The sequence below is a fragment of the Neofelis nebulosa genome, chromosome 5 (genome assembly GCF_028018385.1).
Source record: "Neofelis nebulosa isolate mNeoNeb1 chromosome 5, mNeoNeb1.pri, whole genome shotgun sequence".
Lineage (NCBI taxonomy): Eukaryota > Metazoa > Chordata > Mammalia > Carnivora > Felidae > Neofelis > Neofelis nebulosa.
Window position 1 is genome coordinate 10,324,600 of NC_080786.1, and position 115,269 is coordinate 10,439,868.

At 44.8% G+C, this 115,269-nt stretch overlaps 2 protein-coding genes and 1 long non-coding RNA gene across 10 annotated transcripts in view; 2 read left to right on the forward strand and 1 right to left on the reverse strand.

Moving 5' to 3' along the window:
- Nucleotides 1-3,515, forward strand: part of ZNF662 (zinc finger protein 662) — a 19,526-nt gene extending 16,011 nt beyond the window's left edge. For all 4 annotated transcript variants that reach the window (XM_058729597.1, XM_058729596.1, XM_058729595.1 and 1 more), the window contains exon 5: nucleotides 1-3,515. This exon is cut by the window's left edge and continues 2,174 nt beyond it. The gene's annotated coding sequence lies outside the window, so the exon portion shown is untranslated.
- Nucleotides 3,516-6,640: 3,125 nt separating this feature from the next.
- On the forward strand, nucleotides 6,641-110,802 carry GASK1A (golgi associated kinase 1A). 5 transcript variants are annotated; one of them, XR_009261658.1, is made up of 9 exons: nucleotides 6,641-9,824; nucleotides 12,068-12,249; nucleotides 78,699-79,970; nucleotides 96,598-96,720; nucleotides 98,483-98,586; nucleotides 99,260-99,410; nucleotides 100,377-100,569; nucleotides 101,665-101,845; nucleotides 110,132-110,802. XR_009261658.1 is itself a non-coding variant. In XM_058729630.1 (5 exons), exons 1-5 carry the CDS (start codon nucleotides 42,330-42,332, stop codon nucleotides 99,468-99,470), a joined length of 1,713 nt encoding a protein of 570 aa, XP_058585613.1. In that variant the 5' UTR covers nucleotides 41,870-42,329; the 3' UTR covers nucleotides 99,471-99,746. The 5 variants fall into 5 exon arrangements, 2 of the variants coding, with proteins under 2 accessions (XP_058585614.1, XP_058585613.1); XR_009261657.1 differs by lacking the exons at nucleotides 6,641-9,824; nucleotides 12,068-12,249 and adding an exon at nucleotides 41,871-42,332; XM_058729630.1 differs by lacking the exons at nucleotides 6,641-9,824; nucleotides 12,068-12,249; nucleotides 100,377-100,569; nucleotides 101,665-101,845; nucleotides 110,132-110,802 and adding an exon at nucleotides 41,870-42,332 and having other exon boundaries at nucleotides 99,260-99,746.
- On the reverse strand, nucleotides 82,849-88,726 carry LOC131511680 (uncharacterized). The gene is made up of 2 exons (XR_009261663.1): nucleotides 88,184-88,726; nucleotides 82,849-87,473 (listed from the first exon to the last, which is right to left on the reverse strand). It is a non-coding gene; the product is annotated as an uncharacterized LOC131511680 (long non-coding RNA).
- Nucleotides 110,803-115,269: the final 4,467 nt, after the last annotated feature.

A 115,269-nucleotide genomic window follows, 5' to 3' on the forward strand; every position in this document is an offset into this window, starting at 1 on the left:
GGCCAACTCCAGAACTTTCTCTTCCTCAGAAGTTGTGGTCTACTTTGAGATCACCAAGATGACTTAAGCAAAGTAACTGAGAGTAGTCTGGGTTATGCAGTTGTGGGAGACCTGACTGCCCTTGTGTTATAAGATAGGAATCTGGGACTAGGAAAATGTAAACCAAGTGGGAGATTTTTGTTTCCATAAAAATTTGCATAGCTATAACCTCCCTGATTGCTCTACTATCCCAAATCCCCTTCCAGCCTGTCCCTTCTCATCACCGTGATAGCCCACATCCCAGAGTAAGCTATATTATTAGAGAATGCTATTGACCACCTTCAAGGGTTAGAGAAACAAAGGCCCTATTCAGAGAAGAGCGCTGGCCAAAACAGATGAAACGTACATTCCAGACTTCACCTTTAGAGCCATTTTCAGATTGCAGTTTGCCTCTCTGCTAATTAGGCATTCTGCTTTAGAAGCTCCTAGCCAGGTAATATAATTGTTGACTAAGGAGCAAGGAAGAGAAGCCAGAGGCTGGCTTGGACTAAACTTCTGGTTCCTGAAAATTACAAACATTAATTCTAGAGCCCCTGATTGCTGAAGTAGTAAGGAGAACTTGGCCTAGCATAGTCTAGTTAGGGTGCCTCTACTAAGTAGGACAACTTTTGTACTAAACAGAACCAGGAAATGGAAATGAGTGATGTGGACAGGCATTTGGGGGAAGTTTATTAAGCAAATAATCACTGAGTACCTGCTTGCATGTAAAGCACTATGCTTCGTGCTGTATAAACAATGGTAAGTCAGATTGGTTTCCTGCCTTTCTGGAACATTAATGAGAGAGACCAAACAAAAAAAATTCAAGTAATTTATTAAAAATTGCTAAGTGTTATAAAGGAAATGAATGGTACAGAGAGAGAGAGAGAATGACAGAGAGGAACCCTCTATAGGAATAGTCAGGGAGGGCCTACCTCTCCTAAGAGGTAACATTAAACATCTCAGAATGAGAAAAAAGGCACATATATGAAGAATGGGGGAAGAACAGCAGGCAGAGGAACAGCTCTGCAGACTCTGATGTGTGAAGGGTTTGGCATGTTCAAGACACCAAAAGGTTTTAGGTATAGCATAATGATCAAGGGTATGAGGGGCACAAGTTAGGTTTGTAGACATAGGTGGCTCAGATCATTCAATTCCATCCCAAGTGAAAAGCTATTAGAGGACATTCAGTGGAGGAATGACATGTTTGATTCACATTTTGAGATGATCCCTGGCTGCTGTGTAGAAAATGGCTTGTTAAGGGACAAAAGTGAAAGGAGAGATCATATTGGAGACTGCTAGCAGTCCAGGTTGGAGATGATAGTGGCTTGGAGTGGGTGGTGGTTGTAGAAATGGAGAGAAAATATATTTAAGATACAGTTTGGAAAAAAAAATCAGTGACCTGTTAAAGGATTGGATATAAAAGTAACAGGAATTAGGGATTGGTTTCTGGTTTGAGCAGCTGAGTTAGATAGCACACTATTTACTGGAATGAATAAGACTGGAATGGGAATAGGTTTGGGGAGGGAGAAATCGAGAAGTCTGTTTTGGATTAACATTTCAGATATGTGTGAGATATACAAGTAGAAATTCCAGGTGGTGGTTGTATATATGGGCTTGAGCTCTGGGTTAGTGATTAATCTAGAGCTTTGCATTTGGGAGTCATCAAATGAGCAAAAGGTATTTTAAGCTGTGGGAAGAAATGAAGGAAATCTCCTGGAGCTGCATTATCCAACACAGCAGCCACTGGCCAAATGTAGGTATTTAAATTAATTGTAAGTTTTAGGTTCTTATCAGACTGGCCAGATTTGAAGCACACAATAACTATGTGGGAGTTGACTACCATATTGGATATTGTTGACATAGAGCATTTCCATCATTTCAAAAAGTTGTGTTGGACAGTACTGCCTCCAGAGAATATAGCAAAATATGAAGACCCAGGATAGAGTCCTATGAAACACTGATTCAATATTTAGGGAGTTGGACAGGAGGAAGTGCGTGGAAGAGAGGCTAAAAAAGGTCAGTGAGAGGCTGGCAATATCACCAGTGGACACATTACACAGGCAGCAGTTGAAATAAGGTCGAATGCTTGGACCAGTGCTAAAAGGAGGTAATCATTAAAATCCTAAATGTTAATAAGCTCCCAGAGTGAAGATGATGTGTATCCTAGATGACGTCAGTATCTTAAAATGGGAGAGAGACAGATAACAAATAGGAAGCAGAAACCACAGAAATGGAACCTGGAAGAGAAGAAACAGTTTGGACTTCTGGAGGAGCACCATGGAAGATGATCAACCCTAGGAACTCTCCCTCAAAAATGGAAATGTTTGTAGGCAGAGTGGTGGGATGGGAAGACAAATTTCAGGAGTGTCACAAAGAATTGCCACATATGGCAAAGACACAACTTTCGGAGGGATTAAGAAGTAGCACGTAGAAATGGATGGCCCCTATCAAAAAAATTCCTAACTAGTCTTTTCCTTACCAGAGACCCAGAGACAGGCACTTGGAAGTCCTGAGCCTATATCAAAGACTGTAATGTGGGATGAAGGAATCATAACATGGAAGATTTTCCAATTTGTAATAATACTTTCCACACATCTTGAAGTCAGAAGAGGAATGATTAGTACTCACCTCCTAAATTTTGGAGAAATCTAAAGGAAAAAATTAGAAATATACTTTCTGATAAATCCCAACTAGCAATATATTAAAATCAAGAATTGATTATGGTAAATTTTTATCTTCCAAATTTTCCAACATAGGATTGGAAAGTAAGGAAATATAAAAACAGTGTATAGAGTCATTCACATAGTGAAAATTAACTGGCCTGCCCAGAATCTCTTGGGGGAATGAATAATTAAATCCCCCCCCCCCCCATTTTCCAACTCTGAGGTAGCTACAGAGTTGTCTTAGAAGCAACTCTGTTGCAAACCAGTGGTTGCAATTCTGAGCATGTCTTTGTCACGGCCAAATCAGGGTTCTGTACTATTCATCTCTTTGTTGGTTCCCAGCATCCATTCTTCTGTCTGGGAACAGTAACCCAAATATTCTTTGGGAAAGCATCCTTTCTCAGCCACCTGGTTTGGGTCCACCCCCAACTTCATAAGTGGATCCTGGTTAGCCTAGGTGCATCAACTTACCCTATTACTTTGGCCACAGAGCCAATGAGATCTGAGGAGATATTTACCTGGCCTTCTGAAAGAGGCTTTTCTTCGAGAGCAACCAAAGGAGATATTCTGTCCTCCTGTGGATGGTATATAGGAAGATATGAGGCCTTGAACTGCAACAACACTTTTATTCTGTTAAGAGGGAGGTAGTCTGGAGCTTCCTGGTGTTAGCACGTGGAGCCTGAGGATGAAGTCAATACCAAAGGAGAGAGTGGCAAAGCAGAGAAAAACTGGGTCCCTGGTGACATTTGAGCCATTAGCCCAAGCCTTACCTGAAATAGACTCACCTCTGGAATTTTCAGTCATGTGAGCCAATAAACATCTTTTGTTAAACTAGTTGGATTTGAGTTGTCGGTCATTTGCAACTTCGTCATACTGATACAGGCTTGTATTTGAAAGCACTGGTTTCTTGTACAGCACCTAGTGTCGCATTTTCTCTTCCTCAGTAGTCACACAAGCTGTTCATTTGTATCTCATCTCAGTTACTTGGAGTTTGCATGGCTAAATAGGTACCTCTCGTACCCTAAACTTAATTTCATGAACACCACCAGACCAATGTTTGGTCATACCTTAGCATACCTTCCAAATTTGAACATAATACTTTCAGTTCCAGATTCCCTAGTGGATAACTACCTGTCTCTGACATATTTTCTAGCCTCCCCTCCCCTGCTGTATATGAAATTCGGGTTTGCTATGTCCCCTATATTTTACGTCAGATTCTTGTGAAATGACCAGATATTTTTCATATCCACAAAGGCTTTGTTTTATTGAACAGTGTTCCAAAACTTAGGGAGAGGGAGAGTCTCCTACAGCATATTCTCTGAAATTGAAAGTCATCTCTCTGCTGAATGATTGAGAGGTAAGTGAAAAGTTAACTTCCTTACCTTAGCAAAAAGAAAACAAAAAGACTTGCTTTGAACTTTCTTTTTTCCCAAGAGAAGAACTACTTCCCTGGTGTAAGTGATACAGGCGTTGCATTTTTCAGCCTCCACTCCCATTTCCAGCATACCTAGTCCAGGCTGAACTCAAGTGTGCTTGGCCTGAATGAGAAGTGAGCTCCATTCTGATCTCTAGTACCTTGTACACACTAAAGTTGATAAAAAGTTACTAATTTTTAAGTATATAACATTTTATTTTGTTGATAATATAAGAAGAAATGAGAAAGACAATGTAGATTTGTCTATCAATCAATTGTTGCTAATTTTCAAGTATATAACATTTTATTTTGTCGATAAGAAGTGAGAAAGAAAATGTAGATTTGTCCATCAGACAATTGTTGCTAATTTTCAAGTATATAACATTTTATTTTGTTGGTAATATAAGAAGAAATGAGAAAGAAAATGTAGATTTGTTGGTCAATCAATTGTTGCTAATTTTCAAGTATATAACATTTTATTTTGTCGATAATATAAGAAATGAGAAAGAAAATGTAGATTTGTCCATCAGACAATTGTTGCTAATTTTCAAGTATATAACATTTTATTTTGTCAATAATATAAGAAGAAATGAGAAAGAAAATGTAGATTTGTCTATCAATCAATTGTTGCTAATTTTCAAGTATATAACATTTTATTTTGTTGATAATACAAGAAGAAATGAGAAAGACAATGTAGATTTTTCTATCAATCAATTGTTGCCTGTATCCTCGACTATATGTCCTATACTATAAGGCTGCTCTTCCTTTCAGATGTGTTTCCTGCCCACCAAAGGCACCCTATGGAGAAGTTGACACAGGGTTTTGACTCTGCCCCATTCTCTTTGAGAACATAGTAATTCTGAATGCATGGGATCTGACCACTAGGCCCCAAGTTTATTTTACTATTTTCCTGGGAGACTCAAAGGATACTCAGTCAAATGGGACTAAGCTCCTCTGATATGTCTGCCCTGGGGGTGGCAGGTCAGATTCTCTGATGTTCCTTTGGAAAATGCGAGAGTCTGCGTGAAGAGGAAATAGAGAAGGAGGGGAGTGGAATATGCTGGGAACTGGTAACAGATAACACAAACGACCAAAAAAACCCATGATGTATAAAGTGAAAGTATTCTGAAAAGATAACAGACACACCTGAGGGAAGCCACCCATGGCAATGTTAATATGGAAACTGAAAATCAACTCAAAGCATATGTGAGAGGTAGGCATGATCCATTCATTCCCTTCTGCCTCCTTGGCTTTATTTCACCTAATGACCATCTCAGAGTTTGTGATAGCTATTGTCTTTTCAATCCTGTCTCTAAGATCAAGAAGCTGTTCTTAAAATGAAAATCTAATTGTATCACTCTCTTTTTTTTTTTTTTTTAATTTATTTATTTTATTTATTTTTTTTTGGGACAGAGAGAGACAGAGCACAAACGGGGGAGGGGCAGAGAGAGAGGGAGACACAGAATCGGAAACAGGCTCCAGGCTCCGAGCCATCAGCCCAGAGCCCGACGCGGGGCTCGAACTCACAGACCGCGAGATCGTGACCTGGCCGAAGTCGGACGCTTAACCGACTGCGCCACCCAGGCGCCCCTTTTTTTCTTTTTCTTTTTTTTTTTTTTTATCACTCTCTTTCTAAAACTCCTGTAATCACTTTCTGTTGCCTAAAAAACAAAATCCAAATTCCTTAGGTGAATATTCAGAACTATATTACTGATTTGCTTTAATTGATGGTTTTATTCTATTCCCTCATCAGTCTCCAACTTAGATCTCAACTATAGCCAAATTTCTCTGCTTCTAGTGTTTAACCATGTGGGTTTTTTGTTTCTTTGAACAATGTTTTGCTCTTTCAAGGAATGAGGGATATATCTGTATTGATCAGTAGTTCTCATCGGGAGCCGACTTTGTTTCCTTTTCCCAGACAATTCGCCAATGTTTAGAGACATTTTTTGTTGTTACGGTTGATGAGAGGGCTGCTCCTGGCATCTTGTGTTAGAGGCAGGCTACTAAATATACGACAATGCACAGGCATTCCCCCACAACAAAGATTAGCTGGCACCAAATGCGAATAGTGCTGCTGTTATGAAAAATCTTGTATAGGCCAATCTCATTTGGAAGTTTGTTGATCACTTCTTTGAGCCTTTAAAAACTTGTTACAAGGGCACCTGGGTGGCTCAGTTAGTCGAGCGTCCGACTCTCGATTTCAGCTCATGTCATGGTCTCAGGGCCATGGTCCCAGAGTTGTAAGCTAGAGAAAAGAGAACGTTATTAAGAAAATCATAAGGAAGAAAAGAGATATTTGCAATACTTTACTGTATTTATATAAAAAAAAATCCATGTATCAATGGTCCCTTGAAGTTCAAATCCCTGTTGTTCAATGGTCAACTGCACTTGAAGGAAGTTATGGAAACTCATTCCCTTATTCTATTCTATTATTCTATTAGGCAACATTTAAATATATTGGCATACCACCAAAAGTGTGGGAGTATTTTATTTTATTTTATTTTGGTGGGGGTGGGGAGGGGCAGGGAAAGAATCCTAAGCAGGCTCCACACTCAACACGGAGCCCAACATGGGCTCAGTCTCATGAACATGAGATCATAACCTGAGCCAAAACCAAGAGTCGGATGCTTAACCATTTAACCAACTGAGCCACCCAGGCACCCCAATGTGGGAGTACTTTAACCAACATGTATAGATTTTGTAATGTTTGGCATCCATCCATCACAAGGCCAAAGTAATAGCCAAAGTTGTTTACATTTCTCCTGTTGTCTCACTTTCATGGGTGTACAGAAATCATATTACAAATGCTCCAACTACAGACCCAACTTCTGTGTTTTGCTTCCTGCCCAGCAGACCATCCCCACCTGACAGCTTCTCACCAATATAGTAATAAAGGCTTTTGCCTGTTTTCTGCTCACTCCTTGTCTTGACTGACCTTGGTACTTCCTTGTGTGGTAGGACATGCCCCCATCTTTTCAGGAATTGTAAGTAATAAGCTTCTTTCAAATGCAGTTGTCTCCTTGCCATTCCTGATTTTTTTTTTTTTAATCCAGAGTGCATTTTAACCATAGGATAAAACCCACAATATATACATGATTATGCCAAGTAATGATAAATGCTACAAAGAACAATAAAACAGGAAAAGGTATAAAAAGGGATAGATAAGACTTATCAGGAACAGACTCCAATAAGGGGACAATTGAGCAAGAGACCAGAGTAAAATAGGGAGTGAGATGTGCTGGTATTGAGGAGCAGAGCATTTCAGACAGAGGGGAGAGCAAACACTAAGGGCCTGAGGCAGGAGAGAACATGCCTGGAGTGTGTAAATAGGAAGACAGTAAGGAAACATTGCTTAAAAGTGGGATGGCTTCAGAATATGGGAGGTGGGTTGATCTATTCTTCTCCAAATTTCTATGTTGAAGCCCTAACCCCCTAGTACCTCAGAATTTGACTGTATTTGGACACGAGGTCTTTAAAGATATAATTAAGTTAAAATGAGGTTGTTAGAGTGGCCCTAATCTAATCTTAGGGATGTCCTTCTAAGAAGAGGAGATTAGGACACACATACCAGGAGTGCACATGTACAGAGAGACAACCACGTGAAGAGGCAATGGGAGGCTGGCTGGCTGCAAGCCAAGGAGGGGCCTTAGAGGAATCCAACCTGCCAACACCTTGATCTTGGACTTCCAGCCTCCAGAACTATAAGAAAACACATTTTTGTTACATCACCCAGTCTGTGGCATTTTGTTATGTCCTAGAGCTAAACTGTGATGGCAAAATGTTGCTACCTTACAATTACCATTATTTAGTTGGTGTAGCTAGCAGGTTTGATCTGTGTTCTCCTGGCCCAATGTGGTTTTCTCTAATTTTGCACATTATGTTTCCAGATAACATGCAAGCTTCCTGATAGCACTGAGTTTACACATTGTTCCTGTACCCCTAACTTGGAATATCCAAGTTATTTTATTTATTTTTTGTTTGATATTTGGTTAAATAATAGGAATCTCACTTAATTTTATCTTTTTTTTCTTTTTTATTAATTGTCAATCTCCTTACTAATGCATTCAATTTTTACCCCCCTCCCCACCAGCCTGCCCAATGTAATAGCTTCTTCACGTTTCCATTCTGTTTTAGCCTTCTCAGGTCATTTTAATATGAGATTTCTGTGCTCAGCAATGCTACCCTCTTGTCTCCTTTGTGTCTCTGACCATAGGATCAGACTAAGGCCCCTTCCTTTTTTAATCCTAGGACTTTTCCTTGTCTTTCTTTACCCTCTATGTTCTGTGAAACCAGTTTGTAAATATACAAAAGCTGTGTATTTATAGGACACAATCATATCCTTGATGACCTGGTTCCCTCTCTAACATTGCTAAGAGGTGATGTTTACTTTTTTCTTTTTTTTTTTAGTCAGGTTGTGAAATAGCTGAATTTGAGCTTTTGGCCTTCTTTTAGAAGAACATCTAAGCAACCTTTTCAGGGACCTAGTTTTTAAGTCGCCTATGAATCAGGACAAGATAGACATTCAGGAAATCTCATGGGGGGTGGAATGAAGAAAAATAAGAGAGATTCAGCAAAGAAGGGAGTAAATAATGAGAAAATTCCTATGGAAAATAGATGTCATCCACATAAGAAATCAGAAAAAAAAATCAGTTCTTATCACGTAACACATCTTTAATTTCCAGGTGAAGAGATCTCCTATAAGTGTTATGTGTAACAAACATCTCCATTGCAGTTCTGACTTTTTGCAGCACTGAGAATCCACCCTGGAGAAAAGTCCTATGAGTAAGGATCGGGCCAAAGCTGTCGCCTTCAACCCTACTTCTGTTCAGGCACTTCTCTGCAACTGGGTCTGAAGGCAGAGCTGCATCCATCCATGTTCACCAGCAGGGTAACCCCTGGGAGGACCCGCAACAGGAGAGTGGCCCTCCACGTGCAGAGAATATGGCAAGGCTCTTAGCTGCAGCTCCCACCGCACTGCACACCAGAGAATCCACAATGGGAGAAGCCCTCTGAGTGTAAAGAGTGAAGCGTTTAGCTTCAGCACCAGCAAGTCCACACCCGAGGGAAGCCCCTCAGATGCAGGGACTGAGGCAAGACCTTCAGTCAGAAAATCACCTCTGTTCTAGGGCCGCCTGGGTGGTTCAGTCAGTTAAGTGTCTGACTCTTGGTTTTGACTCAGGTCACGATCTTAGGGTTCGTTAGATTGAGCCCCACATCGGGTTCTGTCAGCGCTGACAGTGCGGAGCCTGCTTGGGATTTTCTCTTTCCCTCTGTCCGTCCCCTGACCCTGCGTCTCTCTCACTCTCCAAACAAACAAACAAACAAACAAACAATAAATAAATAAATAAAAAAGAAAAGAAAAGACAATTACCTCTGTTCTACATCTGAGACATGCACTGGAAAAAATGCTATGCATGTAATGATGTGGTAAGATTTTAATTTGAACTCAGAGCTCATTCACCACCAAGTACTGCATGCTGGGGAGAGATTCTAACTTGCAAGCATTGTGGAAAAGGCTTCACTCAGAACTCACATCTCCTCCAGCACCAGAGAAAACTTATCAATGTAAGGATTACAGCAAAGCCTTCAAGCAAAGTCAGCTCAAATCAACATCAGTGGATCCACCCTTAGACAAAACCCCATGAGTGCACCGAGTGTGGGAAGGCTTCAATAATAGTTCAGGATGAAGCAGGCCCAGAGGCTCCATGTTGGAGAAAAACACAATGAAGGTAAGGAATGTGGGAAATCTTCATTTGGAACTCAAATTTTATTTACCATTGGAGAATTCATCCTGGAGGGAATTTATTTATTTATTTATTATTTTTTTTATTTTTTATTTTTTTATTGAGAGAGGGCACAATTGAGCAAGGGGCAGAGAGGGAGGGATAGAGGAGAGAGAGCGAGAGAGAGAATCAGGGCTCATGCTCACCTGAAGTGGGGCCCGGGCTTACCCGCTGTGGGACTTTGAACTCACGAACTGTGAGATCATGACCTGAGCCAAAGTCAGATGCTTAAACGACTGAGCCACCCAAGTGCCTCTGGAGAGAAATTTTTAAATATAATTGTTGGTCTGTGTATCCCCAAGTGCAAGTTAGCAGGTCCTCCTCTTTTTGGCCTGATCATCCCAATCCAACTACTTCTTGCCCCTCCCCAGAATGCTCACTGTGTTCCAGCCATTCCTCTCTGCTCTCTGTCTGCAATACGTACTATTTCAGTTTCTACCTCTGGGCCTTTGCTTTTTCTGCTCCCCCAGGTACCCTCTGCCCACCTCTTCCCCTTTCTTTGATCCTAGCTAGCCTTAGGACCTTTTGAAACTACAGCCTCCCTCATCTCTGTTTTCTTAAAGAAAGACTTATTCTATTTCAAATCCATATGCTGAGTTTTTGTTATTGTTGTTTTATACGTTTATCTTTTCTTTTCCCTCCAGTTGACTCAATATCATTTCCAACTCTGCTGTTGTAAGCTTTTCTAGAGCAGGACAGTTCAGGAAGTTGTAATGTTCCTCAAAGGGATGAATGAATGGAATGACCAGTGAGGATTGTACCAGTCTGTGTCCAATTAGGAGACAGAAACCAACAGTGATTTAAACAAGGGAAGTTTAATAAAAAGAATTATCAAAATATGATGAAAAAGTAGCCTATAAGGTGGAAGAGAGCTCTATATGGTATCATAGGGCTGATGGAGACACCAAAGGAAGGACAAACTTGGAAAGGAGGTTTCTTTCCAAGGCTGAGGTTCAAACCTTGTTGGGGAAAGTATAGCTGTAGTCCTCTGGATGGCAGAAGAGTTCTGATTTGCTCAGGCCAGAGCTAGTTTATATTTGCTGGGCAAGCAGGAAAGAACCCTCTAGGGCATGGGTAATCTATAGCCAGTGAACAGGTACACAGATGGCACCATTATGGCCCTGAGCACATTGTATTCACATTGAGAGAGTCACTAGAGACAAACCTGGGGTAGAGATCCTTATTGGAGATTCAAATGCACATTAATGAGTATGTGTGATTAGGATTTAATGCACAAAGAAGTAGTTAATGATCACCAGGCATATACGCAAAGAAGGAAAAAGAGGCCATCTAGACTCACTAAAAGTTACACTAATATTTACCATTGATGTGTGTCTTTGAATGAGTGTTTGCCTTTCAGATTTACTTATCTATGACATGTGACTTAGCCTTCAGAGACTGTTCACATAGTATGAATTTTCTTAAATACCAATGGGAAATATTATCACAGAATTGCACAAGTAATAAAGACAAAATATTCCTGCAATCTCACTTTCTCAAGAGATCATACTTTCATATTTATATGTCCACTTTTAGTCCTTGTCCCATATATAAACATAATTTTTATAATCTTAGTCATAACAAAATGTTAATATTTTAATGACTGTTATATTGGACAACTTCCCTCTCCCCCATTTCCATATGATTTTCATGATTATTATTTGTCAGCGAGTAGATGTATCTTTATTATCTGTTCCCCTCATCAAATGTTAAATTGAATTTTTGGGCAGTGACTTTGTCTTAGTTTTTTTTGTTTTTTGTTTTTGTTTTTTTAATTCAAGACATCCATCACAGTGTCTGACACACTATAGGTAGTAACTTCTTGTTATTTGAAATTATTTGATGGACATTTAGGATAATTCTTGTTAGCTGTTAATATTAATATTGCTATAATCAGCTTGGTGATTGTAGCTCTTTTCCTTCTTTTGTATTATATACCTGGGAGGAATTTTTAGGAATGAGACTATGAATCCAGGAGTATGAAGATTTTTGTTTAGAAAACATCATAACATAGCCATACCAATGGCTAGTTCATACCCATTTGTTCTGTTTCCAGCAGTTTGGCAAGTTAGCTTTTGCTTGCAACCAACGGTGGGTATTATAATTATTTTAGAGATGGTTAATTTAATAAGCATAAAATGGAATCTCAGGGTATTTTTTTTTTTTTGACGTTTCTTTATTTTTAGGAGACAGAGAGAGACAGAGCACAAGCAGGGAAGGGGCAGAAAGGGAGACACAGAATTGGAAACAAGCTCCAGGCTCTGAGCTGTCAGTACAGAGCCGGATGCAGGGCTCAAACCCACGAACCGTGAGACCACGACCTGAGCTGAAGTTGGAGGCTTAACCGACTGGACCATCCAGGCGCTCCAGGGTATGTTTTTAAAAATATTTCTTTAATTGTGAGATTGTGTGTGTTTTCATGTTAGATTACCAATTATATTTCTTATGGTGTCAATTAATACCAGGTACCATTTTATCTGCTGAATTTTAAATATTTTTTTAAAATTTTTTTAACGTTTATTTATTTTTGAGACAGAGAGAGACAGAGCATGAACAGGGGAGGGGCAGAGAGAGAGGGAGACACAGAATCTGAAACAGGCTCCAGGCTCTGAGAGGTCAGCACAGAGCCTGACGCGGGGCTCGAACTCACGGACTGTGAGATCATGACCTGGGCTGAAGTCAGACGCTCAACCGACTGAGCCACCCAGGTGCCCCATGAATTTTAAATATTTTTAAAAAGAACTTAAGATCTTTCAAGAGACAGATGTCATCCACATAAGAATGGTGATATCAATGTAACTTTCTTTCCTTAGATTTTAGGTAAATTATTTGCCCTGAGGCTTCAACTCTCTGATGTATTCAAGGGAAATTTTCAGATTATCCAGCTATTTTTTGTTGTAAGGGTACAGCCATCCTCTTCACTTTTCAGCCTCTTGAGAAGAGGTGGATTTCTTGATTTTTTTTTATTTTTCAAAGTGGACCACACTTAAAACCAAAACAAAACAAAACACTAACCAGCTGTTTGCAGATACTCAGTAGCAACTAGTGCAATGTGACGATTTTGGGGAAAGAGGAGGCACAAAACATGAACATCCTATTCACCCAGACTTTCTCCCTGGAGTATTTGCCTAGTGGCACAGAGAGTTAGAGCCTTTCTCATTGTGTGGAAGAGGTGGAGATCAGACCCTCTATATGTTTTGAATATACTGTATTAATAAGGGGGAATGTATAGAAAGAGCACCAAATTGTTGACAAGGGATGGGAGTGTGTGACCTTACTGGTTGGCTGACCTCAGAGCCATTTTCAGGTCTGCCCTGTATGGCTGTGATAGTTGTGTCATGGCAAGAGTAACTGGCCTTCAACTGGGGAGTTGAAATCTGCCCTAGTTCCCCTTGTCCTGTCCACATCCATGAGATTATATCTGTTTAGGGGATACTCTTTCCTAATAGGCACTGCGGTGCCAGAAGGGCTATTCTGGCTATTCCCAGCACCTTTCTCTGTTGCATTCTTTCACCATAGAGTATGGAGAAGCTAAATACTCAGTTTTCTAGTCTATCTTCCATTCTTTCTTACAATGATCATGGTACAGACTCCTGGTCTCCATTCTCTTTACCCTCTAGAAATTATCAAATTTCCTGATTTCTCCTGTAGGTATGTTGTGACCAAACATTCTGGCCATCGTGATGAAACGGTACGTGCGACTCTCTGGCCATTCACTTAAATATATGTCCAGTACCCCCATTAGACAAAGGAAAACAGGATCCCACCCCAGGGCATGCAGCGGTTCTTGCACTTTGGACTTCCTTTACATTTTCTAAGTCATCTACTGCTGCCTGAGGGTGGCTGGGTCCAAGAACAGATTGTGACCTGTGTGAGCCCTGGTACTCTCTGACCTTTTACCCAGTGTGTGGAGTTGACCAGGTACACACCTATAAGGTTGTTCCAGGGTCTCGTGGCTGGGCCGCAGTTTCAGGAGGGTGGCTGACATGGTTTTTCTTTCACAAGATTACATGAGGCTGGGCCATCAGAATGATGGTGACAGTGATTTTGGGTGTTGACAGCAACTCATGTCACTCACAGGTTGACTCCAGGGCTCTGGGCTACCGTAGGTCCGCTGCTAATCCTTGGGTATGAGCCGCATGTGGGCCTTGTTCATCTGTGTTCCTACTGCAGTGCTGCCTATGTCTACAATACCCAAGGACAATGGAGGTCTAGCAAATGTGCTTTGTCTTGTGACACCCCCTTTGCTGGCATCCAGGGTGGTCACTGTCCCCCCTCCACAGGCTCTGGCACCACCTGGGGGTTGCCACATCTGTCTCCTCTGAAGGCTTTCATCAGGCTTTTGGATAGACGTCCTCTCTCATCTTTACTGATGCAGTGATGCTATGCTGTCCTGGGTCTGCCTTAAGCATCCTGGACGGGGATGGACATTTTTTAGGTAAATTGAACTGTTCTTCTCACTCTGTTCATGGGCCCGTTGTTATCTTCCCCACTGGTGGGGTGTGTGGAAGGGAGAGGTGTGATCAACACTGAAAGACAACACATTCTAAGAATGCAGTGATTACAGTAGTCGCTGTAGTCTGAATGGTTGTGTCCCCCTCAAAATTCAAATGTTGGAATCCTAATACCAATGTGATAGTATTAGGAGGGTGGCCTTTGGGAGGTGCTTAAGCATGAGGGTAGAGTTCTGATGAACTCTCTGGGATTAGTGTTCTTATAAAAGAGAACCCACAGACCGCCTCAGCCCCCTTCCACCAGTTGAGGACACGGTGAGGAGACCCTATGAACCAGGAAGAGGGTCTCACCAGAATTTAATCATTTTGGTCCCTTGATCTTGGACTTCCCAGCCTCCAGACAATGGGAAATAGATTTGTTTATAATTACCCAGTCTGTGGTATTTTGTTATAGCAGCCCAAATAGACTAAGACAAGCAGTTCAAGAGAAGTCATGGTTGGAGGTGCCTAGGTGGCTCAGTCAGCTAAGCAGCTGACTCCTGATTTTGGCTCAGGTCATGATGTCACAGTTTGTGAGTTTGAGCCCTACATCAAGCTCTGCACTCTCTGCTTGGGATTCTCTCCCTCCCTCTCTCTGCCCTTACCCCACTGGCACTCTCTATCTCTCTCTCAAAAATAAATGAACAACAACAACAAAAAAGAGAAGTCGTGGTTGTAAAACATGTTATTTAGTGATTATGCTATAACATTCTAAATGGTAGATTTAACATGGCCAGAAACTGTGTTACAATTCACATTTTCCTCCATATTCTTTGTAAAACTTACATTTGCAGTCATTGTAACAAACTTTGACGATATCATTAGAAGCCAATATTTGTGGGTGGCATGATGCTGCAATGTCATTGGTAATGATGTAGCTGGTATTAAATAAATAGTATTAGAGAACTGAAGAGGCAAAAAGATCTATATTGTTCAATACTGTGGTGAGTTCAAGGATTTCAAGGCTGGTCAAGAAAAAGACAAAGCAAAGCAAAGCAAAAAGAAAGAAAAAGACAAGAAGACCAGGAGATGGCAGTATTGTTCAACAGGCTTTACTGGATAGCTCCACACTGGGATTGCCAAAGAGGGGAAGTCCCTAACCGAAGGGGACCACCCAGCAGGTAAGGGAATTGGGGACAGATTAGAAAGGAGGCTTACCTGTCTAGGCAATGTCACTCAACAGCAAGGTGGGAGTCTCTGGGTTGGAGAGCTTTGAAGGGAAGCAATGGTTTGGGATCTTTTATAGACATAGAGTTTATCTTATCTATGGCTACCAGATGTTAGGTGCAGTTTCATGGGTTATGCAAAGCAGGTAATCTCTATATGGCTAAAAATATGCTTGTATTTAAAGTAATTGGATGGGTAAGAATTTGCAAAATATGTAAAAGCATTTAGATATGTGTGTTCTTAAAACTTGATATAAATTCCTTATGTTTATAGGCTATTAGACAATTAAAACTGAACATTCAAATTAGTATTCAAATTGCATTTATTTAATATTAGGGACAGTGATGTTTTGCCGAAACTAAATTGCTGTTCTAAAATGAATATTAAACTAACCACTATGGAATAGGTTCTTTTGATTTTGCCTTGGCATATCCTTTTTTTTTTTTTTTTTTTTTTTTTTTTTTTTTTAAGTATTTATGTTGAGAGAGCACATGTGCTTGAGCATGCAAGTAGGGGAGGGGCAGAGAGAGAGAGGGAGAGAGGAAATCCCAAGCAGGCTCTGTGCTGTGAGCACGGAGCCCAAGGTGACTGGATTCCAGGAATTGTGAGAGATCATGATCTGAGTTGAAATCAAGATTCAGAGGTTTAACTGACTGAGCCACCCACATGCCCCTTTGCGTAGCATATCTACCCAGCCGTGTACCTTGTGATGATTCAGTTTATTCTGAGTAGGGAGTGAAATCCTGACCTTTCCTCTCCCTTATTTAAAGGTCTTTTGGGAGTGATCAGAGGAACTCTTATAAAGGTCTGGGGTTATGCAAACCATTGAGGACTTGAGATTAAATTACCTTAAAAAGATGTGATCTGGGTTCCACACAAGGTTCTCATGAATCCTGGGCAAGTGTTGTCTTCAGTAGGCTATGGGTGAGAGCTGGATGTTCCTCTGGAGCCAGCCTTTTTGGCAGTGTGGTGGTTTTGTGGGAGACAATGGTTGAGCATGAGTGTGAGATAAAAGAATTGTAAACTTTGAGTCACATGTGGGGATGGTAGGAACTGGACAACCAGCAGTGGTGGACAAATAAAGCTCGCTGAACCAATCAAGATAGTCTAAGAAAGGTATGCAGGATTGAGTCTAGGCTCCTAGCTGGGGCCTAGACTCACTTCTTCCTGTTTCTGACCCTTCCTCACTTATTCGTGGTGGCTCTCCCTACTGTGCAGGACCGAAAAGCACTGCCTTCTTGACATCCTGTCTTCTGGATATACAATAAGATCGACTTTCATTCATTCAGCAAACATGTTGGAGGCTCCTCTGTTCTGAGGTTCCCACCCTGTCCAGACCAGCCCTTGGCCTGAGAGCCTCAGATCCTTCTCCAGCGGAACTGCTCTTCCAGGGTCTAGAGAGGCTCACCTCTAGGTGGGAAGTCGGCCAGGCAAGGGCTTGGCCTGTCTGGGCAGGGAACAGTCTCCTGCTGCCAAGGGGAAGGATGACCTAAGCAGACTCCACTGCTCATTGGCCTGGCTAGGCCCCACCCCTTCACATGATAGCCAATGGAATGAGTACCCCGCTTCTTGCTTTAGCCATAGGCTCCACCTCCTTTCAGAGGAGGTCCGTGGAAGAAGGTCGGTTGCAGGGCCCTGGATTCAGACCTCGAGGCCATGAAGGAGGCTGGAACTATACCTTGCCCCACCTCCTTTTTCTTGGGAGTGTCTCACGGGAACTAAAAGGGAGGGCTACCGAGATATGGGTTCCTCCAACTTTACTGGAGTGTGGGTTGGCAGTGTGACATCAGTGTGATGACGTACTTCCTGTGCAGCCTTTTTTTTTTTTTTTCTTTTTTTTAACGTGTGAGCATTTGGTCTGTGAGGACAGTGGTTGTGTCCCAAACCTGTTCCTGGAAAGCCGTAGAGGCCGCCCAAAACCCACGATGAGCGGGTCCGGCTTGTCCTGAGGAGGACAGAAAGGATTCTGCAGGAAATCTGCACGACTACTGCTGCTACTGGGATCCTCCCCCGACCCCTTGGGCTGATCTTGGGGTCTTGCCCGCTGGTTTCTCGTCCCCAGGACAGCTTGCGGCCTGTTCAGATTTGAGTACTGACACAAATTCGAGTGTTGACCCTGAGGTCCTCAAAAAGTTTTAAATGTCTTCACTCCAGGACACCCTATCAATAGAGAACATGACTTCACGGTCACTCCAGCCCCCTCTTGCTCCAGCTGTGGAGACCTCAGTCTTACCCCTTGGCCTGTGTACATCTTAATGCTCTTTCTCGCTTTCTGGGTGGTCCCAGGAAATAGTTCTGTGGTCACTTACTTTACTTGCCTTGCCTGGTGTAACCCCTATCTGGAAGCTTATTATTGTCCGTAGAGCAAAGTTTTGAGAATAATGAAATGGTTGAGTCTTTTTACCCCCAGGGTGAAGGCTACTTACTTAGTCCACCGATTAGAAAATGTGGAGCCCTGGACTTGCATTGGCCCATATGAATGTTCAATCTAAAAATCTCCGGACGAGTCATATCCGCTTAGCACCTAATGGGTGTCCAGTGTAATTTCATATATACAACATTGAAGATATGGAGAGATTTCTTGACCTGTGTCACATCCTCTGTCACTACAAATACTTTCTGATTACATTCTCTTAGCTTTTCACTCATTGTCATAACCTAATTGTTAGGGTTCCTAACAATGAGATTAAACATTTTGTTCCTGTCCTTAGTGAAGTGTGTTGGTTTATGATTTGTTCTCAACCCAAGCTTGTTATCTATGCTTCAAGTCCACAGTTTTGGTTTTTCTCATGGGCAAGTAGGAAGGAGTGTTCCGTAGGGTGGTCTCTGCTGCTGTTGTACTTTCAGAGGATTTGCTTTTCACAGATTGTCAACTGTGCAGATCAGGCCTTTCTGCTTCAGTCCTTTTGTTTAATATGTCAATATTATTAAGTATCCACTATAAGGGACATTTATTACAAAGATACGATGACAGTATGATTTAAGAGAACTAGAACACACAACTATCAGGGGTACCCATTTACTCAGTATGAGTCACTGCTTTTCATTACCCTTGGACAGAAACCATCCATGAATTTAAATTTACCAGCATTATTTGTGTGTGTTTGCATTGTGTTTTCTTTTACGTTCTGCACTTATAACTACTCTTTCCTTACTGTAATCCCTGTAATTGCCAAAATGTGGCTCCCCCCCTTTTTTTATTTTATTTTATTTATTTATTTTTTATTCATTTATTATTTTTTTATAAATAATTTTTTATAATTTATAAAATATAAATTATAAATATATAAATTATATATAATTTATATATATAATATATATAATATATATTTATTATTTATATTATATATAAAAATATATAAATATATATTATATATTTATTATATATTATATATAATATATATATTTATATATAATAAATATAAATTATAAATTATAAAAAATAAATAATATATATTATTTTTTATAAATAAATAATAAAATTTATTATTTATTTTATTTATTTATTTTATTTATTCATTTTTGAGAGGCAGAGAGAGACAATATGAGCAGGGGAGGGGCAGAGAGAGAGAGAGAGAGCAGGAGACACAGAATCTGAAGCAGGCTCCAGGCTCTGAGCTGTCAGCACAGAGCCCCATGCGGGGCTCAAACCCATGAGCTGTGAGATTCTGACCTGAGCCGAAGGCAGACACAACCAACTAAGCCACCCAGGTGCCCCTGCCAAAACATGGTTTTTAGTGTCTCCTGACAGCTCTGTTTCTCTGAGAGCCTCAGCTTCTACTTTTCTGGATGGCTTTCTGGATTCACTAAGAAGGGTCAGTGGAGGAAGGAGCAGTGTACTGAATATATAAAGTGTTTTGTCTGATGTTATTGTAGTATCCTGAGACTTACAGCAAATATGGAGTTGAAATGCAAGTTGTTTTTAAGGTCTGCCTACAAGGGCATGCACTTTTATGCTTGTTAAATATTTCTGACCTGATGGAAGCTATTTGTATTTCAGGTGTTACCATTAATGTGTAAACCTTGCTAATTCACTCTATTGAATGGCAGAAGGCTTACTTCTTAATGAACTGTTAACTGACCCAGAAATGCAGTTGGAACGACTTTAGAATGAAATTGCTTTGCTTCTCTTATAATATTTAGAACTTGGAGTATTTGAGATAGGCCATGAAGTTGATGGAAGAAGTTGTTTTTCTCACCACCTTCCCCCAACACTTATAAAATTGAATGAAGATCTTATAATCAGTCTATTTAGAGGAAAAAATAGTAGTGAGGAGACATAAAGTTATTCCTAATAAGCTATTTTCAAACTCTGTTTTGACTTATTACTTATGTAATAAAATTAATATTTTATTTTATTAATTTTTTTTAATGTTTATTTTTGAGAGAGAGAGAGAGACAGAGCATGAGTGGGGGTGGAGCAGAGAGAGAGGGAGACACAGAATCCCAAGCAGGCTCCAGGCTCTGAGCCGTCAACACAGAGCCCGATGTGGGGTTTGAACCCATGAACCATGAGATCATGACCTGAGCTGAAGTCGGACCCTTAACTGACTGAGGCACCCAGGCGCTCCAAAACTGTCTAATATTTTAAAGAACATAAGGGGAAAAACAGATCCTGAGGTCTTATGGTGTTTGATGGATTCCCTGTACATGACTCATTACTAACTGTACTGTGTGGATTCTAGGGATCTTAACTGGAGCTCCAGCTTTCTTTTCAGCCCATTACATTCTATCCGCTGACTACCCTAATTTCCTTTTCTGTCCTCTTTCCTACAATGTCTTCTCTGGATTACCAAAATTATAGTTTTCTCAGTCCACATTCTTGGGATAATTTCTGTTTCTTTTCTGTGTTTCCCTCTATGCCTGCTATCTTATCACTGTGAGATGAGAATTGCCACTGACACAAGGCAGTAATTGATGAATAGTAATTGTTCAGGTTGCCTCAAACAGGGTGGGTCAGATGTTGTGTACAGGAGTTATGGTCAGTAGAGTTACTGTTACTAATGCTTCTTTCTTTACCTTCACTCCTGAGACTTACTTTTCCCCAAGATGGGGATGGCAGAATTCTTACTAGCCAGGCTCCAGATAAGCGGGGTTTCCTCTGCCTCTGCACATATGCGTGTATACATACATATGTATATTTATATATGCATGTATACTTTCATGTATGCGTATACAAACATACATATAATATACATGTATATAAGTTATATACATATGTACGTTATATCCATATATACATACCTACATATGTAAATATACATGCATATATAAAAATATATGTAACATACTTTTATATATGCATTTATAAAATATATAAATTTACTTTCCCACTGAGGTATAACTTGTTTATGGCACAAATATGAACTGTATAGCTCACTTTTTAGAAATACATATACTTGTCTTCCCATCACTCATATTAAGACATAGAATATTACTGGTATCTCAAAAGACTACTTCATGCCCCACCGTGAAGTTGACCATTATTCTGACCTCTGTCACCCTAGATTAGTTTCATTTGTTCTTGAACTTCATATAAACAGAGTCATTCAACAGGTACTCTTTTGTATCTGCCTTCTTTTGTTCAACATTATATCTGAATTTCACCCCTGTTCAGATATAGCAGCATTTGGTTATTGTCTCTTACTGAATAGTTTTCATTATATGATCATACTACATTTTATTTACTCATTCTAGTGTAGCTGGACATTTTGATTGTCTCCAGATTTTGACTAACAATCTGTGAGTAAGAATGCAGTGAACGTTCTTGTATATGTCTTTTCGTGGACACATGCACTCATTTCTCTTGCTGTATCTTTAGTATAGGTGATCATGTGTTTTTTTGTCCCTTATTCTATTAATGTGATATATAGCATTGATTTTTGTATGATGAATCAACCTTGCATTCCTTGCTTATTGTGATTGGTAGTAATATACAATCCTTATATGTTGCTGGCATTTTTTGGAGGGTTTTTGCATTTATATTAAGAAATATTGGTCTGTGGTTTTCTTATGATGCTATGAAGCCTTGGGAAAAGAAGTAGTGACTGGACAAGAGGGTCAGGAGTTAGAAGCTGGGCTGTAGTGTAAAATTTTCAGAGGGATGGTTGGAGCCATTAAGAGCTCTTCTTGCATAAGACCTGTGCTGATTAAGATTGTGTTATTGTGTTTTATTTGAACTGTGTAATTTGTATCTCCCAGATTGTTATACTTCAGTAAAGATATGCTCTTAAATGAACTGTGAATATGTTATAAAGGGAGTGCTATGAAGAAGGGCTACTTTAGAGAGTGAGTCACTTAGCATAGTGTTTTCTAAGTTCGTCCATGTTGTGGTATATCAGAAGGTCATTGTGTTTTTATGGCTGAATAATATTCCATTGAATGTATATACCACATTTTATATATTCATTCATTGTTTGTTGAAGGGACTTGGGTTGTTTTTAGCTATTGTGAATAATACTGCTATGAACCTTTGTGTACAAGTATCCATTTGGATCCCTGTTTTCAATTCTTTAGGTGTATACCTAGGAGTAGAATTGCTATGTTGTAGGGCAATTCTAACTTTTTGAGAGGTGCCAAACTATATTCCACAGCAGCTGCACTATTTTACATTCCTACCAGAAATGTATGCAGGTAATCATTTCTCTACATCCTGGCAAACACTTACTTTTTTTTTTTTTTGTAACAGCCACCCTAATACGTGTGAAGTGGTATCTCATGGTGGTTTTGACTCATATTTCCCTAATGACTAATAATATCAAGCATCTGTTTATGTGCTTATCGACCATTTGTATATCTCCTTTGGAGAAGTGTTTCTTCAAGCCTTATGTCTATTTTTTAACTGTCTTATTTGTTTTTAATGATTCTCCTTCATTTCTGATGTTAGAAATTTGAGTCTCTTTTTTTCCTGGCTTTTGCTATAACCCCTAAGTTTTGATGTATTGTGTTTTCATTTTCATTTGTCTCACGATAGTTTCTTATTTCCCTTGTGATTTCTTTGACATGTTGGTTGTTTGTGTATATTGTTTAACTTCCACATATTTGTGAGTTTTCCATTTTTCTTTCTGTTTTTGTTGCACATTCCAAGGATGGGCGGATGGGGAGCTTCTGATCATTGGGGTTCGGCTCACAAGTCAACTGGCAGTCAAGTCCCCTCAATGATCTCCCCTAACAAATAAGGAAGGGTTTACTTCTGCTAGTTTGCTATTTGTTTTCTATGTGTCATGTTTTGTTGTTTCTCAATTCCTTCATTGCTGCCTTTTTGTATGTATTTGTATATATTATTTTGATTCCCTTATTTCTTTTCTTTTATATTTATTTATTTATTTATTATATTATTGGTTACCTAGGGGATTGCACTTAACAGCTTAAACTTATAACAATCTGGTTAAGGCATACCTGGGTAGCTCAGTTGGTTGAATGTCCAACTCTTGATTTTGGCTCAGTTCATGATCCCAGTGTTGTAGGATTGAGTCCCACATTAAGCTTCACACTGAGCATGGACCCTATTTAGGTTCTCTCTGTCTCCCTCTGCCCCTCTCCCCCTACTTTTTCTTGCTCTCTCTCTCTAAAAAAATAAATAAATATAATAAAAATAAAAATAAGAAAATCTAACAATCTTGTTTGAATAATACCAACTCAATTTCAATATATTACAAATGCTCTGCTCCTGTACATCTCCATTTCTCTCCCTTTATATTGTTATTTTCACAGGTTACATCTTTATACATTGTGTGTCCTTTTAACATAAATTTATAATTATTTTTATGCATTTTTAAAAATTATATAGGAAAGAAAGAATTATAAATGAAAAGTACAATACTGCTTTTATATTTATCTACGTAGTTCTCTACTAGTGTTCTCTATTTCTTCTGTGGCTTCAAGTTACTGTCTACTGTCCTTTCATTTCAGCCTGTAGGACTCCCTTTAGCAAATCTGGTAGGGCAGGTCTACGAGTAATGAACTCCCTCACCTTTTGTTTATCTGGAAATGTCTTAATTTCTCCTTCATTCTTGAAGGATAGTTTTGCAAGATATAGGTTAAAAAAAAAACAAAAAACGTTCAACCAAGAATTCCCACTGCCTTTGACCTCCAATATTTCTGAGGAGAAATCAGTTGTTAATCTTAGTGAAGATCCCCTGTGTGTGATGAATCACTTCTGTCTTGCTGCTTTTAGAATTGTCTCTTTGTCTTTAGGTTTCAATGATTTGACTGTAGTGTGTCTCATTATAGATCTCTTTGAATTTATCCTGTTTGTAGTTCTTTGTGATTTTTGGTTGTGTATGATCATGTCTTTCATCAGACTTAGATAGTTTTCAGCCATTATTTCTTCAAATATTTTTTCTGCCCCTTTCTCTCTTCTGGGCCTCTTGTGATGCATGTTTGGTACACTTGATTATGTCCCAACAGTCTCAGTTCTAACTTCTGGTACCCTATTAAATAGCAGTAATATTATAGTGGGCATTCTTGCCTCATTCCCAATCTTAATAATTTCATCATTAAGTATGATCTTTAAATATTTGTAGATTTATATTTGTAATTTATAATTTTGTATAAGATATCTTTGTTTCTGATTTTGGCAAGTTTTTCTTTTTTTAAAAAATTTTTTAATACATTTATTTATTTTTGATAGACAGAGACAGAGCACAAGTGGGGGAGGGGCAGAGAGAGAAGGAGACACAGAATCTGAAGCAGGCTCCAGTCTCTGAGCTATCAGCACAGAGCCCGACATGGGGCTTGAACTCACAAACCATGAGATCATGACCTGAGCCGAAGTCGGACGCTTGACCAACTGAGCCATCCAGGTGCCCCAAGTTTTTCATAATTTATAATTAATAAATAGAAGAAGGTTGAATTTTATCAGATGCTGTTTCTGAGATGGTCATGAATTTTCTCCTTTAATCTGTTAATGTGCTAATTACATTGATCGATGTGTTATGTTAAATCAACTTTGCATTCTGAAATAAACTCATTTTTGGGGTACCTGGGTGGCTCATTTGTTTAAGCCTCCAACTTTGGTTCGGGTCATGGTTTCATGGTTTGTGAGTTTGAGCCCTGCATCAGGCTCTGTGCTGACAGCTCAGAGCGTGGAGCCTGCTTTGGATTCTGTGTCTCTCTCTCTCTCTAAGTGACCCTTCCCTTCATGCACTCTGTCTCTCTCAAAAATAAATAAATATTTAAAAAATTTTTGAAATAAACTCATTTTTGTCATGATATATTAGCCTTCATTCCCTCTTTTTTTTTTTTTTTTTTTAATATATGAAATTTACTGTCAAATTGGTTTCCATACAACACCCAGTGCTCATCCCAAAACTTCATTCCCTCTTTTTACATATTGCTATATTTGATTTACTAGTATTTAAAAAATTTTTAAATTTATTTATTTTGAGAGAGAGAGTGTGTGAGCCGGGGAGGACAGAGAGGGAGAGAGAATCCCAAGCATGCTTCGTGCTATCAGTACAGAGCTCCTTGCAGGGCTTGATCCCATGAATGGTGAGATCATGTCCTGAGCCGAAATCAAGAGTTGTTGCTCAACCAACTGAGCCACCTAGGTGCCCCTGATTTACTAGTATTTTATATAGGATTTTAGCATCCATGTTTATGAATGAAACGAGATTGTAAATTTTTTCTCTTGTAGAGTCCTCATCAGGTTTTCTTGCCAAGATTATGATAGCCGCACACAATGAGTTGGAATAAACCTTTTCCTTCTATTCTCTACAAGATTTTATGTATGATTAACATTGTTTGTTTCCATATCTATTTGGTAGAATACTTACTAAAGGCATCTGGGTCTGGAGATTTCTTGGTAGGAAGATCATAATTACAAATTAAGCCTATTTAGTAGGACTATTTCAGATTTTCTTTTTATTTGTTTTCATTTTGATTAGGTTTTAGTTTTCTGAAAACTTCCCTTTTCCTGTTAAAATTCCAAATTTGCTGGCATAAAATTGTTCATAATATCCTCTTATTTTCTTTTTAATGATTACATAATCTGTACTGATATCTTTTTTATTCATAATGTGGGTTATTTGTGACTTCTCATTTTTTTATCAGTCTCATTAGAAGTTGATCAATTTTATTAGTCTTTTCAAAAGACCAGCTTTTCACTTTAATACTCTTTATTGTATGTTCGTTTTATATTTCATTAATTTCTACTCTCATTTTTACTATTTTCTTCCTCTACACTTTGTTATTTGTCTTCTTTTTTTTTAATTTTTTGACTGCTTGGACTTTTCTACCCTTTTATTTTCTAGTATATGAATTTATGCTCTAAGTTTCCCAGTTCTTTATCTACATTTTCAAATTTATTATCTTCATCTTTATTAAGTTCAAAATATTTTTCTTTTTTTTGTTTGTTTTTTAATGTTTATTTATTTTTGAGAGAGACAGAGGCAGAGTATGAGTGGGGGAGGGGCAGAGAGAGAGAGAGAGAGAGACAGAATCTGAAGCAGGCTCTAAGCTCTGAGCTGTCAGCACAGAGCCTGACACAGGGTTCGGACTCATGAACCGTGAGATCATGACCTGAGCCGAAGTTGGATGCTTAACTGATGAGCCACCCAGTCACCCCAAAATATTTTTCTAATTTATATTTTGATATATTCTTTGACCTGTGAATTACATAAAAGTATATTCCTTAATTTCTGAATACATGAGGATTTTTTTGTTACTGATTGCTAGCTTGGTTGAGTAGTTGTCAAAGAATATATTCTGTTTGATTTCAGTCCTTTGAAATATGTTGGTACTGCACAATGGATACTCAATTTTGGGAAATATTCCAGACTTTAAAAGAATATCTATTTTGTAATTAGTGGTTGCAGTATTATACATAGAGCCATTAGGCCAACTTTGTTTTTGTATTCTTCAAATATTTTATACCTTGACTAATATTTGTCTGTTTTGCCAGTTATTGAGAGGTATATTTTAAAATTTCATACTGTGCTTCTGGATTCGTCCATTTTCTCTTGTTTGCTTAGTAAACTTTGAGACTATATCTCCAGATGTGTATAGCACCTCATGGGTCTGGATAGGCATTATTAATGTGTGGATGGGTGGATAGACCCCATGCCTCTGTAGTCCAGGTGTGTGTGTGTGTGTGTGTGTGTGTGTGTGTGTGTGTTTTCCTCTTAACTTGGGGCAGCAATACTTTCCTATTGACCCTTGCAGGGATTCTGAGACTGTGAAAGGGAAAGTTGCAAGTTGGTTAGAAAATAGAGGAAACAGAGAAACAGAGGGAGGATCAGGAAGGCTTAGCTGCCAAAAGACTGCCAGGGAGGAAGAAAAGATGTTATTTTGACAATGTTTTCAAATATTCCCAGTTGCCAAGAAAAAAATTATTACTTTTTTGGAGAAAGTTTTAAAGTCTTTTCCCTATCACTTCCTGCCATGCCTCCAAATGCTACCCATATGCAGATGGGCCTTTTGTGTCCTTCAAATCCAGTTCAAACTCAGTTTTCTGCTCTGCAAGGTCCAGACCCAACCAGATGCACATCATTTAGTTCCCTTTGACTAGAATACCTCCCCTTCCCCTATTGCCCACTTGGAGAAATTTTACTCATCCTGAAACACTCCACTGGCCACAAGTCCTAGACGCTTTAGCTCATCTAGTCAGGAAGGTTTAATTCTTCCTCCTCTGGGTGGCAAGAGCAGCCTGGTCACTTCTTCCTGATAGCTATCGTCATATTCACTTCCACACACACTCTCTCTCTCATCTGGAGATCCTTGTGGGCAGAGGACTGTGTTCTAGTCAACTTTGTCACCCTGGCCCCTCACACAGATCTTGGCACATAGCAGATGCTTAATAAACATTGAATTAAGAAATGAGTGAGTGAAGTGATTTCTGTACTTAGTAGATATGGTATATATTGGACAATTCAATCACTTTAACATTAGTTCACTCAGCAAACATTTATTAAGCTCATTCTCTGTACCATGCATCACAATTGATGCCAAGAGTACAACTGTGAATAAGTTAGTCATGCCATCTGTCCTCATGTTGCTCAGGAAAACCATAAGAAGATAGGCAACCGTATATGGGGTAAAGCAAGGACTCTGGTAGGAAATATAGTTTCATGAATCCCACAGAAAGATCAGCTGGTGGTAAAAAACAGTGGGATGGGCTTGTTCAGGGTAAGGTTTGTGAGATGCCTATGGCAAGGGGTTGTTGAGTTAGAGCCTGTTAGGAAGGTAGGAGGCCCTAAAGGCACAGATCTTCTGAGGGAGGAACAGATTGTGACATCAACTGTACTCATTGCCCTGAATTTGTCTTAGTTCTGTCTCCACCCTTGTGAAGCCAGGACATTTTACAGTAGCTAGAAAAAACCCAAGGCTGACTCAAGACATATAATAGCTTTCCCCATGGAATATTGATCACACAGTAAAACTATTTGACTTCTTCAAACCCTCATTATTTAAAATATTTCTCTCTTACTCTTGGTTCAGGGACTAGCCTTTGTCCAATCCTGCCTGCCATCCTTGAAGCTCAGTGCATTGGCTCCTTTTAATTTATTCTGAGGGGATTGCTGTCCATGACTGGTAAGAGCAATTCAGGATATCCATTGCTATGAGTTCTCAGAATTCATCTTCAGATCTTAAATGATGTGGTCAGCCAAACAATCTCCTGAGCTTGATAAGAAGTGATTGGCATTAGGACGCATGTTGAGTTGATGCTGCTCTTCATTCATTCTCTATACTTGTATTTGGGTACAAGAGCAAGGTAAAGAGAATCCTCATATACATTATATGACTCAATAATGACTCAATAATCAGTCATTATTGAGGGCTCTATGAGCCCTTGGCAAGTGTGGAAGAGAAGAAAGCTGTCATTCAATGAACACCTGTTAGGGTTAAGTTCCTTCCATTCACTGTCTAAGACTTTGTAACAGACTTCATAAGGTGCACATTATCCCCATTTTAAAGATGAGGAAACCGAGGCTGAATGGGTACATTATTTGTACAAGGTAACACAGCCATAAGTGATAAAATTCAGTTTTTTTTTTTTTTTTAAATTTTTTTTAACATTTATTTATTTTTGAGACAGAGAGAGACAGAGCATGAGCAGGGGAGGGTCAGAGAGAGAGGGAGACACAGAATCCGAAACAGGCTCCAGGCTCTGAGCTGTCAGGCCAGAGCCTGATGCGGGGCTCGAACTCACGGACTGAGAGATCATGACCTGAGCCAAGTCGGATGCCCAACCGACTGAGCCACCCAGGCGCCCCTAAAATTCAGTTTTAAACCTAGGTTTGACTATCTGTACAGCTCCAACTTCTCTTTTCTTCATGTGATTTGCAAGATGAAGCTCCCACACGTGTAACATTTATGATTAACTTAAGGAGATAAGATTCCTAAAAGTATGTTTAATTAAAAAAAAAAGGTGACAGCAACTTAAAATAGATAAAAGCTACTTTTATTTACATGGAAACGTTCACAATATATTGCTAAGTGAGAAAAAGGAGGCTTGAGAATAGCAAGGTAGTCTTCAGTGGAGGCAGTGAGATGGATTGTGCCCACCACCCAGATCGAGATGGTATAAGGCTTCCTTGTGGTTCTTACTGATCAACCTCCTCCCAAGGGTTAATTATGCTAATTATTGCTATCATTATAAGTTAGTGTCATCTGTTCTACATACAAATAAAATCATTTAATATGTACTTTTTAATGTTTAAATGCCCTCACCACATTTAGTCTGTGAGGTTTATCCATGTTGTGTATAACAGAGGCTTTTATTTTTTATTAATTGTTTTTTACTTTTTTAATTTTACTTTTTAAATTTAAATCCAAGTTAGTTAACATATAGTGTAATAATGATTTCAGGAATAGAATTTAGTGATTCATCACTTACATATAACATCCAGTGCTCATCTCAACAAGTGCCCTCCTTAATATCCATTGTCCATTTAGCCCATCCCTCCCCCCAACACTCTGCAGCAACCCTGTTTGTTCTCTGTATTTGAGAGTCTCTTATGGTTTGTCTCCCTCTCTGTTTCTATCTTATTTTTGATACCCTTTCCCTATGTTTATCTGTTTTGTTTCTTAAGTTCCCCATATGAGTGAAATCATATATTTATCTTTCTCTGATTGACTTATTTCGCTTAGCATAATAACCTCTAGTTCCATCTACGTTGTTGCAAATGGCAAGATTCCATCCTTTTTGAGTAATATTCCATTATACATATACATATAAAGGACATATATGGCATTTATATAGTAGCCAGATATATATACATATCTTACATCTTCTTTATCCATTCATCAGTGGAATGACATTTGGGCTCTTTCCACAATTTTCCTGTTGTTGATAGTGCTGCTGTGTACATTGGGGATGTATGTGCCACTTCGAATCAGCACTCCTGTATTCTCTGGATAAATTCCTAGTAGTGCAATCGCTGCATCATAGGGTAGTTATATTTTTAATTTTTTGAGGAACCTCCATACTGTTTTCCAGAGTGGCTGCACCAGTTTGCATTCCCACCAGCAGTACAAGAGGGTTCCTCTTTCTTTGCATCCTCGCCAGCATCTGTTGTCTGCGTTGTTAATTTTAGCCATTCTGACAGGTGTCAGGTGGTATCTCATTGTGGTTTTGACTTGTATTTTCCTGATGTTGAGTGCTGTTGAGCATCTTTTCACGTGTCTGTTAGCCATCTAGATGTCTTCTTTGGAAAAGTGTCTATTCATGTCTTTTGCCCATTTCTTCACTGGATTATTTGTTTTTTGGGTGTTGAGTTTGATAAGTTCTTTATAGATTTTTGGATACTAACCCTTTATCTTATATGTCATTTGCAAATATCTTCTCCCATTCTATCAGTTGCCTTTTAGTTTTGCTGATTGTTTCCTTCGCTGTGCAGATTTTTATCTTCATGAGGTCCTGGTAGTTCATTTTTACTTTTGTTTTCTTTGCCTCCAGAGACATGTCAAGTAAGAAGTTAACAGAGGCTTTTAAAATTGCTGAGTACTATTCAATTAACTGACTATACCACCGGTTGATGGATATTTAGGTGGTTTCAGATTTGGTGCTATTGTGAATAAACCTACTACGAACATTATGTTACATGCCTTTGGCTGAACTATTTGCTCATCTATCTATCTATCTATCTATCTATCTATCTACATTTATATAAATTTGTATTAACTAATTAGTTACTATATGGGTGGAATTGTTGCTTCATAAGTTGGACATATGTTTAGCTTTAGCAGATACTGCCAAAAGTTTACAAAATAGTTGTAATGATTTATATTGCTTCCAGCAATGTCTGAGAGTCTTTGTTTCTCTACCTTCTCCCTTTACTTAGTTTTTTTTTAAATAGTAACTATCTGGTGTCAGTACAGAGTAGCTTAGTGGTTTTAATTTATATTTCCCTAATGTCTAATGAGGCTGAGTACCATTTTCATCTGCTTATTGGCCATTTGGATACTCTTTTTTGTGTGGGGAGTAGAGTTGGGGTGAGGGGTCCTACTATGCCTCAGGGGCTTGCATAGTTTGAACTTCTCACTGTCATCTGGAAGAGAGCCTGCAGGGTTTCTTATAGGCCTGTCCAGCTGCGGATCAATAAGAGAAGAGGGAGGGATGGGGCTGATCCCATGTTTGAAAGCTATCAGCAAATCAAACATCATTAATGGAATGACACTCTTTATTACAATGTCTCTAAAGTGTGTAATGGTGAGAAGATCATAAACCTTAATATTCACTGAAATAATCAATACTTACCTTGTTGCATGCACTTGGAACACTAGATAAATAAGTACAAAAACAAGATACTGGTGTTCTTCACTCTTTAGGTTAGTCCAGGGAATTAACCTTTAAGTGTGATTATGTTCTGCTTGGTTGTACTATGACTGTTTTATGAGTGAAAACTAGAGTTAGAATTCCAGAGAAAAATACAATTATTTTTTCTTTGTTTTGTTTCTTAAATTCCACATATGAATGCAATCATATGGTATTTGTCTTTCTCTGATTGAAGTTATTTCAGTTAGCATATATCCTCTAGGTCCAGCCATGTTGTTGCAAATGGTGAGATTACATTCTTTTTTATGACTGAGTAATACTCCATTGGATATATATACCACATCTTCTTTATCTGTTCATCTGTGGACAGACACTTTGGTTGCTTGCATATCTTGGCTATTGTAAATAATACTGCAATAAACCTAGGGATGCATATATCTTTTCAAATTAGTGTTTTCATATTCTTTGGGTAGATAACCAGTAGTGGAATTACTAGGTCATGTCATAATTCTATTTTTAGTTTTTTGAGGAACCTCCGTACTGTTTTCCACAGTGGCTGCACCAGTTTGCATTCCCACCAACAGTGCAAGAGGGTTCCTTTTGCTTTACATACTCACCAACACTTGTTCTCTTGTGTTTTTGATTTTAGTCATTCTGACATGTGTGAGGTAATATCTCATTGTGGTTATGATTTACATTACCCTGATGATAGGTGTTGTTGAGCATCTTTTCATCTGTCTGTTGCCATCTATATGTCTTCTTTGGAGAAATGTCCATTCATGTCTTCTGCCCATTTTTAAATTGGAGTGTGTGTGTGTGTGTGTGTGTGTGTGTGTGTGTGTGGAGTTGTATAAGTTCTTTATGCTTTTTGGATATTAACCCCTTATCAGATATATCATTTGCAAATATTTTCTAAAGAAAAGAAAGAGACAAACGAAAAAACAGACTCTTAATTTAGGGAACAAACATGGTTACCAGAGGGGAGGTGGGTGAGGGGATAGGTGAAATAGGTGAAAGGAATTAAAAGTATACTTATCCTGATGAGCACTGAGTAATGTATAGAATTGTTGAGTCACTGTACTGTACACCTAAAACTAATATAACGCCTGTGTTAATTATGCTGGAATTAAAAAAATTTTTAAATAAATACAATTATTAACACTGTTCATTTACTCATAACAGTAAACTAAGTATGGATCTTTGGCTACCTAAATACTTATAAGCTTAAAGAATATGTCTTACATAGGGGCGCCTGGGTGGCTCAGTCGATTGAGCGTCTGACTTCGGCTCAGGTCACGATCTCACAGTTTGTGAGTTCGAGCCCCACGTTGGGCTCTGCGCTGACAGCTTGGAGCCTGTTTCAGATTCTGTGTTTCCCTCTCTCTCTCTGCCCCATCCCCACTCATGCTCTGTCTCTCTCTGTCTTAAAAATAAATAAAACATTAAAAAATTAAAAAAAAAAGAATATGTCTTATGTAAATTATTTCCTCTCATTTCTCACAAAGACTATGGGATAGAGAGGGAAGGCATCATTTCGTATTTGCTTTTATAATAAATGTAAATGGCTTGCCCATAGTTACTGCTTTCTGGAGCAGTAATTTTTATTTTTATTTTATAAAATTTTTAATGTTTATTTAATTTTGGGAGAGACAGAGAGAGAGAGAGTGGGGGAGGGGCAGAGAGAAAGGGAGACACAGAATCCAAAGCAGACTCCAAGCTCTGAGCTGTCAGCAAGAACCTGATGCGGGGCTCGAACTCACAGACCATGAGATCATGACCTGAGCCAAAGTTGGACGCTTAACCAACTGACCCACCTAGGTGTGCTGCAATAAGTATATTCTTAATCCCCTTTATCTGTTTTACCCATTCTCCACCCAACTCCCCTTTAACAAACCACCAGTTTCTTCTCTGTATTTAAGAGGGTTTTTTTTTTAAGTTTATGTATTTATTTTGAGAAAAAGAGACAGAGGGAAAAAAAAGTGAGTGGAGAAGGGGCAAAGAAAGAAGGAGAGAGAGAATAGGAAGAGTCTGAGAATAAGCAGAGCCTGATGTGGGGCTTGATCCCATGAACCATGAAATTAGGACCTGAGCCGAAATCAAGAGTTGGAGGCTTAACCATCTGAGCCACCCAGACACCCATAAGAGTCTGTTTTTGTGTCTCCTTTTTTCTTCGTGTTGTTTCTTAAATTCTACATATGAGTGAACTAATATGATATTTGCCTTTCTTAGTCTGACTTATTTCACTTAGCATAATACTGTCTAGGTTCATCCATGTTGTTGCAAATGGTGAGATTACATTCTTTTGTATGGCAGAGTAATATTCCATTGTTTGTATATACATCACATCTTATTTATCCCTTCATCTACAGATAGACACTTGGGTTGCTTCCGTATCTTGGCTATCATAAATAATGCTGCAGGAAACATAGGGGTGTGTGTATATATATATATATACATATATATATATATATACACACACATATACATATATATACATATATATATACATATATACACACACATATACATATATATACATATATATACATATATCTATCTATCTATATATATCTATCTCTCTCTCTCTCTCTCTCTATATATATATATATATATATATATATATATATCTTTTTGAATCAGTGTTTTGTTTTCTTTGGGAAGAACTTTCATTTGAAAGTCAACCAAATGTTTCAGACAGGTCCCCTGGAAAGCTAGTTAACGTCTTTTGCAGCCATGAACTTACTCTTAGCTCCCATTTCTTGACAAAACCTCTTGAAATAGTGTGGCAGTCCTGGCTTTCAGGAGGTTGACAACACTTTGTAGAAATAGACACAATCTTTTCAGGATGGCTGGCAGAGTCACCAGGTGACACGGCTGCAGGTTGAGATGAGGAGCATGTTTCTTCACCAAAGCAACAAAGCCAGATGTGTCGCCAGGCATCACAGATGCTCTGTCCGAGCCCAGAGTGCCAAGATTTTTATTCTGCCTGAGTTTGGCAAAGAAATTCTTCACCATGTTAAAGACATTGACTGCAGATTCTAAAAGAACTTCACACAGTAGCAATTCTCTCTTGATTATAAGAGCTTGTTGACAGGAGTTGACTTTGGCTGTGTAAGTAGAGGTGTCTCTTCATGTTGTTATATGCAAAAGGGACATATTCTGACATTAAATAAATGCCAGAACAAAATAGCATTTATGAAACAAAAGTAGATAGTACATAATTTTTAACAAACACCGATTTCCATAGTTTTATGTTGAAGTAATAACACATACATACATAATTATTTGTTATCTATCATATTACTATGGGATTTGAGGGGTGTAACATACCTTTTTTTGGCCTGACAACGCTTTTGTCCTGGGTTGGCTCTCTAAAAGCTTAGCCATCCTACCTATATCACTCAACTTTTGCCACAATAATGCTTCGTAACAAAGCTCTCCAAAACTCAGTGACTTCCAACCATAAGCATTTATTCTCATGCCTGTGGGTTGAATGGGCTTGGCTCCAGGCAGTGAGTTGAGCTTAATTCTATCCCATATGTCTTGCTTTCGGGCTCAGACTGGAGGCTAGTGGCTACCCAAGGCTTCTTTACGTGGTGAATCACCAGAACGAAAGCCATGTGATACTGCATAGTATATACAGTACCTCTGTTTGCTTACATTGTAGTGGTTGAAATGAGTCCATGGCCAAGCCTAACAACAGTGGAGCAAAAATACGTGCTCAGCTCACAGCAGAAGGAAGGAGAATTAACATTTGCTGTAACCTAAGGGATCCCACCTCCTTTAAAAGCTTTCTGTGGGCCCCACTCAATGACTTCCATTTATTTCTCATTGGCTATCCCTTTTTGCAAAGGAGGTCGTGAAACATAATTTTGGGGGGCTGAGTACACTGCTGCCCCCCTAAAATATAGGGTTTCCATGAATGAAAAGAAAAGAGAGAAGGTAAATTGGATGTTAGAATTCTCTGCTGCAAGAGAAGTTTCTCATTCATTCGTGAATTAAACAAATATTTTTCAAAGTTTAACATGAGACAGGCCTTGTTTTATTTTTTTATTTTTTATTTTTTTTTAATGTTTATTTATTTTTGACAGAGAGAGAGAGAGAGACAGAACATGAGCAGGGGAGGGGCAGAGAGAGAGGGAGACACATGTCTGAAGCAGGCTTCAGGCTCTGAGCTGTCAGCACAGAGCCCAACGCAGGGCTTGAACCCACAGACCGGGTGAGATCATGACCTGAGCCAAAGTCAGACGCTCAACCAACTGAGCCACCCAGGCGCCCCAAGACAGGCCTTGTTTTGATGATGTAATTTATATGAACATGTTACATGGTTGCAGGAACCCAAGGAGGTGGACTGGACAGGGTTAAGGGTTCTGATTTGTCAGATGAGGAACTTTGAAGCCTGTGGGAGAGAAGTTGCTCTCCCGAGTACCTATGCTTTGTGAGCAGTAGATTCAGCATTGAACTCCAGTCTTCTGTCTTATTCTTTTACTCAGAAGCATTTGCTGAGTAACTACTTGCTGCTAGGCAAATGGAGGATGAAGACCCAGAATGGTCCCTTCCTCTAGGGAGTTCAGGGTCCATGAGAGACACTAACAAGATCATATTTGCAATAGAGTAATCTCAGGGAACCTGCTGTTCCATGTCTTCAGGATAGAGAAGATTCAGGGTGGAAGTGAATGGGTGAGAGGGTTAGTTAGAAATAAGAGTGTATCGAGAAAAGGCTTTTAGTTGGAGAAAACCACTTAAGAAGATTTAGAAATGTAAGCGCCTTGAAGAAGTAATTATGAGTCAGACCTTGAAGGACTTTGAAAGCCATGCTGAGGAATTTGCATTTAATCCTGAGAATTACAGGGGAATAGGCCAGTGGCAAGTCCGCATTTCAGCTGTGATGTGCAGGATAGATGGGAGGGAGTAAAAGCAGAGCCTGGGACACTAGTTCTGAGGTCTCTCCAGGAGTATTGTGAATGAGACAAAAGTTTGAGCCAAAGAAATAGCAGTGAGAATGGACAGAAGGAGATTCCATAGTCATTTAGAATGGCCATTTGGGGGGGCACCTGGGTGGCGCAAGGTGGTGAAGCCTCCGACTTCAGGTCAGGTCATGATCTCACAGCTTGTGAGTTCAAGCCCCACGTCAGGCTCTGCTCTGACAGCTCAGAGCCTGGAGCCTTCTTCAGACATGTGTCTTGAGAGAGAGAGAGAAAAGAGAGAGAGAGAGGGAGTGCGAGAGCTCTCTCTCTGCCCCTCCCCCACTTGCACTCTAGCTCTCTCTTAAAAATAAATAAACGTTTAAAAAAATTTTATAAATAAAAAAAATAGAATGGCCATTTGGATGTGAGAACCAAGGAAGAAGAATTGCTTAGCTTAGCAGTTTTCAGCCCTGAGTGTGCTTTAGAATTAAAAAAAAATACAGATTCTCAAGCATTGGAAACTCTGATTTAGTAAGTCTGGAATGGAGCTAGACATGGAACCTTAGTAAAGCGTGTACCCCTTGGGCAGCTGCCTGGGTTACAAATTTATAAGGACCCTAAAACATCATTAGAGCAAACTGGAAATCTGACTCCTTAGAACTGGTGAGGGTAAAGATAGACTCACTCCTGATGAAGTAGGAAGGGCCCTCTAGTAGAAATAGTAAAAATATTCCCCACCAGCACCAACCTGTCTCAGCTGAATGTTTCCTGCTTGCAAGATCCACTGTGTAACCAGAGGCCCTACCAGCACCCTGGGAAGGGCCAACTGCCAGGCAGCTTACATTCTGAAAGAAAGTAATATATGGAGTGCTGCTTCTAGAAAGGAGGGGTGTATTGGTTATCTACATTGAAAAACTCTTAACATAGACAAGTTGTCTATCTCAGAAAAAAAAATTACAAGATAAAACCCAAGGGGGATCAACATGTGTAGTCTTAAATACAGCAGCCAGGGAAGGCTTCGCTGAGGAGGTTACATGAGCAAAGACCTGAAGGAGTTGAAGGAGCAAATACAGGGCATTTCGGTCAGAGGGAAGAGCAAGTGCAAAGATCATAAGGTGGCATAGGGCCTGGAGAATGCTAGAAACAATAATGAGGAGGGTGTCTCCTGGGGCACAGGCAGTGAGAGAGTGCAGGTGGTGATGATAGACAAGCAGAGTGTGGAAGGACTTGCCAGGCTCCTGTAGGACCTGGGATTTTTGTACTCTGAGGGAGATGTAAGTCTCTGGAGGTTTTGAGCAGAGGAGAGACAAAACCTGATTTACGGTTCTCTCAAGCAACTCTTCTCCAAAGTCATTTTATTCATGTGACCAGGATGGATTAAGTTATACTATAGCAACAATTTTTGCATCTTAGTGGGTCTAATGGTTAAACGCATAAGTTTATTTCTCACTCACTCTCATATCCAGCGAGGTCTTGTGGAGGCTCTGCTTGTCATAGTCACCCAGAGACCCAGGCTGACGGGGGCTCCACCTTGACACAAACTTTTCAGTCACTGCATAAGAGAAGGAACATGGCCAGTCATGCCCTGGTTTTTATAGCTTCCAGCCAGAAGTGATGGCACTTCTACTAAACATCTCATTGGCCAAAGCTACCCTTTCATAGAGAGCGCTTCATGACTAAGAGTTCCATTGGTACATATGTATGGGTAGCGTGTGTGTGTGTGTGTGTGTGTGTGTGTGTGTGTGTGTGTGTTTGAGATTGAGGGGTGTGGAGTTTAAGGGAAGTCCTGTTTTCCTGGCAGAAAAGAATAGTTAGACCCAGAGTTATAAATCTCCACCTCCCACAAAACTAAGTTTGGTTCAGAACTTTAAAATGACCCTTTTATTTTTTATTTATTTATTTATTTATTTATTTATTTATTTATTTATTTGCTGTCATCAAATCTTCAAAGCCCAGAAGGCTGAGTCTGATTTAAGTCTCAAGTTCAAGGTATGAGATGCTGTCTGTACTTCCAGCAGCTCTGCAGGAAAGCCCTGTCCCCAAGCGCAGGCCTTAGGTCTGGGAAGTCCCCCTCAGGTGGGGGAGAAGGTGGAAGGCTTACTTCTTTGCAGTTTCCATAGCTTCTCCTATTTACCTTTTCTTGCACTGAAATATTCACCTGTCGTCCTTTCCCATCAGGTTGGCCACTGGTTTTCAGAATGAGACGTGAGCAGCCCATTCATGTTATAGAAAGACCCCTTAAGGTGTGAAAAGAAACATTTAGATTTCTACTTCTGCTATATTAACCTTACCCTTTCAAAATTTTGTTGTTGTTTTTGTTGTCGCACATTTAATAATAGGTAGAAAACAAAGTGGTACACTTAAGTAACTTGTAGGTAGGTAATGCACATATTGGGGGATATATTCAAAAACTTATTGCTACTGAGATGAATAATATTAAAAGTTTGGAGCCTCCTAGGATAGATTGTGAGTCCTTTGAGGCTAGAGACAGTATGTGCTAATTTTTGTTCCATGTGCATACAGAAAGATGCACATATCTTAAGTACTACAGCTTGATTTATTTTCATTTGTAATTGATACCAAAATTAGTAGCCAGATTGACAAACAAAAAACACTAGCAACACCACAAAAGCCCTCTTCATATCTGCTTCCCAGTCCTGACTTTCCCCTAGGTAACCAGTCACCTGACTTCTAACAGCAGATATCAACATTGCCTGTCTGTGTATTTCATGTAAATGAAAGCCTACATAGGCCCGTTTTCCTGGCTGGCTTCTTTCCCTCCACAGAATGTTTGTGTGTGACTGTTGTTCACCAATTGCCATTGCTATAAAGCACTCTGTTGTGTGAATACACCACAATCTACATATTGTTTCTACTATTAATGGATATTTGGGTTGTTTCTTGTTTGGGACCATTGCAAATAATGCTGCTGTGAACTTTCCTTTACATGGCTTTTGATGCACATGTGTAGGCATTTCCGTTGGGTAAAGGTCTAGGATTTGCTGGGTCACAGGGCTCATGTATATGCAGTGTAAGTAGACAGCCAGACAGTTTTCTAATGCAGTGGTACCTCTTACTTGTTCTTGACATTAACGCCAATCACAGAGTGTGCGGCGAATAATGCATGGAGAGTGAGGAAGCAGGGGGGACAGGGAACAAAAACGTGCATGTCAGAGACTGTCAGCATGTAGACCTGTTGGGTCACAGAATCACAGCCATGGGCATGTCCCTATGGAGGAGCACGTTATCCCGGAAGTAAATGATCACATCTAAGGTACTATGGACCAGTGGTCTGAATTACAGCACTTCAGAGCTGGAAGGAACTAGGAGTTAATAAAGAAAGGGAGGTGCTTTTTCTAGGCAGGATTCTGTGAAGGGCCCCTGGAGTCACTGCAGATCCAGGTGTGACCTCAGTTCAGCAGGGCCAGAACTCAGTTTTATCTGCTTACCCGGCTGTGGGTCTTCCTGGACTACTGACTGCTTCCATTCAGTCTGGGTTACAAAAGTGGCAGTTGTTCATTTACAAATGGAGTTCCTACATTCACCATCTGGGCGCCTCCTTAGCTGAGCAGAGTATCAGGTGAACAAAATAAGGCCGAACTTGGGAGTCTGCCTTCAGAATGCAGGATTTTGACTCTCTGTTCTTATGTTGACAGTTCACCTGGCTAGGGCAGGTCCTAGAACCGTTATGCCCAAGTGTGTCCCATGAATCCACAGAAAAAGAGTTTAGCATCCAGTAAATCTGGAAAAAACTGGGCACTTTCCTCCTTTCTCTGAAAATCTCAATGCATAGTAGTCGCATTAAAGGCTCTGACAAGTCCTACTGCCAAAAAGAGAGAGTCTGTTTAGCTGTGCTCAGTGTTCTCAAACTTGGCTGACAGAATCCCTCCCTCTTAAATTCTTTTGATACATAACAGATAAATTCTGAAGAATACCACAAAACCCTTTGAAAACATTAATTTAAAGGAATATGTCTGCTCCACTCCCTAGTGTAGTGTTTTTCATACGGTACTTATTAGTGGATACTATTGAAATTAAGATAATTATTTGAGCCCAGTGTTACAAATAATTAAAATGGAATAGAATAGAAAACATCAGAGGGCATCACATGTAATAATGTTTTATAAAACTTGGTTTTAATGACATTTATACATAAATGTGTGTAAAGAGTCACAGCCAAGAATCTACGTCTTCTTTTTTTTTTTAATGTTTATTTATTTTGAGAGAGAGAGAGAAAGAGAGCACATGGGGGAGGGGCAGAGAGAGAGGGAGCAAGAGAGAATCCCAAGCAGACTCTGTACTGACAGTGCAGAGCCTGACGCAGGGCTTGAACTCACGAACCATGAGGTCATGACCTGAGTTGAAACCGACTGAGCCACCCAGGCACCCCTAGAATGTACACTGCAGTCAGAAAAGGAGACTCAAAAGACCACATTATTTCCTCAGCAGTCTGCATGAGAGTCTGCAGGGTCTGCTTCCTCCCCCCTCACTGTCCTCATCCAGGTCTCAGGTTCTTCTGTGCTCCCCTTATACCCTAATCCCCAGAATGCTGCAGTTTTTAGCACTGCATTCTGCCTCCTGTTCCTGGTTTATCAATTTCTTCCTCTTCCTCTCATGCTCTAAGGAATAGGCTTTTTGGTTTGCAAAAAACGACTTACATGCTATCTGGCTTCAGGAAAGTCACTTCAGCTCCCTAATCCTGTTTCCTCACTTGTAAAATGGTGATGATAAATCTTCTCTCTTAGGACTGTTTGTAACGATGAAATGAAATAATCTGTGGAAAGCATCCAGAACATAAAAAGGACTGAAGAAATCCTTTCCCTTCCATTAGTCTCCTGACCATCATACACAATTTAAGGAAACCCTCTGAATATTTGTCCTCCTTTAGAAGCACTGTCATCAGTGACAACCTCAAAGCATGGCAGGTGACTCCTGGGAAGCCGGTTTCAGACCATCTAGTGATGATTCTTGTTAGTTTCCATCTCAGAGGGTAATTTTTCCAGCTGGTTCCCAGATTCTGTCAGTGCACCCTGCTGCTGACTCTTCCCTCTTAAGAATCCTGAGATCCAAATGTTGGACTACATAGGGACAGAGGTCTCAAAGACATCCAGGCACCAGTTAATGGTGACTCAGCTGTTAAATGTCACTCAGCTGTTAACAGAGGGACCGCCCCCCCCCCCCCCCCAATTCCAGGACTATGGACTCCAAGCCTAGCCTTCTCTCCAACAAGGAGCATGCAGACCCTTAGGTCCTGCTTCGATTGTGGCCCAGGGGACACTAACACTCTATGCATCCATAGCAGAGGGATCGGTATCAGCTGCTTACTTCCAGCGACTTATACACTGATTAGTTCTCAAGGGGGAAAATGTCCATTGTGACAAACGTCCAAAGTGATAAAAGGATTTTCCTACCATATTTCCTTCCAAAACGCCCTTGGGGCTGAGCCCAAATAAGGTTAGGAGACGCCAGTGAAAAGACTGATCTTTCCTTGGCTTTGCAAGGAAGAGCATAGTTTTGGCGACCCTCGATGGGCCGGCGCCGTCCTCCCCTTTCCCCGCTCCTTCCCTCCTCCCTCCCATGACTGCCTGGGCTCGAGGAGCACCCTCACACCTCGGAGGAGGAATCGAGGCGACTTGCCAGACCCTGCTCCGCGCGCCTTGCCTCAGATCAGCGCGGGGCGGGCGGGACCCAATCCTTCCTAGCACCTGGGCCCCTGCTCGAGGCAGCTGTGGCTGCCAGAGCCCGGGTCAGGGCTTTTATTGTGAAAGGAGCTCCCCCTCCCTAGCTTTCGGGGAAGTGGGGAGGCTGGGCCGGGACGCACAGCAGGGACTTCGCAAACTCTGCAAACGCCCCTAGTTGAACGCGGAGGCTCCCGGCTGTGGAACGGCTCCTGCAGAACCTCAGATCCTCAGATGACACGCAGACTCCGCGTGCATTCTCCCGGAGCTCCTCTAACAACCCCACCTGCAGGGCATCCCCGAGCGCGCTGCGCACCCAGGAGTCGCGGGGCCACTTGGCTGCTGGGAAGCTGTGGACGTCCCGTCCGGGAAACCCGCGTCTAGGGAAGCCTGGAGAGTCACGGAGCAAGTGGCGACCCCGGGGCGGTGGGATGAGCCGGAGAGCCAGCTGAGAGCTCCCAGAAGCGGGTCCAGCCACTGCGGGGGCCATGGTAGGAATCTCAAGAGGGGATCCTCGGGTAGGCGGATGGGGTGGGCACCCAGGCAGGTTGCCGCGGACAGTGCGCACAGCTCTGGGTGCGTGGAGCCTGCGTGGCCTCCCGGAGCTGGAATTGTTCCGGAAGGTGGCTTGGGGGCTGCAACGGGGCTCTTATTTCTGCACCTAGGAGGAAGCGAAGGGGGCGAAGGGGGGGGGGGGGGCGGCGGTGAGGGGGGCGGCGAGAAGCTGGGCAATTAGCTTTGCTGCTTCCTTAGGCGGGATGCCCGTAATAAGGGAGCTTTCATTATGGACCCGTACACCCTGGCTGAACCTTAATCCACGCAGAAATAGATTGGGCCTGGTAAGGGTCCAGTTCCTGGCGCCATCTCCTGGACCGCAGGGCAGGTGTGGGAGTGCTGGTTGGTCCGGGATGTTGTTCAGGAAGTTGAAGAACTTGTGAACCGTTGCCACTGATAAAACTCACAGACACCAACAGGCAGAAAAGATAGACCCCTTGAGCGTGAGACCCACGCTACTTGTGCAGCCTTAGGAAAGGGGCTTCCCTCAGGACCGGCTGCTGCTTAGCTCTGCTTCCAGGTAGAAGCGACCTGCAGCCCCCACCCAACCTGCCTGGGGGGGAGGGTATCAGACACCAGAATGAGTTTGAACTCTGAAGGAACCCACAGGGCTCTTCTGTCTGCTATGACTCACTCCCTCTTCCCGCTCGTAAGCACACAGAGGTCAGATTAGAGCTCACTGGAGATACTTCTCAGGGAGCTTAGCTGTGGGCCTGGTGTTTAGAAGGGCGCCTAGAGATTCTTCTGTAGGATGGAGGGTCTCTGAGGGAACAGCCCCCTGGATGCAAAGGTGTCCTGGAGTTGTGGGGACCAGAGGCCAAGAACTGGTCAATAGGAGGCTACACTCTCTCCAATGCTCATAGGTTTCTTTCTCAAGCTGCTAAAGAGAGAGAAATAATGGAATCTTAAGGTTGAAAGGGGGGAGTTGGGGCACCTGGGTGGCTCAGTTGGTTAAGCATCTGACTGTTGATTTCAGCTCAGGTCATGATCTCATGGTTCGTAAGTTCGAATCCCACCATTGGGGTCTGCGCTGATAGTGTGGAGCCCGCTTGGGATTCTCTCTCTCTCCCTCTCTCTCTTCTCCTCCCCAGCTCACGTGTGTGCACTCTCTATCTCTCAAAATAAATAAACTTAAAACGAGAAAGGGGGGTGTAGTCAGAGGTACAGGATGTGAAACTGAAAAGTACGGAGATTTTTTTTTACTGCAAAATTCCATGTTCAGGGGCAAAAGTATTGCCAGAAGAGGGTAGGGGCCAAAGCCATCAGCTCAGAGGGTTGTTACAGGTCTGCAGGAGTCTCTTGATTTTAAAGGTGTGTATGACAGCATTCAGGCTGCTTGCGATGGAGGTGAGGTGAGCAGAGAGAGAAAGTACCTGCTGTCTGCTCTAGCAGCCTAGGGATGCATCAATGTTTGCTCCACTGCCCGTGTGGGCTTCCTATCCTTGCGAGCCTATAGTCTCCTGGCTTCTCATCCTTAGTTAGAAAGAGGACTTGCGTCTGAATTTAATTTGAGTCAGGGTCCACCTGCCAGATAAGCAACTTCTGGCAGCAAAATGGCCTTGGAGATCTGAAGGTTTCTTTCGCTTCAACCTCTGAATGAAGGGTCCTGTGGTCCAGAGGCTGGGGGCCCAAGGTACAGCCCATCACTGACCAGAACAAGCACTGGAGGAGGTGGGGGACTGATCCTTTGGGAACTTCAGTTTCTTCTTCTGTAAAATGAGAGATTGAAGTAGATGTCCTTTGAAGTTCCATTTAGCTTCAAAAGTAGATGGTACGTGAATCATTTTGAGGTTGGATCCCAATCTGATGTTGACTTCTCAGCATGTACAATTATGATGGTGCTAGGGAGAAGTGGTTCTCGGCCCTGGCTCAGACTGCTCCCCAGACCAAATCCAGACCAGACCCAGACCAACGGATTTGTTTTTAAGGCTGCCCAGGTGACCCTAGTGTGCAGCCAAGACTGAAAAGCACAGGGCTAGAAGGCTGAGGGAATAGGAACTGCACTTCCCCAGATATCCCTGAATCTGTAGAGCTGCCATCTCTTGAGATAGTCCTAAAATAGAAGGTGTCGGTGAACTTCATCTGCAAATGATACATCTAATATGTCCCTCTTGCAGGATCGTTCCACAGAGAAACCTCTCGTAAGTCATTAAAACCGAGATGTGAACTTCCCCAACGTGTTTGAATATGGTAGCCTTTATCCAGTAATTCCTTAACACTGTCATATTACTGATCCAAGGCACATCAAACGAGAAACTCCGGGTTAGAAATATAAAGCTGAAAGTCTGGTGTCCTTAGATGTCTTTTTGCCAAAGTGAACACTGAGCTGCAGGACCTATGAGGGTATTTTTTTATCATCCTGAAGGGGTGTGGGTCTAAGATTGGGAGACACTTGCTATCTTTCCTTACAATGATGGCAGGTGACTTGGTGTGTGCCACGACTCAGAACTCGGATGAAAAATATTGATAGAAGAAGTTAAGATTATTATTGCCAACTTTAAAAAATGTTTTCTTCGGGGCGCCTGGGTGGCGCAGTCGGTTAAGCGTCTGACTTCAGCCAGGTCACAATCTCGCGGTCCGTGAGTTCGAGCCCCGCGTCAGGCTCTGGGCTGATGGCTTGGAGCCTGGAGCCTGTTTCCGATTCTGTGTCTCCCTCTCTCTCTGCCCCTCCCCCGTTCATGCTCTGTCTCTCTCTGTCCCAAAAATAAATAAAAAACGTTGAAAAAAAAATTTTTTAAAAAAATGTTTTCTTCCTGGGGTGCTTGGGTGGCTCAATCAGTTAAGCATCCGACTTTGGCTCAGGGCATGATCTTGTGGTTCATGAGTTTGAGCCCCACGTCGGGCTCTGTGCTGATAGCTGGAAGCCTGGAGCCTGCTTCAGATTCTATGTCTCCCTCTCTCTCTGCCCCTCTCCTGCTCATGCTCTGTCTTTCTCTCTCTCAAAAATAAATAAACATTAAATACAATTTTTAATTAAAAAAATAAAAATAAACTGTTTTCTTCCTGATCATATATATGCCCATACTGCCAATTTCTATAGGTAACCCTGTATCATTTTGGCATATTTCCTACTCTGATTATTATTATTATTATTTTTTAAATATTTATTTTTGAGAAAGAGAGCATGAGTGGCGGGGGTGTGGGTGTGTGTGGGGGGGGGGGGGACAGAGACAGGGAGACACAGAATCCAAAGCAGGTTGCAGGCTCTGAGCTGTCAGCACAGAGCCGGACTTGGGGCTCAAACTCACTGAGATCATGACGGGAGCTGAAGTTGGATACTTAACCAACTGAGCGACCCAGGCGCCCCTGAGTATTATTTTAAAGAGATGAGATTATACCAAACATTCAGTTTTTTAGTTTGATTTGTTTTACTCCACTTTTTGTCAAAACACATTCCATGTCTGCATCTCCAAAAAATACTCATAACCATACTTTCAATGCTCAGCACCATGGTAATTTTGATAATCATCTCTCTGCTTGTGGACTTTAAGTTGTTCCCACTTTGGAGCTGTTTTCAGTGGTGCGTGGCCAGCTTCTGATTATCCGTGGGCTTGGGGATATCCAGGACTGAGTGCCTGGCTAAGTGGAAATCAGACAAGCTCACAAGAACAAATTATTTTAGCCTCTTTAGAAAAGATCTTACTGCAGTTACCTTCAAGGACCCAGAGTATGGGTGTGGGAGGCATTTCCTCTTGTCTGCCTTCACTCTACACTGCGGTATGTCATCAGACAGGCAGCCATGGAGGGAAGAGGGTCCCAGGAGAACTCACACATGGGTCAGTTCTCCACAAAGGAACCAAGAGCTAAAGTCGCTGGTGGTTAAGACTTAGAAGGGAATCTCTAGGTGAAGGAGCTGAGATCAGAGAAGGGATGTGACCTTTCCAGGGTTACTCAGAGCTCTGTTAGGGCCCAGTTCTCCTAGTCCTCCATAGCCTCTTCATGTACCTGAGGCATTTGGTGCAGCTTGGAGTGGCAAAGGAAAGGACACAGGGTTTAAAATCAGAATGAGGTTTGTGCCAGGCTAGGCTACCACACGGCCCTGGGTAAGCACTCCAGTACTCTGAGCTGCAGGCCCCTCTGTAGCATGGGCTTATAATAACAGACTGTTACAGGGGCGCCTGGGTGGCTCAGTCGGTTAAGCGGCCAACTTCGGCTCAGGTCATGATCTCGCTGTCCGTGAGTTCGAGCCCCGTGTCGGGCTCTGTGCTGACCGCTCAGGGCGTGGAGCCTGCTTTGGATTCTGTGTCTCCCTCTCTCTGCCCCTCCTCCACTCACTGTCTATCAAAAAAAATGAACAAATGTTAAAAAAATTAAACAAAAATAACGGATTGTTACAAGGAGCAAATGGAATCAACAAAAGTAAAACGCTTGATGCCCCAAAGGTGCTTTAAGAATGAGGGCCTTACAGAAGACCCACAAAACAGTTTTCTTTTTGTCAGAACCTAAATAAAACAAATGGTAAGGAAGTTGCTGATGCATTTTCGTTCACGACTAGTCAAAGAGGGGCTACTGGGACACTTCTGTAACGATGGATCATATGCAGACAGATTCTATTCTAAAGCAGTTCTCTTGCTCCTTTAAATCTTTCTTCTCACCAGGCAGGAAATACCCAGCCTTCAGGAGATGTTTGCCCAGTTTGTGTGCCCTGGGCCTCCTTGCTGAACACTGGATGAGCATGCGGTCCCCACTCAGCCACAGGCCCCTGAGGTCTAATGCTGGGGTGCTCCAGCCAATCACCTGGCCCAAGTTTCTCAGGCTCACCTGAAGAAAACAGGTGAAACTCATTTTGGAATCAGAACTGGGAACAGTGACATTCCAGCCCTTGGAGCCCATGGGGAATTTGATACCCTTTCTCTTGTGGGCACCCCCGTAACCTGCTGCATAGATGAGCCAGGCTCTGCACAGGACTGGCCAGGGAGCAGAGGGTTGTAAATAATCCACTGGCCCTAATTAGCTGAAGAAGAGGCTGGTTCACAAAGCAGTGGGTTGGGAGTGGGGGTGGGGAATAAGCTTCACAAAGAGATGAGTTCCTTAGCTGTTTCAAGGGCCGGAGAAAGAAATGTGCTTCAGACAGGCTTCAAAGATGGCGACAGCCCCCTCAGAACAGACTTGGGAGGCCCAGCCCTCCCTCCCACCCAGGGTACCAGTGTAGAAACAGAGTGCATCAGGGTTCTTCAAGGCCCAGGTGCTGTGAGAAACCTGGGCCGTCTTTGCTTGGATCCCTTTTTGATGTGATTGTGGATGTGTTTCCATCTGGGGAGCTTGGGGTGCCCTCCCCCTGTTGTCTGGATGGGCCTACACAAGTCTGCCTCTGAAGGACCATCTGGCCCGAGAGTGAGGATAAAACAGTGGTTTGTGGGTGAGCCCCCGGCTGCCCTTCTTCTCGGGGTGTGGACCCCCACACCCCCCCAACACACACCTACAGATACAGACCCTATTCTTTGAGGTGGCCTGGGATATGGCTGTATTCCCCGGGGGGCCCAGCCAGGTGGCCCTGGAACTGCTCACTGAGTGGAAGCTGGAAGGTGCCTTATGATAGCAGCTGGTGAATTCAGTGGTGACTGGGTGTTAAGAGTGAAAGGGAGGGAGAAGGGGAAGTGGAGGGTGAGGAAACAGCAGGAGCCTTACACTGTTCTCTAGGCCTTGACTGGTTCTCAATGAACATGTGCCTCTTCTAGGCAGGGCTTGAGTCTGTCCCAGTGGCTTTGGAATTCTCAAGTGGCACATCTAGGAGGCCATGAAAGAGGAATTCACAGTCTTCTGTTACGAGTGTATCCGTGTTCTCCCTCTCTCTTTGCTGCCGTGCCGTTCATCCATCCATTCAGAAAATACCCGCTGTAAGCCAGACATAGTGCTAGGGCAGAAAATTCAAAGATGAGTAACAGAGACCCTGTCCCTGGGGAGTATGTGGTCTGGTGATGCCATCTGTGTGTGCGTGCCCATGTGGGTGTATATGTGGGGCACAGCAGGTGGTAAGTTCAGGGCAGAGGGAAGCACAAAGAAATGTTTCTGTCCTGTGAGCTAAATGCTCTGATGCGGAGGCAGAGAAGGGCGCTTCTGAGGAGTGGGGAGGCAGGGGGAGGGTCTAAGGATGGCTGAAGAAAAGAGAAGCCATGATTATCTATTAGAATAGCTAAACAGCAAAACGCCCTAACAATTTCAAGTGCTGGCCAGGATGCGCCGTAACTGGAATGCTCACACGTTAAAGGTAGATATGTACGGTGATAGAACCACACCGGAAAACAGCTTGTCAGTTCCCTGTAAAGTTAAATACGCACTTCCCACAGAACCCAGCAATCCTCTTCCTGCGTATTTACCCCAGAGGAATGAAAAACATATGTCTACACAAACACCTGGATCCAAATGCGTACACTAGCTTTGTACATAATTTCCCCGAACTAGAAGCAAACCAAATGTCCTCAACTGTAGGTTGGACCAATAGGGTGAGATCCAGCCATACTGTGCAGTAAAGACAGCAATCTACTGCGACACACAACAACGGGATGAGTCTCAAAGGCACTTGCTGCGCAGAAGAAACCCATCTCAAATGGTTACCTACTGTGTGATTCCATTTATCTGACATTCTGGGCGACATGAAGCCACAGGTGGTAGAGAACAGGTGATGGCTGCCAGGGGCTGGGGATGGAGAGGCTGTGACTCCAAAGGCAGGGCACGAGGGAGGCCTTTGGAGCGACGGAACTGTTGTCTCCTGATTGTGGTGGTGGTTCTATACATGTGTGTGAAAACTCCTAGAACTGTCCACAAAGATTTTAGTTGTACTGTACCTTAAAATAACAGAACAACAAGAAGGGAAGGCAGTCTAGCAGAAGGAACAGCATGTGCAAAGCTCTGGAGGCAAAAGTGAGCTGTCAAAAGGTGGCTGAAAGTGAGTTAGGGGGAACCTCCTGGAAATAGGGCTGGAGACAGAGTTTGGCTCTTGGGCATGGGTGGATTTGTGTTAATTATCCCGAGGGCAGCGGAGGGCAGCGAGGCCAATGGAAGAGATTTTGAGCATGGAGAGGTGAGATGGGTTTGCATTTTAGAGAGCAGTTTCAGAGGGAGGGGAGGCTACAGGGAGTGGAGGGGAGTGTCTGGGAAAGGAAGGTGATCTGGAAGGACATGAGGGAGGATGGACCCTGTGACTGGCCAGGAGGGAACAGGTGAGAGGGATATATTTGGGCTGGAGAACCGCTAGTCCTTGGTAACCTCAGATAGGGAGACTGGGCAGGTCAGGAGTGACTTGTTTCTTGTCCAGGCATGTAGGTATACAGGCCTCTTGTCTGCCGTCTTCCTCTCTCTTCATTTTCATTTTTATGTATCTGATGGTGCCCTTTAGTCACACTCAGAAGTAATCATGATGTAGAAGTAACTGACTTAAAAATGATGCCAATCATTTTAATTCTAGAAAACAGATTACTATGTTATATTCTTAAGACCCACAGTGAAGTGTTTGACTTTTCTCCCTTAACCTTCTAAATTGGTTCTGCCCTTATAATCATCAAAGTAGGGTAGGGGCAGTCGCAAGAATAAATGAATATGGTGTTGGCTCTGTTGTCCCCACCACCTTGCCTGTGGTCCCCAGTGCTCCCTGCCGGCCAGTGTGTGGCTCCTTCATCTCTCCGTCCCCAACTTCCCCTCCTGCCACGGGCTTGACTTTGGGTTTCTACTAAGTGGCCGCAGGAAGGGGCTATGTCACATGCTGTTTACTTGTGGGCAGTTTTTGTTTGGCTTTCGAGGGTGTTTGCTTGCAATGAGCAAACAGCCTCTTCCAGAGAGCCATCTGGAGAATTCAAATGCTTTCATTTTGGCTCGGGCAACAGGTTCATGGCTCCATGTATAAAAGCCAAGTCAGATAGGGATTCTTTCAGAAATGTTATCAGCCAGAGAACTGGTGGAAGACATCAGAGGGGAGAGGACTAGAAGAGAGAAAGGGAGAGAAAAAGAGAAGCGTCAACGCCAGAGACGTGTGGATGTGAGATGAGGGGACTGAGGCTCAGAGACAAAAAGGACTGGCCCCATGGGGGAGCAGGCAACAGCTCCTCACAGCCTGTGATCCTGGCGCTCAGGGGACGCAGGGCTCTGGGGCTGTAGCGGGCACAGTGTCCTGGGCTGCTTTCAGCAGTGTGTTGCCCTCTGGCAGAGCAGTGATGTTTTCCACTGTCCTGGCCGACGAAGTCTCACTGACACCGTCTCTCTCCGTGCTTCACATGCCAGGTATCAGCCCCGTGCTCCTGCTGTGGGGGGCAGGGGCGGGGGCGTTAACAGCAGAGCAAACCCGGCTGATCCAGTGGCTGGCCTTGCCTCCGTCCAGACTGGTTTTGCACCAGTGCTGGGCATTCATTCCCAATGCATCAGGCACTGGCGAATTGTCAAGACATTCTGTCTCTTGTATCTCATTTTCCACATTTCCTGGAAAGAGATTGTCCATCTGAATCTACTCCTTCATATACATAAACGAGCAGCATATACCTCCTTCAATAATTTCTACAATCCAGCTAAGTACTTAGGCGGGCAGTGTTGTCTATGGCCATCTTCCCATCCGGACTGTAAACTGAGGGCAATAATTTAAAAACTTTTTAAGATCGCTTTAGTACTTTTAAATGCTTGGTGCCATGCTTGAGGTGGGAAGAGAAGACCCAAATATAGCCAAATCAAATATAGTCAATATCAGAGGGTCATAATTTCGAAAAGCATGGCACCGAGCGTAGTCACTCTTTTCCCCAAAGGAGATGAGCGAATTCCAGCCCCAGGGAAAACGCGATAACCGATGACCACCCAGATGGAAGGAAGTAGGGGAGGGAGGTCAGGTAGGGAGGAGCAAAAGTCTCAAGCTGTGCCCAGGCTGGGGTGGGGCTCTGGGTTGTGTTGTCTGGGATTCTGGACACACTGGAGGTGGAGGCTGTAGGCAGTGTGAGGGCTCGAGGCTGGGATGGCTAGTGAATGGGCCATTTGGGCGTCCATCCCTGTGCTCTGAGGAAGGTGGGCAGGGCACACACGCTTCTTTCTCTAGGACAGAGTGGCTCTGTTGTCTGTCCATACAGAGGCTCAGTGTGTACCTCCTGGGGGAACTGGACCCCGGCTCAGGGACTGGCTGGCGGCAGGGGTGGCCTCCTAGACAGTCTGAGCACTCCCTGCCGGCCTCCCTGTGCACCAGCCACTGTCTGCAGGGCCCCGGGCCCAGTCAGCTCACGCAGTCAGTCACCGAGTTCTGTCTCACCCTCCTCCCCCTACTACCCTCGCTTCGCCTGGCACTCTAGAGATCCTGTTGCAACTACAAAGAGGCTATTGTATTCCTTTTTTCCCCCAGAACATTCTCTCTTGAAACTCTAGTTAAAATCCCATCATTTCCCTTTGGGGTGGGGGTGCAGATGGCTGACTGGGCAATGCCACTCTGTTTAGTCACTTCACTGAGAGGGGGGAAAGGCTCCTGGCCCTTTGTTCACATGCACTCACCCCCCTTGCAGTGGCGCTCACTCCCAGGGTGGATGGGTTTAAACTGTAATTGTCGCAATAGCTTACTTGATACGGTTTTAAAGCAGGAAGGGTTCAAAGGGTGCTTTTCCCCCTCAGATTTTTATTTAAATTCTAGTTGGTTAACATACACTGCAATATTGGTTTCAGGAGTAGAAGTCAGTGATCCATCACTTACATGCAACGCCCAGTGCTCATCACAAGTGCCCTCCTAATACCCATCCCCCATCTAGCCCATCCCCCACCCACCTCCCTCCACCAATCCTCAGTTTGTTCTCTATTGTTAAGTCTCATGGTTGGGATGCCTGGGTGGCTCAGTCAGTTAAGCATCTGATGTCTGCTCAGGTCATGATTTCATGGTTCGTGAGTTTGAGTTCCCCTGGTGAGCTTGAGCCCCGCTTCGGGTGAGCTCTGCTTCTCTCTCTCTGCCCCTTGTGGGGTTCTCAGTCAATCTCTCTCTCTCTCTCTCTCTCTCTCTCTCTCTCTCTCTCTCCCCCTCTCTCTCTCCCTCTGCCCCTCTCTCACTTGTGCCCTCTGTTTCTAAATATCTATCTATCTATCTATCTATCTATCTATCTATCTATCTCAAGGTTTGTTTCCCTCTCTCTTTTCTTCCCCCCTCCCATATGTCCATCTGTTGAGTTTCTTAAATTTCATGTATGAGGGAAATCATATGGTATTTGTCTTTCTCTGACTGACTTATTTCGCTTTGCACAATATGCTCTAGTTCCATCCATGTTGTTGCAAATGGCAAGATTTCATTCTTGTTGATGGCTGAGTGATTACATTGTAAATATATATATATATATATATATATATATATATATATATATATATATACCACATCTTTATCCATTCATCAGACGATGGACAATTTGGGCTCTCTCCATAGCTTGGCTCTTGATAATGCTGCTATAAACATCGGGGTGCAAGTATCCCTTCAAATCTGTATTTTTGTATCCTCAAGAGGTGATTTGTAATCAGAATTAAATTCAAACCCTGCTTACTACCTTGGGCAAGTCACTGGACCTTTAACCTCAGCCTCAGTTTCCCCATGAACATAATACCATCCCCTTGTGAGATTGTGTGTTTGACACTATAATGAGGAAAAAGCATTTCATATCATGGTCATCAGCATATACCAAGTGTGCAATTAATGAGAGCTGTGATTACGTAGTCCCTAGACAACAGACAGGGCTGCAGAGACCTGAGCCTCTACAACTGTTAGTAGGATCCCTCAGTGCCTCAAGGGGAATAGGAGTGGGGAGTAGCCTTGGACCCTAGCTCCAATGCATAAAGGGTTCTAGAAAGGGGGGGGGGCATATGCTATAAAGGGGATTCCGTTATATCAGCCATCCCTACAGTGGTGAACTAGAGAAAGATGGAATCGAGTGGTAGAAGTAAAAGGGTACGTCGTTCGAGGGTTCTTGACCTGGAGTCCATACATAGAATTCAGGGGAGCCCTACACCTGACTGAGGAAACGTTACATCTTTACTTTTACTAAGGAAACCCCTAACTGAAATGCAGTGTTTCTTTAATAAGGAATGTAGGCACGAACCAGAATAGTGTTAGCAGGACATGCGACCTTGTCACCAGGAGGAATCACGGATATTTTATGTCATGACAGTGGAGACACGGACTTTGAAGCATATTCTTTTCTCCTGACTGCTTTGAAAGTGCACTTGTTATGAGATGTGCTGGTAGATATGTTATTTAATGTATTGATAAAGAAGAACGTGTATTATTATACCATACATTTATTTTTTAGGTGACTGTCCTAACTTTATTTCAGCATATAGTATATTCAATACAATGTATTCAATATAATTGATTGCCTTTGGAACCCTATGTCTTTTATTTTGTACATTTAAAGAAAGCATCCTGAGAAGGATCCATGGCTTCACTAGGTGACTAGAAGCGTCTATGGTGCTAAAAAGATTCAGAACTCCTGCTTCTGTGTAGGCATTCATCTGTGTGATCTGATCTTGGCAGTGTGCTAACGGCCCCCTTTGCCTAAAAGTATCTTCCCTCAGCCTCTACTCCAGGATCACTTAAAAAATAATTTTCAACAAACTTCTTGTGTGTACTAGGCACTCTCCTGGGTGTCGAAATATAATTTCCTCTCAGTACTAATAACAACATATATTTGCACTGGGCTTTGTGGGATTATCTCATTGAATCCTTAATCCTTCAACTGTTAAGGCTGGTGTCATTAAACCCATTTTAGACATCGGTAATACAGTAATTTAGAGAACACTGATGCCGAGTAATGGCCAGGTCACACAGTTACCAATAGGAAGGACTTCACGGCGGGCCCTCCAACCACCGATGCGACACTGTTTCCAATCGATTAGCCTGAAAATTTTCACAATTTAGATGTTTCACCTTGATACCTGGTCTTTGGAAATTTTCTGTTAAAAGGAAATATCCTTGGAAATTAGTTCGTTGTGGAGAGTGTTGTGCTGAGAATCTGAGTCCCAGGTATATTGTGTTCAAATATAGGAGAGCCCTGAGGGTGGGCTGGGTGCGGATTTGGGAAGGCCTGGGAGCAGGACCGCCTTGGGGAATGGTGTGTGGGGGCAGGAGACACAGGTGTGTTAGAGCAGGCTGTTGGGGATAAGGGAGGCCAGTGCTGAGCGAAGGAGCCCCGACACTGAGGGGGAGCTCTTAAGCCCAACTCGACTCTCTCTGTGTGTTTAGCTTGAGGAGCCTCCAAAACATGGGGGGCCGAGCCCCTGACATCTAAGCAGCATCTCCACGAGGACACAGGGAATCCCTGTTTCTGGACCAAGAGCACGTGCGATGGACAAGCAGAGTGTTTCTTTGTATCGTGAGACTTGCTCCTGTTCTGGAGCACTGAGAGGGTCCTTGAGGCACCCCTGGGCACTTCCTGTTGTCTCTTGCCCCTGCCTATGGCTTTCTGCCTAGTTTGTGAACCCCGGAAAGACAGCAGCTCTCCTGCAGCACCCAGTGTGGATGCAGAAGACATGCTCAGCAAGTGTTTTAATTGGGTGGTAGCCTCCCATATATCACATTTAAGTCTTTCCAGAGCTGTCCAATATAAATTCTGGAGGTGATGAAAATCCTCTATTCTGTGCTGCCCGTCATGGGAGCCACTACCCACGGTGGCTATCGAGTACCTGAAATGTGACTAGTGTGACCAGGAATGAAGATTTCAAATTTTAATTAATTTAAATGTAAACAGTCACATGTGATCAATGGCTCTTATATTGAGTGGTACAGCTCTGAACCAATAAGTATAAACTGATGTGCAGATAGAACCCAGGCTGCTGGCACAGTGAATGAAGTAAGCTGGGTATAGTGGAAAAAAAATCAATCTGTTTTGTTTTCTCAAGTTTTATTGAGCCACGGTCAAAGAAGTGTTTATCTTCTATGAAAGACAATAAAGCTAGTGATATCCCAAAGGCAAAGGTCTTTCCTCCTCGGTGTTAGGAGACAATAGGGAATGGCGGGGCCTGCAACGAACTATAGAGAGCATGTTGTTGAAAGCGAGCCGTACTCTTCTCCATCTGTGCAAGAACATGGGCCCAAGCTGTAGCCGGAACTTCCTCTTTTCAAGGGAAGCCCCAAATCTGGATTTTTTATGTGAAATATCCTGGTTTTTAAACATTGGTTTGAATTTAGTAAAAATACTTCAGGCCAGGCAAAACCCATCTGTAGGCCAGATTTGGCCCATGGTCCCAGTTTACAGAGTCTCCTCTACGCCTTATCCTGAAGACGTCCATTTGACCTGCTACAACTGGTTGGATTTAAGACAAGAGTGAGGTGGAGTCTTCCCTTAGTGTCTTTGTGGGCTCGGTTTCCCCTGTCATCATGGGTTTGGCCAGAAAGGGGAGAAGTGTGTCTGAAAGACCGACTCCCCCCCACCCCCCACCTCTGCCCCTTCTCTGGGGTTGTGTCCTGTCCTCTGAGCAGCCAGGGAGTAGAATACTCTTGAAGGCTGGAATGGGATGGCCTAAGAAAAACTTGATGTATATTTTTAAGCAAGAACTCCCGGGGCGTCTGGGTGGCTCAGTCAGTTAAGCGTCCAACTTCGGCTCAGGTCATGATCTCACGGTCTGTGGGTTCGAGCCCAGCATCGAGCTCTGTGCTGCCAGCTCAGAGCCTGGAATCTGCTTCGGATTCTGTGTCTCCCTGTGTCTCTGCCCCTCACCCACTCACACTCTGTCTCTCTTGCTCTCAAAAATAAACATTAAAAAAAAAAAAGAAAGAAAGAAATCCCTACTCCTTTCCCACCCAGCTCCACTCCTGGGCCTGAGAGCAAAATATATGGCAGTTAATACAAGGGCAGCCAGAGAAAATTTCTAACAAATGACAGGGTCTCCAAAATTCCATCTGGCGGTGTTTCCCACACTGGTGCTCTTGTGAGCTGGAACAAAATGGTAATTCAGTTATGGATACAGAGAGGACTCCTGGGGCCAGCAGGACTGCAAAGGCCCTATCGTATAATCAATGTAGAGACAGCAGAACAAGGGCGAGCAGGGAGGGAGAGGTAAAGGACTATGCTTAACTCCCTCTCAACTCAGGAGTGGGCAGAGGCTTTACACCCCAACCTATAGGGCATGCATTCTCCGTGCAGATTCCAGAAGCCCTACCATGGAGGTAACCCCATGGGTGTTGCTAGAAAATTATGAGACTAGTAATAGTAAGAATGTTAACACTGATCGAACATAGCTTATGTCAGGCTTTGTTTTGAATGCTTTGCCTACAACAACTCTTGTGGTGCTCAGTGGAGTGTTTTTATTTTTACGAAGTCACATTCTTTTCCCACCAGAATGTCACCATCATAAGGGTAGTGACTTTTGTCTGTTTTCTTCACGGCCTATCTCTTCTGCCTGGAGGAGTACTCGGCTCAGGAGGTTCTGCTAAATGAGCTAATGAATAGTCCACCTTACAAAGGAGGTACTCTTCTTAATGCCATTATACAGATGAGGAACTTGAGGCCCAAGGTGACAGCAATGACACAGTGGAGCTGGAATCAAAATCCAGGCAGTCTGGCTCCAAGCCCATGTGTTACTAACGGACTGGTGATGGCAGGCCAGCCTGGTAAACAGTTGCCTCCCTCTGGGCCCACAGAGGACACTTGTCAAACAGCTTAGGGACTTGAGAAAGGTTGTGGTGGGCACATTTGTTCTGGGGGCTGGTCCTGCGGTTAGGGGCTGAGTGCGGGTCTCGGGGACCATTTGGATGTGGGCTGCTCAGTCCCTTTCTTAGCCTATGCCTGTGGTCTGGGGCCATCCGTACCAAGCCTGAGGACTTGTGGAGTCCCTGGAGAATGTGCACAAACCCTGAGAGACTGTTTGTCTTTCCGATGACAGATAGGTCACTCTGTCCCTGGAGCAGAGACCTGGCGGCTGCATGTGTTACAACCCTATGTAGAACCGCACATTCCATGCTTCCTTCATATGCTGAGCAGTGAGTCAGAGCTGAGGTTAGAACTTGGGCTAGAATCCTGTTTCCTCAGGGGCAGGGCTGAGGGCCCCTGTGATGGGCAGCTCCGTGAGCCAGGGTTCTTTGCTTGGGGCAGGAGGCACAGAAGTTTTCCTTTTTGTCCAGCCTCCGCCCTCTAAGATCGATACCTTAGATGACAACTGCAACCGCCTGTGAGAGGGTCACAGGAATGTAGTTTTGTGTGTGACCCACAGAAGTGTTTCAGATTGAGCAACAACATTGTTTTCCAAAAATACACTCCCTCGGGCTTGTCGTCCATGGGCTGCTCTGACCCTCACCGCACAGACTCTTCCCTCTCTAGCTGAACCTCACGTGACACTGCCCAGGGAAAACTCCTCCCCCTCCTCCCAGCTGACATTTATTGAGCATCTACTAGGAGCCTGAAATCCTTGTATGCATTTGACATTTGTCTCATTGAATTTGCCTAACTGCCCTATAAGGCTGTGTCTTAGGTTGGTTTCTCCCCAAAGCAGACCTTGAGACAAGGATTCCAATGTGAGTAATTTATCTGGAAGACGGCAGTATAAGACAGCAGCAGGTGAGGCTGAGGGGGTGGGGAATGGAGAGTGAGACCAGGAGGCAGCTGATGCAGGGTGCTGGAAGGAGCAGGTTACCGCTGTGGGCTGGAGCTTGTTCCTGCTGGGGACTTCAGGGGGACTATGTAGAACAGGCCTCAGAGTCGTCCTACCTGACAGCTGAAGCAGATGGGAACTTTACCCACCAGTTCCTGTCTGTCATGGGTTGACGGCTGATCCTGGGGGGTATTAACTTCCTGGCGGGCATATTCCAGCATCCAAAGCAAGCCTGAAGGCAGAGAGTCAAAGCCGCTTGTGGGAGGGGATATGGGCAAGGAACGGATAGCACCCATTATAGGTAGGTATGTCGATTTCCCCCATTTTACAGGTGAGAAAATGCCAAGTTCCATATTAGTGGGTCACTACCAGATTATTTTTTAAGAGAAGGGAAAGGAAGAGAAGGAAAGAGAAGGGAGAAAGAAAACATGAGTCATTCCATTGCTTAAGGGTGTCATTTCATGAAGATTTTATTTCAGTTATACACACACACACACACACACACACACACACACACACACACTTTGGGTCACGCTGTCAAATGTATTTCTGTGCATATTGGTAAAAAGAAAGTTTGAAAGCCAGCGGGTAAATGACATAGCTGTGGCAGTCAGGACCTGGTAAGAAGCAAAGAAGGTGAGTAACTTGCCCAGGGTCACACAGCAAGTAGGCAGTATTGCTGGGATAACGGAGCCTCTGTGCTGAACTGCTGTGCTGTTACTGATCACTTCTGAAGTCCTTTAAGTGGTCCTGGTCATCTCCTGGTTGTTCATCTCTGTGGGAGGGCGCTGGCTGTGAGCACAATTCTGTAGAAGGAATGCCTGGAAGACTCAAAATTTCAGGAGTTGGTTGGATGAAGGACCAGCTGTGGACTGTCCTGGGGACCTGAACCCCAGAATGAGAAGAGGCTGTAGGAGAAGAGGTGGGGATGGGAGAGGGGAGGGGGAGAGGAGGGGAGGGGCAGAAGAGGTGGGGGGGGAGGGGAGGGGGAGGAGGGGCAGTGCCAGCAGGACAGGCATGGTTCTGAAACCAGTCCTCCTGAGAGAGGTGATGGCTGCTGCATGGCATCTAGAGGTTGGACCTGTAGGGAGTTCTTCAGCCCAGTTTGTCCTTTGTCGTGGTCCATTCTTCACAGGATAATAATAATGGCAGCTACCATCTTTTGAACTGTTGCTGTGTCCCTATGATTTCTTTATGAGTTTTAGACACATTAGCTCATTAAACACCCTCGTCAATCCTGGGAGATAGGTGCCATTGTCTCTACTGTTGTAGAAACAAGTGAAGAGCTAGGACACCCTGGCCTTCTCCCCCAGCTGGGCCTGAGGGCTAATGTGCTACGCATGGCTCTGTAGGGTGACTCCTACTGATGGCTCTTCCTCTCTACTGGTTCACCACCCCCTCCCCATGACTTTTGTGCCAACCTGGGGGTTTCTGGTACAAATTCACCTGATACCAGCTCTCTGGCCATGACTGGCCCTGATTTGGTCTCTGTGGCCATTGATGATGCCCAGATTTTCGGGAGGGGGACTCTACCGTCATTGTCAGCTTTCTTAGGACATGAACTCAGGGAAAAACCTGTGGTTTCTTACCGGGTCCTGACTGCCACAACTATGTCACTGAACGCATTGGCTTTCAGACTTTTCTTTTACTGATGTGCTTAGCAATATATTTTGCATTGCGACTCCACATGTGTGTATACGTGTAACTCATAGGTTTTTTGAAATGATACTTATCCCTGTGAGATACATTAACTCATGTTTTCTTTCTCTCTTTCCTCTTTTATTCCTTTCCTTTCCTTAAAAACAAAATCTGATAGTGACCCAGACACTACATGGATTTCAGCCCACAAGGTGACAGTCTATTGAACTCCCCCCTCATTTTAATATGGCCATTCCCCCCTTCTTGAGCTTGGTTTAGTTTCCCAGGAATGAGGCCAATTTTGGAGGCAATGTGCCTGTTGTTGCATTTTCAAATCACTGTGCCACCCTGCTGACATCTACTCTGCATTCTGGACGGAGCTGGTGCACACTAATGCTTCTCCACGGGCCAGTGCCCCCCACCTGCAGCCAACCCCAGGGTGAAGGTGGTCAGGAGCCCCTGACCTGGACCAGCTGTCAGGGCCAAGGCCACCTCCCTGCTGTTCCATCTGGGGTAGGGTAGGAGGTGGTCCTTTGAGTCTTCTAGGCTGCCTCCACCAACTGCCTACCCTGACAGAGACAGATTCCCAAGGTGGGCATGCTGGACATGGCCTTCTTAGAACTGGGCTGCCCAGGGACTTCTGCAGTGGGAAGACATCTTAAGGGAGGCCATACGGCCAATCTCTACAGCAGACAGTGTGGAGGTTGTATTAATTTCCTCTTGCTCCTGTCTCAAATTACCACAAACTTGACGGCTTAACACAGCGTCCATTTGTTCTCTTACAGTTCTGGTCAGAAGTCTGAAATCAGTGTCACTGGGCTCAAGTCGAGGTGTCGGTGGGGCTGCTTCCTTCTGGAGGCTTTAGGGGAGAAGCCGTTTCCAGCTTCGCTTAGCCACTGCATTTTTTGGCTTGTGGCCCCTTCCCCTACCTTCAGATAGCATCACTCCTATCTGCTTCACTCGTCACATTGCCTTCTTTTCTGTAGTGAGATCTACCTCTGCCTCCCTCTTGTAAAGACACTTGCCGTTCTATTTAGGGCCCACCAAGTAATCCAGGATAATCTCTCCATCTCAGGATCCTTAATTCAATCACACCTGCAAAGCCCCTTTTTCTTTCTTTCTTTTTCTTCAAAGTCCCCCTTTTCAACACAAACTCCGCAGTTTCAAGGGATTAGGTCCTGGATATCTTAGGAGGCCATTACCACGTTTACCACAGTAGTCATCCAACCTCCACTTTGAGGACCGTGAGTTACTCTCTGTCATCAGCTGGCCCAGTCCTGCGCGGTCGGGCTAGGGCTGTGTGCTCCTGAGGGTCAAGTGAGACCAATGTGACCTTCAGATGCTTTCCCACTCCCATCTACCAAAACAAGGCAAATCAATAGTTACTCGTTATTTAACAAATAAATGCTGTGTTCTACTACTTCCAGAGTTAGGATTATAGCTCTTTAATTAAGTTCCTTTTTGGGTCTATGGAAATACAAGGAGCTGCAGAATCTCAGAAGTGGAAATAATTTAGAGCTTGTATAATCCAGGGGTTTCAAACTGGTGGCCCCTGGGCCAAATCAACTAGATTCTCCAGGTTTGGCCTTTGATGCTAAAGAGGGAGGTGAAGGAGCCTAGGAAATCTCTCAAGACAGAAGCTATGCATACAAGTCCATGAATTTCCACATAATTCTATTTTGCATGTCAGAAAGTGAACTTTGGTCCGACCATTTGCATCTCTTCTGTAACACAATGAATTTCTGAGAGCTAGGGAGGCTTTCCTGCTAGCTCTGACACTCCCAGGTAAGTGGATAAGCTTCACACAGGTCCTCAGGAATGCAAATAGGAAAAACACATTAATACTTGGTAAACACTGCCCGTCTTAACATTTGTTGTTTTACAGTGCTACTCCCATGAGATTAACTGTATAATCATCCAACAGATGTCTGGGGTTATAGACAATTTAGTTTTAGTTGTATTGGGGGGCAAAATGGGGCATAGAGGACACTGAAGACCACTTTCTCTTGGTTTCATAGTTTTACTTTTTAAAGTCTTCTTCTGGACCCATTTCCTGAACTGAATATTACTTTTTTTTGAAGACAGGGAAATTTCCATTCTTTTGGACCCCACAGCACCACGGTGCACCAGTAGAGGTACCCAGTAGATGCCTGTCACAGGAGACAAATGGAGTTTAGCCTACATTTTCCTGCCTGGGAGAGCTCTCTCCTTGGCTCTTCATCCCCCTTTCCACCTCTGCCCCTCCCCTGCCCGCCAGATACACCATTCCAGATGCCCCAGTGTTGGGAACGCCCAGCACTGGATACTCACGTTGGCAGAACTCTGTCTGACCAGAGCTCTGGCATTGTGGGACCAGTCCAGAAAGCCTGTCCTGGGTCAGATGCAGAGAGAAGTTGTACTTCATGACACAGGAGAGGAGCAGAACCTTTCCAGTGTCTCTTCTTGGTGGAACTTGGTGGGGATACACAGTCCAGGATAAGAGATCATTCCTTCTAACACTCGATGCAACTCAATCCAAACAGCATGCGGTCACATCAAGCCCGAAATGGGTTTGGCCCCACCAGACCAGGGCAGGAGGCCAAAACAGAGGAAAAGGAGCCAGATGTTACGAAATACTGCTCTGTGCTCAGAGGGCTCACATAGCCCTTCGCAAGTATATGGGCAGGGATACAGTGGTTGTTTATTTATTTATGAACACAAAGCTGCAGATGGGGAAACATTGATCGACCCGATCCCTTTCACAAGAGAAGAACTGAGATTCAAGTTGCAGGAGGCTAGGGGTTGGTGGTGGTGGATAGCTACTGACTTCCAGGAACACCTACTTTTGCCAAGAGCCTCAGAAATTAGAGAAGGTGAGGAAGGTAGGGGCGAAGGTGGGAACAGGTGGGCCTCTGGGGGTGTAATTAGACCATGGGCACTGGGGACCTTTGGGGCAATCATACATGTACTTTAAATTTTGTGTGACGAAGAGAGGGCAGTCAAACTTGCTTTGGAGAAAGAATTTCTGAGAGCTGGGGAGGCTTCCGCACCTTGGGTCCTCTTACCCTGGAGGCTGCAGGGATCAGGCCTGCTGCCTCTCCCCTCAGCCACCCTCTCTCCCACCTGAACTGTTTCCTGCCGCTCTCGATGCAGCTCCCTGACCTGTTTTTCTCATGTTACACACACCTTCCTTTCCGTTTTGGATTCTTTTTACTACTAGAAACTTTGCTGATTAGAAATCTGGCGTTAATTATTGCTAATCTCCTTCCAAATGTTAATGGAACGAGGTAGGTCTGTGTTCAAACTTTCCTCTCCCAGAATCCCCTGTAGATGGTCTGGTGTGTGTCTCAAGGCTGAGTGTGCTACAAGAATTTCCCAACTTGAGACAAAACACTCAACATCTGTTCTAATGTTGAAGGAAAAACTGATGTGTATTAGTTTCCTTCTTAAGGGATTTTCAAGGGTAATTTTGATCAAGACTTAATTTTTGCCTAATTTGCTCTATTAGAATCTAACTTTCCTGGAAATTGGAATGCCACCCTACTACAAATTGTATGCTTGCCTTTGTGTTTGGATTTACAGTTGTGTTGATCTAAGTGATACGGTGCTGTTTATCCTTTAGTGTAGCATTTCTCTAACACTGTAGACTCCTGGGGTTCCAAGGATCTATGCCTCAGTTCAGATCTGTGCTGTTCAGGATTGTAGCCACCAGACACATATTGAAATGTGGCTGGTCTGAACTGTGATGTGCAGTATGTGTGAAATACACATTGGGTTTCAAAGACGTATTATGAAAAATGTAAAATATCAATTTTATATTGATACAATGTTGAAATGATAATATTGTGGATGTATTTGGCTAAGTAAAAAATATTATTAAAGTCAATATCACCTGGCTCTTTCCCCTTTTTATTTAGTTATTAAAAAAATTCTTTTTAATGTTTATTTTTGAGAGAGAGAGAGAGAGAGAGAGAGAGAGAGAGAAGTAGGGCAGGGGCAGAGAGAGGGAGACACAGAATCCAAAGCAGGCCCCAGGCTCTGAGGTGTCAGCACAGAGCCCGACGCGGGGCTCAAACTCATGAGCCCAGCCAGAAGATCATGACCTGAGATGAAGTCGGAGGCTTAACTGACTGAGCTACCCAGGTGTCCCTCCCCTTTTTAAAATGTGGCTACTAGAAAATTTAAAATTCCATATGCAGTTAGCATTATATTCTTATTAGACAGTGCTGAATTGAATAAACACTGGCTCATAGCAGAATCTCATTCTTCAGTTCTTCCATTATTTTCGTTTTGAGAGAGAGGACAAGAGTACGTGAGCGGGGAAGTGGGGCAGAGGGAGAGGGAGAAAGAGAGAATGTTAAGCAGTCTCCATGTTCAGTGTGGAGCCTAACACAGGGCTGGAACTCACTATGGTGAGATCATGACCTGAACTGAAATCAAGAGTCAGATGCTTAACCGCCCCAGTTCTCATATTCTTAATAGTCAAAACCAACAATTCCCAATCTCTTGTTTCCTGACCTTGTTTCCCCTGGTTTTCATTTCTGAACATTTGAGGACTATAGGTGTTCATTAGACTCTGATTTTCTCATCAAATGTACCTGTACTCTGATTCATTTATTTCTGAGAAGAGTCTCTAGATTGTTGACCTCAATCTTGGTGATTCGCCTGATTTACACAAGAAAATATTTATTTTATTTGGTCCCATATCCCCTTCAAATCATCTTCAGTACACTGGGGGGTAAGTATGCATTTTTGAAAAATAACAGATGAGCGTAGTCAAACTCAGATTATTCCTTGCCAGAGTCATTTTTTGTATGAAGAAACAGACTATTTCTAGATTAGAGGTCTCCAGGGCGGGGCTTATGCGCCTCAGGGATACACTAGATAATTCACTGGATTACAGTATAAAAAATATTAAAACTTCTGTTTACATTTGCTTTACCTGATCCTTTTCTAATTTTTCATTTCTTGTTCATGTTTTACAATGAACATATTCATTTAGCACTACCTGCTTACAGTTTGTAAATATTGGGTAAACTAATGTGGGAAGTATTAGAGGGATGTGCTCAAAATGTTTACTAGTAAGTGTTTATCATCAAAAGGTTTTGAGACTACTGGTCCAAAGGAGGTAATTTCCCCCCCTAGTGTACACTGAGTCCCACCACTGTGTTAGTGACTCTTTTGAATATATGCAATTCATTCATTCATTCATTCATTCCTTCCTTCCTTCATTCATTCATTCCTTCATTCTTGAGGATCTACTAGGCAGCTGTTGCTTTGGTCCCGTAATTTACTTGACTTCTGGGAGCCTGGATTCTGAATCTGTTGTTTTCCTACCGGCCTCATGGCTGGCAGAAGTTTTGGCAGGCCTTGAGGTGTTTGGGGGTGAAAGATTGAGTGACGGAGGCCTTTTTTCCTGGGCTTGCCAAGATGGTCTTTTAGTGCTTAGCATATCTTCACCGAGGACTAATGTCTGCCATTTCTAAATTTAACATTCTTCTCTTTACTTTTTTTGTAAGTTGTGTTTTCTGGGGCCCTTCTCCGTTTCAGTTCTTTTCCTAGCTGAGAACCATCACTTGTTGCAACTTATTTGGTCTTCATTCCCATCCCAAGCACAAGCTGTTGTTATTCGCGCAACCAGGAGGTTTCTGTCACATCACAAGGGATTGCATCCCTGAAGTTATGTTATGGAAGCTAAGCAGCAGAACTGGCCAGACATTCATGGAATCGCCTGGGGCGAACTAGATTTAAATCCGAGCCTCACAAGAACTTCAAGTCACCTCCAAGTAACCTTTAGTCCCCATCTCAGCCATAAACCCCCCAAGGTCAAATATCTATGGTGCCTTTACCTGTTCAAAATGCTTTTCTTCAAAGGTGCCAAGGAGAGCATTTACCTGGGCAGGTTAAGGAAGGGCGGGAGGAGATAAAAAGAGATTTTCATTTTTAAGAAGGACTTTTCTCCATCCTTAAGAACCCACTGTGTAGACCACCATTTACAAGACTAAGCTGGCTTATTGGACTTCACATCCACCAAACTGCTGCAAATAAAGACTGTGTGAAGCCAAAGGACGTTGTTGAAAGGGGCACAAAATCCCAGGTTCCTTTGCCATGCTTATCCCCTCCCTAAATTCACCTCTGTCTCCCAGGGCTTCCTTCATCATTGTGTGGTAGAGTGAAAAAGTACGTGGGTTTTGGGAAAAATTCAAATCCTGTCTGCCACTGACTGGCTTTGTGACCTTGAGCAAGGTCCTTCTCTAAATCTTTCTCTACCGTTCTGTACAATTTCTATAATTGTAAAAATCATCACATTAGTACATACACTGTGGGGAGTGGCTATTATTAATTGAATCTGCTGTATTCACCTCTCAAGTCAGATATGCTCAATTTCCTGGCTATAGTCTTTTATTTTTTTACTTGAGATATAGCTGACATACAATGTTATGTTAGTTTCAGGTGCACACCATTGTGCCTCAACAAGTCTATCCCTTATGCTCGCCGCAAGTGTATTCCTAGCTACACTCCTAAGAAAGCTTGAGCTGGAAGAAACGTGGGCACCACCTGGTTCTGGAAGGAGCAGGAGGTTTAGAACCTGTCTGGTTTTGAGATTAAGCCATAGACCTAATTTAAGGAAAACAAATTTTTTATTATTTTTACATTTATTTTAGAGAGAGAGAAAGAGTGCCAAGCAGGGGTAGAGGGAGAGAAAGAGAGAATCCCAAGCAGGCTCCACCCTCAGCACAGAGCTCGACTCAGGGCTCGATTCCATGACCCTGGGATCATGACCTGAGCCGAAATCGAGAGTCAGATACTTAGCCAACTGAGCCACCCAGGTGCCCTGAGAATAAGAAATTATTAGAGAACTGCTTCTGATGTTCCCTCTCAAGTATGCACAGATCTGAGTGGGTCAAATGGTGGCATTCTCTCACTGATATTCTTTTATTTAATGAAGTAGGACATGAGATAAAGTTATTTTCACTTTGAAAGAAAAGTAAACGTAGCCTGGAAATGTTTTTATTTTCCCTCAGTTTTCCCCATTGCGAAAAGGCTGCCTTCTACCCTTGATCTCACACAAGCCTTATTTCACAGATGAACTGAGCAGTCTCAAAGGGGTGAGCCTCCTTCGAACGCAGGGCCTGCCCCAGGGACCCAAAGGCAGTCTTTTACGATCCGGGCTGGAGCAGAGGCTTTAGGTGGCAGCCTCTTCCCAGGGTGGCACAGTGATTAGGTCAGTGGCTCTGGAGCCAGACTGCCTGAGTTCATGTCCTGGTGCTGTCCTTGCTGGCACTGTGACCTTTGGGTCACCCTGATTCTCTATGCCTTGTTTTCCTCACCTGTAAAATGGGACAGTAATACTAATACCTATCTTATAAGACTGGCATACAGATTAAATGAGTTAAGAGAAGTAAAGTTCCTCACACAGGCCCAGGCACACAGTGAACACTGAATAAATGTTAGTCATCATTGCTTTTTTTTTTTTCTTTTTCCTGGAAATTGGCTGGGCCAAAAATTACAGGGGCAAAAGTGCTTTCTTGCCTTGAAGTTGCTGATGTGGAAGGAAAATCACAACTCTCCAATGAAGCTGAGCAAGGGGGCCTGGCTAGGTGGTGGCTTAGGAGACAGGCAACCTGGGCTTCTGCCCACAGTGGTACAAAGAGCTCCAGAACCCCAGGACCTAGCAGATCTTACTGGGAGAGGGACGCTGTGTGCCTAGAAGTTCTAATGGGCTGTGCTTGTCGCCTTTGCCCCCAGAGGCTTGTGCCAGATCAATTTCCCCCGCCTGGAGCCTGACTCTGGGTTCAGCCAAGGAAAGCAGAATTTGACCAGGTCTAGCATGCAGTATGACTCACAGGACTGACATGTGGTTTTAATCCGGCCCTCTGAAAATATGCTTATGTATTCCCTTTCACTCTACTCATGGTTTTGTTATGAAAATTATTCAACTGTTCTTTAAAAAATGGAACAGAAACTCCAAATTCAAAATCTCTGCCAGTCTTAACTCAGAGCCTGAGTGATGATGAATCAGTGATCAGCCAGTAGGGATCGTTTCGTTTAGAAGAGAGCAGAGGTCGGGGGGCAGAATGGAGGGGTCTTTCACACCTTTAATAATGATTCCGGAACCAGGGCCAAACATGAGTTTTATTAAACGTGCGCATGGGTGCGTGTGCACATACACGCACATGCACACACACACACACACACACACACACACACACACACACACACACACAATCACATGGCTTCCCTCTGCCTGTTCTCCCACCAAGAAACACTTTACAAATACTTTGTAACTTTATCTGTTTTGATGGAGAGAGGAACCTGTGACCTCTGTCTTCTCTCCACCTCTCCTGCTCAGCATGTTATTCCATCACCCGTGGCAGTTGAGTGGAGGACCAGGGTTTTGTCGTCCTTTTCTGACATCTGGGAGTTGAGAAAAGATGGCTTTGCCTCTGTCTCTGTCAGTTGGTTCCCGTGCAGCAGCCGGTGGGAATCACAGTTGTTAAGCACAGGGGGACGTCAGGGTTCAGAGCAGGGAATTCTGGGAAGTGGTCTGGGGTAGAGAGGGCTAGGGCCCAAGAGTAAATCCTGACAGGATTTTCTCAAAGTAGAACATTCCTTTCTCTGTGACCCTTTAGAAATGAGAAAAAGTCTCCTGCTGGCTGTTACAGTACAAACCGTAATCGAGTCCTTTCCTCTAGTGTCCTTGTTTCTGAAATTGACTCTGTGCAAAGGCCGCCAGTTTGTACTGGAATTCTTCAAAAAAGTCCTTCTCAAAAGGTCTCTCCGGTTTCCATTTCACAGAAGCCTCCCTCAATGCCATCTGCCCATCTTATGGAATAAACTTGTTCCTGGGATGTGTTTGTGACCAGGGTGTACTGTCATTATCTTCATCACAGCCTGAGTCCATCTGTAATGACAGCACTACGCCCTTATTAGTCAAGGGAAAGGCACTGCGCTTCATTACTAAACTGCCTTGCTGTTATCTGACCAGGGGCACACATGGAGCCCAACAGAAACCACCAAAAAATCTGTATTAGTTAAGTTTTGCTGTGATAATGCTGCATGATGAACAACCTTACAATCTCAATGGCTTACGATATACACCTACAGCTTGGTTCAAGGTCTATGTGTAGTTTAGGCCCAGTGGGTATGGCTGGTTTAGCTCCAGGCGGGGGATGGGGTTCATCTGGGGCCTATGCCTCTCATACTGGAGGACAAGTTTGCAAGGAGGAAGGTCAAACCACACAAGCACATTCGAAGCATCTATTAGGATGTGGCATATGTGATGTCCACTAATATTCCACTGACAAAGCAAGTCATGTGGCCAAAGTCAAAGACAGTGGGTGGGGAGGTATATTCTCTTTTCAGTGAAACCATGGCAAGGTGAGGAGGAAGGAAGAATAGTGAAGAAATATCACCAATATCACTGCCTTTCATGTTGAAGGGCTATCTTCCACCCTCTATGGAGGCAGTGATAGGGAGTTTGGGGGTGGCTCCTGTCCCCAGCACAGCACTTTCCTGTGGCCTGGGTTCTTTTCTACTCTCCTGGCTTTCAGTGGCCTGGGCTCTTTTCTACTCTCCTGGCTTTCCTTCCCACAGTTGCTGTGGAACCCAAACCCCACTCTTGTCAAAATCTCAGTCTTTTCCTTTTAGTCCCTCCACATATTTCCTTTCTGGCTCCTACCCTTTCTCTCCTCACCTTCCAACATGTTTTTTTTTTTTAATGTTTATTTATTTTTGAGAGAGAGAGAGACAGAGAGTGAGTGGGGGAGGAGCAGAGAGAGAGGGAGACATAGAATCCAAAGCAGGGTCCAGGCTCTGAGCTGTCAGCACAGAGCCTGATGTGGGGCTTGAACCCATGAACTGTGAGATCATGACCTTAGCCGAAGTTGGACGCTTAACTGACTGAGTCACACAGGTGCCCCTTCCAACATGTTTTTAAGCCAAGCAATTCCTTCCTGTTCCATCCTTGATATCTTTGGATGGACAAGACCTTTCCCATTGCCAAGGTGGTCTCCTCTTAACTTACATTTGTAGTTTTATGATGAAAGAGTTTCTCTTTCAGCCTCTGCCTTGAACTGTGCTCCCAAATATCCCACTTTTTACTCTGACATTACAATATGCCAAGTGCAGGAAAAGGGATGGGTATATTTTTCAGATCCCAGAAAGGTAAAGGGTGTTCAGAGAGTGGAGGAAGAAACATCGATCCCACTACTCATTTAAATGTACTAAGCTGGGGCACCTGGGTGGCTCAGTTGGTTGAGCATCTGACTTCAACTCAGGTCATGATCTCACCGTTCATAGGTTTGAGCCCCACGTCAGGCTCTGCGCTGACAGCTCAGAGCCTAGAGCCTACTTCAGATTCTATGTCTCCCTCTCTCTCTGCCCTTTCCCGCTTGTGTTCTCTCTCTCTCAAAAATAAATAAATAAACATTTTTAAAAAATAAATTTAAAAAATAAATGTACCAGGGGTGCCTGTGTGGCTGTCAGTTAAGCGTCCGACTTCAGCTCAGGTCATGATCTCATGGTTTGAGAGTTCGAGCCCCACGTCGGGCTCTGTGCTGACAGCTGGAGCCTGCAGCCTGCTTCAGATTCTGTGTCTCCCCCTCTCTCTACCCCTCCCACTCTCATGCTGTGTCTCTCTCTGTCTCTCAATAATAAATAAACGTTAAAAAATAAATAAATAAAAATAAATGTACCAAAGCCCTTTACATATTTTGACTCATTTCTTTCTCATGGCCATCCTTGGAGAGAGGAATTATCTCATTCTCTGACATTTTGTGACTGAGGAAACAGGGCAGAGAGGTTGTATAACTTGCCCATTGTCACACAGCTCAAAAGGGCAGAAACTGATTTAGAACTCAGCTGTGTTTTCCCCAAATCCTCCTGTTTAGCTACCCCCTTTTTTCAGTCATCTTCCTCTGCAACTGTGAGTGGACATGACTGCCAGGCCAGCGGGCATCTCCTCCAAGGAATAAAGAGTGAGGAATGGAGGTTTGCGGAGGGGAGGAGAAATAGAGCAGCTGTAGAAATAGACAGCGAAGGTCACACCATTCCTCCTTCCAGGCCGCCTGCATCACTGCAGAACAGAAAAGATGGTGTGTGTGTGTTTCGGATGGGGAGCTTGGGGGCGGGCTCAGCTGGCAAGTATGTAGCAAGGGCATCCGTCGTTGGGTCCAATCAGCAGACTTTCTAGTATATCTTGCTTCATTCCCCTTTCCCCTTCTCTACCGTACTCTTTGTTATTCAGCTGGATATTTCTCTTCACAGAAAGTTTTTTCAGTTTGATCAAAGCTGCTTTTCTTTTCCCAAAGCTTTACTTGGGTGGCCCTGTGGGGACATCTGCTCATGGCCGTTCTGAACTTTCTCTGTGCACAACCGCACAATTGCCAACTTTCCCCAGGTTGTCGGAAGCCAAGTAAGGCCGAAAAGAGGATCAAAACAGTCTGCCTTCTTCAAACATTTTTTAAAAGATGATTTATTTTTCTCTAGCGGCATCCAAAAGTTTAAGAACACAGATTATGAATCCAACATGAAAACATATTTTTCTTTTTAGAAGAGAAAAAAAAACCCAAACAGACTTCTTTTTCTCTGCCCATTTCTCTCTTCAGTTTTAATTAAAAATATTGGTATTCTTGCCAATTGTGGGACCCTGGGCAAATGTTAGCACTCTGGATCTTTCTGTTTTCTCAGCTGTAAATTAGGAATGAAATGATTCCCACGTCCCTCATCTGCATGAGGATTAAAGGAGATAATAACTGATACACGATGAAAAGTTAGTATCAGTAAGAAGTGGGACCCAATGGCTTCATTTCTTGGTGTCTCCTCTATAGAAATCCTCATAGTTTCCCCAGAGCTGTATGTCCTGTGTGGTCGGTGCAGCACTGTTTGGCTCTAGTAAAAATTGGGAATGATCTAAATATTCTCCTTGTAGAGAAACGATTAAAGAAATTATGGCATCTTCTCCCTGTGAACTACTATGCAGCAAGTTAAGTAACTCTATATAGACAGATACAGAAAAAGCTTCAGGACATATTGTTATGTCAACAGGCAAGTTGTGGAACGGTCTTCTCTTTTATGCTCAAAATAATTATCACATATGGTGGACGAAAAAATAATCTCCCAAAAGACATCCATATCTTAATCCCTGGAACCTGTGACTGTTACCTTATTTGGAAAAAAAGACTCTCTGCATATCTCAGTTAAGCATCTTGAGACGGGGAGCCTATCCTGGAGCCTATTATCCAAGCAGGCCCCCAGTGACATCGCATGTGTTCTTTTAAGAGGGAGGCAAAGAGAGATCTGATACACACAGAAAAGGAGGAGCACAATGGCCACAAATCAGAGTGATGGCGCATCAGTCAGGCTGAAGAACGCCAGCGGCCTCCAGAAGCTGGACGAGTTCTCCCCTAGAGCCTCCACAGGGAGCATGGCTCTGCTGGCACCTGGATTTCAGCTTCGTGAAACTGATACTGAACACATTTCTGTGTTTGAAGCCGTCAAGTCTGTGGATGTTGATTATGGCAGTCACAGGAAGTTAGTACACCGTGACATATGTGCACGTTTCGATGCAAAGAAAAGAAACAGACCTGGGAAGATGGTACATCCAGATCGTTGACTGCGGCTCCCCTCTGGGGAGGTGAAAAGATGTTCACATTTTGTTTGATTGTCTTAATATTACTTGGGTTTTTCACAGTGTTTATTTATGCATGTATTTGTGTGTGTGTGTGTGTGTGTGTGTGTGTGTGTGTGTGTGTGTGTGTGTCTTTTAAATAGTAATAAAGACCAAATTAAAATATATCTAATCAGGACAAAATTTAGAATCTCACGTCAAAAGGATTATCAGATAAAGACATCTTAGGGGGTGACAAGAATCATTTGTTTTATGGAAAAAAGGCTCATTTCCACTGGAGACATCCTGTGGAACCACGTAGAATGCCTCTCAGAATTGTCCCTCTGAATGATGGAGACTGAGCATTTATCCACTGACTTTTGTCCCATTTGGGCTGAGGGTTGTCACCAAAGGCCTTAACTTCCCCTGTGCCTCCCTGAGAGCAGGCAAGAACATCGAGAGTGAATCAGGCACTTGAGGTGGGAAGCTGGCAGTGTGCAAGGGGATTGTCCACTGTAGGGGGCAGCTGGAATCAGTCATCAGTCGGCCAAGAGGACCATAACATGGGGCACAAAAGCATCTTCCATAGAGAGAAAGCTCCTGGAGCCCCAAGCAGGGAAGAACCCCAGAACTGGAGGAGCCCTTCTCACCAGCAGGCATGCAGTGCCCTAGGCCAGGGAACGGTGTTTGTCCCTCTCTGAAAACCCCTCTTGTCTGAGGGCCCATTTCATACAGAGCTTCCTGTGTGGCAGGCACTGTGATAGTCCCAAGACACAACAGCACATGAGCCAATGTCTCACTTGTGTGGATCAGTAGACTTTAAATGATCAAATATAGTAAAGAATGAAAGGGTATGCTCAGGGAGGAGCAGCATATTATGGGAGCACATAGCTAAGGCATCCAGCCCATTGAGAGGCCTCTGTGGAAGGCTTCCCAGGGAGGTAGTGTCTGAACTGAGACCTAAATAATGAGAATGGAGGGAGAGGAGTGTGCCAGGCAATGGAACAGCATGGGTAAAGTGTAGATAGAGAGGGTCTGGCACTGTCTAGGAAATGAAAGACATTCAGTGTGGCTCAACCACTCCAGGCACTTAGACCTTCTCCAAAGAGGCTTTGAAGGATGTGACCCAGTGTGTGGAGAGTGGATTGCAGAGGAGCAGAGCTGGAGGGAGAGACCAATTAAGTATCCTAGTAAAGAAGAGGGTGTCTGGGCCTAGGTAGACAGAGTGGCCATTGAGAACTGAACTGATTCAAGAGATGTTTAGGAGGGAACATTTGCAGGACTTGGATATAGGAGGCAGAGGCAAGGGTGGAGTGGAGATCAGGCCCACATTTCTGGCTTGGATATCTGGGTGGATGGTGCTACCTTTCAGCAGGTTGGAAACTGAAGGAGGGACATGTTTAGAGGTGGGGGAGATGGTGAGTAAATTATATAAAGTAGAGAACTTCTGGTTGACCTAGTGATCCCTTCCCCTCTCTCTGACTCCTAGAAATCTGTGAGAGGTGGGCCACCTCTCTTCCTGTTCCACGGCACTCTTTAAGGGTGGTGTCTTGGGGGTGCTAACTGGTCAGCATACCTGCAGGAGGCATTCAGTTTCCACAAAGCTAGTGAATAGATCTTGTGAAAATGTACAGAGGGAGGAAAACTCTTGGACTTCCCAGAGCTGTTTGGGTACTGTGGCTCCTGACCATAGACATTGGAAAAAGTTGGTTGTTCTGTGGCCTGCCCTAGTCACTGCATTCTGTTAGGGCATGTTCCTTTCTTCTTAAAAATGTGCCACCAAGGCCTGTTACTATGAACGTGGCTGCATAAACTGCATACTTGCCACTGTCTCCTGGAAACCATCTGAAAGCAACAAAGAGAATGGAAGACAAAATGAAAATGCCTTTTAAGGCTAACTCAGGAGACACCAGAATCCTTGGGAGCTGTGTAAAAAAGTGGTCAATTTCATGCAGAGCGGTGTTGGGAGACGTGAGAGACGGGAGGAGAGAGCCCAGGGGTGGCAGATCCCAGAAAGCACCGATACAAATATAGCTGCGAAGCAAGGTCTCTATCTCGTCTTGTCTGCAAAAGAGGCTGTGAAGATGAGGGTGACTGTGGTTGCCCAGCAGTTCCACCTGGACCATTAAGATGAGAGAGGCAGAGGAGAGGACGCATGAAGAACCATGCTCACAAGGCTGATTTGCAGGAAGCAGCCTGGCCGCGATTTCAGATTCACCTCAGGCCCGTCTATAGGAACCTCTTTCGATGGACTCATCCAACTTCTAAGAAGAGTTTGGCATCCATACGGAGACACTGTAAGGAAAAAAGGAAACAATGAACAGCAAAGTTGATGAACAGATGCAGGTCAGTCGCCCTGAAACAGGTAAAAATTTCGAGCAATCGCTTCACTATGAATCTGTAAAGCTCAATGAAAAAAAAAATCCTCTCTGAAGGAACACTACAAAAGAGAAATGCAAGAACTCAAGAAAAAAATGGTAAGATAGCAGGAAGAGGTGAAATATGATCTGGGAAGAAATGGGGAAAACTAGAAATTAACTGGAATTAAGTAGAAATTAGAAAGTACTCAAGGAAGGGGTGCCTGGGTGGCTCAGTCGGTTGGGCGTCCGACTTCGGCTCAGGTCATGGTCTTGTGGTATGTGAGTTCGAGCCCCGCATCAGGCTCTGTGCTGACAGCTCGGAGCCTAGAGCCTGCTTTGGATTCTGTGTCTTCCTCTCTCTCTGCTCCTCCCCTGCTCGTGCTCTGTCTCTCTCTCTCTCTCTCTCCTTCAAAAATAAATAAAAACATTTTTAAAAAAAAAGAGAAAGTACCCGAGGAGAAAACATAATAAGCCAGACAGAATATAGACATGTGAAACATGAACAAACTGAAATGAAAATAGTTAGAAAGGATTAGAGAGAAAAGATGGAAGGATCCACAAGACAGACAACGGAGGTCCAACATATATGTAATTAAAGAGCCTGGCAAAAAAAATAAAAATAAAAATAAAATAGTGGAATGGAAATCATACTTCAAACTTAGTCTAAGAAAACTTTGATGAAAAAAACTATTTAAATCTACCTTTTCTAACAAAGTGTATCACACCAAGAAAAACGGACCCAGGAAAGTCAACACCAAGATATATTCTAGTAACATCACTGGACCTCAAAGAAAACAAAAGATCACCTCACACCTGTCAGAATGGCTCTTGTCAAAAAGACAAGAGATAACAAATGCTGGGAGGATGTGGAGAAGAGGGAACCCTTCTGCACTGGTGATGGGATTGTAAATTGGTGCAACCACTGTGGAGAACAGAATGGAGGCTCCTCAAAAAGCCAAAAAAAAAAAAAAAAAGGAACTATCAGACAATCCAGGCATCTCACTTGTGTGTATATATCTGAAGGAAATGAAATCAGTGTCTTGAAGAGATATCTCCACTTCTATGCGCATTGCAGCATTATTCAGAATAATCAAGATAGGGAAACAACCTAAGTGTCCACTGACAGATGAATGGATAAAGAAAAAAATATATATATATATAATATATGTTTATATATTTTATATATTATATATTACATATATATATGTGTATATATATATATGTATATACACCACACACACATACACACACACACACACAACACAATATTATTCAGCCATAGAAAAAGAAGGAAATCCTGCCATTTGTGACAACATGGGTGGACCATGAGCATTATGCTAAGTGAAATAGACCAGACAGAGAAAGACAAATACTATATGGTATTTGTATGTGGAACCTAAAAATAAAATGTCAAACTCATAGAAACAGAGTGGAATGATGGTTGCCAGGGCTGGGAGAGGGAGGAAATGGGGAGATGTTGGTCAAAGAATATAGAGACTTTCAGTTATAAGGTGGCTGAGTTCTGAGGACCTAATGTACAGCAGGTGACTGTAGTTAAGAATACCATATTGTACACTTCAGATTTGCAGAGAGTAGATCTTAAGCATTCTCAACACATGCACACAAAGGTAACTTATGTGAGGTGACAGGTGTGCTAAATAACTTGGCTGTGGTGATCATTTCATAATGTATATGTATATCAAAGTATACACTTTAAATATATACAGTTTTATTTGTTAATTATACTTCAATAAAGCTGGAAAAATGTAGAGAAAAAGAAAATTCTTATGGCAACTAGGCAGGGTATAACATCCATCTATTCAGTGGAGCAGGACCCACAAGCCATTCAGAGAAACTGTGACAAAATATTTTATTTCTAGTCAAGATTTCTTTCAGGTATGAATGCTATAGAAAAACAATTTTGAACATGAAGGAACTCAGAGAATTTTGTTCACATGCGCACCGCTTAAGAAAATTGTGGAGTTTTGGCTTCAGCTAACCGAGAAATAATGAAAAACTAGGGCAAAGGAGAAAGGAGCATGCAAAGAATGTATTTCACTGAAGAGCTAAGACCTGAACACATATGAGTATTGGACTAGTGGGATAGAAGGTACAAGTTTTATATTCTAACAATTTAAAAATAATACAAATATACAAATTTGGAAGGGGGAATCCAAGAAAAGATGGCAGAAAGAAAAAAACGTGCTGTTCATTAATAACAGCTGAGAACCAAGGGATATCATTTAAAGCTGCCAGACGTAGTAGAAATGTAAGAAATTACATTGTACAAAGACAAACATTAAAATAGATAATGCAAGTGATTAATATTGAATAACAACAGAGTGGTAGGGGACAGAGGAGAGGGCAGGTACTAATTTTATGATTGTTCATACTAGGGATTCAGAGCTACTGTTCAAAGAGGTAGATGATTAAGGGCAAACGATCATCAAGGTGTATACCACAAAACAAAAGTAAAGGTAACTGAAAACCTACTGAAAGAATTCCAAATTAGAAGTACAAAAATATGCCATAAAAATTTATGACAAAACAAAGACTAAACATGTACAGCATATCAAGTAACATAAATGGACCAAACCTACCTGGTGACAGAACACAGAGCTATTTTGGTGGAAGTGTGTGTGTATGGATGCATGTATGTGTCTATGTATATATGTGTACATATGTGGGGGTGGGGAGATACAGAGCACACAAAGTCCTCTCCTCAACCTTTAGCCTATGGTAGACCATGAAGAGGAGAGAGATTCCAGATGGACTCCAGGTTTTGATAGCCCACATTTATTTATTTATTTATTTATTTTTTTTTTAATTTTATTTTTGGGACAGAGAGAGACAGAGCATGAACGGGGGAGGGGCAGAGAGAGAGGGAGACACAGAATCGGAAACAGGCTCCAGGCTCCGAGCCATCAGCCCAGAGCCTGACGCGGGGCTCGAACTCACGGACCGCGAGATCGTGACCTGGCTGAAGTCGGACGCTTAACCGACTGCGCCACCCAGGCGCCCCGATAGCCCACATTTATGAGGAAGATCTTCTCTAGGCTTTGTCTCCCTGCCCTGTGTCCCTTGACTGGAGTGGAGAGAAATCAGAAACCTGCTTTCATCTGATTTCCCCACTGCGATTAAGCCTCCTGGTCCCCACCCTGTCGTGCCTCAAGCAGGGTGTTCAGCCTTGGGGCTGCATGATCCTGGGACATAGACCTACCTGCTGGCTCACAGCAGTATAGGTACCTTGGAGTCTGGAGAAGAGGGGTGGGGCCTGAGAACTTCCTTTTCTGACAAGTTCCCAGGGATACTGATGCTACTGGTCCAGGAACAATGTGTTTAAAAATCACTGTCCCAGGGGTGCCTGGGTGACTCAGTCGGTTAAGCATCCAACTCTAGATTTCAGTTCAGGTCATGACCTCACATCCCATGAGTTTGAGCCCCGCATCAGGCTTCATGCTGACAGTGCAGAGCCTGCTTCGGATTCTCTCTCCCTCTCTCTCTCTTCTTCCCCTGTCCCCACCATGAAAATAAGTAGATAAACTGGAAAAAAAAATCACTGCCCAGAGTGTGTCCATGCCCGCACATGTGGAGCAGGTGCTACCACGTCGGTGTGCCAAGAAAGGCCAGGGCATCCGACTTCCTTTTGAGCAGGTGGTGCAGGAAGAAGTGCCTAGGCAAGGACTTAGTCACATGGTTACACCTGGCTGCAGGAGAGGCTGGGCAATGGCGCCTGTAGCGGGGCAGTCTGTGCCCTAAAAAGGGAAAAGGGAAAAGCTTGCTTGTGGGAGACGATTAGAGGTTTACGGCGTGGGCCCTAGGATTCACATGGAGATGAAGAGAGAGGGTCCAAGCGCTCAGTGGTGAGGGACAGATGTGAAAAAAAGATGCTTACAGTGCTTGGTTCTTAGTGTCATAGCGGCCCTTTATTCAAGGGGGAGGAGCCCAAGGCGGCCTGCAGCCATCAGCAAAGGCCGCCCGCAAAGGCTGCCCGCGAAGGCAAGGCAAGAGCTCAGCTTTGAAGCAGGACTGCACTTGGCTGTGGTTGCCCATTCCTGCCTTGAAGACAGCTAGGTGTACTCCACCATCTCTGCCCTCTTTGTGCCCCCAAGATGTTCACTCACTGTCCCTGTTGTTTTGTGGGTTGGGCCGGATGTTTTCCCAGGTCTCAGACTCTCTTTTTCTATCCTGTCCCCCAGGCATCTTGGCTCTGGAGAAAGCTGCGTGGCAAAAGGCGGCTGGTGATGGCATTCTGCCTCTTGATGACTCTGTCTGCGGTGGCTGTCACTCGCTTCCCCCCACAGCATCCTGCTACTGGCCCAGACCCTGGTCCCATGGAGCCCCAGGAGGTAACGGGTGCCCTTGGCCCCCACAGCCGGCAGGCTCTGAGCTCCGGCTGGAGGCAGCGGGCAAGAGACCTAGGGCTCTGGAGAGGCTGGGCCTTGCCTAGCCCCATGTGTGCTGGGGAGCAAGGCCACAGAGGGCCAGTGGACAGAAGCAGGAAGTCCCTGGGAGGGGACAGCAGGCGTCCAGGGAGGGTCAGAAGGGACATTACTTTGGCACCTCTAGGAGATTTGAGACTCAGTACCCGGCGTCTTGTGCTCCTGGGGGAGGATGAAGTTAGGAGTCCAGGAGCCAAAGACTTGGGTCCCCCCTGGCATGATGGTCTCATCAGAGAGGCACAGAATGAAACTGGCACCCTGGTTGGCCCCCTCACAGGACATGGCATGACGGCTTTACAGGCTTGGAAAGCTACCGCTGGACCGACCCTCCGGTCCCACCCAGCAGAAGGCAGGAATCTTCCAGGATTGACTGGTGGGCAACAAACAGGGCATCCCACACCATCTGCAGGGGCTCGTCGGTGGCCTGGCTCTGTTGGGGAGCTGCAAGGATCTGTCTGGTGTGAGGCTGAGACCCCTGATCTGTTGACCGGCTTGAGGACCAGTGGGCAGGCTCCCCCGTGGCTCACAGAGCATGATGTGCAAATGCTCCGGCTGTTGGCTCAGGGGGAGGTGGTGGGCAAAGCCAGGGTGCCTGGCCATGGGCAGGTGCTGCAGGTTGGCTTCTCCAATGCGGGTGCCTCTCGGGACATGTCTTCTGGGCTCAGCCATCTCTGCTCCCAGGGGCTCTGCGGCCTGATCAAGAGGCCTGGGGACCTGCTGGAGGTCCTGGCCTTCCACGTGGACCGTGTGCTGGGGCTGCACCGGAGCCTACCTGCTGTGGCCCGGAACTTCCGGAGCTCCCTGCTGCCCTACCGATACACAGATGGCAGCACAAGGCCCGTCATCTGGTGGGCACCCGATGTGCAGCACCTGGGTGACCCAGACGATGACCAGAACTCTCTGTCCTTGGGCTGGCTCCAGTACCAGGCCTTGTTGGCACGCGGCTGCAGCTGGCCAAGCCAGGCCCCCTGCCTGGGCCTCCACCACGCCGAGTGGGCACGCCTGGCACTCTTCGACTTCCTGCTGCAGGTAGGTGGGGCTGGGCATGGTGAGGCTGGAGAGCAGCAGAAGCAGGGGATTGGGGATGAACTGAGACACTGGAGTTGCCCGCTTGAGGATGGTTGGTGACTCCCCCTCCAATCTTTGTGTTTTGACCACCACGCACCTGTTTTCATTATTTTTCTGCTTTTGCATTTATTCATCCAGTGGTATGCTGGAACCAGCTCATGTGGGCTTACAAGAGCTGATTGCTAAAATTTTCAGGAATCTTGTGACCTGGTTGAGAAACACAGGCATTATTAAACATTAAATTCCATCAACTAACAATATGATAAGTTACTGTTGAGAAAAAGGTAATAAATGCTCAGAACCCATTAATTCCTAATGATTTCACTGTATTTTACTACAACCTATGCTTTTTAGGTTATTTGCATTTATATAGTAAATATCGTATGATGGTGAGCTACTGCACATCTCCTGTCAACTCCACATTCGGTCATGTTGGTAGCTTGAAATTGGCCAGGGTGGGAGTATTTACACCATGGGAGTCAGCAAATGCTACAAATATGGACTCCCCACTACTTCCAAGAGCTGGTTGTTAAACATTTATCTGCACATCACTGTTGATAACGTCATATCCTTGAATCAACTAGGATTGAAGACGGTTGCCGAGTTTAAAAAAGAAAGGAAGTAATGGGGAGAGGGAGAGACATAGAAAGGTAAAGGGATGATACTTGGGCACTGAAAAATGAGAAAGGACTCCAGCCACAAGGTCAACTGAGCTCCTTCCTCTGCCAGAAGTTAACCCTGGAGTTTCTGGGGATCCTAGGGAAGGATTGGGCAGTCAGGACACAGGAGTTAACTGGGGGACTGCAGGCATTGGCTATTTACTAACTGTAAACAGCATGGCTATTCTGGGGCCTGTGCACTGGATGTCAGCTGAGACATACGTGTGGAAATGTGTCCAGAAGGATATAAAGACAAAAAGGAAAGACAAAAAGCTCAAAATGGGTGAATATGTGTACTAGATGCAGACTGAGCCAGCCCCCGTTTCTGTAGCGATGCCTATTGAAAAAAGACACCAACATGAGCCCTAGATTCACCTACTGGGGTGAGTGGATGAGCCACAGGACAGGATTCAGGCAGCCAGGGGATGTCATGCTGTACTTGGTCCACACAGGGTTGGTCCACAATGTGTTTTCAGAAAATTCTTAGACAACATGTAATACTTTGGAGACTTCCCATAAAAATCCAGCTTCCTTTGAAACATTGGATGGTTTAGTAACATTGGGCCTCCCTTCCCATATGGCAGTAATCAGCCTGAGCTGAGTAGTCATGCCATGCTCTCCTTTTGGCCATAGGCCCTACCTCCTTATTTTCTGACATCCACCTCCTGCCCCTTCCCCAGAACCATGAATGCTACCTGTCAGTCAGTGGACATTTGTTTCCAGTCAGCGAGGTAACTGGTCTCCTGAGGTACTTCAGACTCTTCCAGTCTGTGTCTCTAAGCTTTGTGGAAAGAGGAGTGTGGAGCTCAGTGATCAGTATGGGCTGATAAATAGACCTGGGCTTGAACCCCTCACTCCCAGACCCCTTCCTGCTGTATGACACTGAGCAGATTACTTTGCCTCTTAGACATCACTTTTCTTACATCTAAAATGGGACTGGATGTCCTGACCTCACTCCCTTGGACCTGATCATTATAATGTGTGGTAGCTTCTAATTGCCAGCACCTGCATCTGTGGGCTTGCTCTGGGTGACATGTGACAGGCTGGGTGCTGGGGAACTAACGCTGTCCAGATAGTGTGGTCAACCATCCAGGTTGGGAAGGAGGTATTTCTCAGACGTAGGACTTATAGCCTGGGGCAAACAGGGAAGACTGGTCATGCTACTTCTAGGAGCAGCCTAGACTGATGGGAGCCAGTGTATAAAGAAAGCCCTGGCTCCCTGGCTGGGATGGCTCTTCAGTGTGTGTTATAAGTGTCTCAGAGTTCCCTGCAGTGGTCATTGTTCACCCTCTCTGTCTTACTTCTCTGCTCCCTGCTTATGTTTCTGGATTAGCTCACACACACACAAAACGGCTATCGCTTGAATCCTTGTCTTGAGGTCTGTCTCTGGGAGAGCCTGGCCCATGTCAGACAATAACACTGACCTTGTGTGGTTTCTGCATGCAAGATGGTTCATGTAATACAGTGCCCGGAGGGTGGCACATGCACAATTATAAGCAGGCACTGTCCCCAACACTTTATAGGAATTAACTCATCCAATCCTCATAGCAGCCTTACAAGTGATATACATTTATTCCTATTTAAAGTTGAGAAATTAAGGTCCGAGAGGTTAAATTACTTGCCTGAGGTCATGGCTGCTGAAGTTGACACAAAGCCTAATGGTTGCCTAATGGTCTGCCTCCAGAGCTCACCTTCTTAATCACAGAGTCACTATTCAGCTGGCCATGAATGAGGCAGGAAGAGGGGACCTTTGCAGGGATGCCTTGGAGCTGTGAGACTGGAGGCGCCTCCTTGCAGAGCCCCAGCCGAAGTGCACGCAGCAGTCTTCTGCTCCACACAGAAGCCCCTCTGTCCATCTCCTGGAGTTGCGGTGTGGGACCCTTCCTCAGCTGCCAGGTCCTGTTGTAGGGACGGAAGTCTTGGCAGCCAAGGCACACGCTGGTTGGGTGTGTGGTCTGACGCTACCTGGCTGGCCTTGTGCCACCTCTTCCTTGGTTTGCTGAACACCAGTCAAGTCAAACACCCGTCTGGCTGACGCTGCCTTCCTAGAAGCCACTGGCAAGTCAGAGGGAGGCGAGGTTTCAGGATGTGGGTTTCCCAGCACAGGAACCTGAGGTGCCTCCTGACTGGGGACTGAGCACAAACTCCATGTACAGTCCACTCTGTGGTATGTTTGCTTGTTTGTTTTATCTAATATAAGCCCTTGCTTTTTTGTGTCTGTGTATCACAACATACCATCTACCCAGACACAAAATACACAAGCACTGCACACATACACATTCTTTATACTCCCCACAAATCATACCCTGTGCATTGCAAATCCCATCTAAAACCTTGCATTAGTTAGTGATTGCTGAAATAATGCTAACAAACTTCTCTAAAATCAATGGCTTAAAACACCAGCTCTTTAATTCTTTCTCCAGGGTCTGTGGGTCAGTTGGGCTCAACTGAGCTTAGCTGTAAGCTGTGGAGGGTGGGTTCACGTCTGCCCTTGGTGTCTCATTCTGGAGTGCCAGCTGAAGGGGCACCAGTTCCCCGGGGCAAACCCTTCTCCTGGGAAATGGAAGAAACCCTAGAGTTCAACCAAATTGCAAAAGCACATTTAAGGCCTCCACTAACGTCACTTCCTCTAGTATTCCATTGGTCAAAGCAAGTCAATGTCAGGGAAGGGAAGTACAATCTGCCCAGACTGGAAGGGAAAGAGGAGCAAATATTTGTTGGGCAAAAATGAAATCAGTTACACATACCCCAAACGCATACATTGTACACTTATAAATGAACCTTATGTCCCCACATATTCCATAGCCACCCACACATGCATACCATTCACATGAATCATACACCCACATATACTCCATATGACGCCCAAACACTGCTGTGGGCAAGTGGGGCTCAATCCTGTGGAGAACTTTGAGCGAGTGTGTAGAACGTGCACCAGAGTTGTCTCACTCAAGGGCCAAAGCTGGGCTATTTACCCCCTAGCTCCCAACTGTCAGAGGTTGAGACTGCTCCTAAGGGCATTGACCTCCTAGGGGCACTAGCAGCCTGGCTCATGTGCTGGCCAGACAAACAGGATCCTTCAGCCAGAAAGGGGCTAAGGCAGAGAGCCACGGCACTTTCCATAGAAAGCCATTGATATGTACAGGAATAGTGAGTGCCAGGGGGTAGGGGTGGGATACTAACAGCATCTGCTACTCCTAATGAATAAATCAAGAACATGTTTTGGAGGCCAGTATGACCAGGAGGATGCTCTCAGTTTATAAGCTGGTCTCTCTAGGAAAGATACAGTACTAATAGTGAGTAGGTACCCTCCACTGCACCCCGGGCTGTGTCATAGGAAGAAGTAGGACTAAGAGAGAGCCCACCACTTCTGAATAGATCAGTGAGAAGCTGCTTCTACTCAGGTGGACAAAGTGGGTGGGAGAGTGTGTATGTGTGTTTGGTGGGTGGGGCTCGCAAAACTCTGCTTAATGTTAGGGGCCACCTGCAGCCAGAGTTGCATTCAGTCTGGTAAAAGGTAGAAAGTCCTTCTCCTCCTGGGACAGTGATGATGGAACAGCCAAGCATGGTCAGGAAAAGCTAATGACCATCACATTCACTGTAAGTCAAATTCAACCTGAGAGGAGTTGTGCCTGGGACCTAAAAGAGCCTTCTACTCAGTGGCCAGAGTCAGGGTAGGAAGTGCTGGGTTGTTGGGCACATTTCTTTTTTTTCTTTTTTAAAGGGCCTCTGTCTCACACTGTGCTTCCTCTGAGAGGGCGTGTGATTGGCTAGATGGTGGGCGAGTTGTGGAAAACTCAGACAGACTGAGAGTTGGTGATGTTGGCTCATAAAAGTCTTTCTGCAACTTCTGCTTATGAAGGGTCTTCACGTCCCCAAGAATTGATATCCGAGAAAGCCTTGCCTGCCACCGTCCTGGCCCAGGCCATCATCTTTTCTTACATGGACTAACACAACAGCTCCCTGATTTGTCTCCCTCCCTTCACTTATGTCCCCTCCAATCCAGTCTCCTTACAGAAAACCTCCCCCAGGCAGACCCCGAGTCTAGGATTCCAGTGCGGTAGTTTATCTGGGAGACGATCTCAAGAAACACCCATAGGGAGATGGGAAGTGACATGGGAGGACAGACAATCAATAAAGGGCATGATATAAAGTAGGTCACCACTGTGAGTGACTAGGGAGGGCTTAGTTCCACAGAAAATTTCTGAGAAATGGTATGAAATACATGTTCAGAATTAGTCCACCAAGAGGTGAGGGACTCAAGGCATTTATAGCCAAATATCCCATCAATCTTTGGTTGAAGGCTGCTTCTGGAGATACGGATTCCCTAGAATCTGGAGAAAGCCCCCAGACAAAGCTATACAGCAGCTAGAATTTGGAAGGTGAGCTCTGAAGTTCATAAAGAACCATTCAGACACAGAAAGCATGCTTCTTTTACAATCATAAATCAGATTGTGTCACACTTCCCCATTAAAATAAGGTAAGGCTTCTCAATGCCCTCGGTATCGGGTCCTTCAAGGGCCCATGTTCTTCAAGGACCCTAGCACCTGTCCCCAGCCACATCTCTTGGCACTGAGCCTTGGTCAGTTTCTAAACACACCCAGCTCCTTCTGGTGCAGGGCTTCTTGCTTGGACTTGCTTCTGACTCTTGCTCCCCAGGTTTCAACTCTCCTGACCACCCCTTATTATTATTATTCTCTTTCTCTTTCATGGCATCCTGTCGATTCCCTTTCTGATTCCCAGCACAGTTTGTAAATATTTTATTTATTTGTTCATGTATTTACCATATGTCTGTGTTTTGTTCACCACCACATCAGCATCTAGCACAGAGCCAAGGTCTTGGTTTGGTCCTAGATAAGCACTATGAACGAATGAATGAATGAATTAGTGATGAGTGAACTCCCAAGATCTCTGTATGATTTCCAGTCTGGGTGCTGCTGTGTTTTTCTTCCTCAAGTACCACTTCTTCCTCTAGACGGAAAGGAAGCCCAAAGCTTTCTACATTTCTTATAGGGTCCAGAATAGAACCACAGAGGTAGAAAACAACATTTGCCATGATCTTGCCTTCTGGCTGTTAATGAACTTGCACTCCCAGAACAGATGATAATGTGTAACGTTGCCTGATGCTCTCAACCACTGTTCCAGCACTTGGCATGTGTTCATGCATAACAGCCCTTAGAGGCAGAAGATATTCTTAGCTTCATTCTACAGACGGGGAAACTGAGGTTTAGAAGAGCTAAGGAGCCTGCCCACAGTCACAACCTGTTTCATCCAGGGCAGTCTGGCCACAGAGTGCATGTTCTTGCCCTCTTTGCTGTACCGAACTGGCTCTAAAAAAATATTTATTGAGTCTCTTCAATATTTATTGGTCCATTTCCTTCCCAAGGAGCCTGTTTTCATTTATTTGTGATCCTGTGTGCATTCTTTATTTTGAGTCCAAATCTATGTCTTCAATTCATGTGTACCCCTCTGGCTTAGTCTCCTGGGACATGAGGTATTCTGTCAGTTAGAGAGGATCCCAGAACTGTGATCACTGCCGACCGTTCAGGCTTCCAACCAGAGATGTGACATATCATAGTACCTACCATTTATGAAATGCCTACACCTGTGTGGCAATGTCTACTGCAAACCACACCCATGAGTTCATTTAAATCCTACAACAGACCCAACAGATGGGAGCTATGTTCCTCCCCATTTCACAGATGGCACAGCCAACTATGGAGGACTGAAACACCTGCCTGGATGAAGGTGTGTAAAGGGTGACATTGAGGATCCTTACATATATTAAAAGCATTTGGGTGCTCCATCAGGGTGAGGTATGAGGGGCAGAATTCTATGTTGGTCCCCAAGGCTCCCCACTCCACTGGCATTAACCCCTGCCCTTGAGTATGGGTGAGACCTGTGAATATGATGGAATAGCACTGCAACGACCAGGTTGCCAATCATTTATCCTTGAGTTGATCAAAAGGAACATTATCCTGGGTGGGTCTGACCTAATCAGGGGAGTCTTTCAAAGGAGATGAAGCATCTAGAGAATTTCCGAAAGTACACAGCCATGCTATGAACTGTCTGGTGGAAGGGGAGGCCTCTAGGAGGACCCTGAGATCCCTGGGACCTAGTGCTACGACCACAAAGAATGGTTTCTGCCGACAACCTGAAGGAGCTTAGGAGATGGCCTTGAGCTACAACGTGACATGGCCCCTGGCCGACACCTGGAGTTCAGCCTGGTGAGAACCTGAGCAGAGAACCCAGCAAAAATGTGATGGACTCCTGACCCACAGGAACTGTGACATAATAATGGGTTCTTCGAAGCCACTAAGCCCCTGGTAGTTTGTAACGCAGCAGTGGAAAATGAATTTATGAGCCCAAGGCACAGACATTTTGGGTGTAGGGCCAGTGCTGCGTGACTTGGACAGCGAGCACCTCCCTCCGTTTCTTCAGCCTCACCCTAGTCCTGTCTCTGTCCAGATTTTTTTAACTTGTTTTTTCTTTAATTGTCTGTTCATATTCTTTGCCCCATTTTCTTTTGGATTGTTGGTCTTTTTCTTAATGATTTCAAGAGCTTTTTCTTGAGGAAGGCATTTAGCCTTTTGTTTTTGTTATATTGTAACATTTCTCTCAGGTTCAGTTGTCATAAGCTTTATTTAGAGTCTGCTGTGCAGAAATTTAAAAAATGTATGTTGTTAAAATTATCAAGCTTTTCTTTTGTGATTTCTAGGTCAGTATATGCTTTAAAAGGCCATCCTCACTTCAGGGTTATTTTTAACTTCAGTCTTCCATGTGTTTTCATCTCTCTTTGATCCATCTGGAAGTTATTTTGGAGAAAGAGATAAGATGCAAAACAACGATTTTTTTTTTCAGATAGCAACCCAAATGTCTCAGCACATTTGTCGAATAATCAACCTTCCCCCCCCCCCAACCTGAAATGTTGCCTTTGCCATATAGCCAATTTCCATATGTACGTAGGTCTATTTCTGGACTCTGTTCTGTTCTACTAAAGGTTCTGTCCATTTATATGCCAAAGTCACAGTTCTAATTGCTGGGCTCTATATTTTGTGTGGATAACCAGTAGGGATTGCTCTTCCTCATTTCTCTTTCTTAGAATTCTCCTGATATCCTTGCAGGGTATCTACTGTCGTATGAAATTTAGAGTCCGCTTGTTACTCCTCCTTCCCAAGTCCTTTTGGGATTTTATTGGGATCAAATTATATTTGTGTGGACTAATGTAGAGGGAAATTACATCTATATTAAAATATAGAGTCATTCTAGCCAAGAATTGGATACTGTTGGTTCGCAACCCACTTTGGACCTTCCCGGGTTTCAGGAATCTGAAACTAGCCCCTCTATGTGGAAGGCACTGAGAGACCAAAGAAAGAGGCAGGCCACTCCAGGTTGGTAGGTGGCAGGTTTAATAAACAAAGAGACCTTACAGACAAGGCTTGTCTTGGGCAACAACAAGACAGTGGATCCCGGTGTCCACCTGCTGAATCTTAAAAGTTCATAAAGAGGCCTTACCTGGGTTCCATCATGTATACTGTGCAGGTGTTCTCATCACCATGTCACCATCTCAAGGCAATGTCCCTGGAGCAGCCTCTGGGAGCAAGAGAGGCAAGTGGAACCCACATTCCAAAGGCAGGGGAGGGGACGAGGAGCCTGTGCATGCCCAGGTCCAGCTCTTGAGTCAACAGGCAGACGTTCAATGACGTTCCCCAGCAGATATGTCTCTCCATTTATTCATGTTCCTCAGAAGCATCTGCATGTTTCCTTTACTTTCATGTGGGGTTATTCCTGGGCATTTCATCTTTTTGTGGCCATGTGAAAATAGGATCTTTTTTTCCATCATACGTTCTGGCCAGGAGCCCCAGGTCTGCATGAAGGCTATTATTTCTGTGTATCAGTTTGGTTAGTGGCCACACGCTAACTTTGTATTGCTCCTAATGGTTGCTCAGCTTATCCTCTGGCTTTTCCAAGTATACCCGCGTTTTATCTGTAATGAATGCACTTTGTCTTCTCATTGCCTCTTACCTCATTACATTTGCTGGTGCTTCCAGGGCATCATGGAATGATGGCCATGAGTTGTTGCTACAGATCCGGGACCCCTTCTAGGGTTTCACCATTAAACATAATCCTAGTTTTCCACTAAAGATATGATGAGGAACTATTCATTACTCTTGCTTTATTAAGAATTTCTAGGGGCGCCTGGGTGGCGCAGTCGGTTAAGCGTCCGACTTCAGCCAGGTCACGATCTCGCGGTCCGTGAGTTCGAGCCCCGCGTCAGGCTCTGGGCTGATGGCTCGGAGCCTGGAGCCTGTTTCCGATTCTGTGTCTCCCTCTCTCTCTGCCCCTCCCCCGTTCATGCTCTGTCTCTCTCTGTCCCAAAAATAAATTAAAAAAAACGTTGAAAAAAAAAAAAAAAAAAAAAAGAATTTCTAGGGGTGCCTGGGTGGCTCAGTCGGTTGAGCGTCCGACATCGGCTCAAGTCATGATCTCTCAGTTCATGGGTTTGAGCCCCACGTTGGGCTCTGTGCTGACAGCTGGGAGCCTGGAGCCTGCTTCGGTTTCTGTCTCCCTCTCTCTGCCCCTTCCCCGCTCATGTTCTGTCTCTCTCTGTCTCTCAAAGATAATTAACGTTAAAAAAATTAAAAAAAAAAAAGAATTTCTAGGGGCGCCTGGGTGGCTCAGTCAGTTGAGCGTCCGACTTCAGCTCAGGTCGTGATCTCGCAGTTCGTGGGTTCCAGCCCTGCGTCGGGCTCTGTGCTGACAGCTCGGAGCCTGGAGACTGCTTCGAATTCTGTGTCTCCCTCTCTTTCTGCCCCTCCCCTGATCATGCTCTGTCTCTGTCTCTCTCTCAAAAGTAAATAAACATTTTAAAACATGAATTTTTATTGTCAGGAAAGGATGCAAAATTTTATGAAATGCCTCTGAAGTATCCGTGGAAGAGATCACTATTTCCCTTCTGACGTATTATGTGAGGGTTTCTGTGTAAGGTGTTCTGACAGTGACTCCTCCTAGCTTTCTCAGTTGGAAACGTTATTTGCTGTAAGTGGATTTATCTTTTGATGGCTGTGGTTTTTTGCACTGATGTCTTTTTAGATAAGATCTCAGTGCATCTCCTCAAAGCCCATCAGCCAGTCTATTGACCTGCATCTTAAGCTGGTGCTGCAACTTCTGGCCTCCGGCTTGGGGCAGATGTGGCATCCAGATGTTCCTCCCCAGAGCCTCCAGGAAGATTGCTCTTTGTCAGGACACGTGGAGAGCACCTGCAAGGTGAGTCCTTAGAGAAAAGTGGGAGCAGTGCCCATTAACCCACTCCTCTCCCACTCCGACCTCCCCGAAGAAACCTCAAGAATTCTCTAACCAGCCAGCCGGGCAGGGTGGGACCAGACCACTGGCCTCCGCGGAGAGAGATGCTGCCATCCTGTGGCGGTCGGAGCCCCAGGCAGTGAGCCTGCCCAGACAAGAGCCACCCTTTCCACCCGGAAGGACCCAGGCCTGTGACTACTCCCAGCTTGGGAGAAGGTCCATGAACAGGGGACGTGGGCCATCAGGACAGCAGGTGGCTCTTCTGGAATCCATTAGACCCAGATCAGGCACTGGCTGAGGAAACGGCCTTGGCTCAGGAGCTTGATAGGTCATTACAGGACTCTGGCTACCCTTCATACCCTATGCTGGCTCCCCCCCAGACCCGCCCTCTCCCACACTGGACCCGGTGTCCCTCCTTGGCAGACTGCATGTCTTGTCCCACTCGGATGTCCTGTTCAGGGGCCACAGAGCCGGGCCTCCCCCTGAAAACTTCTGGTGTTGGCATCTTGGGCGGGGAGGCAGGGTGTGATAGGCAGGCTTTAAGTCATCACAGTCCCATGGTGTCAGTCAGCCAGGCACTTCATTCACTCATTCTTTCACTCAAAAAAAAACCTCAACTAAATCTCTGGTTGCGCTAAGCAAGTGCTGGGTGCTGGGGATCAGACTGAATCATGTCTTCACCTTTGCCATCAAGGGACTTGGGATCTCTGGTGCCACACAGTCCCACTCACTGGTCAGAGCCAGACTGCTTGGTTTGAGCCTAAGCACCACCACGTCCTTGCTAGGGGGTCTTAGGCATGTTACCCAGCCTCTGTGACTCAGTTTCCACATCTTTGAAATGGGGATGATAATGGCATCTACCTCTTGGCTAGTGGGAGGGACTAAATGAGTTGTGACATGTCAAGCTCTGAGTGGCGCCTGCCACAAAGTAAGGGCTTTACAACTGCTCAAGTAAAAGTGAACAAAAGCTTCAATCCACGTCATGATTGGGTGACACTGCTAGGCTGGTCAGAAAAACCCAACTGCAAAGGTTCGTCCTTGTTTCTTGGGAACTCCTCATTATTTCAAAAGAGGGAAAAAGAATCAAATCCTGAGGGAATGTGGGAAATGGAACTTAATCTTGGCCTTGTGTGGCTGCTAGCCTGCTGCTGTTTAAACTGAATTTCTCTTCAGTGGAAAAAAAGAACCAGACGGTGTGGCAATATAGTCAAACTGGCGACTGGGCCTGGCCAGGCCCTTGCTGTTAAACATTCTAATGAGCATAGAGTTTGAGAAGCCAGGGATGTTGTATGGGCCAATATTCCTTCGTGGCTTCCTCTGGAAACATACACTGCCACACATCAAAATCTGCACAGAATGGCCTGGAGATGGGGTCGGAGAGGGTTTGCCAGGAGGAAGGGGGTTTGGTAGGCTGTGCCTCAGGCATATTATGAAATCCAGAGCACCTACTATGTTTCGGTCTTGCCAGCACTGCCCTGGCATTTACTCTCCCAGCCAAAGAGAAGCAAGCAGGTGGGTGTCTGTCTCACAGACATGTCCATACTCTGGAAACTAGGCCTGCCCATAAGACGAGAGTGGCTACCCTATCGTTAGCACTTTATTTCAAACTCTGGGTCTCTGACCTGTGCCACTGGGTGAGGCTGGGGCTTCCTGGTGTGTGTGTGTGGGTAGGGGAACCCCTGAGATTCCTGGGGGTCTTTGGGCCTGCCACTCCCAGGGCAGACACAACAGAAGGTTCTTCCACAACAACCACCCCCTGCTTTACATGTATCGTTACCCTACGTGAGCCTCAGGGCAGTCCCATGGGAGTATCCCCGCCCCATTTTGTTGACGAGAAAACTCAGGGGTTTCGAGGTTAAATAACTACCTCAGGTCAAATAGCTAGAGCATAGTGGAGGAGAGGGCATGATACAAGCTTCAAGTGGGTTTAAAACCAGTTGGAATGCGGAGAGGTCTCTGGTGGCTAGCTGTAGGGCTCCTTCCTCAGCCCTGTCCCGATCAACACTTTCACTCGCAGCTGGAGTGAGGACACTGCAGCTAAAGATTTCCACACAGAGCCCTGTCGTGATTCACCTCCCACCCAGTCCTGGGCTTGGGGATCAGTGCGTCACCGTCTTCCACAGACCACTACTGGTCCGGGAGTGAGCGTGTTACCTGATTTGGTCCAGTCAGGCTGAAGGGAAGGTTGCTGGAGGAGAGGTTCACTTCCCCTCTGTCTCTCTGTCTCTGTTGCTCTCATTCGTCCTCTCCCCCACCCTCTCGTTCTCTCTGGACATGTACAAGGAAACACATACCCACAGTGGCCACCTGCAGGCTTCCAAAGACTATGCTGGGCTGTTAATATTGGGGGTGGTGAGTGGAGAGCAGAAAGAAACCCGAGTCCTTACTATGTCAATAAGTTGCTGCTAAGTCTCCAGCCTGCCCTATCTTGGGACTTGTTGCCACAGATGATCCTAACTTGCCTTACGGTTGAAGGCATTTTGAATCAGGTGTTTCTGTTACTTGTGGCTGCTGTTATCCAAAGCCCAGGCAGCCAAAGCAGTGATGGTCCATGTCAGGGGTCGTGTTAATGCGCTCACTTCACGAACAGGGTGGGGGTTGTTTTCACCCTGGCCAAGCTGGACCAGGGCTTTGTGCGTTGGTCTCTAGGCTAAACTTGTCTCTTTCAGTAGTGCCTGTGGGTGTCTTTGGCCCGCCGGCCCCGGAAATCCTACCTAACCTGGCCTCACAGAATTGACCTCAACCTGTTGGGGGCGATGGTCTAGGTCTGACATGCAACTTCTCCATCTTGAACTATTGCAAAACAGACAATGTTTTGGGACAGAGGTTGGGACTGTTTAACCCTCCCGTTTCTGGACATCTGGTTTTGTGAGGCTTACTGAACCATAGTTATTTTCTTGTTTGTGTCGAAAGAGATCAATTTTGTATTTCTTCAGAATATATGTGAATTTTCCTACAAAGGGATATGGCAATAATCAGAGGTCCGCACACAGGACCTTTTACTGGCCGGCACTGGGCTGGGCTGGGTGGCCTGGGAGGTGGCTTCGACGAGTGCTACATCCTGGAGGTGACATTGTCACACCCCATTTATGGGGAGGGGTGGTTGCCATGGGCAGAGGGACGCAGGATGGCGGTGCTGGCTCTGGTTGGCTGAGCAGCGAACCACAGAAGAGAGACACGGGCCATCCAAACACCACCATGCCTGCTGCTGCCTCAGTTGTTGTCGTCATGGAGGATGGTGGGCTCTGTGTCTCCTCGTTCTTCCTCTTCCTCCTTCATAGTTTTGAAAGCTGTTCTCTAGCAAGGGTAAGACCAAATCAATTAATCCCATGAAAAGTAATGATGGAGACCTCATTTGACCTCTATAACTGGCTCACTCTTCCTGATCTTCAGGGAGGCAGGGCAGGATAACACAGAGGGCTGGGCTTCAAGCCAGGCAGAACCTGGTTCAAGTCCCATCTATATTACTTTTACATTTATGGCCTTGCTGTGTCTGGGGTCAGCGTCCCCCTGTGTAAAGTGGGATAACGGTGTCTCCCTTGCAAAGCTGCAGTGAGGAGTGAATGAGCTAGAGGTGGGTGGCAGTGACAGTGACAGTGGTCATCTGAGTGTTTTGGCTTTTTTTTAATAGGTTACTTTATTATTTTTTTATGTTTGTTTGTTTGTTTGTTTAGAGACAGAGAGCTGGGGAGGGACAGAGAGAGAGAGAATCCCAAGCAGGCTCCGCGCCATCAGTACAAGGCGCAACACGGACTCCCACGGACTGTGAGATCATGACCTGAGCCAAAACCAAGAGTCAGATGCCCAACCGACTGAGCCATCCAGGCTCCCCGGTGATGTTTCGTTTGGACACCAGTTCTCCACTGCCCACTGGGTGTCCCACAATTCCATTCTGACACTATCTGCCTGGAGTAAGTGTCATATCCCACAAGTTAAAGGGTTCAGTCCTACAAGACTGTTCCACTTCAGACGCCAGTCAGAAGTCCTGGGCTACCCACACTTCTGACCAACTGGCTACAAACCAAGGGTTCTCGTGACTCCCTCCTCAGGTTTGATCATTTGCTAGAATGGCTCACAGAGCTTGGAAAAACACTTTACTTACATTTACTGGTTTATTTAAAAATTTTTTTTTCAACATTTTTTATTTATTTTTTGGGACAGAGAGAGACAGAGCATGAACGGGGGAGGGGCAGAGAGAGAGGGAGACACAGAATCGGAAACAGGCTCCAGGCTCCGAGCCATCAGCCCAGAGCCTGACGCGGGGCTCAAACTCACGGACCGCGAGATCGTGACCTGGCTGAAGTCGGACGCTTAACCGACTGCGCCACCCAGGCGCCCCTTACTGGTTTATTTTAAAGGATACAAATGAACAGCCAGATGGAGAGGTATGTGGGGTGAGGCCCAGAAGGGTCCCAAGCACAGGAGCTTATGTCCCGATGGAGCTGGGGTGTGCCACCCTCCTGACACGAATGTGCTCACCGACCAGGAAGTGCTCCAAATCTCGTTGTTCAAGTGTTTATCACCCGATCTCCAGCTCTCCTATCCTTCCTGGAGGTTAGAGGTGGGGCTAAAGGTCCTATCCTCTGTTCACTTGTCTTCTGGTGACCAACCCCCATTCTGAAGCTATCTGGGGCTCCCCTGAGTCATCTCATTAGCACAAACTCAGGTGTGCTCAAAGGGGCTCATTATAAATCACTCAGGAAACTCCAAAGGTTTTAGGAGCTCTGTGCTAGGATCAGGGCACAGAGACCAAATACATTTCTTATTACACCACATCATCATCATCTCTGAGGGAGAGACACCATCGTTGCTTTATCAGACTAAAACCACTGCTGCCTTTGCTGTAAGTCTGTGGCTGTTCTGCATCATCACCACCGCAGGGAGGGAGGTGCCCTGATCCTGCCAGAGCTGAACCGTGTGCTAGAGAGGAATCACAGAAGGTTCCCGGGGACTGAGGGAGGGAGCAGGCCCTCTCTTTCTGTGGGGCCCCTCACCAGCGTGGTGCCGTCTGGCTTTCTGCTTCCCTTGCCCTGACTTTCACTCACCTCCACGCTGAGTCTATCCCTTCTGTTGCCTTGGTCTGGACAGTTGCCCCAAGCAGAGTATGTTACCTGGAGCTGATTTCTAGATTCCCAGGCTGGCACCTTTCCTCTCCAGTGGTGTTGCCAGGCTTTCTAAATTAGTCTAGCCATTCTGCAGAAGGGGGCCTGAGTCTCCATGCCGCACACAAGGCTCTTTCAGGAACCGGATTACCTTTGCATCCTGAGAGTTAGCACCCGTGTGAATCACCATCCTGATTGGTAGAGCCCAGGGGTCGCTGGGCCCTCCCTCTCCTGCGACCCTGACACCACCTGGGGATTTACAAGGACTCAAACCCCAGGTCCCACAACCCGGGAGGATCTGGTAACCTTCCCAGGATTTAGACAAATCCCAGGCAGCTGATCGTGTTTCACACATCTCACACCCTCAGCCTCCTGCTGCTCCCTGCTTCACTTCTCTCTTCCCCTCCTCTCTCTCCTCCCCCTTCCGCAGCAACAAATGGATTTTTCCTCTTGTTCCAAGCACAGCAAGTCCTATGGAGACCTCACCTTCTGTTGTTAGCACTCATCAAGGTATTGTATCCAACCAAATTTCCTTCCCGGCAGGAAAAGGGGTGCATCTCCTCCAGCTCGCCGACCCTGACCCGTGTGACGCCCCCTGCTGCCCCCAACCTCACCCTGTTTGGAATCCACTTCCTGGCACATCCCAACCTTTTCCACACCACCTCCTGTTTCCACCTATCCCTTTCCTGTCTTTCTCCCTACTGCAAGACCTGCCCTCCCATCCTGAGGACTCTGCCACTTCTGTTTTGATGCCTTCTCCCTTCTGGACCCCCTCGCATTGGATGCTCACAGTAGATAACATCCTCACGTAGGTCAGGGCTGGGCTGTATCTGTGTTTCTGTTTAATTCCTGACTTGCAGGCTGTAACTCCTTCGTTCTGAAGAAAGCTACTGGAAGCAGGTGCGTGGGATGTATTATTGTGCGAATTCTATGACACTCTAAAATGTCATGTGTGTCTCCATGTGTGTCTGGAGGGGCTGGGAGGCAGAACTCCTCAGAACTGTCCCCACACCATGCCTGAGGATTCCCCCTTGAGGCCTCCAGTGTAAAAGGAGCCTGTAAGGGGAATGCCTTCCTCCTTCCCTGACTTTGACTCAGGCCTAACAAGGGCTGCAGCTTTTACCTCCAAAGAAAGGAGGAATCCCTGCTGTCTCATTTGCCGCGTAAGGAAAAAGTGGAGTTGTGTGTGAATTTCCCCTGGTTGACAGATGGTCAGCACTGGGAGGCCCAGTGGCCTTAGGCCAGAGTTTGGGGCAGCGACACAGATTCGGCAGTGGGGATCAGTGGAAATCCGTGTGGGGCTGAGGCGTGAGCAGACAGGCCCACGGCCAGCAGGACGAGCTGGCTGGAGGAGCAGACCAGAAGCTCCCTCCCTAGCTGGAGGCCAGCCACGAGCTGACCAGCAACGACAGCCACTGAGGACTGTCCCCAGCGTGAGGCCCCAGGGGTCAGGTGGCCCGAGTGCCAGGCCCGGTGGAGGCAGGCATCGAGCCACACCCCCTCAGAGGCTGGATGTCCTCATAGGTCCATGACCGCCTGGACCGCTACTGCTGCGGCTTTGAGCCCGAGCCGTCAGACCCCTGCGTGGAAGAGGGGCTCCGGGAGAAATGCCGGAACCCGGGCGAGCTGCGACTGGTCCACATCCTGGTACGTCCCCTTGTCACCCAGACTCGGGTTTTCGTGTCTCCCCCTTCAGTTCATGAGTTTCAGAGATCATGTGACACTGGGGGTTCCCAATCCTATTCTTTTTAGCAGAAGCCTTTGTTTGAATTATGTTTCCAAGAGGCCACAGTATGGAAAACTGACCCAAGTGGGGCTTTGCAAATGTGGTTGAGGTGGGGATGGTGTGGGGGCTGGGTTTTCATCAACTCCACTGTCCCCTTGAGAGTCCACAGGGAACCCCTGGGGCTCCCAGAAGCAGGTGTGAGGACTGTGTGTCTAGTCAGCCACCCACATTGTGCCAGCAGCTGTGGAAACTGTGGCCTGGACCGGGGAAGGGCGTTTCCACGGCCGCATGGCTGGTCAGTGGCAGTGACAGGGCTCCCTCCTAGGGCCCAACAGCTCACAGGCCGGTGCTCACCAGAGGAACACTGCGCTGCCTCCTGTTAAAAGTAGAGCCCAGGGTGGGAAGCGATGTGCAGAGGCCATTAGAGACAGGACTGCCATGGCAGAGCAGTCTCTTCTGTCCAAGGAGCAAGGGGCCGCCCTCTGGAAGGGCTCCTCCGCCTTCTCCCCACCCAGTGAGCTGAATATCCACCATGCCTTACTTTGGCCAGTTGCTTTTGGAGAGAGTAGCTGTCAGCACGGTGCCCTGGGCTACCTTCAGGCAGCCCACACCAGCCAGGAGGCCAGGGCTGCCTCGTGAAACTGCTGGGTGGTAGGAATTCTCCATCTCCTGCCCTCAGAGCTCTCTCTCCTGTTCCCTGGTAAAAGGCAGTTATCTCTGGGAGAGATAAGGCTTTTATATCCATCAGTTACCCCTGGGGGTAGCCATTTCACATATCCCTTAGGACAGCAGTTTTCCGAGGGAAGAGTCATTGGGCTTTAAGAAATAGATGATCCCTGATGTGTGGAGAGGGGTGAGGAGGGAGAAGAGACAGAGAAGAGGAAAAGCTAGGATCCTGGAGGCAAAAGTTCATATGTTAAGCCTAGGTTAATGGAGAGGATTATGGGAAAACACCATGGAATCCTGGAGAATATATAGGAACGGGGTGTGTGCACAGGGGTGGGAGTAGGGAGTGGAAGACATGCCATGCCATGTTTTTGAAGTGTTAAAGAATTCCCTTTGGCCGGTTTTAGTTTTGAAAAGCGTTTAGGAGTCCCTAAACTCTTCTGCTGTGGGGCTAGAGTATGCTGCCTGGGAATGGAAGGCGTTGTGTGTTCTTGGTAATGCTCAGGGGAATGTGCAGGCGCTCAGGACGCGTGAGCGTGTGTGAACATGCACGTTTGCGATGTGCCCTGAAGCCACAACCCCACTGGGTAGGCCATCTCTGCACCTGCCGGTTCTCACCCACACGCCTCACGCCTTCAGCCACCAGAATAGGAATCAACCCCTCTGCCTTGTGGTTTCACAGGGGCCTCTGGGGCTTGGCAGTACTGGTCCAGGTTGCAACTAGCCAGCTGCTTCTCAGCTGTGTGACTGTGTGCAAATTACTTAACTTCTTTGTGCCCCTGACTCTGTAAGATGGAGCTAACGCTAGCCATCCCCTTCTAAGGTTGCTGGGAGGGTTCACTGAGATGGCAAGATGACTGCTCAGCGTGTGGGGGCCATGAGGTAGCAGGGTGGACTGTGGGACTGTCAGCTCAGGGTCCCCCCCCCTTCTGAGCCCCTCAACCCTGACAGAGCCCAAGGGTGCCAGCTAGGCTGCAACCTTACCCACCTCTGTCTCTGCCCATCTTCTTCCCTGAGGTCCGGAGCAGTGACCCATCCCATCTGGTCTACATCGATAACGCCGGCAACCTTCAACACCCCGAGGACAAGCTGAACTTTCGGCTGCTGGAGGGCATAGATGGGTGAGGGTCAGCGGGGTGGGACAGGGGTTCAGAGACTGAGGCTTGATGGCCCTGCTGTAGACTGGGGAGCCTTAAATCATGGCTCCTGTGAAGTCTGCAGTCTTTTAGACAAAGGCTATTGGATCTGAGCCTCAGGAGGGGGTGGGGAGCCCTGGGAAAGCTGAGGGGACACAGCCAGCAGGCCCTTCAACTTCTGGGTGCAGTACCCCCACCCCTAATAGCCAGAGGGCCTCCTGGCCCAGCGGAACACTGGCAGCCTGCTAGGGCCTGGGGAGGCCAGCCCTTCCCTTGCCCCAGAGGAGGAGCTAGCCTGGGCAGCCTACCTTTCCTGCCCACTCATGACAGGTAGCTCAGCCTTCTTAGAACTCTTTCTGGCATTTGCCAAGCACAGCAGGAGGCATTTCTCCTAGGATAGCAGAGGTGATTCCCCCAGCTTCTCTGTGGGGTGGGATCCATCCTAAAGCTCTATCCCCTGCCTGCTGTCACAGCAGGTAGACGGGAGGGTTCCCTGATAACGAGACAGCAGGTGGGCCCTGGGACTTTGCAGGATGACTTTGCCAGGGTTTGCCAGCTGTGAGATTTCTGGCCATCTGGCTTCACCTGTCATGGAAATTTTCTGAGATCACTTTTGCTTTTCCTTCCTGTTATGGGGCTCGGGGGACCTGACCTCCAGGTTTCCTGAGTCTGTCGTGAAGGTTCTTGCATCAGGGTGTCTACAGAATATGCTGCTCAAGTCACTGCAGATGGACCCAGTGTTCTGGCAAAGCCAAGGCGGGAGACTGGGACTGACGCAGGTTCTCCAGACCCTGGAGCGGCGAGGACAGGTGCTGCTGGAACACATCCGGAAGCACAACCTGACACTCTTCCAGGATGAGGACTCGTGAGCTTGTGCATTGCCCAGGCAGAGCTCCTGCCTCACTGGCGGGGTGCATCACACCACTCGAGTGGATGAGCATCCACGCTGCTGGCCACATTCTCTTGGGCTCCCCCCAACTTGAAGACAAATGGGAAAAGCCAGAATGTCACAGAATGTGTCACCTGCTTGGGATGGTGAAGGTGGTTGTGGGTGTTGGGTTTTCAATCTTACCACAGTCCTTTCTGTCTTTTCAGCTCTGGCTGTTTACTCCCTTGCACCAATAAATATTTTCAAGAACATTCTATGAACCGCTCCAGATACTGTAAAATTGTGCATCCCACACGCATATGTAGAGTGGACGTGTGAGTGCCTGTGTGTGTGTGTGTGTGTGTGTGTGCGCACACGTGTGTGTGAAGTTTCTGTCTGAAGACACCAAGCCAGAATATTCAGAATCTTGTCAGTAAGCAAGGCCCCAGGCTTCCAGCAAGCACTTTTGTGTCCTGATGTGAACAGGTCTGCTCAGCACAGATCAGTGGATGCATAAGCAGACACTGTGTGGCCCCTCCCAGCTCACTCAGTGCATGTCAACCACCCCTGGCACCGGAGGACAGGGCCCAGCTCTCTGAGCTTAGCCCACTCGGCAAGACACCGTCCCTAGCCCTCCCCTCAGCACGGGCCTCTTCCTCCTTCCGGAATGGTAGGGGGCGGGGGAAGCCTCCAAGCCCAGCTCTGCCCAAGTCCACAGAACTCCAGGGTTGGGCCCCATGCCCCTGGGCCATCCTCAGCTGAGAATGGCTCCAGCTTGGGGGCACAGGCCTCTCAACGTGCTGTTCCTCAACACATACCCCTTCAGTCCCTAGCTTCCACCTCAGAAAGTCTTGTTAAATATATGCACCCTTAACACCCTTAATTTTTTTTTTATTTTGATTTTCAGAGGCCTGGACTTGAATGCAGGAGCTCTGGGTTCAGATCTGGCCTTGGCCACTTAATGGTTAGGAACTGACAAGTGTTTATTGAGCACCTGCTAGAGTAACTGGTAACGTTTACTGAGTGATGACTACGGACCAGTCGCTGTGACAGTGGTTTATGTGGATCAAGGCACACCTAACCTCGCCACGACTCGACGGGTAGGTGTGACTATTAGCTCCATTTACCGATTAGGTGTGACTATTATTATCTCCGTTGTACAGATGAGGCACAGAGGGGTTTGGTAACTTGTCCAAGGGCACCCAGCTCATAGATGGAAGGGTCAGAATTCAAACTCAGGCCGGAGTTGTGCTAGCGTGTATTGAGCCCAGGACCACCACTAAGGGGCGCTCCCACCACCCTGCCCAGTGGCTCCGAGAGCTTCTCTTCCTCGAATCCCTTTGGATTCGGAGCGGATGATGAGGCAGGGCCAATTCTGTGGAATGTGGAGGAGCCAAGTCCGACCCCAGCCAAGCACAGTCGCGTGCATCTGGCTCCCCGCCCATTGTTCTTTGCTCATTAAAGTCTTCTCCGTCTACAAACTGTGTCTTTTCTGCAAACTTGAAACTTCATCCACTTTCTGTCCTTCTCAGCCTCAGCGCGCGCTGCTGGCCCTAAGCCTCCCCCAGCTATTGCTTCTGGAATGAGAAGGATGTGCCAAGCAAGGCAAACAGCTGGGGATGGAGAATTAGGACCTTCCCATCAACCTTAAGAGGCTTTGAGGACAGCTGAAGGGTCTCTGGTGAGGCCACCACAATCGCCAGCCACCATGCTGCCTGACTGGCCTCACCCCAGGCCCGACTGTTTCTTTGTACTTCATCCTAAAGGGTCTGTTTCAAGGAAAACGATGGAGAGGCTGGTGACAATAACAGGTTCACGGCTCTCTAGATGCAATGCCAACCATCCCCCAGCTCTGAAAATCAAAAGCCTTTTCATACGTTCGGTGCCAGAACTCCTGTCCCAGTCAGCGTGGATATTCATACATTGTGTTGCATTGCAGAAATACCAGTGTGTTGTTATTGGGTGTAACCTCAGACCCTGCGGAGAATATTGCATAATACACAGTACAGGCAACATACGTTTCTATATCTGAAAAATTCAGGATTCTGAATGACATCTGACCTCCAGGGTTTGGTTATGGGGTTCCAGACCTGTAGTAACTAATTTGTTACCCACAAGGCATGGTGCTAAGGGGCTTTATACAGAGGATTTCATGAATGCCTTACACTCCCAGCTGTATGATCCTTGCTCTACAGATCAAGAGCCTCAGCTGGGGAGGGAGTACATTGCCCGTGGCCAGACAGACTGAGGTGGCAGAGTCTGCCCATGAACCTGGGGAGCGCTACCTGGCATGAAGTGAATACGGATGGTGGTCTGCACTGTGCAGAGGAGCTGTACTGTGTTCCTCATCACAAAGCCTCGAAATAACTCCATAAGGTAGGCATTATTGCTCCCATTTGACAGAACAGAAAACTGAGGCTCAGAGACATTGAGTCATTTGCCCAAGGTCACAGAGCAGGTAACTGGTAGGGCTGGGATTTGAACCCAGGCTCATTTAACTCCAGAACCCCTGCCCCCACCACTGTAGCATCCTTCCTTCCTTCCTACTGTCATTCATTCACTCATTCAAGAAATCTTAGTGAGATTTCCCACATAGAATATAGAACTTGGAAGGAATCAGTGTGTGTGCTGCATTGTGGTGGCCGCATGTATGCCATTTGGCCATCAGAGCGGGTGTCCTGGCTTTCTGTCGGTAAGCAAGGTCCCTGTCACGGGGATACAGGAAGTGTGAGGGCAGTGCTGTGGGCAAGAGGGGGTCAGAGCTGAGTCGGTGGGGGTGCAGCACAAGGAGATGTGGGAGGCGAGATCTCTGTGAATGCTGCAAGCCGGGCTTCCCGTGGACCAGGGCTTTCAGAGGAGTGGGCGGTCCCCACTGAACCCCAGAGGCTCACCCACCAGCTCAGACAAGACACTTCCCGCAGTCCCCACTCCTGGGCCACCTGAGGGCCAGGAGCTTCCTCTCCAGGCTTCCTCTCCTCTTCTGCTCCAGGCTTCCTCTCCAATCTGCCTTTCCAGGGACCCTGGCCTTTCGTCCCCTGGAACCTGCCCCTACCCTGCCCCAAGGCCTCTCCAGTGGGGAGGATGGATTACTTATCATCACCCTGAAGGAGTTCTTCCCCTCCTGCCCCTCACCTCCTCCTCTTTGCTTCACGGGCCCTCCTGTCCTCCCTGGCCCACCTCCGGGCCCACCTGTGGTTCTGGTTAGCACTGTTCAGGGGATGCTTATTTGGGGAGTGGGGCCTGCTAGGGCATGTGGGTATAGGGGCCAAAGGTAGAGTAACCTGTGCAACATCTGGTATTGTCCAACCGATGAGAGAAGTCACTTCGTGGAGGGAGGCACAGGAGACAAGAGAAGTGAAGTCCCTTCACTTCACTTCACGCTGATGGATGCAAGAATATGGATTTAAAACAATTTTTTTAATGTTTACTTATTTTTGAGAAAGAGAGAGACAGAGTGTGAGCAGAGAAGGGGCAGAGAGAGAGGGGGAGACACAGAATCTGAAGCAGGCTCCAGGCTCTGAGCTGTCAGCACAGAGCCTGATGCGGGATTCCAACTCATGAACTATGAGATCATGACCTGAGCCGAAGTTGGAGGCTCAACCAACTGAGCCCCCCAGGCACCCCAAGAATATGATTTTTTTAATTTTATTTTTAATTTTTTAAAATTTATATCCAAATTAATTAGCATATAGTGCAACAATGATTTCAGGAGTAGATTCCTTAATGCCCCTTACCCATTTAGCCCATCCCTCCTCCCACAACCCCTCCCATAACCCTCAGTTTGTTCTCCATATTTATCAGTCTCTTCTGTTTTGTCCCCCTCCCTGTGTTTATATTATTTTTGTTTCCCTTCCCTTATGTTCATCTGTTTTATCTCTTAAAGTCCTCATATGAGTGAAGTTATATGATTTTTGTCTTTCTCTGACTAATTTCACTTAGCATAATACCCTCCAGTTCCATCCACGTAGTTGCAAATGGCAAGATTTCATTCTTTTTGATTGCCAAGTAATACTCCATTGTATATATATACATATACCACATTTTCTTTATCCATTCATCCATCGATGGACATTTGGGCTCTTTTCATACTTTGGCTATTGTTGATAGTGCTGCTATAAACATGGGGGTGCATGTGTCCCTTCGAAACAGCACACTTGTATCCCTTGGATAAATGCTTGATAGTCCAATTGCTGGGTCGTAGGGTACTTCTATTTTTAGTTTTTTTTAGGAACCTCCATACTGTTTTCCAGAGTGGCTGCACCAGCTTGCATTGCCACCAACAATGCAAAAGAGATCCTCTCTCTCCACATCCTCGCCAACATCTGTTGTTGTCTGAGTTGTTAATGTTAGCCATTCTGACAGGTGTGAGGTGGTATCTCATTGTGGTTTTCATTTGTATTTCCCTGATGATGAGTGATGTTGAGCATTTTTTCATGTGTCGGTTGGCCATCTGGATGTCTTCTTTGGAGAAGTTCTATTCATGTCTTTTGCCCATTTCTTCACTGGATTATTTGTTTTTTGGGTGTTGAGTTTGATAAGTTCTTTGTAAATTTTGGATACTAACGCTTTATCTTATGTGTCATTTGCAAATATCTTCTCCCATTCCATCGGTTGCCTTTTAGTTTTGCTGATTGTTTCCTTTGCTGTGCAGAAGCTTTTTAGTTTGATGAGGTCCCAGTAGTTCATTTTTGCTTTTGTTTCCCTTGCCTCCAGAGATGTGTTGAGTAAGAAGTTGCCGCGGCCAAGGTCAAAGAGGTTTTTGCCTGCTTTCTCCTTGAGGATTTTGATGGCTTCCTGTCTTACATAGAGGTCTTTCATCCATTTTGAGTTTATTTTTGTGTATGGTGTAAGAAAGTGGTCCAGGTTCATTCCTCTGCATGTCGCTGTCCAGTTTTCCCAGCACCCCTTGCTGAAGAGACTGTCTTTATTCCATTGGATATTCTTTCCTGCTTTGTCAAAGATTAGTTGGCCATACATTTGTGGGTCCATTTCTGGGTTCTCTATTCCATTCCATTGATCTGAGTGTCTGTTCTTGTGCCAGTGCCGTACTGTCTTGATGATTACAGCTTTGTAGTATAGCTTGAAGTCTGGGATTGTGATGCCTCCTGCTTTGGTTTTCTTTTTCAAGATCACTTTGGCTATTCGGGGTCTTTTCTGGTTCCATAAAAATTTTAGGATTATTTGTTCTAGCTCTGTGAAGAATGCTGGCATTATTTTGATAGGGATTGCATTGAATATGTAGATTGCTTTGGGTAGTGTCGACATTTTTAACAATATTTGTTCTTCCTATGCAGGAGCATGGAATCTTTTTCCATTTTTTTGTGTCTTCTTCAATTTCTTTCATAAGCTTTCTATAGTTTTCAGTGTATAGATTTGTCACCTCTTTGGTTAGATTTATTCCTAGGTATTTTATGGCTTTTTGTGCAACTGTAAATAGGATCTATTCCTCGATTTCTCTGTCGCTTCATTGTTGGTGTATAGGAATGCAACCGATTTCTGTATGTTGATTTTATATCCTGCAACTTTGCTGAATTCATGAATCAATTCTAGCAGTTTTTTGATGGAATCTTTTGGGTTTTCCATATAGAGTATCATGTCATCTGCGAAGAGTAAAAGTTTGACCTCCTCCTGGCCTTTTATTTCTTTGTGTTGTCTGATTGCAGAGGCTAAGACTTCAATACTATGTTGAATAACAGTGGCGAGAGTGGACATCCCTGTCTTGTTCCTGATCTCAGGGGGAAAGCTCTCAGTTTTTCCCAACTGAGGAATGATATTAGAGTTGGGTCATTCATATATGGCTTTTATGATCTTGAGGTATGCTTCTTCTACCCTACTTTCTTGGGGGTTTTTTATCAAGAAAGGATGCTGTATTTTGTCAAATGCTTTCTCTGCATCTATTGAGAGGATCATATGGTTCTTGTCCTTTCTTTTATTGATGTGATGAATCACGTTAATTGTTTTGCAGATATTGAACCAGCCCTGCATCCCAGGTATAAATCCCACTTAGTCGTGATGAATAATTTTTTTAATGTATTGTTGGATCCGGTTGGCTAATAACTTGTTGAGGATTTTTGCATCCATGTTCATCAGGGAAATTGGTCTATAGTTCTCCTTTTTAGTGGGGTCTCTGGTTTTGGAATCAAGGTAATGCTGGCTTCATAGAAAGAGTTTGGAAGTGTTCCTTCCATTTCTATTTTTTGGAACACCTTCAAGAGAATAGGTGTTAACGCTTCCTTAAATGTTTGGTAGAATTCCCATGGAAAGCCATCTGGCCCTGGACTCTTGTTTTTGGGCAGATTTTTGATTACTAATTTGATTTCCTTACTGGTTATGGGTCTGTTCAAATTTTCTATTTCTTCCTGTTTCAGTTTTGGTAGTGTAAATGTTTCTAGGAATTTGTCCATTTCTTCCAGATTGCCCATTTTATTGGCATATAATTGCTCATAATATTCTCTTATTATTGTTTTTATTTCTGCTGTGTTGGTTGTGATCTCTCCTCTTTCATTCTTGATTTTATTTATTTGGGTCCTTTCCTTTTTCTTTTTTATCAAACTGGCTAGTGGTTTATCAATTTTGTTAATTCTTTCAAAGAACCAGCTTCTGGTTTCATTGATCTGTTCTACTGTTTTGTTTTGTTTTGTGTTTGTTTGTTTTTTTTTTTGTTTGTTTGTTTCAATAGCATTAATTTCTGCTCTAATCTTTGTTATTTCCTGTCTTCTGCTGGCTTTGGGTTTTGTTTGCTGTTCTTTTTCCAGCTCCTTAAGGCATAAGGTTAGGTTGTGTATCTGAGATCTTTCTTCCTTCTTTAGGAAGGCCTGGATTGCTATATAGTTTCCTCTTATGACTGCCTTTGCTGCGTCCCAGAGGTTTTGGGTTGTGGTGTTATCATTTTCATTGACTTCCATATACTTTTTAATTTCCTCTTTAACTTCTTGGTTAGCCCATTCATTCTTTAGTAGGATGTTCTTCAGCCTCCAAGTATTTGTTACTTTTCCAAATTTTTTCTTGCGGTTGATTTTGAGTTTCATAGCATTGTGGTCTGAAAATATGTATGGTATGATCTCGTTTTTGTACTTACTTAGGGTTGATTTGTGTCCCAGTATATGGTCTATTTTGGAGAACGTTCCATGTGCACTGGAGATTTATTCTGCTGCTTTAGGATGAAATGTTCTGAATATATCTGTTAAGTCCATCTGGTCCAGTGTGTCATTCAAAGCCATTGTTTCCTTGTTGATTTTTTGATTAGACGAGCTGTCCATTGCTGTGAGTGGGGTGTTGATGTCTCCTACTATTATGGTATTACTATCGATGAGTTTCTTTATGTTTGTGATTAACTGATATATATATATATATATATATATATATATATATATATATATATATAGAGAGAGAGAGAGAGAGAGAGAGAGAGAGAGAGAGGGAGAGGGAGAGAGAGAGAGAGAGAGGTGCTTCCACATTTGGCACATAAATGTGTACAATTTTTGGGTCTTCTTGGTGGATAGACCCCTTGATTATGAAATAATGCCCTTCTGCATCTCTTGATACAGTCTTTATTTTAAAGTCTAGATTGTCTGATATAAGTATGGCTACTCCGGCTTTCTGTTTTGACCATTAGCATGATAGATGGTTCTCCATCCCCTTATTTTCAATCTGAAGGTGTCTTTAGGTCTAAAGTGGGTCTCTTGTAAACAGCATATAGATGGATCTTGTTTTCTTATCCATTCTGTTACCCTATGTCCTTTGATTGGAGCATTGAGTTCATTGACGTGTAGAGTGACTACTGAAAGATATGAATTTATTGCCATTATGATGTTTGCAGAGTTGGAGTTTCTGGTGATGTTCTCTGGTCCTTTCTAATCTTTGTTGCTTTTGGTATTTATTTATTTATTTATTTCTCTCTATATATACATATTTTTTCATCTTTTCTTCTCTCAGAAAGCCCCCCTTAAAATTTCTTGCAGGGCTGGTTTAGTGGTCACAAACTCCTTTAATTTTTGTCTGGGAAACTTTTTATCTCTCCTTCTATTTTGAATGACAGCCTTTCTGGATAAGAATTCTTGGCTGCATATTTTTCTGATTCAGCACACTGATTATATCTTGCCACTCCTTTCTGGCCTGCTAATTTCTGTGGATAGGTCTGCTGCAAACCTGATCTGTCTTCCCTTGTAGGTTAGGGACTTTTTTTTTTTCCCTTGCTGCTTTCATGATTCTCTCCTTGCCTGAGTATTTTGTGAATTTGACTATGATATGCGTTGTTGATGGTCGGTTTTTTTTGCATCTAATGGGAGTCCTCCATGCTTCCTGGATCTTGATGTCTGTGTGTTTCCCCAGGTTAGGAAGGTTTTCCGCTATGATTTGCTCATGTAACCCTTCTACCCCTATCTCTCTCCCTTCCTTTTCTGGGACCCCTATGATTCTGATATTGTTCCTTTTTAATGAGCCACTGATTTCTCTAATTCTTAAATCGTGCTCTTTTGCCTTCATCTCTCTCTTTTTTTCTGGTTCATTATTCTCTATAAGTTTGTCCTCCACATCACTGCTTCTCTGTTCTGCCTCATCCATCCTTGCCACCGCAGCATCCTTCTGTGATTGCAGCTCAGTTGTAGCATTTTTAATTTCATTCTAATTTTTACTTCTTTTATCTCTGCAGAAAGGGATTCTAATCTATTTTCGACTCCAGCTAGTATTGTTATTATTGTGATTCTAAATTCTGGTTCAGACATCTTGCTTGTATCTGTGTTGGTTAAATCCCTGTCTGTCGTTTCTTCATGCTCTTTCTTTTGGGTTGAATTCCTTCATTTTGTCATTTTGAAGGGAGAAAAGGAATTAATGAGGTAGAAAAATTAAAATTAAAAAGTATTAAAATTAAAAAAATGTTAAAATTAAAAAATTAAAAACACACACACACACAAAAACCAAATAAATGATGCTATATTCTAGGTGTGTTTTGTCTGGGTGTTGAAAGTGGTTTGACATTGGGGCGCCTGGGTGGCGCAGTCGGTTAAGCGTCCGACTTCAGCCAGGTCACGATCTCGCGGTCCGTGAGTTCGAGCCCCGCGTCAGGCTCTGGGCTGATGGCTCGGAGCCTGGAGCCTGTTTCCGATTCTGTGTCTCCCTCTCTCTCTGCCCCTCCCCCGTTCATGCTCTGTCTCTCTCTGTCCCAAAAATAAATAAAAAATGTTGAAAAAAAAAAAAAAAAAAAAGAAAGTGGTTTGACAGATTAGAGGTTAAAAAAAGGGGGTGAGAAAAAGAAAAAAAGAAATCATTTGAGAATTTGAAAAAATGAATACACTTAAGTAGACTACAATGAGATGATGGGAGTAAAATAGAATTTGAAAAAATATACACAAAAGTAAAGAATGAAGTAGAAAAAGTTAAAGAAAAGTAATAAAAATTAAAAATAAATATGAATCTTTTCTTTTTCTGTATTCAAGAAAAAGAAACAAGAAAGAAAAAAAGATTAAAAAAAGAAAGAAATGGAAAAGGAAATCGTTTGAAAATCTGAAAAAGTGAATACACTGTAGACTAAAATAAAATGATGGAAGTAAATAGAATTTGAAAAAAGTTACATAAAAGCAAAAAATATAGTAAAAAAAATTAAAGCAAAATACTTTTAATAGAAATTGAAAGTAAAAATGAATTTTTTCTCTCTCATTCAAGAAAAAGAAAAGAAATGAAAAAGGGAAAAAAAGAAAAAGAAAGAAAGAAAAAGAAAGGAAATCATTTGAAAATTTGAAAAGGTGAATACACTTAAGTAGACTAAAATAAAGTGATGGAAGTAAAATAGAATTTGAAAAAAATTACAAAAAAGTAAAAAATATAGTAATAAAAATTAAAGAAAAATATTTTTAATGAAAATTGAAAATAAAAATGAGTTCTTCTCTTTCTGTATTCAAGATAAAGAAATGTAAAAGAAAAAGAAAGAAAGAAAATTGAATAGATGGACCTGCTAACAGATTGAAGTAGGACTGAAGTTGCTTCGTTTTCCCCTATAAGTCAGTCTATGTAGTGCTTTAGAGGCCATAAATTAAGCAGGTGGTGAGACTTGTGTTCTTGAAGAGCGAGGTTGGCGCAGTTGGGCGCGGCTCAGTGTAACGGCTCCGCTCTCCACTAGATGGCGCTGCTGGCCTACTGGGGCGGAGCGCGGTGCTCGTAGGTGCGCATGCGCATCTGCCGGAGCGGTTAAAATGGCGTCACCCAGCCACCCAGGCTGTTCTCCTGGGTCAGCAGCGCACCCGTCCTCTGTCTTCAGCTTTCGTCCACTCCCCGCTCTTTCACTCTCCGTGACCAGGTCCCAGGCAGCACCTCTCTCCCGTTTTGTCTCAGATGCGGCTGTTTTCCCCGGCCCCTTACTTCCGAAGGACCTTGGCTTCGACCCATTCCGTCCCTCTGCGGGAGGGCCTCACCGAGCAGTGGCCGAATGAGCAAGGGCCGAATGTCGGCCGCAGCCAGGAACGCTTGCTGGGCCCTGCTGCTGCCGGTGCCCTGAGACTGCGGCCAGGTGCCGCCCGCCCCAGAAAAAGTTTACGAGACGGTGTAGCAGCAGCGTTTCAGGGATTATGAAAAATCACAACATGCATCCGGCACCAGGCTTCACCCTTAACGACCTTGTTCCAGCCGGGACCAGGTGGCGCCAACGGTCTCTACCAAATGTCCTTCCAGCAGTGGAGCCGCTTTTCCCCGTGTGGCCCGGGAACCTCCCGGACCCCACTCTGCTCCTGGGGATTCGCCCTTCCCACCAGAGCACCGCCAGGTATGGAGCCGCGGAGTTGCAGCCTTTGCGCTCCCCTTGTTTACAGTCTTAATAGAATTAAACCCTCTGCTTTCTCCTTTCTCCCTTTTTAGTTTAGTCCCTGCAGCTGTTTCCAATTTTCCACTTTCTCTCCAGCTGCTTTTGGGGAGGGGTGCTTTTTCCGTATTCTCTCCCCCACCCCCCCGCCCCAGTCTCCGTCCTCTCTTGGCTCACAAAAGCACCTCCCTTCCTGCACCTTCTCGCTCCCCAAGTTCACTTCTCCGTGCCGCGTACCTGAAGTCTGTGGTTCAGGTTGTGCAGATTGTTGTGTTAATCCCCCAATCAGTTTTCTAGGTGTGCAGGATGGTTTAGTGTTGGTCTGGCTGTATTTCATGGACACGAGACACACAAAAAACTTCCACGCTGTTCCGCCATCTTGGCTCCTCCCCAAGAATATGATTTTAAAGTTTCTTGTGTGTGTCTCCCCAGCATCATTTTCTAGAGGATCATTTATACCACAGACCCCGCGTAACACCAAGGAACAAGGGCCTCGCCTCCACATGTCCACGTGACCGACACAGGGCGTAACCAGGGAGGCTAGTGCATAAAGGCAAATCCAATGGTGATGCTTCTTCACACCAGGCATCTTGCTGACTTTTGTGGTGGGAAGGAATACATTCTTTCTTTGCCCTGCACACATTGAAGCTCTGTCCCCACACAAAGACACATCTAGCCCTGGAGGGTGACAGTGGTGGATGTGTAATTTGGATCAGGTCGTCCAACCCGCCCTCCTAGGAAGGCTTCCTGTGCTGCCCAGGCTGCATATGCTATTACCCAGACTCCCTTGCAGCCCAGCAGGTCTCGGGATGCAGATTAGATGCCACTATTTGGATGCACTCATGGGACGGTTGGAGAGTGAGGTGGAGGACGTCTTCTTGCTCCTCTCGGCTATTTTCGGTCACCGGCTCTGTGGTGACTGAGGTGGCTGTGACAGTGGCAGCAGCTGTGACAGTGACCGTGGCATCCTGAGCCTCGGACCGGAGCTCAGCTTCTGGCTCCTGAACTCACAGCTCCAGTAGCAGCCTCCAAGGCTGTGCAGTTCTCTGAACTCATCCTCCAGGCCCAGCCTGGATCCTGCTCCTCGTCTCCTCCCAAGGATTTGGGTTTTTTTTAACTTTTGACATAATTACAAATTCATAGTGGTTGCAAAGATAGTACGGGGAGGTCCTGTGTATCCTTCATCCAGTTTCCCCGAGTGGTTACATCTTCCGTAAGTATCGTACAATACCAAAACCACGAACTTAACACTGCCATACTGTCCGTGCGTGGTTCCATGTCACTTTGTCACGTGTAGGTCCCTTAAGTCCCACGGCAATCGACATACGAAACTGTTCCAGCACTACAAAGGTCTCCCTCCTGCTACCCCTAGGTAGTCACACCCACCCCTTTTATTCTCACCCACCCTAACCCCCGGCAACCACAAACCTGTTCCCCATCTCTACCATTTTCGTCATTTTGAGAATGGTATCGAAATGGAATCACACAGTATGCCAACTGTTGAGACTGGCTTTTTTCACTCAGCCCAACGCCCCTGAGATCCATGCAGATTGTTGCTCTTATCAATAGTCTGTTCCCTTTTTTATTACTGTTCCTTTTTATTATTTAGTATCCCGTGGTGCAGAGGGACCACGGTTTGTTTACAGCTCACCCACTGAAGGACAGCTGGGTCATTTCTAGTTTGGGGCCAATACAATTAAAGCTACTCTAACATTCTCATACATAATTTTTTCCCTGGGGTAAATGCCCACGAGTGCAGTTTCATGGTGATATGCTTGATTTCCTAAGAAACTGCCAAGCTGCTCCCAGACTACATTTTACATTCCTATCAGCAATGCACACGAGACAACCAGTTTCCCTGCATCTTTTCAGGCATTTGGCTTCGTCCCTACTTCTTACTGGAGCCGAGGCATGTGTGAGGCTTCCCTCCCACCAGTGCCTCTGGTTTCCACTCGGACAACAGGAGCAAGGGGCACAGGGATTATTAACCTTCCCCGCCTCACACTTTCCATCAGTTGGAAGAAGGTAGTGTTGCCAAATATTTGTTCCACGAAATTCAAGTTGGAGTATTTTGTATTTTGTTTGCTACACCTTAGCCATCCTAGAAAAAGGCTGACCAAACTGAACCTATGAAGTCTGATAGCACAACATCCCGGCACAGGTTCTTTGTTTCCATAGGACGTAAGCTCCCAGAAGGCAACTGCACCTTTTCGTGCTTTTTATTCCCCAAGTCAGACAGAATTATCTCAAATTCTACATTAGCTGTGTGCCTTCATGAGGTTTCCTTTGGGAGGAGAAATGAAAACTCCTTTATTTATTTTTTTTCTTTTTTTAAAAAATATAATTTATTGTCAAATTGGCTTCCATACAACACCCAGTGCTCATCCCAACAGGTGCCCTCCTCAGTGCCCATCACCCACTTTCCCTCCCCCCACCCCCCATCCACCCTCAGTTTGTTCTCAGAATTTAAGATTCTCTTGTGGTTTGCCTCCTTCCCTCTCTGTACCCCCCCCCCCACTTCTCCTCCCCCCTGGTCTTCTGTTGAGTTTCTCAGGATCCACATATGTGTGAAAACATACGGTATCTGTCTTTCTCTGCCTGACTTATTTCACTTAACATAATACCCTCCAGTTCCATCCACGTTGCTACAAATGGCTGATTTCATTCTTACACCATATACAAAAGTAAACTCAAAATGGATGAAGGACCTGAACGTGAGACAGGAAAACTTTTTTTAAAGGCCCTGGCGGGGGCGCCTGGGTGGCGCAGTCGGTTAAGCGTCCGACTTCAGCCAGGTCACGATCTCGCGGTCCGTGAGTTCGAGCCCCGCGTCAGGCTCTGGGCTGATGGCTCGGAGCCTGGAGCCCGTTTCCGATTCTGTGTCTCCCTCTCTCTCTGCCCCTCCCCCGTTCATGCTCTGTCTCTCTCTGTCCAAAAATAAAAAAAAAAAAAAAAAAAAAAAAAAAAAAAAAAAATAAAGGCCCTGGCGTCCCACAGCCAGTATGGCTCCTGAAGGGAGACGTCACAGTGCCTTTCCGCATGTGGGTGCGGCCTTGGCCTCTGCCCGTGGTGCTGACCAGGAGGGCCTGGTCAGACTGTGACCATCTTCAACCCCAGGGACAGACAGAGAGCAGGGCCGCACCCCCCGCAGGAGGAACAGCAGCATGTCATTGCCTCCCTTCCACCCTCTCCCGCATCTGAAGAGGACTATGTGCGGGCCTGATGCTACCCTCCTGTCCCCCTTCGTGAGGGGGAGGCCCTCACGAAGACACCCTCCATGGGGCCATAGGGGCTGTTGGGCGACGCCTGGGGCAGAGGCAGATGAACCTAGACTGCCTGACCACACAGGGGTGGCCGAGAGGGGCGGCCAGAGACTAGACAGTCAGGGGCTGAGGAGCACCCCTCCGGTGTCTGCTTTGCATCAGGTGTCCAGGTGTGCTCCCCTCCCAGCCTCGCACTGGCCTGCTGCCACCCCCCCCCCCCCCCCCCCCAGCCAGCAAGGTGACCTCAGAGCTGGCTCACGGGGTGTGGAGGGACCCGCTGGTTATTGTGATGGGCTTGTTGGAGGGGCTTCCTGAGCACCCCAGATCCCAGCTCTCACGCTGCCCTTCCCTTCCCCTGATCCTTTGATGGGCCGTGTTAAGACACAAATTTAAAACAAACAGTAATGACAAAATGTTAATACCCTTAATGTTAAATGCGCTCTTATGACTCCCATATACTAACAAGCAATTCTTGCCGACTAAATCTCCAATGTTTAAAAAAAACACAAATATGGGGCACCTGGGTGGCTCAGTCGGTTAAGCATCTGACTTCGGCTCAGGTCATGATCTTGCGGTTTGTGAGTTTGGGCCCCACGTCGGGCTCTGTGCTGACAGTTTGGAGCCTGGATGGAGGCTGCTTCAGATTCTGTGTCCTCCTCTCTGCCCCTCTGCCGCTTGCACAGGTTCTCTCAATCTCTCTCTCTCTCTCTCTCAAAAATAAACCTTAAAAAATTTTTTTAACTGCAAATATGGGGATGATGGAAATAATCTACATCTTGCAAGGGCGTGGGGGTACAAAGAAATATGTATGAGTGAAACTCACGGAACTCTACACTGAAGATTTTTGCACTTCAACTACGTGGCAATGGGAAAGAATGAAATATGGCCCTTTGTAGCAACGTGGATGGAACTGGAGAGTGCGATGCTAAGTGAAATAAGCCATACAGAGAAAGACAGATACCATATGTTTTCACTCTTATGTGGATCCTGAGAAACTTAACAGAAACCCATGGGGGAGGGGAAGGAAAAAAAAAAAAAAAAAAAAGAGGTTAGGGTGGGAGAGAGCCAAAGCATAAGAGACTCTTAAAAACTGAGAACAAACTGAGGGCTGATGGGGGGTGGGAGGGAGGGGAGGGTGGGTGATGGGTATTGAAGAGGGCATCTTTTGGGATGAGCACTGGGTGTTGTATGGAAACCAATTTGACAATAAATTTCATATATTAAAAAAAAATCTATGCACTTCACTGTAAATCAACTAAACATCAATGAAAGAAATATGTTAAAAAGAAGAAGCAAAAGAAAAAACAGTGAGTGCTGTCGAAGGGCCTGGGCTGGGCTGTTGGGCACATAGGTCCAGGTTCGTGCCAGGTAACAGATGCTGTGATCTGGGGAAAGGATATCCATTTTTTTGTGAGTCCATCCAATGGAATGGTCTACAGCCAACCAGAATCTTGTTTTCAGAGAATAACTTTCAGTGACATGGTGAAGTGTTCATATTACAATGTCAGGAGAAAAAAAACCAGAGTTATAAATTTGTAAAAAGCCATTTGGACACAGGCAGAAATCCATCATTTCACTGAAACAATGAACCATTCATGGCGCCTCTTCTACATCACGATCCACGCACATAAACACCCACACAGAGCCGCTAGCCTGTGGGCAACCCCGTGCAGGAGCAGAGTATCAGGCCACGACGGGGGCACGGCTGGGGTTTGGGGGATGCGGCAGGCCCTAATTACCAAGGAGCT

Bases quoted from the DNA above. Each gene is read 5' to 3' on its own strand.
- GASK1A (XM_058729630.1), top strand. The intron at 79,971-96,597 runs GTAGGTGGGGCT...ATGTCCTCATAG, and splicing joins TCTTCGACTTCCTGCTGCAG to GTCCATGACCGCCTGGACCG. The intron at 98,587-99,259 runs GTGAGGGTCAGC...CCTGACCTCCAG, and splicing joins CTGCTGGAGGGCATAGATGG to GTTTCCTGAGTCTGTCGTGA.